This window comes from Lactuca saligna, chromosome 4, assembly GCF_052625555.1.
Source record: "Lactuca saligna cultivar CGN05327 chromosome 4, ASM5262555v1, whole genome shotgun sequence".
NCBI classification, from domain to species: domain Eukaryota; kingdom Viridiplantae; phylum Streptophyta; class Magnoliopsida; order Asterales; family Asteraceae; genus Lactuca; species Lactuca saligna.
Window position 1 is genome coordinate 7,828,220 of NC_136420.1, and position 144,179 is coordinate 7,972,398.

The 144,179-nt window shown below is 36.1% G+C and overlaps 1 protein-coding gene across 1 annotated transcript; it reads right to left on the reverse strand.

The window, feature by feature from the left end:
* Positions 1-125,303: 125,303 nt before the first annotated feature.
* On the reverse strand, positions 125,304-127,762 carry LOC145041151 (zinc finger transcription factor YY1-like). Its single transcript, XM_078989103.1, has 6 exons — positions 127,435-127,762; positions 126,765-126,823; positions 126,481-126,683; positions 126,323-126,412; positions 126,091-126,234; positions 125,304-125,999 (listed from the first exon to the last, which is right to left on the reverse strand). Exons 1-6 carry the CDS (start codon positions 127,518-127,520, stop codon positions 125,442-125,444), a joined length of 1,140 nt encoding a protein of 379 aa, XP_078845229.1. The 5' UTR covers positions 127,521-127,762; the 3' UTR covers positions 125,304-125,441.
* Positions 127,763-144,179: the final 16,417 nt, after the last annotated feature.

Below are 144,179 nucleotides of genomic sequence, written 5' to 3' on the forward strand. Positions count from 1 at the left end.
ATTTATAATACGTAAACGCATTAGTAACTTGATGTTATAAAACATATTGTTGTGTGTGATTTGACGAGAAAATAGTACAAGCATATGAGTAGAAGTTTATCCGTTCTTTTTACCCTAATTGGATAATAGCGATATCTGCGGGCCCCTTAATGATTTCATGATGATAACCTAAGTGCTTGTCCAATCATGGACTAAGTTGATGTGTTCAATTGTAGTATGAGTCAGTCGTCATAAATCGGAAGTTGGCAAACAAACCTTGGACAGAGAGAATGATTATAATCCATGTCTCATGTCCATACAATATCTTATAGCATGGAGGAATATTTGATCCCTTATTTAATGGATGTGTTGCTGATAAGATTAGAGTTCGACATTGGCTTTTGAAAGCTACAATTGCTAGTCAAATTTTGAAGTCATACTTGCAATAATAGTTATTAGACTTATCCAAGTGGGAGACTATTAGATTAGGTGTCTAAGCCCATAACTATAATTGGTATGTACTTGATTTGATTTGTAGCATAGTCCTTTTGGGTTGCCTTCACTCATGCAACTTGATAAGATGACTAGAGGAGAGAGAGAGAGAGAGAGAGAGAGAGTAGGATTTATTATATGAATAATAAATTGGTACTCAGAATGATTTTATTAATATATTATAATATTAATATATTATTTGGAAATCATATTATTAATTAGTAATTAATCAAAAATTAATTTGATATTAACTTGGGGATTAAAGGAACGTATTAATAATGGAGGGACTGGTTTTGCAAATCATTGATAGTTGCAAAGTTGGGATGATAGACTTCTATGGGAGGACTGGACGAAATCTATAGGAGGCACTATTGAATTCGTCCAAGGCTTATATTATGGAGGTCCATGGACTGCTTAAAGCCTAAGCAAGGAAATTAGGGTTTTCTCCTGAAAACTCTAATTGCCCCAACTATATAAAACCTCTTACCCGAAGGATTTCGGCCCCTATGTGATTCCAAGATAACCTGGCCGATTTCATCATCTCTCATTCTTCATCCTTGTGATTCCATTAGAGGTGCAACACTTGTGGCACTAAGTTTTCAAGAGTCAAGGTGGTTCTTGTTATTGCTACATAACAAGTGAGGTAATGATCAAACCCTAGTTTTATGCATGATTTCGAAAATTGTATGCTATTCCATAGGTTTATTGCTTTGGTGTTCATATTTGTATGTTCAATCGATAAAAACTTAGATCCAAAGCAATTAGGGTTGCATGATCACATAGGAATGTAGATATGCTCAAAACCCTTCATTAAAATCAAGATTCATCAAGAACAAAGATATCAACATTGATTCAATAAGAAAAATTGAGAAATTAAGATGAAGCAGGAAAGTCGAAGTTTCTCCAACAAGAAAAGACAAAAATTTCAAGATTTACCATGGCAGAAATGTTGCTTCAGCAACAATAAATGAAAAAAAATATTATCGAGACGAAAGATTATCGTCGATGACCGGAAGGAGATGACGACTAGGAAGAGTCTGTGCCGGAGAGGAGGGAACGCCGGTAGGAAGGAAGCAACGCCGGCAAGGGATGATTGCAGATGTGAGATCGGGGATGCCTAAGACTAGGGAGAAAAAAAAATATGGTGCCCATTTTTTTTAGGGGGGGGGGGGTATCCGATTTTTTTTAGGTTTAGGTTTAATGAGGCTAGAAGATGGAACTCAAGTGGTATCCAAAACAGAACATGCACATATGTTTTTTACTCCAAAGCCTATGAAAAAAGAAACTATTGCTGGATAAAAAGTGTTGCGGGTGTGTTGCATCGCACTGAACAAAGTGGTTTGATAAGGTTTTTACAAAAAAACCAACAACACATAAGGAACTCATGGTTAACCATGTTTCCTCAATTGATCAGTTGGCCGAAATTTTCACTAAACCTCCTAGTAAGGATCGTTTGATGCCTCTCAAATACAAGTTTCAAGTTCGTCCCTCCTTTGATCTTGCCGTAGAGTAATAATGGTAACTTAATTTACAATACCCACGTGTTGAAACACGTGTGCAAGACATGTTCACAGTCAAATATTGTACTTAGTCTAAGTTAGTGTCATTAGGATATTTGTTGTATCTTTATCCATTTATAACTAAACGAATGCTCGCGCGTTGCGTAGAAACACCTATATAGTTGAAGTCTTTACAAATATATGTTTTTTTTTTAATATAACAACAACATTTTTGTTAAATTTGATATAATAATTCATATACTAAATTAAAATAATATAATTATTATTTTGAATAATATGATAATATATACACCTATTATAACTGCATAATCTTAATTGTTTGAATGATTTCAACCTGCGAGTTACACATGAATAAAATTAAATATAATATATGGTTTAATGTTACTTATAGTTGTTGTTATTGTTAATTATTTTTTTTAAATTTAATTGCTTAATGTTTTAATTTCTAACATTCTAATTATTTAAAACATCAATCATTATTTTTTGATTTTAAGATAACAATATAATAATTTATATAAAGTTATTTTTAACTGTTGTTATTGCAAGTTATTTTAAGCTACTTATTTGTAGAAGTAATAAATATAATATGTTAAAAGTTAAAAAAATAACTTTATAAGTAGAAGTAAATACATTATTATAATATTGAAAATTTTTTATATATGATTACACTTTAGGTTTGATATTTATTTAACCTAATTAACCAAAATATAATTACTATTAGAAAGAAATTGAAAAATAATGGAAGTTTCAAATAAATGTGGTGAAATGAAAAATGTTTCATTTATAAGTATACTAGGCAAATACCCGTACCTTACGCAAAAAAAACACTTATATACGTGAAGTCTTTACAAATATATGTTTTTTTAAAATACAACAATAATGTTGTTGTTAAATTTGATATAATAATTTTTATACTAAATTGATATAATCTATTGATTATTTTGAAATATATGATAATATATACATCCATAATAACTTTAAAATTCTATTAAGAACAGATTGCCATATTGCAATTATGGAAATGTTTACATAATGGGAGTTGGATATTAAGAATCTATGTGTAAGTTAGAAACTTTTATGCAAGAAGGATGTTCAAGGAATGTACCTTGAAGGTGAGACTTCATTCCCGGGGAATTGTCTTGTTAACAATCTCAAATGGAATGTTTTGTAATATCATTCGCAAAGTCTCTATGACTTTAGTGCCTTGACATTACAAAAGTAACATTGTATGTAAGTTTAGATCTAACAAGATTCTAGTATTGGTAAGAATTTGGTATTTTTAGACGGTAAGGATTTGGCATTGTGAAATGAGCATCGTTGGAAATGTGTTCAATTGATCTATTTCACAAAGGAATGACCATAGATAAATATAGTGTGCATGCTTGAAGAATGTGACGACTATCATTTTAATTCAAGTATTGAGTGGATTAGTCGAAGCATTCTACATTGTGTAAGGTCTAATTAATATAGTGATTAAATAATAAGTGTTTTATTTATATCAAAAAGTTTTGAGACCATATTGGATTAGATTATTCTTGTGTTTCACTTCACATGTTTTACTTCCCGAATAATAAAATTATTCAAATATCCACATTCAATCATACTTTGGAAGTAAGTAATGAGGTCTGGCCGTCATAAATCCGACTGTAGATTGTTTAAGTGCTTAGACATGGAAAATGTTTGCTGGATGTTCTTGAGTACTCCTGAAATAAGAGTTTGAGTATTGGATTAAACCCACACTCATTTGAATCACTTCATGGATTTTATCACGAGTAATTGTGAGACGGTAATATCTCATATTCTTGAAATAGAGACATATAGTTGTTGTTTACAAGTCGGTTATGCATTTATAATACGTAAACGCATTAGTAACTTGATGTTATAAAACATATTGTTGTGTGTGATTTCACGAGTAAATAGTACAAGCATATGAGTAGAAGTTTATCAGTTCTTTTTACCCTAATTGGATAATAGCGATATCTGCGGGCCCCTTGATGATTTCGTGATGATAACCTAAGTGCTTGTCCAATCATGGACTAAGTTGATGTGCTCAATTGTAGTATGAGTCAGTCGTCATAAATCGGAAGTTGGCAAACAAACCTTGGATAGAGAGAATGATTATAATCCATGTCTCATGTCCATACAATATCTTATAGCATGGAGGAATATTTGATCCCTTATTTAATGGATGTGTTGCTGATAAGATTAGAGTTCGACATTGGCTTTTGAAAGCTACAATTGCTAGTCAAATTTTGAAGTCATACTTGCAATAATAGTTATTAGACTTATCCAAGTGGGAGACTATTAGATTAGGTGTCTAAGCCCATAACTATAATTGGTATGTACTTGATTTGATTTGTAGCATAGTCCTTTTGGGTTGCCTTCACTTATGCAACTTGATAAGATGACTAGAGGAGAGAGAGAGAGAGAGAGAGAGTAGGATTTATTATATGAATAATAAATTGGTACTCAGAATGATTTTATTAATATATTATAATATTAATATATTATTTGGAAATCATATTATTAATTAGTAATTAATCAAAAATTAATTTGATATTAACTTGGGGATTAAAGGAACGTATTAATAATGGAGGGACTGGTTTTGCAAATCATTGATAGTTGCAAAGTTGGGATGATAGACTTCTATGGGAGGACTGGACGAAATCTATAGGAGGCACTATTGAATTCGTCCAAGGCTTATATTATGGAGGTCCATGGACTGCTTAAAGCCTAAGCAAGGAAATTAGGGTTTTCTCCTGAAAACTCTAATTGCCCCAACTATATAAAACCTCTTACCCGAAGGATTTCGGCCCCTATGTGATTCCAAGATAACCTGGCCGATTTCATCATCTCTCATTCTTCATCCTTGTGATTCCATTAGAGGTGCAACACTTGTGGCACTAAGTTTTCAAGAGTCAAGGTGGTTCTTGTTATTGCTACATAACAAGTGAGGTAATGATCAAACCCTAGTTTTATGCATGATTTCGAAAATTGTATGCTATTCCATAGGTTTATTGCTTTGGTGTTCATATTTGTATGTTCAATCGATAAAAACTTAGATCCAAAGCAATTAGGGTTGCATGATCACATAGGAATGTAGATATGCTCAAAACCCTTCATTAAAATCAAGATTCATCAAGAACAAAGATATCAACATTGATTCAATAAGAAAAATTGAGAAATTAAGATGAAGCAGGAAAGTCGAAGTTTCTCCAACAAGAAAAGACAAAAATTTCAAGATTTACCATGGCAGAAATGTTGCTTCAGCAACAATAAATGAAAAAAAATATTATCGAGACGAAAGATTATCGTCGATGACCGGAAGGAGATGACGACTAGGAAGAGTCTGTGCCGGAGAGGAGGGAACGCCGGTAGGAAGGAAGCAACGCCGGCAAGGGATGATTGCAGATGTGAGATCGGGGATGCCTAAGACTAGGGAGAAAAAAAAATATGGTGCCCATTTTTTTTAGGGGGGGGGGGTATCCGATTTTTTTTAGGTTTAGGTTTAATGAGGCTAGAAGATGGAACTCAAGTGGTATCCAAAACAGAACATGCACATATGTTTTTTACTCCAAAGCCTATGAAAAAAGAAACTATTGCTGGATAAAAAGTGTTGCGGGTGTGTTGCATCGCACTGAACAAAGTGGTTTGATAAGGTTTTTACAAAAAAACCAACAACACATAAGGAACTCATGGTTAACCATGTTTCCTCAATTGATCAGTTGGCCGAAATTTTCACTAAACCTCCTAGTAAGGATCGTTTGATGCCTCTCAAATACAAGTTTCAAGTTCGTCCCTCCTTTGATCTTGCCGTAGAGTAATAATGGTAACTTAATTTACAATACCCACGTGTTGAAACACGTGTGCAAGACATGTTCACAGTCAAATATTGTACTTAGTCTAAGTTAGTGTCATTAGGATATTTGTTGTATCTTTATCCATTTATAACTAAACGAATGCTCGCGTGTTGCGTAGAAACACCTATATAGTTGAAGTCTTTACAAATATATGTTTTTTTTTAATATAACAACAACATTTTTGTTAAATTTGATATAATAATTCATATACTAAATTAAAATAATATAATTATTATTTTGAATAATATGATAATATATACACCTATTATAACTGCATAATCTTAATTGTTTGAATGATTTCAACCTGCGAGTTACACATGAATAAAATTAAATATAATATATGGTTTAATGTTACTTATAGTTGTTGTTATTGTTAATTATTTTTTTGAAATTTAATTGCTTAATGTTTTAATTTCTAACATTCTAATTATTTAAAACATCAATCATTATTTTTTGATTTTAAGATAACAATATAATAATTTATATAAAGTTATTTTTAACTGTTGTTATTGCAAGTTATTTTAAGCTACTTATTTGTAGAAGTAATAAATATAATATGTTAAAAGTTAAAAAAATAACTTTATAAGTAGAAGTAAATATATTATTATAATATTAAAATTTTTTTTATATATGATTACACTTTAGGTTTGATATTTATTTAACCTAATTAACCAAAATATAATTACTATTAGAAAGAAATTGAAAAATAATGGAAGTTTCAAATGAATGTGGTGAAATGAAAAATGTTTCATTTATAAGTATACTAGGCAAATACCCGTACCTTGCGCAAAAAAACACTTATATACGTGAAGTCTTTACAAATATATGTTTTTTTTTTTAAAATACAACAATAATGTTGTTGTTAAATTTGATATAATAATTTTTATACTAAATTGATATAATCTATTGATTATTTTGAAATATATGGTAATATATACATCCATAATAACTTTATAATCTCAATTGGTTGAATAACTTCTATCAACGAGTTACACATGAATAAAATTAAATATAATATATGGTTTAATGTTATTTATAGTTGTTGTTATTGTTAATTAATTTTTTTTTAAATTTATTTGCTTAATCTTTAATTTCTATAATTATAATTATTTAAAACATCAAACCTTATTTTAAACTACTTATTACGAAATTTTTAACGATTATAAAAATATCTTTAGGAAATATTTTAGTTAAATTGATATTACAATTACTTTCTGCATTTATCACTTTTAACTATTTACAAAATTTTCTTTGGTTTTTTAAGTGGAACTGAAATTTATATTTAAGTTGACATTGTAATGTGTAGAAACACATATATAGTTGAAGTCTTTACAAATATATGTTTTTTTAATATAACAATAATGTTGTTGCTAAATTTGATATAATAATTGGTATAATAAATTGATATAATATATTGATTATTTTGAATTATATGATAATATATCTACATCTATTATAAATTCATAATCTTAATCGTTTGAATGACTTCTACTCACGATTTACAAATGAACAAAATTAAATATAATATATGGTTTAATGTTATCTATAGCTGTTGTTATTGTTAACTAATTTTTTAAAATTTATTTGCTTAATGTTTTAATTTCTATCATTATATTTATATCAAACATTAAAATTTATTTTTTGATTCTAAAGGTAACAATATAATCTTTTATATAGAGTTATTTTTAACTATTGTTATTGTAAGTTATTTTGAGCTAGTTAATTGAAAATTTTTTAACGATTATAAAAATATCTTTAGGAAATGTTTTAGTTAAATTGATATTACAATTTAGTTTTTGCATTTATCACTTTTAACTATTTTCAAAATATTTTTTGGTTTTTTAAGTTGAACTGAAATTTATATTTAAGTTGACATTGTAATATTATATCTATGCTAACAATTTAAGTATTTTGTTCAAACTATTCAAAAGTTGTAGCTTTAAACTGATAATGGTATACATATTACAACATATTAAGTGAATATATTATTTTAAAATTGAAATTTAGTTTATTTATGATTATAGTTTAGGTTTGATATTTATTTAACCTTATTAACCAACTTATAATCATTATTAGAAAGACACTACAATTTATCACATTTAACTATTTGCAAAATATTTTTTGGGTTGTTTAAGTTAAATTAAAAATTATATTTAAGTTGACCATGTAATGTTATATTTAAATTAATAATTTAAGTATTTTCTACAAATTGTTTCAAAATTGTATTTTTAAAATGATAATGGTTTACATCCAACAATATATTAAAACTAATAAATTAAGTATCATATGTTAAAAGTTAAAAAGCATAATTTTATAAATAGAAATAAAGATATTATTTTAATATGAAGATTTAGTTGATATATGATTACACTTTAGATTTGATATTTATTTAATCTAATTAACCAAATTTTAATTATTATTAGAAAAAATTGAAAATTAATGATAGTTTTGAATGAATGTGGTGAAAGAAAAAATATATGAAAGATTTAAATGAATATGATGTTATAAATATATGATGATAATGATAATGATCTGGATGTAATCTAAGTAAACTTACTAACTCAACATACAATTACTTTCTTGTTCTATGTGTCTTAATTTTGAAACAATGAAATCGTATATTTTAATTAATTTGTATAAACAATAAATAAGAATTAATCGATTCTATAAATTTTTAATCGCAGCCTTATTGAAATTCAAAATCCATTTTTCACCATATCCATTTTCATGGTTCCTACATACTTAAAGGATACCAAAAGAAAATAATGCACGTTCATTGGCTTCGCACATATGGCTTCTTCATTTATAACATTGAAATTTCATACCAATTAGTTTCCTTAGTTTAATTATAGTTCTCAAATTTACTCCTATGTGTTAATTTGACATTTGATTGGCCTAATTAGATAGCTATTACCAAGAATGGACATTGTTTTATCATACAAAAAACTATCATTTTCATATTTATTTTTTTCTATAACACTCATAAATTCCACACTCTGATTGAGAGTATAGTATGATGTGGCCATCGTTGACAATGGCCATTAATGGTGCCTTTGTATACCTATTTTCCTTATTGATTTGCATTTAAACCTACCCTTTTTTTCTTTGACAAACTTAAAGGAGGAAGTGAATTGACCCGCTTGATAGCGAGTGTGGTCATTTACCACATTTTTCCATTTGTTCAATTGTTTTTAACTTTTCTGCAATTGTTGTCTTTATTTTTTCTTTCTGGTTGTACTCTTTCCCTTGCATAGCAACTTGCTAGGCTTGACTCTTTTATATATCTTATTTGGTGGTTCCAAAAAAAAAAAAATAGTATTATCCGACTTATAAGATATTACATCCTTACTTTGAAATTTTATGTAATAAATATTTTTCGATAAATACAAAATAAATTAAATTACATATATGGTCTCTATGATTCGAACTTTGGTTTCACTCCAACAATTTTTAATTTTTTGATATTCATGTTTGAACTTTTTTACGATTTTGATCAACGCAATGACATTTTTTTAGTTTTTAATTCGTTTTTATAGATTTATAATTTATAAAATAAAAATTCATAAAAAGCAAAAATTATGAAGATATCAGGTTACAAATTTCATCAAAGATTACTTTATAAATCTTTTGAGCCCCGTTTAATTTGTGTTATCAAGTTCTGGTTGAAAATAAAAAAGCAGCACAGGCAAATTCCAGATACTCACATAAGTTGGGACGACCAAATGAGGAGAAGTGAGAGTAACAAAAAATACAGAAAATTTAGTACATTAATTGATGTTTTTAAGATCCTTTTAATGTGTTGAAAGGTGTTCCAAATGTTGATTTTGTTATGATCCAATGATGTTCCATTTGTTAGTAATAATACTTTTTAGTTGTTCTAAATATTGATAATCTTATGGGTAAATTACTATCGATGGTTGCTGTGGTTTAGAGTAATCTGCGTGCTTCGTTCATAACAAATTTCTTTTAACTCGAACCATCCCCACGTTATAGTATTTTAACTCGGACCAGTCCTATTTTAGATTTTTTTTAACTTGGAGTGTCTCTACTTTATATTTTTGTTGCATTCTTGGTCCAGGTTTGACTCAAGATCCTCAAAATCCCTTCTATCACGCATTAGGGTTTATATCCATCTATAAATACATGTAATGAGGAGCATATCAAGACACACGAAATAGACATGAAAATTCGTTTAGGGTTTGCTGAGAGATTTTAGAGAGAGGTCTTGAGATCAACTGGGAAACTTATCCTAGTCTTCAGATCTGGAAATCATAATGAATTAGGTATGTAATCGTTCTATAATGTTTAAGTTTTCTCTTAACTAGATTCAGGAATAAAGATCCAAAGCATATGCTTCCGTGTTTATATTTTGGTTATAGAAAATCACCAACAATTGGTATCAGAGCTTACTCAAATCTGTTATAAGAAATTTTGATTTGACTTTTGTTTTGTTGATCTTCGAATCAAACTGTTCTTGTTCTTGTTGGTGTTTCAAAACAATTTTTTTTTTTAAAATTATAACAAATTTACCATTTTCTCCCCAAAACAATAAACCAATTTCTTCTAAAGATACCGTTGTTTTTGACAAACTTAGGAAATATTGGATTGAATTACATTTAAGTAAATCATGATATTGTTTCTTAAATATATGTTTTAATTACATTTATATTTAAAGGGAAATATCGAGAAAAGTCCTAAAATTTTAGGTAAATTTATGAAAAAATCCCAAACTTGTTTAAAGAAAAGCACAAAATACTGGTTAAAACTTCAAAAAAACCCTTTTCGGCCGGTTTCGCAAATTTAGCCGGTATTCGGTCTTTTTTAGTTAGTTTGCTCAAAATTTTGGGATTTTTCCAAAATTTACTTGATAACCAAAATATTGAGATTTTTCTGAAAATTACAATGAAATTAATGGATATTATTATTAACAAATCATTTATAAACAAAAAGATATTTTTATTATAAAAAAGGAAATACATTTTTTGCTAATTTTCTAGGAATAAATTGGTGGTCTAACTACTCATTATGCCTTGCTAACAACTCAAACTATCTACGTTCTTCTTATGCATTGTTGTGTATATGGTGGTGAGATATACTCAGTTAGTATTCCTTTAATGTTGGTGTTCATCTTATGTTGTTTAACTTAACTACCACTCAACATCCATACCTCACATATTAACAACCATCTGTTAACATACGTTTATCAAATGTGAAAAATGATCCATGAATGATAGTTTATATGGAAACCAGTGAAGAGTGATTATCTATTTAAATTTTCCTTTAAAGTTTAATTTCCATTCTCGATAGATGTGTGTAATTTGATGGTTGTTACCTGTGACATCCCCAAAATCTCGGCCAGAAAAGACCGGTTTCATTTATGATTTTTAAGCATTTTCAGAGTAAATCCTTTTAATTTTAAAAGAGATGCGAAATTTGTTCCCAAAAACAAAACATGATAAAATAGATATTTATCAAAACATTGCATAAAAAAATATAATTTCATTTCATAATCAAAAGTCGGGATGTCATGTTCCGATACAGATCATAAAGCATAAACGATAGCATTACAAGTCATTCAACAAATATATACATATATACAGACTTGTAAACAAAACAACTTGATGATTCGTCCATCTTAAGCTCTTGCACCACTTCCTGTAATACAAATAAAACTGAGTGGGTCAGGCTTGGGAGTCTGGTGAGCATATAGGGTTTTCAACCCACAATTAATATTTAATTTAACAATCAACAATAAACCCGATTACCCATTCCTGTTATCCTCACTTTACGTCCCTAAAAATAACATCTATTATAAGGAACCTAATTCAGGATTTTCATCGGGACGGACATTACTGCAGAGGGGCTTCCTCAACAATAAGTGTCCTAAAGGCAACCATGTGGGGGATAGAATACACCGGTGAACATGTCGTTCACAACACCTACAGGTTATGAGCCTGCTAGTGTTCCACAGGACAGTCTAGAATAGTCTGTGGTCGTCATCCATAGTCTGCTGAATGACTAGAATAACACCAACAACACCGAGGTCTCTCATCTGTTTATTACACACCAACTATCTACCCATGTTCTACCCAACATATTAGTAGATAAAAATATACATTTTTATGCATAGTTTAAAAACATGTATAACATGCTTTAATCAATACATATTCCACATAACAGATGAGACACACACACATAACACGTATTTCATAGAGAATAAATCAGATCTATGAGATAGAAGAGAGTGAATATACACTCACACGTATAACAACAAATATATACACAAAACACGTATTTTATATAAAATACTTCATAATATTGCGTTGGAAGAAAATGACTACACACTCACTTGATCAGAAGATGATCGGGCAGCACTACGGCTTGCAGAAGAGGTGTTTCTCCGTAGATCTGGAAGATCTTCACAAAACTGGGCTCCTCGCGGGCAGGGCTTCGGCTCGGGAATAACGCTCTTCGGGATCCTCGGGGCTTCGAATCTTGCTTCGGGGCTCGGGAATATTACCAGGCCTTCAGGGTATAAACGGCACGCTAAATGAGGCAAAAGATGAGAGAAAAAGGAAGAAGTTGTAAAAGGAAGAAGCTGGCTTCGCATCCCCTTTTATAGGGTCTGATCCTCGGTGTTACGCTGGGCGTAACTTCGAGGTACGCGGGGAATAATGCCTCGGTTGCCGTCATCGCTTGTGTCATCGGCCCTCTACTGTTGGATTAGTGTCTGAGTCCATAACTATTTTGGTATGTACTTGACCCGATGGTGCATGGTCCTTTTGGGTTGCCTTCACCAAAGCAACTTGATAGGATGAATTATGGAGAGAAAGGATTAAATATGATTTATTAATATATTATGGGAGTAATATATTACATGAGAAATCATATTGTTTAATTAATATTAGTCAAGAATTAATTGGTAATTAGTTTTGTGACTAAAAGAGATTAATTAAACTTAAGGGACTGGAATTGTAATTATAAGATAATTGCAATTTGGGCCATGGATTGCCTTATATTAAGGAGTGGACAAATTCTATGGGGAAACCCATAAGAAATCGTCCAAGGCCTTAAGGAAAGGAATCTATGGGTTGCTTAGGGCTTAAGCATCCAATTTAGGGTTTCCTTGTTAGATAACCCTAATAGCCTAACTATATATACTTCCCTTATGACCCAAAAACGTGGCTAAGCATCTTTCTAGGGTTTCACATGTTTTAGGGCAGCCTCCATCCTCTCTCCTCTTCATCCTCTTGCTCTTGGTGTTTGTGAACCATTAGAGGAGTGACATTTGTGACTCTAAGCTTTCTAGAGTCAATACAAGGAGGATTTAGATTGTTATTGCTACATAACAATCAAGGTATGATCTAAACTCTAATTATATGTTATATTGATTCTCATATGCTAGATCTAGGGTTTATAGTCTTGGATAACTTGCATGTACAATAGAAAAACCTAGATCCGAGCATTAGGGTTTGTATGAGCACATAGGATGTTCTTATGACCAAAACCCATAAGTGGTATCAGAACCTTGATTGGTTTCTATTGTATTGATGCTTTGTTTGTTTGTTCAAGCTTAAAAATCAAAATTTTGGATTTCTGGGGGCTGAACTCGCCGAGTCTATAGATGAACTCGCCGAGTCCATGCCTGACTCGATGAGTCAGTTGGTCAGAAAGAGGGAAAAACAAGATTTCTTGCTGTTTTTGCTTGAGGATGCTTGCATTATCATATTAGATCAATATAAATCCGTTTTTTTTGATATATTTGAGTATATTCTTGATCTAATTGAAGATATTTATTAATTAATAAAATATTTGTTTCCTTATGTGATAATTGATTAATTATTTTGATTAAATTGGTAAATTGTTTTGCAAGAAATCATTAAATAAATCAAATATGGATAATTATGTGATTAAATGTTAATTAGGATTATTTGTTATTTGATCCTTGCTGTTATGAAAAGTTTCATATTTTCCCCTTTAGGTTTTATAGTTTAAATTTGAACCCAAAAGTTTTGTTGTCTTGAAATTTAAATGGTTGAAACCCTAATGTTTTGAAAAAGGTTTCAAAACTTGCCCTCAAGTTTTGGAATTTAAATTTTGATTAATAGTTTAATTTTGATGTATATTTAAATTCTAAACCCTAATGTTTTGAAATGTTTCAAAACTTGTCCTCAAGTTTTGGAATTTAAAAGTTGATTAAAAGTTTAATTAGGAATGTTAAATTCTAAGACCCAAGTATTGTTTTGAAAAAGTTCAAATCACACCCTTATGGTTTTATTAATTAATTAAGGAGTATAATTAAAAGAGGCTTAATAAATCCATAATAGTTTTGGTTTACAATTTAATTGATTAAAGGTATAATTATTAAATTTGACCACCTAGTATTTTCAAAGTGTAAAATACACCCTATACTATATATAACATTAGAAGTCTAACATTATATATATGTATGAGTAAAAGTCAGTCTTACCGTTAGTATGCCTCATTCATGAAGCTGGTCTATAAGGGGTGTTTAAGGAAATTGCCTATAAAATGACGATTGAATGGGTATCCACTCTTACCCACCGCACTCTTGACTAGTGGAGGGTCGTTAGCCGAACGGGTAGGATAGGACGAAACCCTCCATTATAAGTATAATAAAGTATAAAAGTAACTAAATGTTTTCATAAAATTCCCAATCTTAGTTACTTAGGCAAAAGTGAATTGATGCAATTCCATGAAATTACACTTTGTGCCCTTGCGAAGATGTTAGTGGAGCGTGTGTGGTTTACCGGCACACTAATTGGTTCTATGCAAAGGTAGCAAAGGGTGACTCAATGTTTGTCATAGTTCGGTGGAGCGTGTGTGGTTTACCGGTGTAACATCCGGATTTTACCAGGTATAATGTAAGTTTAATTGTGTTATATTGTGAGAGGGACTCGGCGAGTTGGGGCTCAGACTCGCCGAGTAGGGACGCGGGATTGATCGAGGGTGCGCACTTGGACTCGGCGAGTCCAGGGTATGGACTCGGCGAGTCTGCGCTGTGTTATGAAACCCTAAATCTCCGGGTTTGTGGCCTATTTAAGGGGCCTTATGGCCGTCATTTGCGCTCACCCAACCCTCAGAGAGTGTCCCTAGAGTTCTTGAGCGTTTGTGAAGGAAAGAGAGCCAATCTTGATCTTGTATGTGTTGTTTAGCAAGAAGAAGGAGGCCCTAGGCAAGAGGAAGCAAAGGAGGTTGCTATTTCGTGGATTTGGAGCTTGGATCATCACTCTAGAGGTATTATTTTCGGACCATTTTCTGTTTGGTGAAACTTGATGCAAGTTAGGGCGTAATATGATCATTTATGGGGTGATTTGGTGCCCCTTTGGTTCCCTCTTTGAGTTGAGACCATGGATCTGGATCCATAGAGGTCCAGAGGGCCTCACTCATCAAGCTTTATGGGTGGAAATGGAGTCCTTGGCCTTGTGTTGAAGTAGTAGAGTCAAAAACATCATTTGTGATCATGTAGAGGTTATTTATGCATCAAGATTGTGACTTTACGTGCTAAATAAGCATGGGGGGACTGGATCTATGGATTAGTGGACTGGATCTGGCCTTTAGAGCAAGATTGAGTCAGTGCATGGCACGGACTCGCCGAGTCCGAAGAACAGACTCGGCGAGTAGCTTGAATGTTGCACGACCACTCAGCGAGTGGCCTCGCCGAGTTGGGATGAGTGAACTCAGTGGGTCAAGGGGGAGTCAGGATGGACAGGTGGACCGAGTCAAACCGGACTCGCCGAGTTGTTCTTGAGACTCGGCGAGTTGAGTCGTGGTGGCCCCACAACTCGTGCCAGGTGGAAACTCGTCGAGTTGGGAGGGGATGCTCGACGTGTCAAGAGAGGATTCCAGGGAAATCGGTGAATGCGCTCAGACTCGCCGAGTCGCTATAGTGCACTCGCCGAGTCCGGTCAAGTTGACCGTTGACCAGCGTTGACCTAGATTGTCTTGGTATGGTATGGTCAACCCTAGTTGGGAAAGTGTTAATTAGAGATGTATTGTGCTATAGGGGGACTTCAGCTCGGCAGATCGAGTGTTTAGCGATTTCAGGGTTACGGTTTACCGAGACACGCGAGGTGAGTCTTCTCACTATACTTTACCTTGAGTAGGTAACCAGAGTTATGTGATAGAGTATTTGTATGCTATGTATGTTATGTGTTGTGCTGCATTACTTTTATGTGTTTGATGCTGTGCATGTTTACAGAGTTAGAACCGGAAGGTTCACAGAGTTAGAACCTGAGGGTTCCCAGAGTTTGGGTGCACGGACCCACAGAGTTATAGCCTCGAGTGGCTAATATGTGTTATATGTAGTATTTTGGGAAACTCACTAAGCCTTGTGCTTACAGTGTTGATGTTATTTGTTTCAGGTACTAGTGACGACCGTGGGAAGGCGCCGGCTTGATCCGTACACACACGTTTGGAGCTTGACATTTTGATCTTGGGATTTTGTACTATTTTGTTGAACAATTAAAAGGGGTGTTTCTATGAATATTGATGGAATTATGTTTTATAAAAATCGAAGAATTTGTTTGAAAAATTTAGTGTTACAAATTGGTATCAGAGCCTTGGTTTGAGGGATTCGGGTACACCTTCGGGGGTATTTGAACTCAAACTGAGGAAATAAAGAGATATTTTCAAAATAAAAACCAAAATTTTTTTAAGATTAAAGGGTTTTCCAGGAAGAAACGTGTGTACGATCAGTCAGCGCCCGAACGGTGAATTCCCAAAATATCTTTTGTTATGTAATAACTATTATTGTGATGTGTGTGCATGCTAGAGTAGGCTAGGTATTGCTGATAGGGCTAGAGTGGCCTGTTTTGTGATGCCTTAGCTTAGGGAATGGTGAGCTGCTATGAGACGCTGAGAGTAATTAGGTAGCAGCTAGGGTTTTGTGTGAGATTTGTTCAGAGAGATTTAAGTATAATAGAGTACTTGGGGACTGGGATCCGAAGAGGACGATTTGGGGTGTGTACCGAGACGGTGCGGACAGTAGTATTGGGCCCGTACTACTAAAAGCACCGGAGCGGTACACAGTTCAAATAAGAGTCTGGGGATGCCAAGAATCAAGGAGGGGTGGATTGTTGAATGTAAGAGTGTTCGAGTGAATTCTAATTATCACATGTTGTATTTCAGAGGTTGATCATGGTGAGGACACGACACATGCCGGAGGATGCCGAATCTAGTGATGAGGACATTCGACAGATCATTCATGAGGAGGTGGCTGCGGTCATCAGAGCCGAGATACCAGAGATGTTCGGGTCCATTAAGACCGCTTTGATTGAGACGTTTGACGAGCGCTATGCCGCTCTTTCTGAGGCTGCGGTTGCAGCAGCTACCGCAGCGATTTCTGCGGCAAGACCCCAGGGAGGTGATGCGATGTTGTTCAGGGAGTTCAGCAACACCAAGCCACCAGAGTTTGATGGTACACAGGACCCGGTGGCAGCTATGAGGTGGATATCTGATATGGAGGGATGCTTCTTCACTTGCTCGTCCCCTGAGCATTTGAAGGTTCGGTTCGCGCTGAACCAGCTTCGCTTGGGAGCGAAGGACTGGTGGAAGTTTGTGACTGTGCATTTCACACCGACTGAGCTTTCGGCAGTGACCTGGGAGAGGTTCACTTCCATGTTCTGAGATGAGTATGTTCCTCAGGTGGAGAGGGAACGTCTGGCACAGGAGTTTCTGACCCTCAAGCAGGGTACCGAGTCAGTTACAGCGATTACGAGGATGTTTCAGGAGAGGGCGATGTTTTGCCCTGAGCACGTGTCCACCGAGCAGGCACGTATGAGCCGTTATCTGAGCATTTTGAGGCGGGATATTCGGGAGTTCGCTGCGAACTCCTCGTACCGGACATTTGCCGAGCTTCAGGCAAATGCTCGGAAGAGGGAGATTGAGCTTGAGACTCAGGCCAGGGAGGAGGCGGAGTCTATGGGGAGGGATCGGCGGCCGGCACAGTCCCAGCCGGCAGCCAAGCGGGCCAAGCCCGCTGATCCCAGACCCGGGAGCCAGAAGGGCCGCACTTGTGGGAAGTGCGGCAAGGGTCACGATGGCGCCTGTCGGGCAGGGTCTTGCTACAAATGTGGCAAGGAGGGGCATATGGCTAAGGACTGCCCCAAGGGATTTGCAGTGTGCTTCCACTGCAAATCAGACTGGACACCGGAAGGCGGAGTGTCCGCTGCTGCGCGGGGCATCTCAGGGGTCTGCTCCCGCCGCCATCAGAGCTGCTGCTGCAGAGAGTCGGCCCGTGAAGGCCGAGGCACCAAGGGCTCGGGGGAGAGCCTTCCAGCTGACTGCGGAAGAGGTCCGCGCTGCACCCGACGTTGTGGCTGGTATGTTTCCTTTTCATTATTGTTTATGGTGTTGAGATATTATGCTTATATCATGCTATGCTTAGGTGCCTTCCTTGTGAATTCTATACCTGCTTTAGTGTTATTTGACTCGGGTGCGAGTCGATCTTTTGTGTCCTTGGCATTTAGTCAGCGTATCAGTGTTAGTCGTGGAGTATTGAGTCGGCCCCTGTGGGTTTCTATAGCCGCCGACAGAGTGATTTGTGCTACAGAGGTCTTCCGGGGATGTGTATTGGAGATATTCGGGGTCGAGTTTCCGATCAACCTGATTCCGATTGCGATGGGTGATGTCTGTGTTATAGTGGGCATGGATTGGTTGAGCCGATTCGGTGCGGTTATCGATTGCGAGCAACAGCTGGTGACTATACGGGATCCTAGTGGGGGAGTTCTTTCAGTATACGGCGAGGGTACGCGTTCTGGATCAGCCTTTTGTTCGGCTGCTAGGGCGAGGCAGTGTTTACAGCAAGGCTGTAAGGGTTATGTAGCGTATGTGATGGATACGCGAGTGATCTCCGAGAGACCGAGCTCTGTGGAGGAAGTTCCGGTGGTGCAGGAGTTTCCAGATGTATTTCCCGAAGAGTTACCAGGTGTGCCTCCCGCGAGGCAAGTGGAGTTTGGCATCGATTTGGTTCCGGGGGCCGCGCCTATTGCTAAGGTGCCGTATCGCCTTGCGCCTCCGGAGATGCAGGAGTTATCCTCGCAACTTCAGGAGTTGCTGGGGAAGGGGTTTATTCGGCCGAGTAGCTCACCGTGGGGAGCACCCATCTTGTTTGTGAAGAAGAAGGATGGCTCGCATCGCATGTGTATTGATTACCGGGAATTGAATAAGCTGACGGTCAAGAACCGTTACCCGCTACCGAGGATCGACGATTTATTCGATCAGCTACAGGGAGCATCTTGGTTCTCCAAGATTGATTTGAGTTCGGGCTATCATCAGGTGAGAGTGCGGGACGAGGACGTCCAGAAGACAGCATTCAGGACGCGTTATGGGCATTATGAGTTTGTGGTGATGCCTTTTGGGCTCACTAATGCCCCGGCTGTGTTCATGGACCTCATGAACAGGGTATGTCGGCCGATGTTGGATCGGTCGGTGATTGTTTTCATTGATGATATTCTGGTATATTCGAGATCTAGTGAGCAGCACGAGGAGCATTTGAGGGAGGTGCTTGGGGTTTTGAGAGCGGAGAAACTTTACGCAAAGTTCTCCAAGTGCGATTTCTGGTTACAGGAGGTCCAGTTTCTGGGACATCTCGTTAACCAGAAGGGGATATTGGTCGATCCGGCCAAGGTTGACGCAGTGATGAGGTGGGAGGTGCCGAGGTCACCTTCTGAGATACGGAGTTTCCTCGGGTTGGCAGGGTATTATCGGAGATTTATTAAGGATTTCTCCAAGATTGCGGTTCCACTCACCAGATTGACCCGGAAGGGTGTGGCATTTGCATGGGGTCCCGAGCAGCAGACCTCCTTTGAGACGCTTCGCCAGAGGTTGTGTGAAGCTCCAGTATTAACCCTTCCGGAAGGTATGGAAGGTTTTGTGGTATTCTGCGATGCATCGATCCTAGGATTGGGAGCGGTATTGATGCAGAAGGGTCATGTGATAGCTTATGCATCGAGGCAGTTGAAGCCTCACGAGACGAGGTACCCCACACATGATTTGGAGTTGGGGGCAGTGGTGTTCGCCCTCAAGATTTGGCGGCACTACTTGTATGGAGTTCGTTGTACGATTTACACGGACCATAAGAGTTTGAAGTACTTGATGGATCAGCCTAACCTAAATATACGGCAGAGGAGATGGTTAGACGTGGTCAAGGATTATGATTGTGAGATCTTGTACCACCCGGGCAAGGCTAATGTGGTAGCCGATGCGTTGAGTCGCAGGGCGGAGAGTACTCCCCTGCGGGATGTATGTTTGAGATTGACCGTGATAGCTCCAGTTCTGGACGCCATTCATGGGGCTCAGGCCGAGGCCGTGCGTCCGGAGATGCAGAAGAGAGAGCGGGTTGTTGGGATGGTTTCTGAGTTTATATCGGATAATCGAGGCCTTATGACTTATCAGGGCAGGATTTGGGTACCGTTTGTGGGCGGTACCCATACCACATTGTTGGAGGAGGCTCATAGATCGAAATTTTCGATCCACCCCGGGGCCACGAAGATGTATTTGGACCTAAGGAAGGAGTATTGGTGGCCCTGTATGAAGAGGGATGTAGCATGGTTTGTCGAGAGGTGTTTGACCTGTCGAAGGGTAAAGGACGAACACCAGAGACCGCATGGAAAGTTGCAGCCATTGGAGGTTCCCGAGTGGAAGTGGGAACATATCACTATGGACTTTATCACCAAATTGCCGAGGACTGCCAGAGGAGTTGATGCAATTTGGGTGATTGTGGATAGATTGACAAAGAGCGCTCACTTTCTTGCCATCAGTGAGAGTTCTTCAGCAGAGAAGTTGGCGGAGGTTTACGTGAGGGAGGTTATATCTCGGCATGGGGTGCCGATCTCGATTATTTCAGACCGCGATGTGCGTTTCACTTCCCGTTTTTGGAAGAAATTTCATGAGGAGTTGGGTACTAAGTTGCATTTTAGTACCGCATACCACCCCCAGACCGACGGTCAGAGTGAGCGGACGATACAGACACTCGAGGACATGCTTCGAGCTTGTGTATTGGATTTTGGGGGTAGTTGGGACTCGTATTTGCCTCTAGCGGAGTTTTCCTACAATAACAGCTATCATTCGAGCATTGGTATGCCGCCCTTTGAGCTGTTATATGGTAGGAGGTGTCGGACTCCCATATGTTGGGGAGAGGTTGGGCAAAGGGTAATGGGCAGTACAGAGATCGTGAATCAGACGACAGAGCAGATACAGCTGGTCAGGCAAAGGTTATTGACCGCTCAGAGCCGGCAGAAGAGTTACGCGGATAGACGCCGGTCCGAGTTGGAATTTTAGGTCGGCGACTTTGTTCTCCTGAAGGTCTCTCCTTGGAAAGGAGTGATCCGGTTCAGGAAGAGGGGCAAATTGGGACCCCGGTTTATTGGCCCGTTTCGTGTGATCGCCAGGGTAGGCCGGGTAGCCTATCGGCTGGAGTTACCAGCAGAGTTGGGACAAATTCACAACACTTTTCATGTATCGTAGTTGAGGAAATGTATAGCCGATGAGTCGGCAGTGGTTCCACTTGAGGATATTCAGGTTGATGCGAGCCTGAATTATGTGGAGAGACCAGTGGCTATTAGGGATCGGAAGATCAAGGTTTTGAGGAACAAGGAGGTACCTCTGGTATTGGTTCAGTGGCAACATCGGAAGGGATCAGAGATGACCTGGGAGCCGGAGGGTATGATGCGGGAGCAACATCCGGAGCTGTTTTAGAGCGGGACTTCGAGGGCGAAGTCCAGTTCTAGTGGGGGAGAGTTGTAACATCCAGATTTTACCAGGTATAATGTAAGTTTAATTGTGTTATATTGTGAGAGGGACTCGGCGAGTTGGGGCTCAGACTCGCCGAGTAGGGATGCGGGATTGATCGAGGGTGCGCACTTGGACTCGGCGAGTCCAGGGTATGGACTCGGCGAGTCTGCGCTGTGTTATGAAACCCTAAATCTCCGGGTTTGTGGCCTATTTAAGGGGCCTTATGGCCGTCATTTGCGCTCACCCAACCCCCAGAGAGTGTCCCTAGAGTTCTTGAGCGTTTGTGAAGGAAAGAGAGCCAATCTTGATCTTGTATGTGTTGTTTAGCAAGAAGAAGGAGGCCCTAGGCAAGAGGAAGCAAAGGAGGTTGCTATTTCGTGGATTTGGAGCTTGGATCATCACTCTAGAGGTATTATTTTCGGACCATTTTCTGTTTGGTGAAACTTGATGCAAGTTAGGGCTTAATATGATCATTTATGGGGTGATTTGGTGCCCCTTTGGTTCCCTCTTTGAGTTGAGACCATGGATCTGGATCCATAGTGGTCCAGAGGGCCTCACTCATCAAGCTTTATGGGTGGAAATGGAGTCCTTGGCCTTGTGTTGAAGTAGTAGAGTCAAAAACATCATTTGTGATCATGTAGAGGTTATTTATGCATCAAGATTGTGACTTTACGTGCTAAATAAGCATGGGGGGACTGGATCTATGGATTAGTGGACTGGATCTGGCCTTTAGAGCAAGATTGAGTCAGTGCATGGCACGGACTCGCCGAGTCCGAAGAACAGACTCGGCGAGTAGCTTGAATGTTGCACGACCACTCAGCGAGTGGCCTCGCCGAGTTGGGATGAGTGAACTCAGTGGGTCAAGGGGGAGTCAGGATGGACAGGTGGACCGAGTCAAACCGGACTCGCCGAGTTGTTCTTGAGACTCAGCGAGTTGAGTCGTGGTGGCCCCACAACTCGTGCCAGGTGGAAACTCGTCGAGTTGGGAGGGGATGCTCGACGTGTCAAGAGAGGATTCCAGGGAAATCGGTGAATGCGCTCAGACTCGCCGAGTCGCTATAGTGCACTCGCCGAGTCCGGTCAAGTTGACCGTTGACCAGCGTTGACCTAGATTGTCTTGCTATGGTATGGTCAACCCTAGTTGGGAAAGTGTTAATTAGAGATGTATTGTGCTATAGGGGGACTTCAGCTCGGCAGATCGAGTGTTTAGCGATTTCAGGGTTACGGTTTACCGAGACACGCGAGGTGAGTCTTCTCACTATACTTTACCTTGAGTAGGTAACCAGAGTTATGTGATAGAGTATTTGTATGCTATGTATGTTATGTGTTGTGCTGCATTACTTTTATGTGTTTGATGCTGTGCATGTTTACAGATGTAGAACCGGAAGGTTCACAGAGTTAGAACCTGAGGGTTCCCAGAGTTTGGGTGCACGGACCCACAGAGTTATAGCCTCGAGTGGCTAATATGTGTTATATGTAGTATTTTGGGAAACTCACTAAGCCTTGTGCTTACAGTGTTGATGTTATTTGTTTCAGGTACTAGTGACGACCGTGGGAAGGCGCCGGCTTGATCCGTACACACACGTTTGGAGCTTGACATTTTGATCTTGGGATTTTGTACTATTTTGTTGAACAATTAAAAGGGGTGTTTCTATGAATATTGATGGAATTATGTTTTATAAAAATCGAAGAATTTGTTTGAAAAATTTAGTGTTACAACCGGCACATCGAATAGGTGACTGTAACATGTGAGGGCACCATGTAAGTTTGCATGGTTATTCACACCCGCTTTGTGATCCTCGGCATCCCAGTCACAAACAAGAGGGGCATATTGAGATTTAAACATGCCATTGAAATGTTCAATGAATCTCAAAGGATCTAGGAGTTTTCATAGGTTTAAAACTTAAATTTCTTTTTCGTTTTCATGGTGGAAATTAGTGAATCGTCATTCACTTACCTTCAAATATTCTGCAATTAGGGTTACGGCATCCCTCTCCTGAGCTGTGGAATATTGTGTTGGGTCCTAGCCTTAGTATCTCATTTAGGTGATTTACTAAGGACTCAATCAATTAACTAACTTGAATTTGTTTCTCCCGGTTTGTAGATGTCTAAGTTCGACAACTATGGTCTTCCCAAATCCCGTGGAACAAGCATTCCACATGAAGATGGTATTCCACAATTCGATCGAGGAACAAGAAATCATGCTTCACTTCCTCCACCTCCTCTAATTGTTCTCCTTAACCCACAAGATCGAAGAATTGAAAGGTTTAATATCACTAAAGCCCTATTGGAAATGAAACATGAAGATGGTAAACCCATGTGTGCCCATGTTCTAGGAATGAAATCACACATTGATAGGTTGATAATGTTGGGTGTGTCATTCCCAAATGAGTTGGCTGTGAATTGGGTTTTGCAGTTACTTCCTGAGTCATATAATGAGTTCAAAAGAAAGTATTATATGATGGATCATGACGACAACCTCATTGACCTAACTTACATGCTCATTGCTGCTGAATCAGAAATGATTTGGCGAAGCAATGGAGTGTATTTGTTGGGAAAGTCAACTGACCATGCTTCCGAGGATGTTCTAGGAGAACCGACCTGCGTTTGCTGCCAACAGAAAGGGCGTTGGATACAAGTCTGCCCAAAGAGCCTGAAGAGTCCAGAAGATGGGAGAGTCAAAGTGTATGGCTGTGCTTCAGGTAAAATCCACTATCTAACTCGATTAAGTTCCTATTCGTTGATTCATGATACATAATGTGATAAGATTGCATTTGAATGTTTTGTAGGATCGATGAAAGGAGAGGAAGCTTGATGAAATAGAGCAAGATGAGTCTAATCATGAAGAAATGGATCTCGATTGCATGAATTTGAAGATTAGATTTTGAGCTTAGATAGTTATGATAGAGTTGTTAGAAATTTTCCTTTTGAAATACATAGTTTTCAATGGATTTTGCATTGTAAGGATAAATGTTTTCCGTTGCTTTTATAAATAAAATAAATTTTGGTTTGACTTATTTTTTTATTTGTTTATTCCCTTGCAATGTAAGCATTATGAAAATTGATGTTTGCATATTTCTACAACGAATGGATATGATTCTTATTTATGGAAATGTCGAGAATTTACCAAATAGGGAGAGTTTCTCATCGCCCAAATTTCAATTGGACAGAAATTTGGAATCACGCAACTTGGTTGCACGAAGAATGAGAAATTTCATATTTGGAAATTAGACTAATTCATTGACAAAGTGTTAAGTGAGGGACTAGGAGATCGAGTACACAAAGTTGTGTGTTGGTCAAAGTCCACCATAAGAGAAACAAGATATTCGTCATGGTTTACTAAAAGTTTAGTAAATATGATTATACTCATAAGATTAAGTGTAATTCTGAATTGATTGAAAAAGTTTAAATCAATAGCAAAACGAATAAGAAGAATCAAGTAGGCAGAAAGATAAAAGTTTCTCCATTCTAAGAAGAAGGGAGAGTAGCTTTTATGCTTTATGATAGGTCTTAATGATTAAGAACCATATCTCAATTGATCCTGTAAGTGAGTCTTAGTACAATTGTATGTCTAAGAAGAGGAATCAAAAATTGAAGAAATGATTAAATCAAAAAGTCAATCATACTTCGTTCCAATAACAAGTCTTAAAGTTAAGATTGTGGCAATAAGTGATAAGTATGAAGAAGGTTTTTAACATTCATCAAATGTGGAAAGTTGTGATGTCTTGGGTAAGACAAAGACCAACTAGGACCATTTTATGAAGTGTTATGTTTTGATAAAAACTACACTAACTCTTGTATATTTGGTTGTCAAGAAATGATTATTGACAAGAGAATCTTATATGTCAAGGAGTCAGTGGGAGTCTTAATGGTCTTGAAAGGTTTCAAGAACGAATCAAATAAACCTTATCGATCATCACTAGCACACGAGTTGAGGTTTACAACCTATCGTGTTGGCACTATTTTGTTTTCTATGCCATTCCAATTGAGTTAATTGTGCATATGAGTCCTATGAGTTCTCGTTTGAATGCATAAAAGGCAAGGACTTTGATCAACGGAAAGTACTTTGATAGGAAAAGGTGAACTGCTTAACTACTTGGAAGACATGGTGGGCAGTTGTGCTACCATAAGGCAAGAAATCAAGATTTAGAAAGTTCGGTCCATATGAGTTTGAATTTGTCGTAAACTTTGGTTTTAACAAATTCACATGGATTGAAACACATACACCGTTTAAATTTAAGTGTCATAAGATTTCCTCCTTCATGAAAATGATTGTGAGGAAATGCTTTCACTAAGAAAGATTTTAAAAAAAGATAGTAATTGTAAAATTGCATTCTCAAATTCGATTATGGTTTCGGTATCCCTTTCCATGATTTGAGTTGTGAGGTTTGGCAATTTGTCTTAATTGTTTAGACACACATATGAACTATCTAAGGCAAAGGTGTATAAGTTCAAGAAGCCTTGATAAAAGATTATCAAAGCACTAAGTATTAGAAACATCGACTTAAGAAATTCAATAGGTATTGTTTTTCTGAAAGTTAAGATGTTTATGAATACATGTCGAAGCTAGTGGGAGCACAAGTTTTATGTTTTATAATAATCATCATGATAGTGGGAGCATAAATGTTATGATTGTATGATTATTAAGGAAAGTATTGCAAGTTGGCCATATTAATTCTAGAAAACAAGAGTCATTCTTTGCAAAGTTGTAAGGATGGAATAGTTGTTTTGCCATAATTAAGGGAGAGAATATTATGTTTCATTTCAAATCTAAAGGCTCAGGTTGTGGAATGTTAATAAATTTAGTCAAAAGTACATAGTGTGTTCTTAAAATTTCGATTATGATTACGGCATTCCTCTTCACAATTCGAATTTTGAGAACGTAGCAAATAAAACATTATGGAAAAAGATTGATAAAGTATCAAATCTTTATGTAAGACATTTTGCATCGTGTCCCATACACTTCGGGTACAGGATCGATTGCACATGCTATAATATTTGACCATTCTAAAATTTTCCAAATGTTTAGCGCATTTAGAAGGAAAAAGGACTAGAATCGGTTTTTGACCAAAATAATTAAACAACTATCAAAGTACAATCCAAAGTTCGCCTAGGATTGGTTGCTTGTGAGTAGTTGGAAGTATAGTATTGGATGGACCATATCGACATTATTATATAGATAAGATTCTATTGAGAATGAGTTTTCATATGTTAAGTATGGAAGTTTTCCATATTGGGAATTGAATATTGAAAATCTATGTCTAGATTAGAAATTTTTTTTGCAAAAGGATGTTCAAAGGAATGTACTTTGATTGAGAGACATCATATCTAAGGAATTGTATTGTAACAATCTCCGATAGAAGACTTTGTAATATCATTGGCAATAGTCTTTGTGACTTTGGTGCAATGACGTTACGAAAGGATCATTGCATAAAATGTTAGAATCTAGCATATTCTATAAGTAGAAAGAATTTGATATTCTTTCACTTATGAAAAAAGGATTTTGAGTTGTAAAATGAGAATGATTGGAAATGTGTTCAATTTGATCTATTTCACAAAGTAATAACCATAGGTAAACATTGTGTGCATGCAGAAGAGCATGGGACAAGTGTAATAATTCAAGTAAGAAGTTGATTACCCGAAACGACAAATAATGAGTAATCGATATGGTTATAAATAAAAGGTGTTTTATTTATACTCAAAGGTTTGAGACCATATGGTATTAGTATTATTCTTGTGTTTCACTTTGCATGTTTTGACTTCCTGAATAATTTAATTGATTAAGAACAGTCAAATTATTCGAACGGGCCACAGTCATTCATATGTTGGAAGTAGGTATGAATAAAGACTGTCGTGAATTGATGTGTGGATTGTATAAAAGAGTATTAGACATAAGCAAATGTTTGCTGCAACGTTCATGAGTGCTTATGAATATGAATTCGAGCATTGGATCAAACCCACGCTCACTTGGATCACTCCATGGATTGTATCACGAGTGATTGGCAAGACGATAACATCTTATATTCTTGAAACCGAGATGTGTGAGTTGTATCTTGCTAATCGGTTGCACATTGATAATATGAAAATGCACTAGTAATTTGGTGTCATAAAACATATTGTTGTGTGTGATTCGGTAAGTGAGTGCAAGCGAGCATTGAATCAAAGTTTATCCGTTCCTTTTATCCCAAGTAGGATAAAAGCGATATCTTTGGTCCCGTCGATGGTTTAGTGATGACAAATGTAAATGCTCGGCCGGGCTAGGGCTAATTTGATTTGTTCAATTAGTTAGTCGTCATAAATCGGAAGTTGAGAAATAGTACATAAAGAATGATTTGAAATCATATCTCATACGATATCTAGAATGGAGGAATATATGATCCCTTATATAAAGGACACGCGTATCTAATAGGATCAGAGTTGACAGCAGCTTTGGAAAGCTACGATTGCAGATGAGGATCGTAAGTCATACGCATAATAGTTATTAGACTTATCCAAGTGGGAGACTGTTGGATTAGTGTCTAAGTCCATAACTATTTTGGTATGTACTTGACCCGATGGTGCATGGTCCTTTTGGGTTGCCTTCACCAAAGCAACTTGATAGGATGAATTATGGAGAGAAAGGATTAAATATGATTTATTAATATATTATGGGAATAATATATTAAAGGAGAAATCATATTGTTTAATTAATATTAGTCAAGAATTAATTGGTAATTATTTTTGTGACTAAAAGAGATTAATTAAACTTAAGGGACTGGAATTGTAATTATAAGATAATTGCAATTTGGGCTATGGATTGCCATATATTAAGGAGTGGGCGAATTCTATGGGGAAACCCATAAGAAATCGTCCAAGGCCTTAAGGAAAGGAATCTATGGGTTGCTTAGGTCTTAAGCATCCAATTTAGGGTTTGCTTGTTAGATAACCCTAATAGCCTAACTATATATACATCCCTTATGACCCAAAAATGTGGCTAAGCATCCTTCTAGGGTTTCACATGTTTTAGGGCAGCCTCCATCCTCTCTCCTCTTCATCTTCTTGCTCTTGGTGTTTGTGAACCATTAGAGGAGTGACATATGTGACTCTAAGCTTTCTAAAGTCAATACAAGGAGGATTTAGATTGTTATTGCTCCATAACAATCAAGGTATGATCTAAACTCTAATTATATGTTATATTGATTCTTATATGCTAGATCTAGGGTTTATAGTCTTGGATAACTTGCATGTACAATAGAGAAACCTAGATCCGAGCATTAGGGTTTGTATGAGCACAAAGGATGTTCTTATGACCAAAAACCATCATCTACGTCATCGCATACGAACTCCGAACACTCGAGTGGTACGCTGGGCGTACTTCGAATGAGTCCGGTGACTCCCCTTCGGATAATATCGGATATAATGAATAAATTTAAATATTAATTATTTAAAAAACTTTGAAAATTCATATCTTCTTCGTACAAACTCCGTTTTCGACGTTCTTTATACCCACGCGTAGGTGAGACTATGCTCTACAACTTTCGCTTAGACTCCGTCGGCTAATTTTAAATTTATTTTTATTATTTATTTTTAGGAGGCCGGGACAGAAAAACTTCTTTATAAATTCATAACTTCTTCGCCCGACGTCCGTACTCGCCTAACTTTTCATCGTTTCGCTACTAACAACGAGATCTTCGATTCTCGTTTAGATTGTTTCGGCTAAAAACCGCTCGATCTCAAATCGAGTATTCGGGCTGGATACTGCCAAGTCGAAGCTTCAGAAAATCATAACTTCCTCATACGAAGTCAGATTTGGGCGTTCTATATATATTCGGAAACCTCGTTTCAACTACTACAACATTATCCAAAGATATCGAGTTTATTTTACACTTAAATTTTGACGCTCATTTTATTCTTAATTAATCATATCACATAATTAAGCAATTAAGCACGAAACACATAATACTCAAATAATACGTTCTTATTATTTCAAATTGGGTTACAAAGGTTAACCTAGACTATTAAATTGCTAAAAATGGAAAGCCCACAAATACGGACGTTACAATTCTCTCCACCTTAGAATGATTCCGTCCCGGAATTACACATCAACAAACAAATGCGGGTAGCGACTCATCATGTCACTCTCCGTCTCCCAGGTGAGATTCAGCCCATTCGCGTGTTTCCATCGGACAAGCACTAACTCAACCATCTTAAGTCGCAACTTCTTAGTCTTTCGGTCAACGATTACCTCTGGTTCTTCAATCAACCTTTTGTTCTCATCGATTCTCAACTCCGAAAGTGGAATCCTGTCGGGAACTTCTCCCGTGAACTTCCTCAAATAACACACATGGAAAGTGTTATGAATTCCATTTAGTTCTTCGGGTAGTTCGAGCTTGTAAGCTTGGTTCCCCATCCTCTGAAGAACTTTAAACGATCCAATAAACCTTGGACTTAACTTTCCCCTTTTCCCAAATCTTATAATTCCCTTCCACAACGAGACTTTAGAAAAACCGAATCTCCAATTTCAAAAGTCATTGGTCTTCGCTTTTTGTTAGCATAGATCTTTTGACGATCCTGAGCTGCTAACATTCTTTCCCTAATTATTTTTAACTTTTCAGCACTTTGATGAACCATCTCCGGTCCCATAAGCTGCTTTTCCCCAACCTCAAGCCAACAAGACGGCGTACGACACTTCTGCCCGTACAAAGCTTGATAAGGTGCCATCTTTATGCTCGAATGAAAACTATTATTGTAGGAAAATTCTACCAAAGGTAAATGTTCATCCCAGTTACCTTGGAATTCCAGGGTACATGCTCTCAGCATATCTTCAAGTGTTTGTATCATCCGTTTGCTCTGACCATCAGTCTGCGGATGGTAAGTGGTACTTAAACACAACTTGGTACCCATTTCCTCTTGTAGACTTTTCCAAAACCTCGAGGTGAAACGGCTATCACTATCCGATACAATCATTAATGTAACACCGTGAAGCCTCACAATTTCATTCACGTAAGAATTCACAAGCTTTTCCATTGACCATTTCTCATTAGCTGCTATGAAATGCGCACTCTTAGTGAATCGATCAACGACCACCCAAATCATGTCATGACCATTCTTTGTTCTAGGCAGTTCAGTGACAAAATCCATAGCAATGTCTTCGCACTTACGCATAGGCACAAGCAACGGTTCTAAACTCCCGTACGGTTTCTGATGTTGTGTCTTGACTCTCGCACAAGTCACACACTCAGCGACATACTTTGCAACATCAAGCTTCATTGTCGGCCACCAGTAGTAGGGTTTCAGGTCCCTATACATTTTAGTGCTACCTGGATGAATCGAGTACATGGTCTTGTGAGATTCTTCCATTAGAGGATCTCTAACTCCTCCTTTCTTAGGTAACCAAATCCGATCCTGGAACACCTTCAGTCCATGACTGTTAACACCGAACACCAACGTTTTGCCCAAACGTTCCTCCTTTCGGTCATTCTTTTCAGAAGCTTCGCTTTGAGCTTTCTTTATACTTTCCAAAATAGTCGAGACAACTTCAATTCTCAACGCTCTTGGACTTCTCTTTTCAAGATTGACTTTCCGACTGAGAGCATCAGCAACAACATTAGCCTTACCGGGGTGGTAAAGTATCTCATAGTCGTAGTCTTTAAGCAATTCTAGCCAGCGTCGTTGCCTCATATTCAATTACTTCTGACCGATGAGATATTGGAGACTCTTATGATCAGCGAAAAGTTTGCACTTCGTGCCATAGATGTAATGCCTCCATATTTTCAGAGCGAAAACCACCGCTGCCAACTCCAAATCATGAGTCGGGTAGTTCTTTTCATGTTCTTTCAGTTGTCGAGACACATATGCTATCACATTACCTCTTTGGGTCAGAACACAACGCAATCCAACCCCAGACGCATCGCTATAAACAACGAAGTATTCAACTCCATAGGGTAGAGAAAGTATCGGTGCCTCGCATAGTTTCTTCTTTAGCTTCTCGAACGCTTCTTTATGATTATCACTCCAAGCATAAGTAACTCCTTTGTGGTTCAAAGCTGTTAATGGACTAGCAATCGAAGAAAAGCCTTGGTTAAACCTTCGGTAATATCCGACTAATCCTAAAAAGCTTCAGATCTACGTGGGACTTTTTGGTTGTTCCCACTTCATCACGGCCTTAATCTTTGCTGGATCAACCATTATCCCTTCTTGGTTGACCACGTAAGAATTGGACTTCTCGAATCCAAAAATCACATTTGGAGAACTTTGTATACAACTTCTCCTTCTTCAGAACTTCTAACACTTCTCGCAAGTGTTTTCCGTGCTCCTCTTGGCTTTTCGAATAAATCAGAATGTCATCTATGAACACTATCACAAATTTATCTAGGAACGGATTATAAACCTTGTTCATTAAATCCATGAATGCTACTGGAGCATTGGTTAGTCCAAACGACATAACCAAAAACTCGTAGTGCCCATATCGTGTTCTCAATGCAGTCTTCTCTATATCATGCTCTCTTACTTTCAGCTGATGATACCCTGACCTAAGATCGATCTTCGAGAAATAGCTCGAACCTTGAAGTTGATCGAACAGGTCATCAATCCTCGGCAATAGATATCTATTCTTTATCATTGCCTGATTCAGCTCTCTATAATCGATGCACATTCTCATACTTCCATCCTTCTTCTTCACGAATAACACCGGAGCTCCCCAGGGTCATGAACTAGGTCTAATGAAAACCTTGTCCAATAACTCCTAAAGTTGCATCATTAGCTCCTTCATCTCCGTCGGTGCTAGTCGATAATGTGCTTTTGCTATTGGCGTCGTCCCTGGTAACAAGTCTATTCTAAATTCCACTTGTCTATCAGGCGGTAATCCGGGAAGATCTCCGGGAAATAATTCCAGATAATCACATACGACAGGAATGCTCTGCATCGCCTTTTTTTCCTTCTTAGCATGAATCACGAATGCTAGATACGATGTACATCCTTTGGCCAAACACTTTCTAGCTTTCATTAATGAAATGATTCCAGAATTTACTCTGCGTTTATCTCCATACACCATAAACGACTCTTTCCCAGGTGGGTTTACTTTGACTATCTTTCTCTTGCACAATATCTCGGCATCATTGGCGCTAAGCCAATCCATTCCAAGTACGATGTCGAAACCGTTTAGTTCAATAGGCAATAATTCTTCATGGAATTTATTCCCATTCAGATCAATTAAGATGTTTTTCATACGATGGCTAACAGGTACAAACTTTCCACTAGCAACTTCGACTAATAAAGCATTATCTAGTCTATCAACAGGAAAAACTAGTTTTCTACCAAATTCATGCGAAATAAAGGAGTAGTTGGCTCCAGTATCAAATAAAATTTGTGATGGAAAATTGTTTACGAGAAAGGTACTTGAAGCGACATCAGCTTCATCTTTAGTAGCTTCCAGTGTCATCTGGATTGCTCTCGCCTTCGGCTTTGGCGGAATGTCGGGTCTTGCTGCTTCCTTCTTTTTCGGACAATCCCTAGAGATGTGCCCCTCCTCACCGCAACCACAGCAAACTTTCTTGGTGAGGGTGCAGTCGTTGGCATAATGCCCTAGCTTTCCACATTTGAAGCATGTGACTACTTCCCCGTCACATTTCCCATGATGCTTCTTTTTACACTTTTCGCACCATTTCGCCTCTACCTTTCCTCCACCTCCTCTCGAACCAGATTTTAAGAATTTATTTTTCTTGCTGGATCCTGAAGATCACTCAAACTTCCTCTTGTCACCAACATCTATCCTTTCCAGACCCTTTTCCTTATGTTGGGCCTCCACATTCTTAGCTGCTCGAACAACCGTTTTCAGAGTAGTTGCCATCTTAACTGTCGGGCCAAAGTCGGCAGGCAGTCCATTAGCAAACCTCTCAATCTTGGAGAGTTCCGTTGGCACTAGGTATGGAAATAACTTCATTTTCTCAGTGAATGCAGTAGCATATTCATCTATGCTCATCCTCCCCTTCTTCAAGTTTTGGAACTCATTGTTCAGATCAATCAGATCTATCTCTGAACAATACTGCACCCTTAGTTGTTCCAAGAACTCCTCCTATGACATTTTCAAGGCTTCTCCTCATGGCATAGTATCTGCCAACAACTTCCACCAACTCAAGACTCCAGTCTTCAGTTGCCTAACTACAAAGACAATCTTCTGTTTGTTGCTACAATCTCAACCTTCAAATACCATCTCCATTTCGGAGATCCAATCCATAATTTCAACAGGCTTTGGGCTCCCAGAAAGACTTGGCAGTTTGGCGCCCAAGAAATTCTTGTACATTCGCCTATCATTGTTGTTTCTCCTTTCCGGATTGTTCCTTCGTTCTTCTTGAGTCCCAATTTGACTCACAATGTGACTATTGTTCCCTTCCTCCGATTGTTTGGGAATCGGTTCGGGTTCCACGTTAGGTATGATAGGTTCGTCCCTATTTCCATGGAACATCTGTCGCATTTCCTCCCTTTGTTCGGCTAACATAGCCCGAATCATGGCTTGCACTCTAGCCATGGTGATCTTTTCTGGTGCAGCAGCTTCAACAGCTACTTGTTGAATTACAGGCGGTTGATTCCTATTCTCGTTTGCGTTTCCAACACCGCTTCTTGTTTTCACCATTTTTGATCTATACACCGAATAAGGTGAAATTTAGATCTTCATTCACGATAGATATTCAAATCATCATTATCACTCCGAAACGATTACAAGCTAGTTCTAGTATCGTAGACATACGCTTAGAATCCTAAACACATAAACCTTCAGATCCGGTTGGCAACAAACCGTAGATCCAAACAAATAATATCATATATGGCAACACATAACATTTAGCACGTAAAAGCATTTTAGGCAACTTTCCTAAAATAGACTAGTGCTCGTGTCTAAAATTTATCAGACACACATCTCACAATCTCCACTTAGCATCCTAAGTTTAAGTCTAGAAATCCTACAAATTCCTAGTTCGCTTAAACTAATGCTCTGATACCAACTGTGACATCCCCAAAATCTAGGCCAGAATAGACCGGTTTCATTTATGCTTTTTAAACATTTTCAGAGTAAATCCTTTTAATTTTAAAAGAGATGCGGAATTTGTTCCCAAAAACAAAACATGATAAAATAGATATTTATCAAAACATTTCATAAAGAAATATAATTTCATTTCATAATCAAAAGTCGGGATGTCATGTTCCGATACAGATCATAAAGCATAAACGATAGCATTACAAGTCATTCAACAAATATATATACATATATACAGACTTGTAAACAAAACAACTTGATGATTCGTCCATCTTAAGCTCTTGCGCCACTTCCTGTAATACAAATAAAACTGAGTGGGTCAGGCTTGGGAGCCTGGTGAGCATATAGGGTTTTCAACCCACTATAAATATTTAATTTAACAATCAACAATAAACCCGATTACCCATTCCCGTTATCCTCAGTTTACGTCCCTAAAAATAACATCTATTATAGGAACCTAATTCAGGATTTTCATCGGGACGGACATTACTGTAGAGGGGCTTCCTCAACAATAAGTGTCCTAAAGGCAACCATGTGGGGGATAGAGTACACCGGTGAACACGTCGTTCACAACACCTACAAGTTATGAGCCTACTAGTGTTCCACAAGACAATCTAGAATAGTCCGTGGTTGTCATCCATACTCTGCTGAATGACTAGAATAACACCAACAACACCGAGGCCTCTCATCTGTATATTACACACCAACTATCTACCCATGTTCTACCCAACATATTAGTAGATAAAAATATACATTTTTATACATAGTTTAAAAACATGTATAGCATGCTTTAATCTATACATATTCCACATAACAGATGAGGCACACACACATAACACATATTTCATAGAGAATAAATCAGATCTATGAGATAGAAGAGAGTGAATATACACTCACACGTATAACAACAAAATATATACACATAACATGTATTTTATATAAAATACTTCAGGCACATGTAATTTTCGAAATTAACATATAATTAGAGTTAGGATACATACTTTTATTGTTATATTGTAATAACAATCAGATCCTTGAAGATCTTGAACTTTGGTAGCAAGCGCCACAAGTGTCACGCCTTTAATGGCTCACAAACAAACCTAGCAACCAAGGTTTACTGTGGAGAGAGAAGGGAAGGGGAAAATTTGTCCCTAGACTCTGTTGGAGTGCCCTTGGACAAAATCCTACCTTATAGGGGTTTATATAGGTGATAAGGAAGGTTTAGGATAAGGCCGGTGTATCTTAGATAAATCTAATCCCTCAACTTCCTCTCTAAGTCTTCCAAGGCATCCTTAAATCCCAAGGAAACCCTAAGACACTCCAGATTTCTTTCCATCCCTCTAAGGGAGGTTTTAGAATGCTTGATGCTCAACTTTTGAACATTGTCACCTTTAGTCCCTGAAGTATCAATTAATTCCTTTAATCCCAAAATTAATTCCAAATTAATTTCTGATTAAATATTAATTAAACAATATGATTTCTAATTAATATATTATATCCATAATACATTAATAAATTAATTTATTAACCAAGTAATAAATTAATGAATCATTATTCTCTCTCGAACAATTATCCTATTCAATTGCCAGGTTTGAAGGCAACCCAAAAGGACATTGCTATTATCAATTCAAGTACATACTAATTATATTTATCGACTTAGACACCTAATCCAATAGTATATCCCATGATTGACGGGATTGTTTCTAATCGATACTAAGAACCGATCTTATCATAAAGATACGAGATCTATATCTATTTTATATTTATCTATAATAACTGCCTAATATACAAAAGATTACAATTGTACGACTATACTATAAGCTGATCCTGTTGAACTTGTGATGTTGGAGGTGTCGACTTGTAGACATTGATGCTGATAGATCGGCATGTTATGTGTTTCACTCATCAGATAATAAGGTACCAGCTTACAAGCTGATAGCCAGGTGGGGTGTGGATTTTTAGTGACCTATGAAAAGTGTTAAGGTATGCTAGTGTGTGTATATATATATATATATATATGTGTGTGTGTGTGTGTGTGAGAGAGAGAGAGAGAGAGAAGAATCCTAGAGGGAGAGTCTAGGAAGATCAATAGTGTATGCTTGTGAGACCACATGTATCAGTGATTATTAGTGATCAAGTGTAGTAAATGTTGGATAAGGAGTTTAAGTCCATTACTATATTTGGAATGTACTTGACCCGATTTAGCATGGTCCATTTTGGTTGCACTTCACCGAAAAAATATGGACTTTTAAGAAGAGGATATGTATGATTTATTAATATATTAACATGAAATCATATTATTTAATTAGTATTGATCAATAATTAATTTGGAATTAATTTTGTGGTCAAAATAGACTAATTAAATATGTAGGGATTGATTGTGTAAATTATTCATTCTTATAATGTGGGCTAATGATCCATGAGTCCTTATGTTGGGCTTAACCCATGTGGTGACCCATGGATACTCCATGGAGGTTAAAACCCATAGATCATGAGGAATGCGAAAGTCATGCACATTAGGGTTTACATGGTGTAACCCTAATGTAACCACACTATATAAGAAGCCCTTTGGTTCAATAAATTGGCATCTGGAGTATTAGCAAGAGTATGTCCGATTTTTTTTAGCTAAAGAGTCATCATCTAAGTTTTCCAGGTGTTAGTGGTGATTTGTGATTCCACTTGAGGCATTCACATTATTGGTGCTAGGCTCTTAAAGCTCCAAGCAACAAGCTACAACAAAAGGTATGTTATCTAACTTGTTTCATTTCCCATGTATCAAAGTTTTGTATTCTAGTTAGGGTAATACCTTGGAAAATGAAAGTTTGCATGTATAATAGAGAAAACATAGATCCAAGGTATTTAGGGTTGCATGTACACCATAGGAGTGTTAGAATGCTAAAAACCCATCAGTAACTTGAGAACCCGTAGATAATTCTTGGGATGAGTATGGATATGTGTGCCAGGTAGTACGAGATAAATACTATTAGAAGAAAAGGTTCGATACGAGGATCAAGAAGAGTTAAAAGGTTATCGAGGAGCTGGTTGCCGGAAGATAGTATGGCATAGTACTAGGGATATTTGTATCTATTTTTTAGTTATGATTGCTCTAGATAAGGATAATTAATGGTGCTTGTTCGATTGTAAGTGGTCATGGCAGTTTGGGCCTGAATGGTAAAGACATGTATGATTTGGTTTATCCTAATGTATCGAAGACCTTGTTTGAAGAAGTGCCATTTGGAGTCAAAGGACTTAAGTAGGGAATTTTTTTGTGGATCACCTCGAGAATTGCAACATGAGTCTGAATGGTTGGCCAATGGATTATGATGCCATTTTCTATGATGGGGTTGTGTTCTTCCAGCCTCTCGTGTTCGAGAGAGAAGATATCAGATGTGTTTCAGTCGATAAATAGAAAAAGACATGGTGTACTTCGCTTCAGTTACTATCACAACGTAAATTGTTTTCGTCTTTTAGTATAAGGATGTTCGAAATTGATTATTCTTTAGTCCGGTGGCCAGATTGTGGATCATGTTGCTAGTCAAGCCTTTGACCTAATTTTGAGAAGATCAGGTGTTGCCGTTGTGTATTGAGAAATTGATTCCAAGTGTTGGATTGGAAGTCTGGATGATGAAAAGGGAGCTAGTGTGAGGTCAGATACCATCGGAAGATAAGAGAGTTCAACGGTTATCTTAGGTTTGTCAGAGCTATTATTAGAGCATCTATAATGGATTCTTGAAGTTTCAAGAGTGTAAGGTTGTAGGTTATTCCTTTAAATACAAGTTTTTATTACACGAGTTTTAGTTCAGAAGTTACCTCGTCAATCAAATGTTATTTTGGTCAACTTCCATACGAATAAGGTTGCAATGTTGTAGGAGATTTTGGAGTCTCTATCTTAGAATTATATTCTCCAAGAATTTGGATAATTCCATATTATGCACTTCGAGAGTTTAGATTGGTAGGTACTTGGTTGAGCCAGTCTAAGGCGTTGTTGTTTACAGACATCACTCGGTGGTAGTTCGAACCCTAAGTATGGGAGAATTGATTATTCTAATCTGAAGATCAATGGATTGTTTAGTTTTGTGGTTTCAATACAATGGTTCACAAGAATCTATAATTAAGGTATGTGAGGTTTTTGTTGGATTAAGGTGTCTAAGATAATAACTAATTGTATATACTTGAACTAAAAGCAAAGTCCTTTTTGGGTTTCCCTGATAACTAGTAATTGAGTAGAATGACTTTTGGAGAGAGATGTTGATTTATTGATTTATTATATGATTTAAAAATAACAATAAATTATTTTTTAATATATTATGTGATTAATATATTAATTATAAATAGTATTATTTAATTATTAATTAATTAGAATTTAATTGAAATTAATTTTGGGATTAATTGAATTAGTTAACTGTGTAAGGACTGAAGGTGTAATTGTTTAATAGTTGAACAATATAAAAGTTTAGAACATTCCCTACAGTAGACAATTTTAGAGGGGTCTTCTAGGGTTTTTAGAAACCTCCTAAATGATAACTAGGAACTTGATAAATACTATATTTTAAATAATATTGTTTCATTTCAAATTAGGATTTCTTAGGTTTCCTAATAACCTATAAATAGAACCCCTTGGGCTCCTTATTTTCATCCCTTGTATTTCAATAGAAGAAGAATCTTTCCCTCTCCTCTCTCCTCAAGTATTCCAATTATATGGTTTGGGTACAAACCATTAGAGGCACTAAGCTTACGGTGCATGCTTTCCAAGGCTTTTGAAGAAGGATTTTACTTGATTATCTACTATAATAATCAAGTGGTATGTAAACCATTCGAATCTGATTTGGTCACCTACCGCTCTCCTCTGTGGTGGAGAATCGTCAGCTGAATGGGATTGATAGGACATAATCACGATTAAAAGTAGAATCTATAAAGTACTAGCACCTTCTTTTAAAAACTCACTCTGGTTATTTTAGGAAAAATGTGAAAAGTATGCTAACCCATGCAAACTCACATCGTTATTTATTATTCCTTAGTGGAGTGTGTGTGGATAACCAACATAATAATTTTGGACTATAAAGTTGACAGAATGGCATAACTCGAAAATTATCATTGTTAGTGGAGAGTGTGTGGTTTACCAGCACATTCATTTGAGAAGACAAATGATATCGAGGTTGTCAAGCGTGTTTGCATGGTTATTCACATCTTGTTTATGATCCTCAATATCCCATTTACAAATAGAATAGCATAATCTGAAATTAAACATGCCATTGATAAGATTCAACTAATCTCAAAAGAACTAAGAATTTTATATTATATTAGTGATTTTTTACCTACCTTTATAAATTCACAACAGGACTACGACACTCCCACTACTAGAAAAACAGCCTTTTACGACGCTTATTGTGCGTCGTAAAACGCTCAGACGACGCACAAATGAGCGTCAAAGAAGGCCCTGTCATAAAGAGAAACGACGCGCATTTACGACGCGCGGTTATGACACGCAATGCGTATCAAGGAAGGCCCTGTCATAAAGGAAGACGACACGCATTTGCGTGTCGTAACCTTACGACGCGCGTGTTTATGACACGCAGTGCATATCAAGGAAGCCCTTGTCAAGAAAGGCCATGTCATAAATGAAGACGACACACATTTTTGCGTATCATCATTTAATATTTTTTTTAAAAAAATATTTATAGATTTATTGATTTTGAAATTAAATTTGCATTTTATGTCTCATAATAGAAAATAAAATACCATATAAAAAAATAGAATACATTGTACAAAAGTTAATGTCATACAAATAGTTGTTCCATGGAAAGATAAAACAAATCAATAGACGTAACACAAATTTACAAACTAATAGTTCTAATAACCTAATGTGTGCCTCACTGTAAACAAGATATGTGCTGATTTTTTTAAATGTGTGTCTGACTTGTCTCCACTCTTCCTTAATAATACCACTCAAGGACTCTAAATCTATGAAGTTAGTCACAATATCTATATTGCCTGCAAAAAAAAAAAAAAACACAACTACAAAATAAGTGTTGTCTAGGATCAACAACGTTGCCAAACTAGTAAGCATAATACACGTATAAATATATAATACAACAAAAAGTTGAGTAATTTTACAAAACAATCCTTCAAGCTGTTATAAAGAATAATGACTTTACCATATCAGTAGCATCTATTGTTGAAGATGCAACAGGAAGCATAGGATTTGTATAGTCCCTGTGTAAGACATTGATCAAGGCCCAATGTTGCCATTGATCAAGGTGGATAGTGTAAGCACACTTACTAATTTTCTTTGAGTTACCTAGAAACATGTAGAAACATAATATTTAAATAAATAATGACATTTTATCTACAAATGACAAAATATGACCCTCAATAGTAGCATAAATGGTCCTTTTCCATATATATATATATATATATATATATATATATATATATATATATATATATCATAAGTTAGCATCACGTTATTTAAATATTTCCAAAATTGGTAAGCTACCAAATTAATTAAAAAATAAAAATAAGAAATTTCATTTGTTTTGGTTGAAGGTTATTCACATGACCTTTATTAACTTCTAGTCTAAACTTCAAAACTATCAAAAACGGCAAGTTAGTTTCTATTATGACTTTCTAACCCTGGTTCAAAAGACAAAACAAGATTAAAGATAAGGGCTCAAGCGTCATTCAAGGTCAGCATACCTAGAAGTGTTTTTTGTTCTAGAAGCTCCAAGCTAGCACTGACACCTACCCAGATGTGGCTCATCTTGTCATTCCCTTTCCACTAAGTTCCACTAGTTTCTTCATAATAGCCTAGGACAAGAAAACCCATATGAGAAGGAAATAGTTCTAATAAGTTGATTCATTGACAGATCAATGCAATCTTTTATCATATGAAATTCTTTTTTTATTGAGTATAAGAATCAAGAACAATACCCTGTAAAAGATCAAGTGTTCTTACATTGTTGTGATATCATCAGAAAAAGTCATGGGTTATATGGATCCATTAAGATTGATACTGCTCAGGATTAGACCCTGAAATGTGCACTTCCTTAAACTCCTGTCATACCCAACAAAAACCAAACCAAAATTATCACAAACTGTGTAAAATCTCCTATTTAAGTAATGATGTGAGAAGGTAAATTAGATTTATAACTTCAATAAGTGAATCATGTTGCCATAAAACGGAAGTATATTTCCTTAGGAGATATCTTAAAGTCCTAAAAGAAAAGATAAAGAACATTTATGAGATATAAATTTGTAGCAGGGAATAACTTTCCTTTATATTCTTATACATGCTTTTGACAAAGGGTAAGATTTCAAATAGAATCTGAGGAAAAACGGATGAAATATATGACTAGGTCTAAAGGAAAGATAACAAGAAAAAGGTAAAAAACCTGAAACATATCAAACATGTGATAAAAGGTAAAAAAATCTGAAGGGATGCATTCCTTCTAATACTAGCATGTGTGGAAACTGATGGGGAACTAGGCAATTCAAGCTTGTCAAAATCTATTCCACTACCTCCTTCAGCATTTTCCAGTTCCTTTTCATCTATGGTAAAACCCTCATACTCTGGCATAATTTCTTCAGGGTCATCCACAGTAACACCAACATCATCATTGCTTGTTTTATCCTCCACTTCAGCAATAGTTGCATGTGATAATAAAATTCAAGAGAAAAATGTTAAATAAAGGAAAATGTCTTTAAAAGTTTGCTCAAACATAAGTTAGAATTAGTAGAACATTGATACCTATGTAGCTTGAAGCACCATCTCATCACGAACTCGCTTGTCAAAGATCTGAATAGTGTCATATGATTGGTAGTGGGAGATATGGAAATCATTATCAGATGCTTCAAGATCACAATGAAAAACATCACCTTAAACATGTTTGGAGTCAGAGAAACATTTTCTTTGGTCATCAGCATTCCTATGAAGGTCCTGTGGCCATGTATTCACTTTGGCATAATTTAGTTTCCAATTGGTTATGTAAGGGATGTGTGTAAAGTCTTTAGATATAGCCATCCATGTTTGGTATATCTTATACTGTTATTTAGAAATGGGTATACATATTCTGTCCAATTTCAAGTAACATATCAGTGGAATGAGTTTCCAGTTACATTCTTGATGGTTGGAATGCATATAGGGTTTGTAAATTTAGGATCAAAAGGTAGATTATGATGAGAAACCTCAATGCATGCTAAAATGTTTGTTGAAAAATACTAAAAGGAATGAATTTAAAGTATAAATCCTACATATCATGAGTATATGTTTTGAAATGAAAGTTTTGGGTCTTTGAGAAGTGACACTTACCTCACAAAGAACAGCAGCATCATCAACATGTAGGGATAACTTAGGGTTGTGTTTAACATCCTCCCCTGTTGTGTTCTCATCCATGTTCAAACCGATGTTCATCATCTTTTGCACACTCATCTTCAACACACTCAGTCAAAATGCTTGTTGTTAGAATAACATGTTAATTAGTTTCATTTACATCTCAACATTACTAAATGTGTGTTGCTCCACAATATACTAATTTGGAGATTTTACAAAACAAGATAAGGATAAAGGTCTCAACCATTTAAATCAACTTCTCCCGGTTTTTCCCACTAATAGAAAGCTATTTCTCTTCTGTTGTTAACCCACAGGAGTTCTGGAAAAAGTTGGTCAGGCTAATAACATCCTGCAGTATAATAAAATAAAACACTATGATAAGGAAAAAGATGTTTTATATGTAATAAAGATACATGCATGAATCACCATGAAAAGCTACCTGATCATGAAAACCAGTGAACTTTTACTTCAAACCATCTTTGATTCTAACAGCAAGCTGATTAGTCCATGGAACTTTCATCCATGTAAGGCCAGAAATATCAGATTTATCAACTTCAACAGCCTTAGGGTTGTGTTCAACATCCTACTCAATAAAAGTGAATCCAACTTCTATAGAGTTCTTCCAAGACATATCTGTAATGTACGTTTGTGATGACTGTATCGGTATAGATGATGTACAAGTATATGTCCAGCTGGCAAAGTAATATAGGATAATGATGAATGTATATGAAGGGTATCTAAAAAGGAAGATAGCTATTTAGGTGGAAGAGTGAGAGAAGGAGAAGGCCATATAAATGAGGGGCAAAATAGTCAATATGGTTTAAAATCCGTGGATTAAAAAAAAAGAGTCGTGGCAATATCACCTCCCTTATAAAAGATGTTGTAAACTGAAAAAAAAATGGAAGTGAATCTAAAAAGCAGTAGGCATCAGTATTTTCAACAAAACTCATCTCTGTTGAAAATAAAAGAATGAGCACCTTACCAAATAATCCTTCGATTGACTCCAATTTGGAGTCAAATCGATATCGATTCAGCTAGATAATACCAATTTCAATTTCAATTTCATGTACTCTATTGTTTGCTGATCCAAATCTAGTTATGATGATGACATGTTAAAAGCCATGTCACTAAGCGATTGAAGAAACGAGCATCATACCAAAATTTACAAACAAAACTAATATAAGATAGAGATCGTAACAGACCTCGAGAAGTGAACAATTGACCGTCTGATTGAATTCATAGAATATTCCTTCTCTTTCTCTGATGAAGTGTATTAGGTCAAAAGCTTGAATCCCAATCGTCGCCATAGTCGTCGGCATTGGGCGGTGAATTGCCATCACAGTTCGCCATAGGTTAGCCATGTTAGGATTTGGGTTGACGGGTCGTTAGACAAGAAGGTAATAGCCACGCTCAGCGTAGGGTCAAGGAGCAGAACGACGATAAGAGGGAGTACTGATGATATTACCTGCGTAGGGTCAAGGAGAAGAACGACGAGAAGAGACGGCATCTATGATGATACGATGAGCACAGAGACCACGATGGAGGCGTAAGAGCCTAAGATGACGACGGTCAGCAGAGCGATGCAATAGAGGCGTGTTCGTGATAGAGAAAAGAAATAAGGACTCAGAATAACATACGACTAGGGAAGGAAGGATATGAAATCATAAAAGGCATGACCTAGGGTTCTAGTGGGTTTGCTAAAATTTAAGGGCCGGATTGAGTGAATGAAAGTGAAGTGTGGATTGAGATTTTAAGGTTCAATGGCAGTGGCGATTAGGGTTTACAGAGAGAAGGAAGGAGTGAATGAAGGGATATATTGAGGAGAGAGGGTAGAAGCGGGGTTCTTTCAAAATTTTAGAATTTCACGATTTCGTTTTCCACTTTAAAAATGCGCGTTTAAGCAAAAATATAAAGCGACATTTGAAGAGGTCACACGTTTAAGATAAGCGCCCTTCATGTTTGTATTTTTTTTCTTTTCTAACACTAATTTCATGGCACGCACAAATGCGTGTCCACTATCCTTCAAATTTTAGAAGAGATGACATTATTTTTAGGGCGCACGCTTTTACGCATTGTAAATCACTACGTGTCATTGTTTGCGTGTCGTAAAATGTTGTTTTTCTAGTAGTGTCCTTTTCTTGATTGTGAATTGTATTTTAGGTCCTACCCGTGAATATTTATTTTGGGTTAATATATTAAGGATTTGTGTTAACTAATTAAAAATATCTCTCTTAATAAAGATGTCTACTTCTGGATATGCCACTACTACTTAATCTTCCACCAACAAGTCATACTTCACTCATCTATCGATCTTTTCGAGATAGAAATTAGCTATTCCAAACTACATGGACAGGATTCAAAATCTAAATGACTCTTTGATACAAAATCAAGGAGTATGTTCTCGAAAAAAACCTACTCGAAGTTGATGATTCAAGTACTACTCCAAAGGAGGTTACCAACAACAAACAACACTATGAAGATGTAACAATGGTCGCTTGCATAATGGTTTCAACCATGGTATCCAAGTTGCAAAATTTCTTTGAGGACTATTGGCTATACGAGATGTGCTTGGATCTTGCTAAAAAGTTTCACAAGAAAGCACATCAAAAGAGGTAAGAGGTCATCAAGGTGTTAACAACTTGAAAGTTGAAGGATGGATAATTTTTCTGCAACCATGTGCAGAGAATGTAGAGATACATGGAGTGGTTGGAAAATCTTAATGTGCCATTTGACAAATAATTGGCCATAGACATGGTCCTGAACTCCTTACCTTCCAGTTATGATCAGTTTATTTTAACGTATCAGTTGAATAGCACAAAGACCATATTGACCCAACTTCAAAACTTGTTGCAGACAACTAAATTAGAGATGAGGTAAAATTAGGTCTCTTTTGCAACAAGTGCTCTTGTACTAGCCATTAGGAAAAATAAAGGAAATAAGAGTAAGGCCATTCCTTAATCAAACTGGAAGGACAAGGCCCATGCTAGAGCGCTTAGTAGTGGATCAAAGTCAAAGTCTAATTCTAATTTTCCTACTATTACTGATGCCAAAGAGGCCACTTGCTACTATTGTAATGACAAAGGGAATTAGAAGTGAAGCTACCTAAAATACTTGTAGGCCTTTAAGGATGGTCAGTTTAAACCATCTTTGATAGGTATGAATTGTTGGATTAACTGTCTAAGCCCAAAACTATATTTGGTATGTACTTGATTTGATTTTTAGCATGGTCCTTTTTGGTTGCATTCACTCATGCAACTTGATAGGATGACTAGAGGATAGAGAGAAAGTAGGATTTGTTATATGAATAATAAATTGGTACTCAGAATGATTTTATTAATGTATTATAAGATTAATATATTATTTGGAAATCATATTATTAATTAGAAATTAATCAGAAATTAATTTGATATTAATATTGGGATTAAAGGAACTAATTAATAATGGAGGGATTGGTTTTGAAAATCATTGATAGTTGTAAAGTTTGGCTGATGGACTCCTATGGGATGACTGGATGAAATCTATAGGAGGCCCTATAGAATTTGTCTAAGGCTTCTATTATGGAGTGTTTGTGACTCCATTAGAGGTGCAACACCTTGGTCACTAAGCTTTCAAGAGCCAAGGAATTCAAGGAGTGTCTTGTTATTGCAGTATAACAAGCAAGGTAATCTTCAAACCCTAATATATATATATATATATATATATATATATATATATGTGTGTGTGTGTGTGTGTGTGTGTGTGTGAATTTCAAAATTGTCTATACTAGATATAGGATTCATTGGTTTGGTATTCAATTTGCATGTTCAATAGAGAAAAACTTTGATCCAAAACAATTAGGGTTGCGTGATCACATAGTAATGTAGATATGCTCAAAAGGAATCGGTGATATCAGAGCCTAGGATGTGTTTCAACTGAATTGGTGCAAAAATGGACTGCCAAAAGAACAAGAAATCGATTTTCTATTGTCTGGCACATGAAATCGACGAGTCCCTTGAACTCGATGAGTTCACTTGCTTACTCGGCGAGTTGACTCGTCTAGTGCCAAATTTTTTGATTTTTTGATCAGATTTTGATTTGGATTATTACCATAATTCATTTTTAATGCCTAAATTCGATTTTTCTGATTGGTGTGGGATATCTTTATCAAAATTTAAGATTTGGTTAAATATGGATACTATAAGATTATTTTGATTCAAAGATTTAACCTAGTAATTTTGAAAAAGTTTTAAATTACACCCTCTTGGTTTTATAGTTTAAATTTGAAATTAAGAGTTTTTTTAATTTCAGAAAACTTAAATGGTTAAACCCAAGTATTTTAAAAAGTTTCAAAAATGCACCGCATGGTTTTTTAATATAAAATTTGATTAAATAGCTTTAATTTTGATATCTTAAATTTAGAACATTGGTAATTTGAATAGTTTAAAAATACACCCTCTTGGATTTTATTAATAACATTAATTAATGTTTAATTAAAAGAGAGAATTAATAAGTCCATAATATATATATATATATATATATATATATATATATATATATATATATATATATATATAAGTAAAAGTCAGTCTTGCCGTTAGTAGGTCTCATTCACGAAGCTGGTTTATAAGGGGTGTTTAAGGAAGCGGCCTAAAAAAACCGTCATTGGGTATCTACTCTTACCCACCGCACTCTTGACTAGTGAAGGGTCGTTAGCCGAACGAGTAGGATAGGACACTAAGCTCTCATTAAAAGTATAATGAACATACAAAGTAACTAAACCTTTTATAAATTCCCAATCTTAGTTACTTTAGGAAAATGTGAATTTGATGCTAACCCAAGAAATTGCACACTACATCTTATTGGTCATTAGTGGAGTGTGTGTGGTTAATTGGCACACTAATCTGTGACTAATGAAGGATAGTAATGGGTAGCTCATAAATTATCATTGATTAATGGAGCATGTGTGGTTAATCGGCACATTGAATAGATGATAAATGACATCGAGAGTACCAAGCTAATGTGCATGGTTATTCACACCTTGTTTCTGATTCTCGGTATTCCAGGGCATAATCGAGATTAAACATTCAATTGAACAGTTCAATGAATCTCAAAAGATCTAGGAATTTCATTTAAAACCTAATTCAAGTCTCGGTGGAGACATAGGTGGTTATTTAGGAGTAGGTTAGTTAGTTTGCCGTTTCAAAAAAAAATCATTTAAAATTTTGTTTTCATGGTGAAATTACCAACTCTTCAATTGGGGTTTCCTTTCAAACCTAACTAGTCCTTAGGCTCTTAACTGACTTCTGAAGGCCCTTCACGGCCTACTATTGGTATGTCTAAGACTTGGACCAAAACGGAGCCCAATAACACAAACCCACTAACTGAGCGTACGATGAGCATACCTATCTATACGCTACGTGTACTACTGAAATGGATTGTACATTGAGCGTACTGGTGTGTACGCCTAGCGTACTCTCCTGTTAAGCTCTTTTCTCCAAAACTGCTTAATCCCTTATGACACTACGTCCAAACTACAGATCTGAGTCCCATGCTTCGTCCTAACCCTTAAAGTTGATCACTTGGTGGCTTGCAATCCACCAAATGAGCCCGACACTAAAAATGATAATGAACTTTCATGGAAATGGCTAGATCTCTTGTATGGCTTCATAAAAGCCTCAAATCTTGCAACTTTACAGCTAAAGGAACACATTGAGCTTCAAGGGTGGCAACCCTGAGCTCAAAAATGAAATTGCATGGACAAGATCCAAACTTTGGACCTAAAAAGGTTCAAATCTTCAAAACCCTAGATCTATGATTCTAAAAGGAAAGATAGGAGCTTTATACCTCCTTTGGGAGCCAAATTATTAGATTGTTCCAGATCCTTGAGCTCAAGATACTCAAGTGCTTCTTCTCTAACCTCCCCTTTCTTCTTCCAAGCCTTTCTTCACTAAAATAAGCCCAAAAATGTCAAACACAGACAAAATGGGAGTATGAAACGAACTAGGGTTTCTCTGAAGGTGGGGGATAGGTAAGGAGGCCAAAGGGGAGGCTATAATGGGGTATTTATAAGTCTTAAACCCTAAAATTAGGGTTTAGCATCTGCCCGTGTATGCTGGTCATACCTCTTTGTCACTGCGCGTATACACCCGAGTCCCTCGAATCTAATGGCTACCATGCCCCACGTACGACTTATGGATAGCCCAACTTTTAGCCCATTTCTAAGGTCCACTTAAATGGGTCCATTGTCCAAGTATTAGCCAAAACAAATATTAATTTACAAAATTAAATAATACCTCGAGGGACGGATGTTACACTCGCCTCCTATCTTCTAAAGGACAGAGCACGTGATTGGTGGGAGGAGGTTGGACATGCTATTAGGGATGATGTCGCATTGGACGCGGTGACATGGAGTGACTTCTCGACTAGGTTTAGGGTTGAGGTTGCACCAATGATTGAGGTGAAGCAGTTAGCACGGGAGTTACAGGACCTCCATCAGACTACAGAGAGAGTGGTGGAGATCACTGCCAAGTTGAGGGAGAGGGCCCCTTTTTGTTCTGTACTATGTAGCGGATGAAGAGATGAAGAAAGACATATATCATGAGATGCTGAAGAGCAACATCAGGATGTTTGTGAGCTGATCTAGCTGCAAGACGCTGGAGGATATGATTGCTCGAGCTAGGGAGAGGGAGATCGACTTACAGGCGGATAGGAAAAGGAATCCAGGTGAGGTTCAGACGTCAGTGGGATTGGGCAAGAGGCCCAATACATCAAATTCTAAATTGAGAAGTCATCAGGACCATAGCCGTTGTGGCAAGTATGTCAGGACACACGAGGGTGCGTGTAGAGTGACATCGGTGGTGATTCTGGCTGCTTCAAGTGTGGCCAGATCAGTCATTATAGCAGGGATTGCACTGTTACCACTACCCAAAGATCGGACCTGATCTGCTTCCATTGCAGTCATAGGGACCACAAGAAGGCCGAATGTCCATGTTTAGCTGCAGCGGGACAGGTGATGGCACCAGCCCCGGTGACATCGAGGATCACCGATGACCGTCAGGGCCGGGCGGAGGTGTTAGGGTGCAAAGTCACTCTTTGATGTCATGAGGGCTTACTCTTTTGTATGTTTGTAATGAATTGTCTTTACTTTATAAGGAAGTGAGTGACACTCATTTTATGTAATGATCATTTTGGAGTGCTAGACTAGAGAGAGAATTTTACTCCATGTGTTCTTGATTTGTATGATGATTCACTAGATCTTTTCTTATTCCGCACATGCCATCATAATCAACACCACTAGAATTGGTATCAGAGCGGGTGTTCTTGGTTGGATCAAGAACTAATCCATGATGGCAATCTCAATTTTGTGATTCTTCATGTTCTTATTGATCTTCCTGTTTTGAGAGTGTTTTGTGTTTTAGAAATCAATTTTTTCCTAAATTTGATCCATAATTTGATTTTCTCTCTCTAGAATACTTGTTTGTACCACCTTCTCTGACTAGAATTTGGTAAATATTCACTTTCTCCTTCTAGAGATCTCCTTGATTTTTTCTTTCTCTCTCTAGAATTTTGTAAATATTCACTTTCTCTCTCAAGATCTTATCAAATTGATCAAAGATGGTGGAAATGGTGTACTTGGAGTATGATTCTTGGATTGTAATCATTAAAGATGTAAAATACAGAGTCTATTTAGAACAATTCATTGGATTAATATTAAAAGACGGGATGATTTCATGGGATACTTTTATTTCTTATGGAGGTTTGAAGGATGATCATGGAGGATTGATTTTTTAACCACTTTCAAATATTGAATGCTTGACTAAAGCTTACAATAACTTGATGAATGAGAGAGATATAAAGAAAAAAAAGGAAACAAATTTGTTTGATAAGTATTTCATTTCTCTTATTGAAAACTGAATGATCTTCTTGCTCTTAAGTTTGTTGAATTTCTTGACAATGGAGTTCTATGTGATGTCCTTGATGTTCAAGAAAAATGAGTTCAAGTTGATTCTCATGATGAAAAGGTTTTTTTCTTGATTGGAGTTCAAACCGATGATATTTTGTGTTCTTGCGATTCGTTTGAAGGAATGATTCCTTATTGGAAGCCGGTGATCCAAGAAAATCACAAGTATCAAATTCCGAAAGATTTGATTCAAACTTATAAAATTGAAGTTGTAGAAAGTGGGTTTGTTCATGAAATCAAGTCTTCAAGATGCAAAAAGATGAGAAAAAAAGAAGAATATTAAATGCAAAAACAAGCGGGTTTACTCACAAAAATCATCAAATGTTGTGAAGCCGAAATTCATGAAGCAAATTTGGGTTCCAAAGCAACAATCTTCAAAAATTGCATTGAATTTGAAGTCAAAACCCAAATGTATTGGTGGTTCTTTTGAAGATGTTCTTGGATAGTTGAAGAACACGAAGAATGAGTTGTACATCATGAATAGTGGGTGGTACAATATTCAATTTGGAGATTTTCTCATTCCAACAAAAGAACCAGTATCTTCTAAATTTGATTCGTTTGTTGAAAATGGAACTCGATTCGTCAAAAAGGTATCATAAATTCTCAAATGGATTCCAAAACATCCATGATTTCGATTCATACTTTGCGTTTTTTCATTTTTGATAGATTTGCTTCATTGGATCAAATTCGTTTTAAACCCTATTGATTGATCCAATTACTTTTGTTTAGATCAAACATCAAAACCAAAATCATTTTCTTGAAATTCGAAATTCACTTTCATATATTTTTTTTTCGAAATTCATTGATCCTATTTCGAAATATATAATTCTCTCTTGTTCATATAGCCCAATTGAAATCAGCCTACTGTTCATATCCATGATTGAGCCCAATATTCATTTTGATCCATTTTCGAAATTGATTGCTATTCATGAAACTGAACCCCAACCTAAAATCATTTAAGTGTTCATTTGATACACTGGAAGCCCAAGTCGATTTCTATTCAGGTGCTTCAAAGTCTACCCTGATAGTCAAGATAAGAACATCGAAAGCAAGCAGGAATCGGAGATTGATGGTCTTCAGAAGGATATCATGATAATCGGTTTTAAAGGCTGATAATTGATGGTTAGATTGACTTTCGAAATTCAAAGGATGATCGATTGACGAACAGTGATCGATTGTTGATGTTGTCGGTTGATGAGTTTAAGTTTAGAGGTCAAACAGCCTTTGAAAGTGGGTTTTGGAGTAATTGATTTCGAAAGGTTTTTGGATGTTCACAACTGAAATTGATTTTTGCCAAGGGAAGATCGAAATTGATTTCAGTTTAGTTGAATAATTGGAATCGATATTAATTATCAAGGATCTGCTTATACGGTTCCAAAGATCGACTTCGATGGTTTTGGAAATTGAACGTCGGGTGTTTGGTAGTTGCTATTTGTTATTGTTATGGTGTATTTGACTGGTAGACCGATTTTGGGTTAAACTCGTTTCGATTGCTTTGATATCAAACAGATTTCCCATCTTGATGTTGTTTAGTTGCTTGAAGATGAATTTGATGTCGATTGATATTGGGAATGAGATGGTCTGGCAACGAAGATTTCAAAGTGATTGATATCAAGGGTCGAAGATTTTGAAGTTGACTGTGACAAATAGTTTTGACTATTGAGTATTTGATTGTTGAGTTGGTGTCGTAACAACAAGCGATGGTTTGATATCGAGTCAATGTTGATAAAAAGTAAATGAGAGAATGGTTGTCGATTTTGGATATTGGAGTGACTTCGAAGGCTATGTTGAAATCAAATGGTTGATTTTGAGTCAATGGCTTCCCGACTGTTTTGATGAGTCGATTATTGTTAGTCAGTGGTTGGTTGACTATTTGTGAAGGAGAAAGTGAAGGCCTTGGGTAATTTGATTTGCTTGACATCAACTGATGTTTGGATTTTGAAATTTTGAAGTCTAGATTCGTTATTGGAACGTGATATCAAGTGATTTAGGAAATCGACACTCAATAGTCAAATATTTGGAGATTGGAGTTTCGAAGGTTTTGAAATCGATAGTTGACTGTCGAAGAATTTTTCAAAGTTTCGACGATTTTTGACGGGTTCGTTACGTTGTAACGAATTGGGGAAGAAAGTAAATAAGTTTCGAAATTGGCTCTTAAACTTTCGAAAGATTGCCAGTTTGCACCCACTTTCGAAATTTGGACCAAATTTTTGACAATTTGAAGAAGTGTGCAAAAGTTTTGAAATTAGTACCTGCAGTTTCAAAATTTTGACTGACCGTACCCTAATTCGAAAATGGGCTAAATTTCTGAGAAATTGAAGAATATTCATTTCAAGTCCCTACAGTTTGTGCAAATTTACGCTTTATGCCCAGTTTTGCAAACGGGGTACAGTTTCGCATATGAAGTTGTTTTTGGCGCAACGAGTCCCTGCAGAATTCTATTATTAATTGTTTTTATCCGGATTTTGGAAAATCTTGCTACTTTCACCCAAAAGTTAAACACTTTCACAAATATGAAAATAATTGAGGCTTTTTCGTGATTGTTTTTCCGTGCAATATTTTTTTTGTTTCATTTTTGGTACACTTCAAGGGAGAGTATTGTAAAGTTCATTCCTCGGGAGCTTCTCACCCTTATTGGGTTTTATAATTGTTTTTTATTATAAAAAGGGGGATAATGATGGGTATTCGAAGCGGGTTTTTTGGGTATTCATTTGTGGATTTGAAGACCGGTGTTAATTCGAGGGGGAGTTTGGTCTTGATCGTGTAAGCTCGTTTGATATTGAAGACAAACATCCAATCCTAACTTTGAGGGGGGGAATGTTAGGGTGCAAAATCACTCTTGGATGTCATCAGGGCTTACTGCTTTGTATGTGTGTAATGAGTTGTCTTTCCTTTATAAGGAAGTGAGTGGCACTCATTTTATGTAATGATCATTTTTGAGTGTTAGATTAGAGATAGAATTTTTACAAGACCTAATTTTATGTTCTTTCTAGATCTAATGAGAGCTTAACAAGATTGATTTACTCCATGCGTTCTTGATTTGTATGATGATTCACTAGATCTTTTTTTATTCCGCACATTTAATCATAATCAACACCACTACAGGAGGAACCTACGGCAATGGGCAAGGCTTTCCAATTGACTACAGAGGAGACACGAGTAGCTTCTGATGTTGCAGGTGCGTATCTTTTTCTTTCATATCAGTTTTTATTTATGATTTTATTGCTATTGTCTCGCATCAATATGAGTAAGGTCCCATTTGATAGTTGCTGACTTAGAGAGTGCTGACTGGAAAAGATCTGTCTGGGTAAGAAATCATGACTGAGTAAGAAATTATGTTGTTTGATTGCACATCTGAATGAATATGATGACTGATGGAAAATGACAATTTTACCCTCTACTTCATGTAAAAATATTTTTAGAAAATTATATATACCAAAATCATAAGTAGATTTAATTAGAACAATATATATATATATATATATATATATATATATATATATATATATATATATATATATATATAAAGTAGCTAAATGCACAATATAACCACAAAGTTAAAATCTCATGAATTGAACTCACATTTTTTTAAACCAAATAAAATAAAGAAAAGGATTTCAAAACCAAATTCCTAAAGCGTGTTCCAATACTTAAGTTGAAGCGAGCAAATAAGGTGGTGGTTAACCTATGTGCATATGAAATTCATATTATATTAATTTTTTGTGATTAAAATACATAGCAATAATATGGTTGGTTTGTTGTAGCTTTGACATTTTACCAAGATGACCATGGATCTATTCTTGCCACATACGTGATTTTATTTTTCCACAGTTATACATCCATCCCACATCGCCTATTGAATCAAACATTTGCTGTTCTCGCCAGTTATATAAAGAGAGACTGTTATATCCATTTTCATCCTCAATCTTTGAGAAGTCCCACATCGCTTGTGGGATAAAATTTAAGCACTGCTCAGGCCAATATAAAGAGCTTCTTAAGAATTAAACAAAATTGGTCATTCTCCTGGGTTAAACCACTCCGAGTCGGTCCTTGGGATGGACTAATAGAGGCTCTGAAAGAGAACGTGAAGGAAAGGGTAAGGATGGAAATGTATCCCCATTTCCTCAGTCAGCTAGTTTTCCCTTTCTATCTGAATCAAACGTTTCTCACTAAGTCAGATGCCCGAAGTTGGATTATCAAACATGTTTTGCTGACCGAGTCAGCCAAAAACATCAAGATATGGTAGCTGTAACAAGTGTGATTAGACCTCTGGAAGTGTTCCGACAGTCTTCAAAGGTCTTATTACTTTAGTGTTGGTTAGTTTTGGGAACGCTAACAGTGGTAAGCGTTGGTTGCCAACAATATTGATTACTAGATGATACGAAGGATTAGGGATCCTTCCACCCAGTTGTGCTATAAGATGCTAGTTGAATCAAAGTGGGGGAGAATTCTCCAGGGGTTCAGGAACAGAAGGAAGTATGAATTAGGGATGAGTTTGCATTCTCTTCATGAAGGAGGGTGGCCCAAGTGGCTAATTGGATTGAGGGGGTATGTGGGTTAGGCGTTTTGGGAAACTTCCCAACGTAGGGTTCATGTCTTTTTTTGCTGTTTGATAGCTGGCTTTGGGTACTAGGTTGAGGAAATTCCTGTCAGGATGCGAGTTCAGCCAAGATGTTAGGTCGTGTGCATGATCGACGTGGAAAGTGTTGTAAGACTGCGGGATAGTTGTCGCATTCACCGGCAGCCAGACAGCATGGATGGTGGTGTAAGACTACCGGATAGACGTAACATTCACCAGCAGCCAGACAACGTGGAAAGTATTGTAAGGTTACGGGATAGCCGTGGCATTCATCAGCAGTCAGACATCGTGTAAACTGTTGTAAGACTGCAGGATAACCATATCATTCACCAGCAGTCGGATATCACGGAAAGTATTGTAAGATTGCGAGATAGCGGTAGCATTCACCAGCAGCCGGATAGCGCGGAAAGTGTTGAAAGACTGCGGGATAGCCGTAGCATTCACTAGCAGCTAGACAGCATAGGAAATGTTGTAAGACTAGTTAGCATGATCAGAATCAATAAAGCATATGTAGATAGAATTCACGGGAGTTGTACCTGTGTAGCCCTAGATAAGTGAGACCCGGGGGAGAGGCCTGTGCGGCCGTAGCAAGGTAGGTGGGACATGGCAGAGATTGTAGGGTCGAGATATAGGATCGGGGATTCTAGGATTTATAGAGCCAAGAGTGGCAATGTAGATAGAGCAGTTTCGATAGCCGAATTTTCATCGGAGGTCGCTGGGAGCGACTGAGAAGGTGTTCATTGGTTCAATAACCGGGTGGAATCTAGTATTCCAGATAGTGGACAGATAAGTTTGGACCTGGGAGGTCCCGGTTCCTTCAGAAGGTAGATAAGAGATAGCATGATTTTCGAGCAAAAGCGGTGATTATGAGGGTTCTTGTACGTAAGGTAGCTTGCAGATTGGAAGAGTGAAGACACTTACAACTGGAATAAATAATCTTAGAGTAATTGATTTGACACTGTTGCGCAGCTCTCGTTTGAGTTTAACCGTTGCAGGGATGAATCTTTTACTCGAAGGATTATCTGAGCCTTCTGTCAAGTATGATTGTCTTATAGATAATTATGTGTGGGCAGTCTTTCAGGGAGACAGACCAGCATGGATTTGAAATCTAGAACAGCAGAAGTGATTTGCTGAAGCTGAAGTTCGCTTTAGTTCGACTGGTTTTTGTTTGTCTTGAAAAGAATGGATTGCGTGTAGAAACAACCGTTGTGTTCCTCATATCATTAGTTTGGATACGGGTGTTAGTAAGGAGCGATTTAGAGGACAAAATGCAATTTAAGTGGGGGAGAGTCGTAACATATGGTTTTGAAAGTACTTGGTTGTGGCTTCGAAGGCCAAGGATATAGGCATAATGTAACGACTCATTCTTTTATGGGTCTCAGGTCTTATTTGAAAGGTTTTAGGCTTGGGGTGTATCTAGGAGCGTAGGGATTCCCGCCACCTTTTCATGGATTTAAATTTCGATGGAAAAGAACCTAGAACGAAGAATTTATAGAACTTTGAAGTTATTGGCAATATTGGTACATAATGGAGAAAAGTGGCAAGAAAGTACCATGCATGCAAGGTGGCCAACGCGGGAGTATGCCCACCATAAATTGGGGGTATGCCCAACATAGAGGAGTAAGTAAACGCAGGTGTTGGACGTGTATGCCCTAGATATTAGCCTCCCTTTCACCCTTAGACAGCCACCACGAAACCATAATCCTTCTTTGAGTGTTCTTGGAGCTTAGAAGACCATTAGAGAGCATTTTGGTGTTATGAATCCATTTTCCAAGCAAGTAAAGAGCAAAGAAGGTGGTGGTTTAAAGGAGAGGCTGTAGACCCGAGATTGTTTCTTCATTTCAGATCATTTTGAGGTATAAAGACTGGAACATTCCTCAAGTATGCTTAGATTTAGTGTAGCGATGTTTTGGACCTTTTTAGTCCCAAGAATGGATCCTTACGACTCAAGTTCGTTTCTAGGCCAAGAGGTGCCACCCTTTAGTGATATATGAGTCCCAAAAGCAATAAAGTTTCAATCTTTAGGGCCCATTTGTGACCATGCATGAGATCTAGTCATTTCCATGGAATTTAGTTACTATATTCCAAGTTTGGTTTATTTTGTGGGTTGCAAGCTACAAAGTAGTCGATTTTGTGAGTTAAGACATGCTAAGGGACTTAGATCCGTAACATGGACTTAAGATCTTAATGGAATAAGCATTTTTGAGTTTAATGGCTTAAAAGGGTAGTACGTTGGGCGTACACGCTAGTTTGCGCAACGAACAAGCCATGCAAGTTGTACGAGTAGCATACAAAGGAGTACGCTCAACATACTCTCAGGTTTTAAGGTTTGCAACGTTGGGCCTCGATTTGGGATAATCTTAGGGCTTAGCAGGTATTAGGTCGAAATGGGCCATTAGAAGTCAGATATTTGGGCTAAGAATATGTTTGGGCTTTAGGGTAAGGCCTATTAGAGGGATTGGGCCCAATTTAGTAAATTGGGCCATTAGTGGGTCACTAATGGGTTGGGAAGTCTACCTAGTATTAGGCCTTTCATATTATCGTTTTCAGCCTTAGGTATGGACCAAGTTGGACTAGGGGTAAAATTGTCATTTTACCCTAATGACAATTATTGGTTTGGATTAATTGTTATTTTAGTAATGGTAGCTCGAGGAGTCGAGAGATCAACAATTCAGGGATCTGCTAATTAGTAGCCAGAGGTTCATTCGCGGGATTCTGCACTCAAATTGTGAGGTGAGTTTTCCTCCAGTGGGAACAGGTCGCAGGCACCAAGGCTGGTCCATTTATGTATGTTAGCGTATGTCGAACTTAGATCTAATGTCGGGGTTAGCCCATTTTAGGTTATATGTTTTCGAACTTTGGTCCGATACCGGGGCAAGCCCGAGGAATGTTTATATGTTTCTAGATTTCGGTTCGATGTTGGGCAGGAGCCAAGGAAGGTCATATGTATGTTCCGAGCTATGGTTCGATGTTGGGTGGTATCCGATAAAGGAATGCATGTTTAGTTATACTTTTTGTCTTTATGATACTTTTATGTGCCTGGTAGGGAGGTGAATGTCGGTGGGGTCCCATATCTCAATCACTAGCTGAGAATGGACGGGGTTTTATATCTCTCCATTAGCAGGGTAGGGGCGGGGCCCATGATAGGCGAGGCCTTAAGACTAGAAGATATAGAGTTGTGTATGATTCTTTATGTACCAGCATGATTATATGTTATTGTTTGTATGTGTATAGCGGGCAGGGCCCAGAGACAGGTGGGGCCTGGTAGAAACAAATATGTATATCGAGCAGGGCTCAATGCCAGGCGAGGCTTGATTTCAGGTTCATCTTATGTCGGGCGAGGTTCGATGTAGCGGGCTAGGCCTAATGTATGTTGTTATGAGATTATGAGTGTGATATGTGGTAGTTTGGGGAGGCTCACTAAGTTTCGTGCTTACAGTTTTCAGTTTTGGTTTCAAGTACTACTAGTAGCAAGGGGAAGAGCTTGGGAGAACTGCAGTGCACACACCATTTATGCAGCCTGGGATGTTTTTACTCTAATATATTTGACAAATGATTATGATGTTTTGAGAATAATGAATTATGACTTGATGTAATGTTTTTATAACTATGGTTTTATTAATGATTTAAAATGAAAATTTTGGAATGTATTTTTAGGATGTTTCAATTGTTGCTCAAAGAGGAGTCTTACGTGAGAGAGAGCTCATATCCAAAGGAGACAATGGGAGTGTAGTTGATCTTAAAGAGCTGTAAGATTTTCCTAATTAAGGAACCTTTGATGACACTAGCTCTCAAACTGAGGTTGAACCTGTTGAGCCCATTTGATTTTTTTTAATATATAAAAAATAATATAACAAATAAGATAAAAAACATGAAAACCAAGTGTATATATATATCTTTACTATATTATTAAGGATATTGCCTATTTCATGAAAATTAAGAGGTATAACATATATTACCTCATGTACAATAATATTAAGCATATATCCAATGTTTTACGTATTACACTACATGGATCATATACCGATTACGCTACACACTAATCTTACCCTAATCTCCTAAACACAGCCTCCATCAAACCAATTCTCATCGTCTCCACCAAAGATATGTAGTGATCTCTCTTGCCTCTCTTTCTCTCTCTCTCTCTCTCTCTCTCCCTCTCTCTCTCTCTCGGTCTCGAACAGTGAGTTAATTCCATCACCGCCTTTTGTTCACGTCGATAAGCTGCTTTCTCCTCCAATAAGAAGGTCGTCGGGCGGGGCTTTTTAACGTATATGGTCTTAAGCTACTTACCTGCTTCCTTCTCCAGTTATCATGACCTCACACTGATGCAGAAGACTTCACGATAGGTTTTTGTTTCTTGGTGGCGGCGCTTCCCCCTAAGCTTCTTGCCACCTGCTTCCCATTGAAGCCCACGCCACCTCCTTTCCCTCCAAGTTTCCTCCACCTCTTCCCTAACGAGTCTCCTTCTTCCACCTCCTCCTTACTCAATGTTATACTTTTTGTCGACCCCATCTTCTGTATTTAAGGTATGTATAATTTCAGATCATAGGTTTTCTATTAGTTGATTTTTGTTCTCACTCTATGCTGGAGACGATCGATTTATCTTTTTTTACTGGCTTTGAAAGAAAGGCGATTGTTGTTCCCGTTTATTTGATTCTTGGGTCTTTTCAACAAAAGATATATGTGTAGATATCAATTTGGATTCCAGTTTATGAGGTCTGCTTCGATTTTGCTCGTAGTTTGTGCATATACCATTGTCCCTCTCCCCTAATAATAAAGGTGATGTTTTTTTATCTTATATTCGTCACTTGTTGATCATTCCCTATTTACATCTTTTCGGTCAGCTGACATCGCGTCCAACTAGAGCACTGTTACACACCACTTATTTCTCTTCGGACAGTTTTGTGGCTTCCATGGGAACGAGGAGGATGATACGAGGGAGGCAGCAATTTCATCCCCTACATGTTTGAACCGTAAATTGAAGGGATTCTATATTGAAATTTGAATATTCAACTTTGAATTTCAGTCATCTCACTTGTCTTCTACATCAATCCTGATTCTCTATTGAATTTTCTAGGGATTTTAATTGAAGCTACATCTTCATCTTAATCTTCTTTGATGAAGTTGGGGCTTTTTTCTTAAGAACAACTAATTTGTTGCAAAAGGTAAACCTCTAATTTTTCCGTTTCTCATTCCTTTGATTATTTTTTTTTTGTATTTTGTGAATTATTATATGTAAGTTGAATTCAGTTTCTGAATATGTGCAGGAATTTAAGGTATTGTATTAGGATTTTGATCAAATAAAGTAAACTGTATCGTCATATTGAATTGTAAGGAAATTTATGATTATTGTTTTGATTATTGCTTCTGGATATATTTGGTACTAGATAGCTTTTATGGGTATCCACTTTTTATATGTTTAATTGTTGGAATTGGAAATAGGTGATCTTCCTTTTATTTTTCAAAATTTTGTTATACTGGTAATAGCTTTAAAAAGTATAAGGATTTGGTTTACAAATTGATGACTTTGTTCAACTGTTACCTATTGATGCCATTAGTGTTATCAATTGAAAGGGTGAATGTACACAAGGAACAAATGATCAATTATCAGTTTTGAATTTCATTTAACACAAACAAGCACAGGTAAACACCTTATATACACGTTCTTCTTGCTCAATGTTCAATAGGGTATCTAGCTGTTTTTGATATGTTATCCACTGGTTTGGTTTCTGGTACTAAGAAATGACCTTTCTTTTCCATGTTATTTAAACAAAGGTGCTCTGGTCTGGGTTTGATAGAATTGAATGTGAGGTAGATGTCTCACTATGAATGCTCTACTAGGGTATCAATTTGGTTTCTAGCTGTGGAATATTAAAGATGCAAACACCATTCATAACATAGTTTTCCATATATGATAGACTTGAATGTGAGGTAGATGGCTCTACTAGGGTATCAATTTGGTTTCTAGCTGTGGGATATTGAAGATGCAAACACCATTCATAACATAGTTTCCATATATGATAGTCTTCTTTTCTCTATGAAGCTGATGGAGGTGATATATTACATGATGGTCGTTGGCTACTCAAGGATGTCTTGAAATCTTTGATAGGAACTCTTCTTATGAGAATAAGCAAGAAGAATCACATGCATGTAGGTCAGTTTCTTTATATTTTCGGTCTATCGTATAAGATGAGCTAAAAGTACTTCAGTTTAGTATCGATGTTGGACCATGATCGTTGACCGTATACATTCACAGGGTATTGCAAGTTTATTAGGTGACCACGTGATGAAAGAGTTTTGGAGGTTACAGCTGTTTAGATTGTTTATGAAATAGGGTGATAACCAGAAATCCCACGCAAGAAGATCCAAGAATATGATTCTAACAGGTTGGTGATGGGGCATTATAAAAGGATTTCTGAACTTCCCATCAAATCGTCAAAGGTTACAAATTAGTTCTTGATTTTTTATTTTTAGGTCTATGCATTTCATAGCATAATTCTTTCTCTTTTGTAAAATGTAACTTCACATTTATTCATATTTATGAATCAGAATGAACCGGTTGGTTTTACAAAAATCTGGTAAAAACGGTTAACTAAACCACCCGAATCGGTTAAATTTTGTTAAATTGAATAAAAACACATGAGAATGAAACATTTTAAATAAACTTTGGTAATTTTTTTCATACCTATTTAGATTTCTCTAAATAAACTATATTTTGTTTTGGTATTATATGTTATTTTCTTTTTAATGCATATAGATTTATGTAAAATTTATGACTATGTGTTGTTTAATGTATTTTCCAACTGTTTTATGTATATTTTTATTCTTTGAACATATAAACATCAAATTCTTGATTTATTTATATATGTATGTATGTGTGTAGACAAATAGGAAAAAACATTAAAATTATAGAAACGGTTGGTCTGACAGTCGAACCGGCTGAACAGGTCATTATATCAATTCAACTTAAAAACCGATTTTTAAAACATTTGTCATTGTTGCATTATGTGGATACCGAATGGATCCAATTGCTGGAAAAAAAAACTATTCACTGTTGCCGTTTTGCAAACACTAACTTTATAAGCAAAAAGAAGTTTTTTCAAAAAGCCATGAATTCATGATTTTTCTAAAAATCCAATAAGCACTTTAAAAGCAATCTCAAACACGCCCTAAGTATCATGTCTCTATAAATTATTTTCCTTTAGAAACTAATTTCTAGAAATACAATCGACACCCGACGCTTGGCGCGGGTAAACGGCTAGTATATATATATATATATATATATATATATATATATATATATATATATATATATATATATATATATATTAATTTTTTTGAATATTTGAAGTATATAAAAAACGAAAACAAGAGTAAAAGTCACTTAAATAACGTTTCATGGACGTTCCTCAAACATGATTAAATCCTCGATTACGTATTATTTAGCACATATGTGTGTCGCATTTGAACGTGTAACGTCTAAGCATTGGGTTTGATGATTGTACCATTTACGAAATAAATGATGGAGAATTGTTTTGCAATACTCACTATTTTTTGAGTTCTCATCGGATCCACACTATATATATATATATATATATATATATATATATATATATATATATATATATATATATATATATATACACACACACACGTTAGTAGTGAGACCCATGTATTACATAAGTTATTTAAAAAAATAAACAAACATAAATATCTAAAAATTTAGAAAATTTAAATTTATAATAAAAAATGTGAATTATTAATTATTAAAAGTGAAGTGCTTATTTATCTTTTAAATTTAAACTAATAATTTAAATAAATAAAAAAAACAAAATAATTGAATTCAATTTATAAATTTAAAAATTATAAGGAAAGTTGCATTAATTAATGAATTACATATACATTTATTATTACATTTAAGTATCATATGAAATTTAATAAAATAGAAAAAACCATAACATGACATATATATATATATATATATATATATATATATATATATATATATATATATATATATATATATATATATATATATATATATATATATATATATGTTCAGGTTCATTTAAAACCATTTTAATTTTGTGAGACCGTTAAAACCAAATGTAAAAATAAATTTAAAATGCAAAATAAATGGAAAAATCCAAAAATTCTTTTTTTAAATATTATTTTCGGAACTTGAATTAACTAAAAAAATAAAAATAAAAAAAAAATCCCGTTTTTTTTTTTTGAAAAATACGTGAAATATTCTAAATAGAATATTACGCTGACATATTCTAAAAAATAATTTTAAAATGCAAAATAAATGGAAAAATCTAAAAATTCTTTTTTTAAATATTATTTTCGAAACTTGAATCGACTAAAAAAAAACTCCTATTTTTTTGAAAAATACGTGAAATATTCTAAATAGAATATTACACTGTACATATTTTAAAATGCAAAACATATTCTAAGAATATATATATATATATATATATATATATATATATATATATATATATATATATATATATACCTAATAAAGAAAAACAATTTCGCTACTTGTCATCATCTTATGCATTATGCTACGTGTCATTTTGTGGTAAATTTAGATTAAATTATATATATATATATATATATATATATATATATATATATATATATATATATATATATATATATATATATATATAGGGTTAGGTTCATGTGAGACGATCTAATTTTGTGAGACCGTGAGACGCATTTTTTTATTATTTTTTAATTTTTTTAGTTAATTCAAGTTCCAAAAATAATATTTAAAAAAGAATTCTTTGATTTTTCCATTTATTTTGCATTTTCAAATTATTTTTTAGAATATATTAGTATAATATTTTATTAGAATATTGCATGTACTTTTCAATAAAAATGGAATTTATTTTTATTTTTATACTTTTTTTGATAATTTTTTTTAGTTAATTCAAGTTTCGAAAATAATATTTAATTTTTTTTTAGAGTTTTCCATTTATTCTGCATTTTAAAATTATTTTTTAGAATATGTCAGTGTAATATTCTATTAGAACCTTTCACTTATTTAAAAAAAAACGGATTTTTTTTAGTTAATTCAAGTTCCGAAAATAATATTTAAAAAAAGAACTTTTGGATTTTTTCATTTATTTTGCATTTTAAAATTAATTTTAGATTTCGTCTCACGGTCTCACAAAATTAGAATGGTCTCAAATGAACCTGAACATATATATATATATATATATATATATATATATATATATATATATATATATATATATATATATATATATATATATATATATATGACAAAATTGCAAGTTTGGTCCCTGTGGTATGTCAAAAATTGGATGTTTGGTCCAAAAAGTTTTGGGGTTGTACTGGTGGTCCAAAAGCTTTGATTTGTTGTGGAATTGGTCCAAAGGCTTAACAGCCGTCTACCCCCTCCGTTTGTGTGAGGGTATTTTTGTCAATTCACGCTCATTCCTTTGATATCTTATTAAATTAAACCTCATCATCCTAATTAATTGATACCTGCCGCCAAATCCTCTGTGCATTTCGTCGATCGACTCTCCTGTCACTTTCATCTTCATTCGTTACCCAGAAGCCCTAACCTCCAAGTTGAGTTTTTTTATTGTGATCGGTGTTATTTAAGTGTATGAACATACCAATGTGGAATATAAGGCTCTTAGACAAACCGTTCAACGCAAAGGTGGCTTATGGTAAGGATTTTGTAATTTCTCTGTACATTACATGTTTTGTATGTGAAATCATGCTTCTGAACTTATTTTTGTTGTTGGTTTGAAGATGGCCACCCAACATTATTTACCATCAAGCTATACCATGGAGGTGAGTTCACCAAGTTTCCTGATGTTCAATACATTGACGGAAGTGTGAACTATGTTGACATGGTGGATATAGACACGTTTTCAGTTCATGAGTTGGATGCTATCATGAAAGAGTTCAGGTACGGTGTTCCTCCTGTGATTTACTATCACTTCTTTGTGCCTGGTGGAGACTTCCACTTTGGTCTTAAACCCTTAGGCAATGATGATGATTTACGAACTTTTGCCCAATATGTGTGTGATCACAAAATCATGAGGGTATATACTGAACATGGTGAGACAAAGTTACTTACCTACTTTATGAATCCTAAACCTGTTAAGAAGGTAACTATTGTACAAATGGATGAAATAGATGAAAATGATGACAATGAAAACCACACAGCTGAGGTACAAGAATTTCCAAGCCCACCTAGATCATCCCCTGTTGAGGTTGAGGTACAACCATTACATGTCGAGGTTCATGATAGACAAAAAGAGCTTATTGCCAATGACTTTATGGAGGCAGCTACAGAATTTGATATTGGTTTGTATCAAAAGATGTTACAATCAAATGCAGATGTTCATGAACATGTACAAGTAGAAGTGGAAGAACATGTTCAAGATGAAGTAGAAGAACATGCACAAGTAGAAGTAGAAAAAAATGTACAAGATGAAGTGGAACTGGATCATGGACATGAGGCTGCCATGGAAGACAACTTGAATAATTACATGGATAATTACATAGACAACAACATGGATGATTACATGGAGACTGAAATGGAGCATGATAATGGGAGCAAATCTGATGGAGAAGATGGGAGCATATCTGATAGGGGAGAGGGTAGTCACTGTGATGAGGAAAATGACAGTGAGGATAGTGATTGGGTGGATGAGGAGAATATCATTCCTGAAGTTGAAGTGGATATGAGGGATTTCCACATGAGCATTGACACTGAAGCAGAGTTTTTTGAGAAAAGACTAAGGAATAGCATGGAGAAAGATAGAAATCAGGAGCATGAAGATATGGAGTTGGATGTTATTGACAATGATGAATGGGATTCAACAGATGATGATTCTGAGATGGGCAAGAAGAGAAGACAAGTTATTAAAGAATTAGGTAAGGAAAAAAGGTGTTCTTTAGGAGAAGTTCATAAACCAACATTTCGTATAGGACAAAAATATAAAAGTAAAAAAGAGTTGAAAGACAAAATTGCCCATCATGCCTTGGAAACCAGGAAGAATCTTTTTATTAAGAAAAATGATAAATTTAGGTTGCGGGCCACATGCAAAGGAAAAGTAGTATTCAATGAGGGGCAAGTGGATGGACCTACCACTGGGAAGAAAAGTAAAGGCAAAAGTAAAAAGACAAAGACAAGTACTGAACTGTCTTGTCAGTGGGTTTTACAAGCATCTAGGAAAAGTGAGGAAGAAAGTTGGTGTGTGAAAACCTACCAACCTGAGCATTCATGTCTCAATACAAGAAAGGTAAGAACGGCCACAGCAAACTTCATCTCTAAACAAATTATGGATCTAGTGGAATCTAACCCAACTGTGCCAATCAAAGCTATACAAGAACTACTTCAGAAAAGATATCAGGTGAGCTTCTCCAAAGACAAGGTATTTAGGGCTATAGCAGATGCCAAAAAACATGTGATGGGAGACTACACAAAACAATATGATGTGCTGAGAGATTACATATTAGAGTTGCAGTCCACAAATCCTGACACAACTGTGAAACTGGAACTGGTTCCAGAACCAAATCTTGTAAATGCAACTTCAAGATGTTTTCAGAGAATTTATATTTGCTTGGGTGGAATGAAAAAGGGGTTCAAAGCATGCTTAAGGGATTTTATTGGTTTAGATGGGGCCTTCATGAAAGGAGCTTACCCAGGGCAGATCTTGACTGCAGTTGGCTTAGATTCTAACAATGGTATATACCCATTGGCATACGCCATTGTTGAGTCTGAGAGCACACAAAGTTGGAAATGGTTTCTAGAGTACCTGGGAGATGATTTGGACCTGTCACAACTGTCAAACTTCACTTTCATAAGTGATAGACAAAAGGTAATAGATTTCCTTGATGTATTTTAGTTTTCTTATTACACTTGTATTATACTAACCACAGTTTAATGACTTTGTAGGGCTTAATTCCAGCCATTGCACAGTTGTTCCCGGTTGCTGAACACAAATTATGTCTTAGACATATCTATGAAAACATGAGGAAGAGATGGAGAACTACAGAGTACAAAGAAAAGTTATGGAACTGTGCCAAAGCCACAACAGTGCAAGAATTCAATCGTTTGATGAAAGAGTTTAGTGAATATGACATAGAAGCTTATGAATGGTTGAAGAAGATCCCACCACAACATTGGGCTAGAAGCCATTTCACAGGTAGACAACTCTCAATTCAGTGCTAAGTTACACAAATTTGTTGTATGCTGTTCTAAATAACAATTATCTTGCAGGTAGACCAATCACAGACATGCTTTTAAATAAGCTATGTGAAGTGTTTAACAGTAAACTGATAGAAGGTAGGGATAAACCAATAATCACATGCTTAGAGTACATTCGGGAGTACATGATGAAGAGGATTTGCAATGTGATAAAGGTTCAACAGAAGTGTGCAGGTCCATTGACTCCAACAGCAACAAAGATCATGGAAACAAACACAACAAATGCTTCTAACTACATAGCCAGGTGGAATTCCTCAGACAAGTATGAAGTACAAGGACCATGGCAAGATCAACATGTTGTTGACATGGGCCAAAGGGTATGCAGCTGTAGGAAATGGGAATTAACAGGAATTCCTTGTAGGCATGTGATTGCAGTCTTATTTGATAAAGCTAACAATGGTGAGGATGTGGGTGAACTTTACACTTATGTACACAAGGTGCATTGGCTTGAAACCTGGAAAGAGGCTTATTCCTACAAGGTAGAACCAATCAAAGGTCGTATCATGTGGCCTGTTAGTGATTCTCCAATAAAGATCAGCCCTCCTCCACATCGTAATCAACCTGGTAGGCCCAAGAAGAAGAGGCAAAGATCCATGGAGGAAAAATCTCAAAGTTAGAGCCAAACTCAAAGTCAAAGTCAAACAATTGGTGCTAGTGGTATAGATGGTCATGGTCCAGGGGGCAGTGGAAAACTCACAAGGAAGTTCATTACTGTCACTTGTAGCAAGTGTAAAAACAAGGGACATAATGCAAGAACATGTAAGGGGCAATGAGGAAATTGATGTGTTGTCTTGTTGGATTAAGATGATGTAATGTGTTACTTTTGGGAACCATTGTGTTGTTCTTTTGGGTGTCTGTTTAATGGTTTTGATGTTTTTTGGACAACTTTACCCTCCGTTTAGAATGATGTTTTTTTTGGTCATGTAACAAGAATTTGGTATGTGCAAACAATGGTTATTAACTTTGGATGTTCTTTTGTTTATGCATCATTGTCCTTTACTTTTTTGCATCTTTATGTTACTATTAGGTTATGTTAAGCATTAACAGTTTGTCCCATCACTGCTATGTCTAGTAGAACCAAAATATTTGGATGTTTGAAACAAATAACTTCATTACCCACTAACCATAACAATGCATTCACTTTCATGTCCAAAAGAGTACATTCACAAACATAGCAATTTTCCCAAATCTACCACAAAATAAACCACTAAAACATGGAAGAACTACTTCATCAGAAAAAAAAACAAACCCAAAAAAAACCCAGCTACATATCAGGTACAACTTTAGTTTTGATTTTTCTTCCTTTATTTTTCCAATATCATACTTGAACATTTGATTTTCTTCCTTCAATTTTCCAACTTCAGTCTTTAGCTTGTTGATTGATCTCAGCAACCCAGGTATTATTGATTTTGATCGTTCACACATTTGAGGGTCGATCCATCCCACAAACCCACATGTCGAATCCTAGCAAAATATAAGAAGGAATTGAGTGATCAATGAAAAATCTTCATAACCAACCAAATGAATACTAACCTCTTTAGGGCATCCCCAAAAACGTCGACCAGGGTTCTTATCAGTCCAAGCCGTTCGCACTATCGCCATTTGACCACAAAAACACCTCACCATTGTTGATTTTGAGTTTGGAAGACACGATTTTGATTTTAGCAGGAGGAGATATCGATTTAGGGAAAAGATGAAACACATGTTCGATCTATTAATAAGGAGAGTAGACGTTAGGGGGGGTTTAATTTAATAAGATATCAAAGGAATGAGCGTGAATTGACAAAAATACCCTCACACAGACGGAGGGGGTAGGCGGCTGTTAAGCCTTTGGACCAATTCCACAACAAATCAAAGCTTTTGGACCACCAGTACAACCCCAAAACTTTTTGGACCAAACATCCAATTTTTGACATACCACAGGGACCAAACTTGCAATTTTGTCATATATATATATATATATATATATATATATGCTGAGGTTCGTGTGAGACTATCATATTTTATAAAACATGGGGATGCAATCTTAGCTATTTATTTACGAGATCAAAAAAAAAAAATATTTTTAAATTGCTAAATAAAGGAAAATTTTCGAAATTGCTTTTTTAAATATTATTTTCGTTATTTTTGTATCCAAAAAAAATTACCGTTTTTCTTCAAAATATTCGTGAAATATTCTAAAAGAATATTCTACTGTAATATTCAAATTGAAATTTTAGAATATTAGAATATTAAAATATAAATCTTAAAAAAATTCTAATAGAATATTAAAATATTCAAACAAATCTAGAAATTCAAGTAGAATGTTATAATATTTTAACATATCTATCAAATTTATTAGAATATTAGAATATTCTAACCTTTTAAAAAAATTTAACAGTGATTTAATTTTTTTTTTTTGGATAAATTAAATAACTAAAGTAATATTTAAAAAGATTTTTTTTGAAATTTTCATTTTATTTTGCATTTTATAAAAAAAAAATTGATCTTCAAGATGAATCCTAGGATAGTATTCTTATGTCTTACAAAATTAGCATTGTCTCAAATCGTCTTTATATATATATATATATATATATATATATATATATATATATATATATATATATATATATATATATATATATATATATATATCAAATAATTGGAATGATGCCAAAAGAATACTAAAGCAAATTATTGTCGATAGTGTTGTTGTTTAGCATGTCTATGGAATTTAGTCAATATTAAATACTTTAGTTTTAATATAAATTCCTTAATCACGTCGTAAAAGTTTATTTGTTTGTATTATTTGCTTATTCTCTCTGGTTTTTATAATATGAATTCTAAATAGCTTGTATCACATGTTAGTTTTTGATGTAATTTTTTTTAAATAAAATAAAATAAAAAGCTTGTTTACGAATTATTTTAATAAGGTGTGTAAATACGAAATAAAAAGAACTGTAGAAGATAAAAAGCAGTACAAATTGATTTATTAATAGTAATGATAATTTGGAAGTACATATTTTTTTAATATAAAGATTTTTAACTGTAAAATAATAGTATAATACAATTTTAGTAAAAATATTATGGTTTTTATGAAGTTCAAATAATACTTTATAAAAACGTTATTCGAATATGATATTTATTTTTATTACCATGTTCTGATTCTAAACGTTAGACATTTATTTATCAAATATGTCATTATCATATATTTCTTTCTATATTGGAGCATAGTATTTTTTTTCCTATACTTCTTGTACCTTTCTTATCAGCAACGATGTCTGTAGTATTAAATACTGTCCATATTAGCTAACGACGACGACGTATCTGTAATCGGCATTAGTTATTATTTTAAAAATATGCAACTTATAGGCATCCTACGATCTTATATATCTTAAAAGGTATTATCGAATTGTAGACATTAAATCCTAAAGTTCTCCAGAAAATTGTATTGTTTAAATATAAAATCATTTATAATGATCTATTTGATCTTATATGAATCGTATATAACTTAAACTCTAATTTTAATCAGTACATATTTTCTATCATATAAATATATGTACAATAAAATATGTCAAATATGTTGGCGTCAAAGTTCTTCCTTAAGGAGTGTTTAACATGTAATTTTTGAAGTTTTTACGGAAAAAAATTGAAAAATAGAAAGATTTTCTTTGTTAGTAGGAGGTTTTAGCTTTTACCAAAAGGGATAATGATTTGAAAGGGTAACGAACTTTCGATTTTTGTCACATTTAGTCACTAAACTTTTTTTTGTTATCTATTTGCCATTGAACTATTGAAACTGTTCACATTTTACCCTTATGACCGGCTGTTACCGGTCATAAGGGTAAAATGTGAACAGTTTCAATAGTTTAGTGGCAAATAGATAATGAAAAAAAGTTTAGTGACTAAATGTGAACAAAATCCAAAGTTCGTTTCCCTCTAAAAAGTTCAATAACTAAATGTGAACAAACTTCCTATTGTATTATGTTTTAGCAAAATTATTTATTTTTGTTTAATTGTAGCAACATTTGTTGATGAAGAAATCTATGAAATAAAAATATAAAATGTAACATCTGGATTTCCATGTATCATCATTTAAGTATTTTTCTTTTGAGTTAAGAAGAGAGACTCGACGAGTTGACGCCTCAACTCGTCGAGTAAGGTCGCGACTGGTGATTCAGATTAATGAATGGACTCAACGAGTCGGTGAGGCGACTCGACGAGTCCGCACTGTTGGCAGAAACCCTAAATCTTTGGGCTCGAGCTATATTTAAAGGCACTTATGGCCTTCAATTGCGACTAACTTTCCCATAAGTGCGAACCCTAGCAACCTTGAGTGTGTAGAGTGAGAGGAAGAGCTATCTTGAGCTTTTTGGTGTGATAGATCTGGACCCTTCTAGGTTCAGAGAGCCGAGAATATGAAGCTTTAGTAGAGTAAACCTTGGGGTTCAAAGTTAGGAAGCATTTATGGTATATATATAGTTACTTTCATCTTACACATAGATATGAAGTATTTTATATAAATTACGTACTATGTGTGCATATTATTTGAATACTTGTTGTCTATGCTAGATGAACGATTTTATACATGTTTTAAAAGATTTAAACGGTATATTTATTTTATATCTACAAATATGTTGCGGATGAAACATGGGTAGATGAAATAGTTGGTGTGTGATGAAATAAAATGATGAGAGATAGGTAATGATAGAAAGGTGGTGATAATTAGGTAAATAGATGATGATGAATATGTGATGTAGGATGAAAGGAGATACCATAACCTTCACCAGCAATGTGGCGATGTAGTCATCTACCAGAGTATAGATGGCGACCACGGACTATTCTATACAACCCAGTGGAAACACCAGCAAGCCCATAACCTGTAGGTGATGAATTACGAGTTCAGGCGATGTTGTAACTACGTATTCATGTGATGATACTCTAACTCCTTACTATGAATTACGAGTTCTGACGATGTTGTAACTACATATTCATGGGATGTCACAAATTTTGCATGCCAAACCAATGGTTATAATTCACATCAGTGAGAATGGTTCATTTTTTTGTAAAACCAAAATCAGATTGGAGATTTTGATTTTTTATTTTGGGAAATGTCAAACCATTGGTTTTTTATTTCGGTTTTGGTTTTTTGTTTTTTTTTTTAAATATATTTTCAGGGTTTTTTTTTTTTTTTTTTTTTTTATTTCATAGATTTCTTCATCAACAAATGTTGCTACAATTTAACAAAAATAAATAACTTGCTAAAACATAATACAAGAGAAGGTTTGTTCACATTTAGTTATTGAACTTTTTAGAGGGAAACGAACTTTCGATTTTGTTCATATTTAGTCACTAAACTTGTTTTCGTTATCTATTTGCCATTAAACTATTGAAATTGTTCACATTTTACCCTTATGACCGGCAACAGCTGTCATAAGGGTAAAATGTGAACAGTTTCAATAGTTCAATGGCAAATAGATAACGAAAAAAAATTTAGTGACTAAATGTGACAAAAGTCGAAAGTTCATTACCCTTTCAAGTCATTATCCCTTACCAAAATCCAAAAGTTACTTTAAACAAAAAGCTATTTTATAGTTTTGTAAAGTGGCTTAATTATATATATATATATATATATATATATATATATATATATATATATATATATATATATATATATATATATATTAAAATCAATAAGATATTTTAGATAAATTATTTTAAATAATATTAACTGTTTTAAAAGTTTTTCATTATTTTTTAAAACATTCATATATATAAATAAAAGCTATAGCTTCTACCAACTAACAGCTAATGACTATGTTTTTAGTGAAGCTAACAAATACCACCTTTCAAGTTAGTTTTGAAAAACAAGTTTAACATGAATAATATGTATGTTTAAGTTATAAACAATGTTTTGCATTATAAACTAGAAGTTTTGAATTTGACTAATTAACAACAAAAGAAATACAGATAGGGTATTCAAAAAGGAAATTCATTATCGACTTTTATGTACCAAGTCCAAATTAAATTATAAAAAAACATTAACGAATCCTATAATCAAATGTTGTGGAGTGCAAATGTTTGTTCTCCAATCTTAATCTTGTTGATTAATTACAATTTCTTTTGTTTTATGTATTAATCAAATGATCATGGAATTTTCTTAAACTCTATTATTTGCATTAAAAAAATTATTTTCTCAACTACTTTGTCAAAATAAGCATCTCCCAAACAACAAATCAAATTCAACTATGCACCATGCTTTATCCTATATTTAACCAAAGTTATTTATATCGTACGCGCCTACTTAAATACTTAACTGGAGGTTTGTTGATTGAATCACGTAGACAAAATGAAGACATGTTTAAGTCGTTTTCAATAAACGATATCTAATTCCAAGGTTTTATAAAATGACAAGAATCACATACTATCAAGTGTTATGACAAGTTTCTTTTTGTCTCATGCTTTGACTTCTTAAGAGTGCACATAAATTATGGTATAAACAACGTTAATAGAAATATGGAAGATAGTGCAAGTTCATTGGATAATATGAGACTATGAGAGTTAATTACACGAATGGTCCCTATGGTTTAGGGTACTTTGCGTGTTTGATCCCTAACTTATTTTTTTAACTCGGAAGGTCCTTACTATTTGTTTTCGTTATGCGCTTGGTTCCTACCTTAACTTAAAAAAAACTATTTTGCCCTTGATTTTTTAATATATTTAAATAAACACATCCCAACCTCACCCCCTTACCATACCCACTCCATTATTTATTTTTTTGATTTAAATAATAGTCTTTTTAGGTAAAACATGGACGTAATGCGTAACAAAAACAAACAGTATGGACCAAGTGCGTAACAAAACTAAACAGTAGGGATTTTCCGGGTTAAAAAAATAAGTTAGGGATCAAACGTGCAAATTACCGCAAACCATAGGGACCATTCATGTAATTTACTCATAATATGAGTGATATCTTTGATTATTTTGAGTCAGCAAAATAAAAACTCAAAGAACTTTATGAGGTTGCCAAATGTAAGAAAGTACAAACTAACTAAAATTACATAAAACACAAGAGCATAACTAGATAATGACTTGGACTTCTTAGAAGAAAAATTATTATCAATAATCACAAAAAAAATTGTGCTTTTAGTATCACCTGATATTTTATATAATTGGAACTAACATGTGAGCTAAAAAGTTTATTGTTTGTCCTCTATATTATATGTTTGGTGAATGCGGAGTGCATGAATATAAAAGATCAAATTATAAGCGGTACGATAGAATGATGGGGGTCAAGGGGGCCGCACCCCCTTGCAGGGTCGACGTGCAGCACTCCAAAAGGTCTTTGGAAGAAACCACATTGAAGGTTGTGTGTGTGTGTGCTAAGTACTCCAAGAACAGAAGTGGTGGAGAATGAGACATTGGAATAAACCAAAAGGAGGAGAAGGCAGGACAACAATGACTAAATTTGAAGAGGACACATCCTGAATGGTATGGCTTATTTGCTATTTGATATCCATTCTAAGGTTAAAAGTGCAAAGGGGTTGTGGGACACTCCTGAATCAAAGTACATAGTTGAGGATGCTTCTAGCGAGACGTTTCTGGTCAGTGATTTTAATAACTATAAAATGGTTGATTCAAGATCTGTCATGGAACAATACAATGAACTCCTATGCTTTTTGGGTTAATTCAAACTGCACAACTTGAATATGGATGAAACCATTGTTGTATCGAGCGTAATTGACAAACTGCCACTATCATGGAAAGACTTCAAACATATTTTGAAACATCAAAAGGAGGAATTATCAATGGTTCAACTTGGTAGACATTTACGCATTGAAGAATGCCTTCGTACGCAGGAGAGTGACAAAAACAAAGAAAAGTTGAATATGGATAGCCCTCGGTCCATATGGCTAAAAAAACAAGAAATTCGAACAACAAAGGATATGAAAAACGCAAGTGGGACATTGCAAGCGTGATTGTTGTGTGAATCTTGGCAACAATCGTTCTGGAAACAATGGAGCCAATGGAAGTGGAAATGGTTCCAAGAACCAAGTAAAAGGAGGTCAGTTTCTGACTAACTTTGACCATTCTAATCAAAATTATGTTTATCATGTTTTCTTTATTCCTGAATCATTCTATGTACATGATGATGATGTTGCTTGGTGGATTGACTATGGTGCAACGAACCATGTATGCAAGGATAAATAGTTGTTTGAAACATTACACCGCTTGAAGATGGATATATGTTGCATAGGGGAGACAATTCTTTTAAGCCTATTTGTGGCGTTGGTGTCGTTAATCTTGAATTTACTTCTTGAATATTGTTAAACTTTTTGATTTTTTGTTTGTTCCTGAGTTTCGAAAGAATCTTGTTAGTGGTAATTGTTTGACTTCTAATGGTGGTTATAAACAAGTACATGAATTGGTTAGGTATATCCTATCCCAAGGTGGGTTATTTATTGGTTTTGGATATTTGAATAATAGAATGTTTCATTTTGATGTTATTGATAAATTGTCATCTATTCAGAATTTTGCATTTGTCATCTTCTTCTAAAATTGATGACTCTATCATTTGGCATGCTAGATTGGGTCATGTCAATGTTATAAGGATGCATGAAATGTCAAAAGATGGTATAATTCCCCCATTTGACATGAATCTGGAAAAAATGTAAAACATCCATGCTTACAAAAGTTACAAAATAGTCATTTCCAAGTGTTTCTAGAAAGCCGACTAATTTGGAACTTGTACACCACGATTTGTGTGATTTCCACTCTAGTCATTTTTTGGGAAATAAAAAGTATATGGTCACATTTATTGATGATTGTACGCGGTTATGCTATTTGTATTTCCTTAATGCTAAAAATGAAGCATTTGAAAAGTTCACATTATACAAAATTGAGGTGGAATTGCAATTAGGGAATCTAGTTAAATGTGGAAGAACTGATCGGGGAGGTGCGTATATGGATCCCATATATTTCCAATCAGTGGGTATCATTCATGACCACATTACCATACTGGCCCTAACAAAATGGAATCACCAAGAACCTAAAAATCGAGCTTTAAAGGAAATGGTAAACATAATGTTTTCTTACTCGAGATTGAGTGAGGGATTATAGGGAGAGGCCATTTTAACGAACTATTATTTTCTGAATACGGTTCCAAATAAAAAGAACAAAAAAGTCTTATATGAACATTGGTTCAATAAAAAGTCGAGTTTTAGCTATTTTCAGGTTTGGGGATGTCGGACAGTTGTAAAACTCACCAATCCCAAAAGAAAAACTTTAGCAGAACATAGAATAGATTGCATATTCATTGGATATATTGAACCTTATAAGGCATATAGTTTTTATGTAATAGATTTAATGACTCAGTACCGATTAACACCGTTATCGAGTCACGGGATGCAATTTTTTATGAGATGCATTTTTCATCGATTCAACGGCCTAAGGATTTGCCCCCTGACATTAATAAAATTTGAAATGTAGAAACTCAAGATGGTTTTACTGTTCCAGAAACACAAGAGATCTATAGAAGAAAAAGAGGTCGAATTGCAAAAGATTTTAGTTCCGACTTCAAAATGTATTTGGTGGAAGGTTCAAGGGATGAAATATGTCTTGAATACTCATACTGATATAGCATTAAGGACGATCTGAAGACATATCAAGAGGCCATGGATTATCAGGATGTCGTCTTTTGGAAGGACGTGATTAATGACGAAATGTCATCTATTCTTGAGAACAACACTTAGGTGTTATCTAATTTTCCTCCAGGTTCTAAACCACTTGGTTTCAAATGCATATTAAAAAAGAAAATGATGTAAATGGTACTATTGATAAGTTTAAAGCCCAGTTAGTCATTCAAGGTTTTAGGCAAAAATCTAGTGTTTACTATTTTGATACGTATGCTCTAGTTGCATGTATTTAGACTATTAGATTGTTGATTACCTTGGCAAGTATCCAGAATATTATTATCCATCAAATGGATGTTAACAAACCCTTTTTAAATTGTGAACTTGATGAAGAATTTTACAACAAACAACCAGAAGGTTACGTTATGCCTAGTAAAGAGCATATGATATGTAAAATGGTAAGATCTTTGTATGGGTTGAAACAAGCACCCAAATAATGACATCAAAAGTTTGATGAAGTTATTTTGTCATCTATTTTCATGTTAAATCAATGTGACAAATGTGTTTATAGTATATTTAATGATTTTATTAGTGCAGGCATGATCATTTGCTTATATGTAGATGACATGTTGATTTTTGGTAGTTACCAAGAACAAGTAGATGAAACAAAGCAATTATTGTCATCTAACTTGTCCATGAAAGATTTGGAAGAGGCTGATGTAATTTTTGGTATAAGAATTAAGAGCGTGAACAAGGGTTTTGTAATGAATCAAATTCATTATGTTGTCAAATTTCTCAAAATGTTAAATGTTAGTGATTATTCTCCTATGAGAACTCATATGGATTCAAGTGTGAAATTAATACCTAACACTGGAATTCCTATTTCACAATTAGAATACTCTAAGGCTATTGGTAGCTTGATGTATGCAATGACAAGTAGCAAACCTGATATTGATTATGGAGTGGGAAAGTTGAGCGGGTATACTAGTAATCCTAGTGCTTAACATTAGCAACCGGTCAATAGAGTATTTAAGTATCTCAAGGGAACCATGAATTATGGGCTGAGTTACTTGGGAAGTCCTTCCATCTTAGAAGGTCATTCAGATACAAGGTAGAAAACCAACACAGAAGACCATTCCTCAACAACAAGTTGGGTGTTCTTGCTTGAGGGGAGGCTCCGTTTATTGGGCTTCCAATAAGCAATCTTGCATTACAAACTCAAAAATGGAATCTGATTTTGTTTTGTTAGTTGTTGCTGGTAAAGAAGCAAATGGATAAGGAATTTAATTTATAAGATTACTTTGTTGTCAAAGCCGATAGCACCTATATCTATCCTTTGTGATAACGTTTCCACTTTGGCTAAGGCATATATCCAGGTTTATAATGGCAAGTTTAGGAACTTAGGTTTTAGACTTAGTATGATTAGAGAACTAATCATGAACGGTATGATTTTGATAGAGTTTATGAAATCGGAAAAAAATGGCAGATCACTTGACTAAAGGTCTACCAAGAGACTTAGTGCACAAGTCTAATATAGGGATGGGATTAAATTCCATTTAATTCAATAATGGTAATACACCTAATTCCATTCTAATATGACATTAGAAGTTGAATTCAATATGGAAAGCTCACACTTACAAATTGGAACACATAAAATATACATCCTATGTATTTGTTCGGTTCTTCAAGTTGACTAGGTTAAAGTATAACTTCTTAATAATTCTTTTGATAAATGTATATGCAGATACATGAACTAAAGGAATTACCTATGTGATGGTGAAGTGTATCCGCATTTCAAGAGGTTGGGAACTTGTCCTTAATACAAACATGAGAGGCTTAGGACACATAGATTTATAAAAGTGCCAGGTTGTATTTTGATAGAAAGTTTAACAAACTAGTATTTATTTTACTTTCAGATATTCATTTGGGTTGAATGGTTCAATTCTTAGAACAAACTGATTCTCCAGTATTTGAATTGTTTGATACTAAAATAGGAATTCAATCATTTTGACATTTTCATTTATATACTGGTTTGGTTTGTTTAGATCATTTTAGGTTAGTTCTTGGGTTACACTAAAATGGGGGAGGATTATTGTTGATTTTAGTGTTACCTAACATTTTGTGTAATTGGAACTTACGTGTAAGCTAAGGGATTATTGTTTTTACTCTACATTATATGTTTGGTAAACGTAGAGGGCATGCAAATATGAGATCGGATAATATGTTGGTACAACAAAATGGTGGGGTCAAGGGAGTTGCATCCCCTTGCAGGGTCGAGGGGCAATGCCTCAAAAGGTCTTCATAAATTTGAATTATTTTCTTTATGGGAAATTCGAATTATAGTGGGTGATTATGGTAAGATTGAAAAGTCTTTTCAATTTAGGTAACCATTGATTATGCCATTGATGAGTTGAAAAATTCTAAAGATTGATTAGATTCAAACAAGTAAAAGCAATCAACAACAAAATATGAATCAAGCATGTGTCGAATGATTAAAAATCACAGCCTTAAAAGAGCTCGATGAAGATGTAACATACACATTCTGAAATTGTGTATTGTTATTATTAAAAGTGAATAAAATTGAGTGTTGAGTTCTAACAAGATGGTTTTTACTAGAAATGAAGTAAAACTATGTTTAGAATCACTCAGAAAATAGTGGAAGTCTTATGAGATTCCAATTAAAAGTCAAATAGTGAAATTTAGTGAAAATATAAAATTTTAAATAAGTAAAATTTTATTATTTTATGTTGTAAATCATCTTGTTAGAAACTTGTAGGCGAAAACCTCGTCCAAATCCGAGTTATAACGAAGAAATTATGACCAACCGAAGATCCGCAACAAAATCGGCACGACGCCGAATGACGTAAAAATTGAGTTTTTGATAAACTACTTTTGAGCCTTAGAAATCTAAATGAAAATCGTAGTATTCGATAAACCGAGAAATTCGATAAAAAGAACGCCAAAATCTGACTTCGTATGAGGAAGTTATGATTTTTCGAAGTTTCAAGTTAGCGGTAGACAACTAAAAACTCGAATTTTAGATCGAGTGATATTTGACCGATACATCCTAAACGAGAATCGAAGGTCTCGTCGTTTGTACTACAACGGTAAAAATTCTGACAAAAACGGATGTTGGATGAAGAGCGTAATTTTAGCTACGAGTGCATATAAAGAACGTCAAAAACAGAGCTCGTATGCGAAATTTATAGATTTTAGAAGTTCGGGTCTCAAAATCCGAGAATTTCGCATGAATAGTACCAGCCACCGGAGACCCTCGTCGCAGCCACGTCACCTCGCACGAAGCAGGTGCGTCACCGGAGTCGTGGCCTCACCTCGCAACGCCACGTGTATGAGCCGAAGACGTGTCCGCCTTTCGTGTCCCTCGCAGCTGCTGCCACCGAGCTGCTTCGCGTCCGCTTCCGTCCGAGCCTCGCCGGCGCCCTTCGCAGCTGCCGCGTGTCTTCGCTGAGTCACCCTCCTCCGGACCGAGCCTCGCTGGTGCAACGTGGACATATCCCAGCCACAAATTCCGAACCCTCGCCCCTATAAATAGGAGAGTGCGAACCCTCCCGGCTAAAATTAGAATTTTGCCATTTCTCACCCCTAAATCCATATTTTCACTATTTTGACTTTTCCCGAAGCCCCGATATCAATTTTAGCACCCGAAACATGTCCCGAGACCCCCGAGAAGCCCAAAAATTTTATATTTTCGGTTTTGAAGCCCTACCTTCGCAGAGCCCAGTTTTCAATTAAGCTCCCGCTTTTCAACATAGAAAGACATATTTAAAGCCGAAGTGCTGTCCAAATTACTATTTTAACCCCCGGTTAACTTAACGTGAGTTCAATATATAGGAACAATTGTATGTTATGTGTTATATGTGCTATGTGCTTCTCAGTGTTATTATTCTGAGTTATTTTCCCGAGTTATTTTATTCGCTATGTTTATAGCAAATATAATACGTTTGACCGTACAGCCCGGTTTTCAATTAAGCTCCCGGTTTTCAACATAGAAAGACATATTTAAAGCCGAAGTGCTGTCCAAATTACTATTTTAACCCCCGGTTAACTTAAGGTGAGTTCAATATATAGGAACAATTGTATGTTATGTGTTATATGTGCTATGTGCTTCTCAGTGTTATTATTCTGAGTTATTTTCCCGTGTTATTTTATTCGCTATGTTTATAGAAAATATAATACGTTTGACCATGTGATCAGTGAAAGGACTTAGATTCACATTGGTACTGGTACATAGCCTCTGGCTATGTAGAACATGTCTCCGTAAGAGAATGACTTCTATTATATGGCATTGGAAGAAAGTTAGATAGGAATGGTATGTAGCCTCCGACCATGTAGAGCATGACTCCGTAAGGGAATTGAACTCTATTCTATGGTATTAGCAAATGGTTAAACAAGGCGTGAAAACCTGAAATCTACCGAAATGGTTAAACAGGGCGTGAAAACCTGAAATCTACCGGAAATGCTAAACAGGGCGTGAAAACATGAAATCTATCATTTTAATAATCAGAAATTATATGTCTTATGTGCCATTTGGGCCAAAGCTTTATTGATGCATATCAAGTATTGAAATCTTTATGTCTCATTGAAAAGTATATCTTTGAATAAAGTCTTTGATTGATATGAACGCTTGTCACATGATTTCACATATGTCTTGTTGTTCCTCTTTGCTTTTGCCACATTGAAGTATATATAAGGCATAAGATTATATTGTATCTATTTATTGAATTCACTAAGCGTTATCGCTTATTCCTCTCAATGTTTAACTATTGTAGGTGATGAGTATCCAATATAGTTTTATACTGCTGAAAGATTTAGAATAGTTAATACTATTTCTCTATATTTTAATGTTCATGTATGTATATGAATAGTAGATTTCTGGGTAGACATGAAATGTAATAAACCTTAGTCGGTTTGTATCCAATCCTTTGTAATCACTTTATCAATATAAAATATTATTTTATAAATATGCATGTAGCATGTTTTGAGGAAGTAACTTAAGAATAATATTAGAATAGTATGAAAGTTTGGGTCTTTCGTAAATACGAAAGTTGGGGTCTGTCAATCATGGTATCAGAGCAATGGTTTAAGTGAACTAAATATCACGGATTGGTATTTAGACTTAAACTGTTGGAAGCTCAATATATGAGTTGATTCATAATAAGTATATGGATACAAACCATAGGAAATATTTAAGCGGGGGATTGGGTAGTGATAAACCCTAGTATTCTAAGATATTAAGTTACTTCAGAATTTTACGAAAATTAGTTTAAGTAAACTAGAAATTTTAAGAATTTCTAAACTTAAACAAGAATTATTAAGTAAAGATGATACAATATATTTTAGGTTGAATACCTAATGGAGACAAGCACTAGAATATTAAGAGGAGATATGTCTTATATTCTATTATGTGCTAAATGATAAATGACTATAGAGAAGAGACATGTTTCATATTCTATTATGTGAGAAAGCTTAAGGTCTGTTGCCGACCATGGTTTAGAAAATTTTAAGAATTTTCATAATAGAATTTTTCGGAGTGATAAAGAGACTTATGATAGTTGACATCGATGAGTTTATAAATAAACGATCGCGATATATCGTAAAATAATAAATATGAATTGTTATCGTAATAAGTGTATAAATACCAATAGAGTGGTAATATACATTTAAAGTATATTTGATATATAATAACATCTTTGGAAGAAAGATGTGCGTTTGAAACACATTTGGACAAGATAAATGTGTTGGTACAAATCCACGAAGTTGTTCTACCGTTGTTCAGATTGAAGAAGTGATTGTTTAACAGAGTCAAAAGAACCGAAGATGGTGATCAGTACTTCGGCAGTATCACAATGAATGTTGTGCAAGATTTAGAAGAATTAAATGAAGATCAAAAGAAAGGCTAATGAAGTTTTTGTTGGATTTTGTACAAACAATCCTATGTGTGCATGCAACCCTAGAATTGGATCTATGTTTTCACTATTAGATACACAACATTATGAACACATAAAGAAACCCTAATACTAGCATATAAGTAATCATATTAACATAAGAATAGGTTTATAATATTACCTTGATTGTTATGTAGCAATAACAATCCCAAATCTCCTTGTATTGACTTTGGAAGGCTTAGAGTCACAAGTGTCACTCCTCTAATGGCTTACAAACACCAAGAGCAAATGGAGAAGGTATAAAGAGAGAGGAGAGAGGTTAGAATTCGTCCTTAGATGCTCTAGGGATCAAGTACACGAATTATAAGGCCTTAGGGTCTTTATATAGGTGTAGAGATAGGGTTTCAGTCATTATCCTTATCTAGTTGCTTATCCACAAAGCAACCATAAGATAAGCCTTGAAAACCCTTATCCTTTATCCTTTGGATGATTTCAAGGATCCTTATCTCCTTGAATTCGTTCAACCCATATTTAGGATAACCATTACCATATTTTGTAACTATCACATAATTACCATTCAGCCCCTCTAGTTTAATTAATTACACTTGATCACAAAATTAATTCCTAATTAATTATTGACCAATATTAATTAAGCAAATATGATTTCTCCTTTAATATATTATTCTTATAATATATTAATAAATCATAATAACCTCTCTCTCTTTATTTATTTCTCCAATCAAGTTGCTTTGGTGAAGGCAACCCAAAAGGACCATGCACCATCGAGTCAAGTACATACCAAAATAGTTATGGACTTAGACACTAATCCAACAGTCTCCCACTTGGATAAGTCTAATAACTATTATGTGTATGACTTTAGATCCTTATTTGCAATCGTAGCTTTCAAAAGCCGCTGTCAACTCTGATCATATCAGATACGCCTGTCCTTAGATAAGGGATCATATATTCCTCCATTCTAGATATCATATGAGATATGATTTCTAATCATTCTCTTTTTACTACTTCTCGATTTCTGATTTATGACGACAGACTAATTGAACAAATCAAATTAGCCCTAGCCCGGCCGAGCATTTACGTATGCCATCACTAAACCATCAAGGGGCCCAAAGATATCGCTTTTATCCTACTTTGGATAAAAGGAACGGATAAACTTTGATACAATGCTCGCTTGCACTCACTCACCGAATTACACACAACAATATGTTTTATAACACCAAGTTACTAGTGCGTTTACATATTATCAACGTGCAACCGATTCACAAGATACAACTCACACATCTCGGTTTCAAGAATATAAGATGTTATCGTCTCACAAATCACTCGTGATACAATTCATGGAGCGATCCAAGTGAGCGTGGGTTTAATCCAATGCTCAAATCATATTCGTAAGCACTCATGAACGTTGCAGCAAACATTTGCTTATGTCTAATACTTTTCTAGACAATCCACACACCAATTCATGACAGTCTTCATTCATATCTACTTCCAACATATGAACGACTGTGGCCCGTTCGAATAATTCGATTATTCTTAATAAACTCAATTATTCTGGAAGTCAAAACATGCAAAGTGAAACACAAGAATAATACTAATCCCATATGGCCTCAAACTTTTGAGTATAAATAAAACTCCTTTTATTTATCACCATACCGATTACTCATTATTTGTCGTTTCGGGTAATCAACTTCTTACTTGAATTATTACACTTGTCCCATGCTCCTAGCATGCACACAATGTTTACCTATGGTTCTTACTTCTGTGAAATAGACAAATTGAGCACATTTCCAATCATTCTCATTTCACAACTCCAAATCCTTTTTCATAAGTGTAAGAATATCAAATTCTTGCTACTTACAGAATATGCTAGATTCTAACATTCTATGCAACGATCCTTTCGTAATGTCATTGCACCAAAGTCACAAAGACTATTGCAAATGATATTACAAAGTTCTCTAACGGAGATTGTTACACGACAATTCCTTAGATATGATGTCTCTCACTCAAAGTACATTCCTTTGAACATCCTTTTGCATAAAAGTTTCTAATCTAGTCATAGATTTTCAATATTTACTTCCCAATATAGACACGCTTCCATATGTTCCATATAACAACTTATTCTTAATAGAATCTTTTCTATTCATAATAAGGTCGATATGGTCCATCCAATATGGAAACATTTCCACATTTTCCATATGACAACTCATTCTTAATAGAATCTTTTCTATTCATCATAATGTCAATATGGTCCATTAATACCATTCTTCCAACTACTCACAAGCAACCAATCCTCATCGAACATTGGATTGTCCTTTGTTAGTTGTTTAATTATTTTAGTCAAAACCAATTCTAGTCCTTTTTTCCTCTAAATGCGCTAGACATTTGGAAAATTTTAGAATGGTCAAATATTAAAGCATTTGCAATCGATCCTATACCCGAAGCGTATGAGACACGATGCATAATGTTTTATTTGCTATGTTCTCAAAATTCGAATTATGAAGAGGAATGCCGTAATCATAATCGAAATTTTAAAAACACACTATGTACCTTTGACTAAATTTATTAACATTTTTCAACCAAATCCTTTAGATTTGAAATGAAGCATAATATTCTCTCCCTTAATTATAGCAAAACAACTTTACAACCCTTACGACTTTGCAATGTATAACTCTTGTTTTCTATAATTAATATTGCCAACTTGCAATACTTTCCATAATAATCATACAATCATAACTTTTATGCTCCCACTATCATGATGATTACTATAAAACATAACAGTCATGCTCCCACTAGCTTCGACATGTATTCAAAACATCTTAACTTCCAGAAAAACAATACCTATTGAATTTCTTAAGTTCATGTTTCTAATACTTAATGCTTTGATAATCTTTTATCAAGGCTTCTTGAACTTATACACCTTTGCTTTAGATAGTTCATATGTGTGTCTAAACATTTAAGACTAATTGCCAAACCTCACAATTCAAATCATGGAAAGGGATACCGTAACCATAATTGAATTTGAGAATGAAATTTTACAATCACTATCTTCTTAAAATCTTTCTTAGTGAAAGCATTTCCTCACAATCATTTTCATGAAGTAGGAAATCTTATGACACTTAGATTTAAAGTTGTGTATTTGTTCCTATCCATGTGAATTTGTTAAAACCAAAGTTTACGACAAATTCAAACTCATATGGACCGAACTTTCTTAATCTTGATTTCTTGCCTTATGGTAGCACAGCTGCCCACCATGTCTTCCAAGTAGTTAAGCAGCTCACCCTTTCCTATCAGTGTACCTTTCATTGATTAAGGTGCTTTGCCTTTTATGCGTTCTAAATGAGAACTCATAGGACTCACATGCATAATTAACTCAATTGGAACAGCACAGAAACAAATTAATGTCAACACGATAGGTTGTAAACCTCAACTCGTGTGCTAGTGATGATCGTTAAGGTTTATTTGATTTGTTCTTGAAACTTTTCAATTCCATTAAAACTCCCACTGACTCCTTGACATATATAGGATTCTTTTGTCAATAACCATTTCTTGACAAACAAATATCCAAGAGTTAGTGTAGTTTTTATCAAAACACTTCATAAATTGGCTTTAGTTGGTCTTTGTCTTATTCAAGACATCACAACTTTCCACATTTGATGAATGTTATAAACCTTTAATACTTTTCACTCATTGTCACAATCTTAACTTTAAGACTTGTTATTAGGACGAAGTATGATTGACTTCTTGATTTAACCATTTCTTCAATCCTTGATTCCTCTTCTCAAACATACAATTGTACTAAGACTCACTTAGAGGATCAATTGAGATATGTTTCTTAATCATTAAGACCTATCATAAAGCATAAAAGCTACTCTAACTTCTTCTTAGAATGGAGAAACTCTTATCTTTCTGCATACTTGATTCTTCTTATTCGTTTTGCTATTGATTTAAACCTTTTTAATCAATTCCGAATTACACTTAATCTCATAAGTATAATCACATTTACTAAACTTTTAGTAAATCATGACGAATATCTTGTTACTATTATGGTGGACTTTTACCAACACACAACTTTGTGTACTCGATCTCCTAGTCCTTCACTTGACACTTTGTCAACGAATTAGTCTAATTTCCAAATATGAAATTTCTCATTCATCATGCAACCAAGTTGCGTGATTCCAAATTTCTTTCCAATTGAAACTTTGGGCGATGAGAAACTCTCCCTATTTGGTAAATTCTTGACATTTCCATAAATAACATAACTAAGAATCATATCCATTCGTTGTAGAAATATGCAAACATCAATTTTCATAACGATTTCATTGCAAGGAAATAAACAAATAAATAAATAAGTCAAACAAAATTTATTTTATTTATAAAAGCAGCGGAAATATTTGTCCTTACAATGCAAAATCCATTGAAAACTATGTAAAAAGAAAATTTCTAACAACACTATCATAACTATCTAAGCTCAAAATCTAATCTTCAAGTCCATGCGATCGAGATCCATCTCTTGGTGATTAGATTTGTCTTGCTCTCTCAACAAACTTCCTTTCTTTTCACTGATCCTGCAAAACACTCAAATGCAATCTTATCACATCATGTATTAAGAATCAATAAATAGGAACTTAACGGAGTTAGATAGTGGATTTTACCTGAAGCGTAGTCATACTTTTGACTCTCCCATCTCTTAGATCTCTTAGGTAAATAGGGCAACTTCGTCTCCAATGCCCCTTCTCTTGGCAATAAAAGCAAATTGACTCTTTTGGAACAACACATGGAACTACTTCAGACATCGCCTTTCTCTTATGATCAAACTTTTCGATCATTGCATGTCTTTCATTGCCATTGTCTATATCCATAGAGGTCTTGAAGGCAGATTCACCAATCAACTTTGCTTTTCTATTGCACCAAACCATTGCTGATTCAGCAGCAATAAGCATATAGGTGAGATCAATAAGGGTTACGTCGTGGTTCATCATATAGTACTCTCTTACGAACTCACTATACGAGTTAGGAAGTAACTGAAGAACCCAATCAACAGCCATCTCTTCACCGACAACGGATCCCATCATCCTTAACCTATCAATGTGTGACTTCATCCCTAAGACGTGTGCACACACCGACTTTCCTTCTTTATGTTTACTTGCCAACAAGGCTTGAGTAATATTGAACCTTTCAATTTTACAATCTTGTGGGTTAAGGAGAATAATTGGAGGAGGAGGAGGAAGTGAAGCATGATTTCTTGTTCCTCGATCGAATCGTGGAATATCATCTTCATATGGAATGCTTGTTCCACGGGATTTGAGAAGACCATAGTTGTCAAACTTTGACATCTACAGAACGGGAGAAAAACAAATTCAAGTTAGTTGATAGATTGAGTCCTTAGTAATTCATCCAAATGAAATACTAAGGCTAGGACCCAACACATTATTCTACAACTCGGGAGAGGGATGTCGTAACCCTAATTGAAGAATATTTGAAGGTAAGTGAATGACGATTCACTAATTTCCACCATGAAAAACGAAAAAGAAATTTAAGTTTTAAATCTATGAAAACTCCTAGATCCTTTGAGATTCATTGAACTTTCAATGGCATGTCTAAATCTCGATATGCCCCTCTTGTTTGTGACTGGGATGCCGAGGATCACAAAGTGGGTGTGAATAACCATGCAAACTTACATGGTGCCCTCACATGTTACAATCACCCATTCGATGTGCCGGTAAACCACACACGCTCCACTAACGTCTTCACAAGGGCACAAAGTGTAATTTCATGGAATTGCATCAATTCACTTTTGCCTAAGTAACTAAGATTGGGAATTAGAAAAACATTTAGTTACTTTGTATTTCATTATACTTATAATGGAAGGTTTCGTCCTATCCTACCCGTTCGGCTAACGACCCTCCACTAGTCAAGAGTGCGGTGGGTAAGAGTGTATACATATTCAATCGTCATTTTATAGGCAATTTCCTTAAACACCCCTTATAGACCAACTTCGTGAATGAGGCCTACTAACGGTAAGACTGACTTTTACTCATATATATATATATATATATATATATATATATATATATATATATATATATATATATATATATATATATATAATGTTAGACTTTTAATGTTATATATATAGTATATGGTGCATTTCATACTTTTAAAATACTATGTGGTCAAATTTAATAATTATACCTTTAATTCAATTAAATTGCAAACCAAAAGTTTTATGGATTTATTAAACTTCTTTTAATTATACACCTTAATTGATTAATAAAACCATAAGGGTGTGAAATGAACATTTCAAAACATTTCTAGGGTTTTAGAATTTAACATTCCTAATTAACTTTTAATCAACTTTTAAATTCCAAAATTTGAGGGCAAGTTTTGAAACTTTTCAAAACATTAGGTTTCAATCTCACTTTAAAATTTTTGAAATTTAATACCATTTAAATTAAAATTTCAAATATTAAAACACTTGACTTAATAATTATCTTGAATTAAACTATTAATTTAAATTATTAAATCATAAGGGATTATCTAAATCATAAAGGATAATTACCAATTAAACAATTAAGATATCCTAATCCCTTAAATATCTCTATAGATTTCGAAAATCATGGGATAGGATAATTCATAATCTTTAATTACCATATATAACCATTAAAGGATAATTACAAGATATGAGATAATCCAAATCCCTAAAAATTAGGATCTTATCTTGGGGAGGAGGCTAATCTCGAAAATCAAGGGTTGGATAACCCTAGAATTCGAAAAATTTGGTGGCTAAGGAAAGGGTTTAGGAAACCCTAACCAATTTCGAAAATCAGGGTTCAAGAACCCTAATTTCGAAAATTCAAAGCTTCCTAGGGTTTATTGGCCATAAACCCTAATGTTTTTTTTTGGTTCATACATTTGTATCATGCTAATTGAAAACAAAACCAATGGCTCTGATACCACTGTTGGATTTTGTACAAACAATCCTATGTGTGCATGCAACCCTAGAATTAGATCTATGTTTTCACTATTAGATACACAACATTATGAACACATAAAGAAACCCTAATACTAGCATATAAGTAATCATATTAACATAAGAATAGGTTTATAATATTACCTTGATTGTTATGTAGCAATAACAATCCCAAATCTCCTTGTATTGACTTTGGAAGGCTTAGAGTCACAAGTGTCACTCCTCTAATGGCTTACAAACACCAAGAGCAAATGGAGAAGGTATAAAGAGAGAGGAGAGAGGTTAGAATTCGTCCTTAGATGCTCTAGGGATCAAGTACACGAATTATAAGGCCTTAGGGTCTTTATATAGGTGTAGAGATAGGGTTTCAGTCATTATCCTTATCTAGTTGCTTATCCACAAAGCAACCATAAGATAAGCCTTGAAAACCCTTATCCTTTATCCTTTGGATGATTTCAAGGATCCTTATCTCCTTGAATTCGTTCAACCCATATTTAGGATAACCATTACCATATTTTGTAACTATCACATAATTACAATTCAGCCCCTCTAGTTTAATTAATTACACTTGATCACAAAATTAATTCCTAATTAATTATTGACCAATATTAATTAAGCAAATATGATTTCTCCTTTAATATATTATTCTTATAACATATTAATAAATCATAATAACCTCTCTCTCTTTATTTATTTCTCCAATCAAGTTGCTTTGGTGAAGGCAACCCAAAAGGACCATGCACCATCGGGTCAAGTACATACCAAAATAGTTATGGACTTAGACACTAATCCAACAGTTTTCAGACTCAATAGGCCAAGACTTTGTGATATAAAGTTATATTGTGTGTTAAGCCGACTTTAACATACAAGATTGGGATGGTGAATTGAGTCATTTTGTGGTAAATGGTTAAACAACTTACTTGTTTAAGTAGCGTAGAATGCTTAATTGAAGAAGAAATACACCCATAGCATCGTATGAGAAGAGATGTTGTAGTCAGGAATGACAGAGAACCAAGTTGAAGCTAGTAAAGCTTGCTGAGATACAGCTAAGATGCAGACTTCTTAGGATAGACTCCTATGAAGTAGACTTAGACTTACTCAGATACAAGAATAACGATGTCAAGGAAGAATAATGAAATGAACAAAAGTGCATGATGGATTACATGAGTTAGAAGATGATGCAGGTAGTAGAAGATCGTTTGTCCCCATACCGCTAAAGTAAAATTTTGAATAGTGTATCTTGTAGAGTAGACACTACTCAAGAAAGAATTAATATGAATAAATGGAAGTAAAATTTCTATCGACCTATGGAAAAGTATTAGGATATATTAAATCGAGCATATGCATGAGAAGAATCCTAGAAAGCGAGTATAAGTAATCCAATATATGTTTGATAGAATCGTAAAAACCCTAGTTGAGTCTAGGAGAAACTGTTGTACGTATTTGTATGAACACATTCATGTGTAATAAGTTGCTTTGTGAAAACTTTTGAATGGTGACTTGGGAACTGCAAGACAATACTCGGGACAAGTATGAGTATGTGTGAATAGTAGTAGAGGCCTATACTACTGGAAGCACAGGACTCACACTTGGATCAGGAAAAGTCACAAGGTTACCAAGAAGCTAGTAAATGATTCCATTTTATTCATGTGTGTCATTACCTTCGATTCGGTAATGACTAAGAAGACAAGTATTGTTCAATTCTTAAAGAATCGAGTCCGATTAGTACAAATCCACAAAAGGAGTTAATTGGTTCAGAGAACCATGTCTTATATAGTGACAAAACATCAGTAGGAATACTGAAGAAGTAAATGGTCGAGATAGTCGATAGAAATATAACAATCTTTATTAAATAATTGAGCAATCATTAGCCAGAGATGTGACTTGCTATTTGGTGTTACTGGCCACAAGAAATGTATCCGCCCTACTCTTACTAGTCAAATGGCGGGGAGTCAAGTTTTCGTTCAACAATCAAAGAGTACTCCAACTAAAAAGGAGGAGGTTTCAAAAGCTAAAAGATGTGTATATCTGAAAGCATGAATTAGAGATACGTAATGCTATTCTTTCTATTCTTAAGCATCCACGTGTTGATCAAACTCTTTTTGTTTTCGCTATTCTATCAGCTTGATTTATTCAATCTGATTCTAATACAAGATTTTGGATCGTTATGTGTCTTGTGCAAGATAAAATCAAAGGTCATTAGAATATGACCATTTGAGTTGTTGTTATAGCAAAAGTAAAGACCTTATCTTGGGTTTAGTCTATAAACCAAGAAGGAACAGGAGTCTGCAATAAGAATTGAGTTTTAACTCAAAGATTAGGATCGAATGAAGAGCGGGTACAAATTTGAACACCGCCAGTAATTAGGAAGTTTGAAGAATTTGACAATCGTTCGACAAACTAAAAGTTAAATATCGTACGTTTTAGATTACCACAAAGGAAGTAAGTTAAAACTCGAATGTTGTGACTAGTAATTTTCTCATAAACTATAGATCTACTCACATCTTATTTGATTTCAATGCCTCAGATTCTTTCGTGCCTTATAAATTCGTATATTCTTTTCAAATTTCTTGTTACGCAATTGTCCAATAATTTCATATAGATAACATAGGAAATATATCATTACTTGTTGATAAAGCCTATAGAGTTAGTGTTATAGGAATTGAAAGTTCTAATCTTCCTGCTAACCTAATTCCTATCTTTGATATTATTCTCGACATGGATTGGTAGTTAAAGAACCACGTAGATCTCTTGTGCTACAAAGAGAATATATGCATCCCTATCGAAAGGGAAGAGTTTATTTATGTCTACGGTGAAAATTATAAATTTATTTCTTAAAAAACTCGTAAATTATGTCGAAGGGATATTCTACTTATCCGGCTTATACAGTTAATACCTTGAAAGAGGAGAAGAGAACTGTGAATGATAACCTTTGGATAATCATCGACCGGCTGATAAAGAGTACATATATTCTCACCACACGTGAAACGACTCCATTGGAGAAATACGTGTAAGTTACTTAGACAAAATTGTGGCAAGTCATGGTGCGCCACTATAGATTATTTCCGACTGTGATACTCGTTTGACTCCTCACTTTTGGGTGAGAATGAAGCATGAATTAGGATCTCGAGTTGCTCTTAGTACAAATTATCATCCTCAGACAAATGGTCAAAAGAAGAGAGCAATCCAAACAGTAGAAAATATACTGAAGGTAGATAAAGTACTGTATGAGCGTAAATGTCATACTCAAATATGTTGGCGTGACGTAAGACGGAAGATCTTTGGAGGATCTGAAATGATTCAAGACATCACTGACAAGATACAAATTTTCCGAGAAAGAATGAAAGCGGCCCAGGATCGATAAATTCCCTATGCAGAAAAGAGGAGACGACCCGTAGAATTCCGGGTGGATGATGTAGTATTACTAAAACAATTTCATGAAAAGACGTTATACTACTTTGGAAGAAAGAACGGTTGGTAAGCAAGCATACTGCTTGGAATTGCCTAAAGATTTGACAAATATTCATGAAGTGTTTCATGTGAGCTATCTATGTAAAGGTTTAAGCATATATTATGAAATGGTTCTATTATCAGAGGTGAAATTGGATAGTAAATTAAGTAGAAGAGATCATAAATGAAAAACGACTAATCTACATAATAAAGAAGTAGAGTTGGTGATTTTCAAGTAGAAACGCCATCAAGGCCCAAATTATACTTAGGAAAAATAAGAATAAGATAAGAGCGAAGTATCCCCATTTGTTTTAATCGTTATAATTTCGGGGACAAAATCCTCAAAAGGAGGAGGTATTTGTAACATACACATTCTGAAATTGTGTATTGTTATTATTAAAAGTGAATAAAATTGAGTGTTGAGTTCTAACAATATGGTTTTTACTAGAAATGAAGTAAAACTATGTTTAGAATCACTCAGAAAATATTGGAAGTCTTATGAGATTCCAATTAAAAGCCAAATAGTGAAACTTAGTGAAAATATAAAATTTTAAATAAGTAAAATTTTATTATTTGATGTTGTAAATCATCTCGTTAGAAACTTGTAGGCGAAATCCGAGTTATAACGAAGAAATTATGACCAACCGAAGATTCGCAACAAAACCGGCACGGCGCCGAATGATGTAAAAAGTGAGTTTTTGATAAACTAATTTTTAGCCTTATAAATCTAAATGAAATTCATAGTATGCGTTAAGCCAATAAATTCGATAAAAAGAATGCCAAAATCTGACTTCGTATGAGGAAGTTATGATTTTTCGAAGTTTCAACTTAGCAGTAGACAGCTAAAAACTCGAAATTTAGATCGAGCGATATTTGACCGATACATCCTAAATGAGAATCAATGGTCTCATCATTTGTAGTACAACGGTAAAAAGTCTGACAAAAACGGATGTCGGATGAAGAAGTTATGAATTTTTAACGAATTTTCCTGTCCTGGTCTGTTAAAAATAAAAATATTAAAAATAAAGTCAAAATTAGCCAACAAAGTCTAAACGAAAGTTGTAGAGAGTAATTTTAGCTACGCGAGCATATAAAGAACGTCAAAAACGGAGATCGTATGCGAAAGTTATGGTTTTTAGAAGTTCGGGGATCAAAATCCGAGAATTTCGCATGAATAGTACCAGCCACCGGAGACCCTCGTCGCAGCCACGTCACCTCGCACGAAGCAGGTGCGTCACCAGAGTCGTGGCCTCGCCTCGCAGCGCCACGTGTATGAGCCGAAGATGTGTCCTCCTTTCGTGTCCCTCGCAGCTGCTGCCACCGAGCTGCTTCGCATCCGCTTCCGTCCGAGCCTCGCCGCAGCCTTGCGCAGCTGCCGCGTGTCTTCGCTGAATCACCCTCCTCCGGACCGAGCCTCGCTGGTGCTACGTGGACATCTCCCAGCCACAAATTCCGAACCCTCGCCCCTATAAATAGGAGGGTGCGAACCCTCCCGGCTAAAATTAGAATTTTGCCATTTTTCAACCCTAAATCCATATTTTCACTATTTTGACTTTTCCCGAAGCCCCGATATCAATTTTAGCACCTGAAACACGTCCCGAGACCCCCGAGAAGCCCAAAAATTTTATCTTTTCGGTTTTGAAGCCCTACCTTCGCAGAGCCCGGTTTTCAATTAAGCTCCCGGTTTTCAACATAGAAAGACATATTTAAAGCCGAAGTGTTGTCCAAATTACTATTTTAACCCCCGGTTAACTTAAGGTGAGTTCAATATATAGGAACAATTGTATGTTATGTATTATATGTGCTATGTGCTTCTCAGTGTTATTATTCTGAGTTATTTTTCCGTGTTATTTTATTCGCTATGTTTATAGCATATATAATACGTTTGACCATGTGATCAGTGAAAGGACTTAGATTCACATTGGTACTGGTACATAGCCTCTGGCTATGTAGAACATGTCTCCGTAAGAGAATGACTTCTATTATATGGCATTGGAAGAAAGTTAGGTAGGAATTGTATGTAGCCTCCGACCATGTAGAGCATGACTCCGTAAGGGAGTTGAACTCTATTCTATGGTATTAGTAAATGGTTAAACAGGGCGTGAAAACCTGAAATCTACCAAAATGGTTAAACAGGGCGTGAAAACCTGAAATCTACAGGAAATGCTAAACAGGACGTGAAAACCTGAAATCTATCATTTTAATAATCAGAAATTATATGTCTTATGTGCCATTTGGGCCAAAGCTTTATTGATGCATATCAAGTATTGAAATCTTTATGTCTCATTGAAAAGTATATCTTTGAATAAAGTCTTTGATTGATATGAACGCTTGTCACATGATTCCACATATGTCTTGTTGTTCCTCTTTGCTTTTGCCACATTGAAGTATATATAAGGCATAAGATTATATTGTATCTATTTATTGAATTCACTAAGCGTTATCGCTTATTCCTCTCAATGTTTAACTATTGCAGGTGATGAGTATCCAATATAGTTTTATACTGCTGAAAGATTTAGAATAGTTAATACTATTTCTCTATATTTTAATGTTCATGTATGTATATGAATAGTAGATTCCTGGGTAGACATGAAATGTAATAAAACTTAGTCAGTTTGTATCCAATCCTTTGTAATCACTTTATCAATATAAAATATTGTTTTATAAATATGCATGTAGCATGTTTTGAGGAAGTAACTTAAGAATAATATTAGAATAGTATGAAAGTTTGGGTCTTTCGTAAATACGAAAGTTAGGGTCTTTCAGATGAACTGCTAATGTAGAGGCTGTGTAAGGATTACAATGACACGATGCGTGCATGCACCTTAAATAGTAAAACCCTAATCATTAAATGCAGGTGGACAGACCCTACCCGAATACACGAAACACTAAGTAAAGGGCCCAAAATACGCAACACTAAAATACTCAACAATCTCCCTCTTTGCATCGATTGAGGCGAGACTCCTTCACTACTGATCTCGCTTCTGCACTTCAAATACTTTCGGAATCACACCTAGCAAAATCTTGTGAATTTGGATATACCATTGAATCATATCTAAAAAGCACTTCTTGTCACCTTTGTTGTTACCCCTATGCTTATTGACAAAGTCCAAGATATATTCTAGACACGAAGTGGTGAATAAATGTTTGTCGTCAAGAAAGAAACAAACTTTGTGAAAGTCTGCATCAGTTCGATCCTTCAATTGAAAAGCTACACACCATATGTTCTTTTGTATCTTCCCAAATTTCATTGTGTCAATACCATCAGGGTTATCTTTTGGGAGTACACTTATCTTCCTTCGCAGTACTACAACAATCCCGGCATCCATCTGGCCAACCTCATGAGTGTATGAAATTATCATCTGCTTAAGATGAACAACAATGGGCTTATGTTTCTGTCCATCTCTCATCAAAAAGTTGTAAAGCACAATCCAATCATAATGTGACAACCATGAAATTTTAATCAAGCAAGGTGCATCTATAGATAATATAAAACCACACCACAATATTATTGTAATAAACATTTGAAAATTTAATGAGATAGATCAAAATTTTCTAGAAATTTAAATTTTCATGAAGGATGTTCTAAGTTTGGATTAAGAAGTTCAAAAATCTCAAATGGTAGTTGAAACACTCAAGCTTGGGCCAAGAAGACTTGCAACCGAGAACCCCCTCCCTCTGACCAAAAACTTATGCGAGGCTACACTAGAAACTCCCTGTTCTCGGCCACCTTAGGACCGAAATCCTTCCTGATCTCGGTGGCATCTTAGACCGAGAACCCCTCCTCGATAAGAGGATCTCGGTTGGGTGGGGAATCTGAAGTTTGACCAAAGTGACTTGACACCTCACCTTTGTATCCTTTTAACCACCATACCTCCATGAAAACCACGTTAGTACGCACCAAACAACCATGTATCCTCTTTACCACCTTTTATCCACCATACCTCCCTACAAGTATCCATGTTATTCATGCTATTACTTAACAAATAACAATGCAAACATCCCCTCCCTCTTTAAATTCCATCTACCCCCCCCCCCCTCCCCTCTTATTTCACTAATGGGGGAGCCAATTGGGGGGCTGTTGGATGCTCTGCCCCCATTAACCTCTTTTAAACCTTTAGTCATATTATAAATAAAAATGGGTCTGTAAGTAACTTTCAGCCCAAATCATTTAGATAACACTGTTGAGCATGTAGTTCAAGTAAAACAATTATTATATAGAAAACAAGGGTATAGGAATTGCACATCAAAATTAAGCCCATGATATGAGTTAAAATCCGCAGCCTCCACCTTTATTTATTTTGCCTCCATCCCCTGTTTTTTTTAGTTTAATCAAATGAATATCCTTATTTGTGTCAATTTTTTGGTATCAATTTATTATACCCCCATTTGTGCATATATAACTTTTGTTAATTGACGAGTCATAGAGATAAAGTCTATAGCTATTTTTATTCGTTTTGACAATCTTTATTTGCAGTTAAAAATTAGTTTCCGGCTACAAATGTTATATTTATGCGATTTTAATCCTTTAACCAATAAAAGGTTAATCAATAAATATTAGTCGATTCTTATAATCGGTTGAAAACTTTTTAAATTTGATATTAATGGATGAATATGAGTGAATGCTTAAGGTATTTTGATAAATTTTAATATTGATTTCTTATAATGATTGTTGTAGCTTCTACTACATATCGACGGATTTTTCTGTCAAAAATTTCTTTTAAAATTTTAGACTCTACTTCGTTTGGGTATAACAGTATATTTTAATATGTTATACGACGTGAGGCTGTTAACCCCCTTTATTCTTAAATTCTAACTCTGCACCTGCATTTCACCATCTTTATCTTCTTCATTCTCTCAAGAACACTCCATTTTTCTCAAGGTTAATTCTCCACAAATCGGTTCTTCAAAATTTGGTAAGCTTTCCTCCATAGATCTAGTGATTTTACACATATTCATACTAGTTTTGTTACATATACACACATTTATATGTGTTATTATCCATAGGGTAATACCATCTTCATGTGTTCTTCAACCATCTTCAAGTATTCTAAGCATAAGGATCTTCATCTTCATCCCATTATCCACTAAGAAATCCACTCAAGGTGAGTGGCAAAGGAATGCATGCTGAGGAGAATAAACGAGAAGAAGGATGGAGAGAATGATGAGGTGTACCATCTTTGCGGGCCTGAGGAAATCAAGCAGAAAAAGAAAGCTGATAACACTATGCCCGCTTTGGTTGTGCAAGGAATGAATGATGAAAATGAGTTTGGTCGAGTGGAAGTGTGGTCCACTGATTCAGAGGATGAAGAATTTAGAAAACTCACTCATGGAAAAAACTTTGTGGCAAATGAAGGGGATTCGCATACGGGTGGAAAATGCTTTGTGGTGACAAATGGCGTGTCACAAATGTGAGGGTATGCTACAGATGAAGGACAAGGGGAAGTGAATGGAAAAAGAGATGGCAACTGCTTCACTACAAAGCCAATTCTTGCACAAATTAGTGAATGTGATCGGATGATTAATAAGGTACATTCCATTCTTGAATCTCTTAATGTTCCTGTATCTAATTATGAAACTGAATTAAACGACTTAAAATTCACCTTTTCAAGTATAAGTGATAGTTTAAAACAAGCACACCTACCAAATGCTAACCTAAGATCAAATCAATAGGGTGTCATCAAAAAGTGAGGAGCGGAGGATGTGGATTGAGAAGATAGAGCCCGAACTTTCTAGGTCTAGGGATGAGTCTTTTTATTTACAAAGAGACAATTTAAAGCTTTTGAAACAACATAACATTTTTGTTTAATTTCTAAAAGACTTTACTTTAATATCACTCAATTACATTTGGATTGTGAAATTGGTAAGAAAATTCTTAAAATGATCTTGCCATTTTTGGAATTAAAAGAAGATGAAAATGATGTTGATTGTTTTCAATGTGAATCTACCGTGTCATCAGATGAAACCTTAAAGGCTTATAAAATTGGCCTTCACAAAATTGAATCATATATTCAGTCTAAAGATCACAAGGACATGCTGAGACAGTTACTTGATGAAAACAATCAGTTAAATATCAAAACCAAAACTGTATAGAAATTTGATTCATTGAGTTCACGTTGAGTTCAAACAACAAATTAAATGTTGAAAATATTTCTTAATTCAATGAGGACAATGAGATGAGTGAAATATCTGTAGAGGATGAGGTTGAATGTTCGCAATTTCTTAAAATCAAACATGAAAAAGTGAAAGTATTCAGAAAATTCAGTTGAATTCGCACATATTTCTCAAAGTAATCCAAAAGTTCTAAAGGAAAATGTGACTGTCTTTCCAAATGTCCAAACGACACCTAACCAAGTTTTCACCGTTAATGGCGTAACTAAATGTCAAACTGTTGAACTAGCACACTTAGCTGTAGCTGATAATGCTGATGGGTGTGATGAGTATTTTTGGTCTGCCCCGATTAACAATGTAGACGAAACAATAGGTCTCTCTGATAAGACCTCTTGGAGAGTTAAAGTAAGGTATGTAATTGAACCTTTAAATAAGGTTAATGCCACATACGAAAAGGGAAGTTCCAATGGAACCAAGGATAATCACACTGATAACTCCTCAGTTCAGGCACCCACTCTTGTGTGAAAGACAAGGGCAAAATCGAATGTTCACAAATCTATTGAACAGTTCGCAGCAACAAAACATCAACGGAATGGCAGATACAAGAAAAATCTATAGGAACGAAATCAATTTTGGAAGTCAAGGAATCCTAACTATGTTCATCATGAAAATCGTTCCAATCCTCAGACGAACGGTGTATCAAATGCTAATTCCAAAAGCCAAAAAGACTCTTCACAAGAGAATCTCAAAGGTGTCTCACCTTATAAGTCTCACAACACTCAGGATTCAAAGCATAAAGTTTATCATAGATCCACTATCTCAAAACCCACCTCTCATTCAAATCACAACTTATCTCCCAAAAACACCTTTCGTTTCTAAACCAGGAGTTTCACACTCTTCCAAATTCTCACGACACGAAAAAGGGAAGACGAAGGTCCCTTCAGAGTCTCACATTCCTTTCACATCTAAGGAGGAAGAGCGAAAGTTTGTTTTAAATCAAATAAGAATCAAACAAAAACAAAAACAAACTAACTTGAAAGATGATCGTATTAAGGTTTTTACAATAAAGATGAAAGATCAAATAACCTTAATAAAACGAGCTTACTTGATTGATCTCTTTATTGCTTACCCAGTTACTGTAAAAGGCTCACGAGGACCCAAACACCTTTGGATTCCTAAATCTGCTTAATTTTTGCAGGTTATTTGTGACGAACATTTTGATACGGAATGGTATATCGACAGTGGTTGTTCCCGTCACATGATAGGAAGAAAGGAGGAGCTGAGAGAATACGGAGAACTGAAGAATGGTGGTCTCATAAAGTTTAATAATAATGTACTTCGGGAAATAAAAGGTTGCGACATGATAAGTAATGGCAAATTCTCTATTCGCAAAGTGGCATACGTTGAGGGACTGCAACACAACTTATTAAGTGTTTCGCAGTTTGTCATTGGTATAGGATTAAAGGTTTCATTTGACGACGAAGGATTTGAAGTTATCGAAAAGTAGATGAGAGCAATTCTACTTAAATCAAAATGCAAAGGTGAGAAGTATCCATTGAATATCAATCCAATACGAGGGAAGCCTTCTATCTCTCTACTTTCTAAAGCTGCTATAGATGATAGTTGGTTGTGGAATAGGAGACTTTCGCACCTCAATTTCAAAGACATCAACAAGCTAGTTCTTGGTGATCATGTACGAGGTCTTCCCCTCTTGAAATATGACAAGGATCATCTATGTGCCGCCTGTGAATTAGGAAAGCAAAGCAGGAAAAGTCATCCAACTATACTGAACACGAAGGTTATTGAGCCACTCGAACTACTTCACATTGATATGTGTGGTCCATCTGCAATCAAACGTATTAGCGGTAATAAGTATATTATCGTAGTTGTGGATGATTTTTCTTGTTTCACTTGTGTGTTCTTTCTTAAGCAGAAATCTGAAGCCACACCTAATCTCAAAGATTTTATCAAGCAGATTGAGTTACAACTGCGAAAGGTGGTTCGAAATGTACAATGTAACAATGGTCTGGAGTTCTAGAACCAAGCATTCGATGAATCTCTTACAAATAAGGGAGTGTCTCATAATTTCTCTGCTCCCTATACTCCGCAGCAAAATAGGGTTGTTGAAAGATGAAACAGTTCACTATGTGAAGCTGCTAGGACCATGCTTTCGTTTGCAAATCTGGCTCTTTACTTCTAGGCTGATGTTTTTGCCACTGCTTGCTTTACTCAAAACAGATCTCTTCTTAATAAAAGATTCTCTATTATTCCCTATGAAATCATCAATAAAAAAACATAACGTCAAGTTCTTTCATGTTTTCGGTTCCATATGTTTCATTTTCAATTCCAAAGAACAACGAAACAAGTTTGATAAGAAGGCCAATGAAGGAATTTTTCTGGGATATTCGCTGACATCAAAAGCATATAGGGTTCTCAACAAACGATCCAAAAGGAATGAAGAAACCTATTACGTCACATTCGATGATAATTAGTTAAAGAAGACTCAAGAAAATGATTGTCAAGAAAAAGAGATCTTTCCTCAAACGAACCAAGTGACCATTCCCTTGGCCAATCTTTATTAAGAATTAAAGAAGTTAATTGATGAAGCTACAAATGAAATGAACCATCAGCCATCAACTACGAACGTGCCTCAAGACACAAGCACTCCAGTCCAGGGGGAGAATGCTGACTCCAATGCACATTCTCAGGGGGAGCAACCATATCTACAATAAATGAACATTCCGTCTCAGGAGGAGGATGCAACTTCAAAAGTCACACACGAAAGTCCAGTTGAGGTGGAAGAAGCGTATCCACTCTTTGAGACTCACTCATCATTTGAGGGGGAGAATCCATATGTGAATGATGATATGGATGTTAAATCAGAATTCGAAGAAGTAAACGCTGAACTGGATCCATCTTATGATCCGAATTATCCTCCACTAACGAAATGAACCAAAGATCATCCAAAAGCACAAGTGATTGGTTAATCGTCTGCAGGAGTTCTTACATAATCTCAACTAAAAATGAAATAGACTGCTTTAATCTCTCAAGTGGAATACTGCATGTTTAACTCGTTTGTCTCCAAGATAGAACCTCAAACTGTTAATACTGCTCTCGATCACTCTGATTGGGTATAGGCAATGCAAGATGAACTCAATGCGTTTGAAAGAAATAATGTTTGGAGATTGATTCCCACTCCACTGGATGCATCTGTGGTTGGTCCGAAATGGGTGTTTCACAAAAAAAAAAATTAGACAAGGAAAGCAATGTTATAAGAAACAAAGAGAGACTCGTGGTTAAGGGATATTGCCAGGAAGAGGGTATCGACTAGAAAAGAAACCTCCGCACCTTTTGCAAGGTTGGAATCAGTTCGCATATTCCTATCATATGCAGCACATAAGAACTTCGAAGTGTTTCAAAATGGATATTAAATGTGCTTTCCTAAACGGAGAATTAAAAGAGACTGTATACGTGGAACAACTACCTATATTCGTGAATGAGAAGTATCCCGATCACTGCTATATTTTTGACAAGGCAGTCTATGGTTTGAAGCAAGCTCCGAGAGAATGGTATGAAACTCTTACTCGTTTCCTCACAATGTCTAAATTTAAACAATGTTCTATTGACCCAAACTTCTTTCACAAGAAAGAGGGTGACCACTTGATGATTGTCCAAATTTATGTTGATGACATCATCTTCGGTTCTACTAATCCCAACTTAACTGCTGAATTCCGAAAGTTGATAGAAACTAAATTTGAGATGAGCTCTATAGGTCCAATTAACTTTTTCCTTGGATTGAATATAAGACAGGGACCAGAAGGCATTTTCATAAATCAGGAAGCATACACGAAGACCTTACTAACCAAGTTCGGAATGATGGGAGACTCCAAAGTGAAGGTTCCAATGGCATTCGGAACAAAACTGACACCTTCTTTGGAAAAACCAACTGCTGATATGACTCTTTACCATCAAATGATAGGGTCCTTAATGTATATAATAGCCAGTAGATTAGATATTATATTTTCTATTTGCTATTGTGCCAGGTTCCAAGCTATTCCATGCGAATCTCATATGACGGCAGTTAAGAATATTTTCAGATATCTGAAACGAACCTCGTCACTTGGTATATGGTATCCTGTGAAGTCAGGTTTCTTCGTTCAAGAGTTTTCAGATGCTGATCTTGGTGGGTATGGATTGGATAGAAAAAGCACAACCGGAGGATGCCAATTTCTCGATAGAAAACTTGTCTGCTTGCAGTCCAAGAAACAAACATGTGGCTCATTGTCAACAGTGAAAGCCGAGTACATTGTTGCAACATCTTGTACTTCTCAGGTCATATGGATTCAAATTCAATTACGAGACTATGGCCTGAACATGAATCGAATCCCACTCTATTGTGATTCCGAAAGCGCAATTCACATCTGCCACAACCCGGTGCAACATTCAAAGACTAAACACATAGCTCTGCGTTACCATTTCATCAAGGATCATGTAGAAGATGGCAACGTTGAGATTCATTTCGTTCGATTAGCAGACCAATTGTCTGACATATTCATGAAAGCCTTGCCGAAAGCATCATTTAGTAGAATACTACAAGGCCTATGAATGATGGAAGCTGAATGAGTTCCAAAACCACTCTTGCCTCCGAAGTAGCCCGTTTGCTTTTGGGTTACCTGTTCGTTTTCGTTTTTTTTTTCAACAGGCGAAATAGAACGGATGCTCGCTCTATTTCATTTCCGGTTTTTCCGGGACACGAATTGAGATGAAAGTTCACCCTATATCGCACCTCAAAAAAATATATTAAAAAGCGAACATCCATGGTCTAACCTTTGTATATTAAAATTTTCAAAAATATTTACTTTGATTCTTTTTTTCTCTTTCTCATTTAAAATCCAAAAATATTTTATTTTTCTTTTGTTTCTTTCTTTTCAGAAATTATCAAAATACCAAAATATTTTTTTTCTTCTTCATTTCATATCTTTGTTTCTTTGAGTCATGTTGCAGGTTAAGTTGCTAAGAAAAATGAATGATGGGGAGGTATTATTTCCATACCTTTGTACTAGCTAAGTGTCCCTAGAAGCATGTTGTTGCATGTTGTCCGAAGCCTCAATCGACTCTATGTGAAGCCTTAATGAGCCGAATCTATCATTCGTTTCTTCCCAATTAGGCTGCTAAATTCACATTAGTCACAAGCTACCTTACTCTTCTCACATCGAGTTAAGAGTTATCTTCTTGGTCACCTACGTTTAGCACAGGTACTTTCGGTTCTTTAACCACCTTCATTCTTCTCCATTAGCCTTCGCATTCATAAATGTAACCCTTGAGACTCTCAGCAATACCACTAAGGTTTATGGTTACGAAACATCTGTGTTCATGATCTTAGCTTCGCTCACCACAAACTGAGTGAAATCCAAAATCCAAAACACCTACATGCATTGATGGTGAACAATTAAATGTTCTAGATTTTCACTATAGAATTAACGAAAGTTACTTTCATGATTAGTACCCAGTAAATCCCATCTCTTTTGTGCGATCTTTATGAAGTGTTCTATTACCAAGTCACTTCTTCCCAAAAGATCCATTTTTATTTTTTTTTGAGATTTCAAAATCTTATATCGTCAACAAACTAATTCCAAGCCTACTCGTTCAATTGATTACACTGGTCACATGAGTACTTCATCCGACATTCATTCTTATATTAAGTTTGTTGTTTAGTTGGGTAGTTAGCCACCCAATGAGCTAAATTCAAAGATGCCTTTCATTAATTTTTAACAAACAAATGATCTTACTTCAACGGGAAACCACACAGATACTTATTGGTCTCTCTTCACTTAGAAGGAAGAGATTTGTGTCCGGGATCCACGGTTTCATGTCTTTATTGACATCACTTTAATCCTACTGATATAATTTGCTTTATTTCTTTATCTTTTACACACTCTTGCACGAAGATCTTTATGATTTTCCAAAAGTCTTTTCCGTGTTACTTATGGTATCTTTCTATTTCGCAACTTCGCTTTTCAATGCTCTTATGAAGTTTGTTTTTTCACAAGCGAACGAAGGTTATATACAACGATTGGGGATAATAGTTGCTGACATAGCATTTGAAGATAACATTTTTTAAATAAAAGGTGTGTAGAATTTTAAACGCTCCAATTCTCACGTCGCCTGATGTCACCTAAAACCCAGTCAGCCGCTACAGTTATCATATTCCATTTTTCTAGGCGTCAAATCAGGGATCGTCGCTTGGTTTCTCTCTCTCTCTCTCTCACTATAAATAGAGCTTTCAATCACCAATTCAACCTTTACCACTCTCAAAGATTTTACAAATCCTAATAGGTGATTTTTCTCTCAACTGCTCATCTTCTTCTCTGACCTCCATCAATGGCTGACTCTTCCTCAGTTCAAGAACAATCTGCTTAGTCATCTTTTCTCACTATCAAATAGAATCAAAACTTGATTCTTGATTTGGCTCCGTTCAAATACAATGCGTTCATGTTGCCGATCATCGAATGTCAAAAGTATTCGCCTTTACTCATTACTCTTACCAAGGTTGAATGTGTTGCGATGATGCTCCAATCAAAAGCTTATTCTTCAGTAGCCTACATCAGGTAGGAGGAAAGGATTTCCTTTGAGGTATTTGACAATAAAACTTCCCTCACGAAGACCATATTTTTCTCTCTTTTAGGGCTTGCCTTTGGAGATTCCATGGTCAACCCTGATTCGAGCTCCACTGCTCAAATCATTGCCATGTTTTATCAGATGGGGTACACTGATCTCATCCCCTCCATCACCAAGTTCAAGAAATCTAACCTTCCTCCCATTTGGAATGGTCTCTTTACCCTTCTCTTTAAGGATTTTTCTGAAAGGGTAACTGGTTCAGATTGTGCGAGTAAGTCCTTCATGATCCTCTATGGCCTCTACCATGGGATCAATTTCGACTATGGTTTGGTTTTGTGGGCTCAACTGGTGCAAAGCACAAACTCCACCACTTGACACAACGAGATTTGCACAGGTCGAATTTCAACAATCGTGGTACAGCGTGCTATCACGAAGCTCAATATTCCAATCATGAAAGATTCGTTGATGTCTTAAATTGCTATCTTTCACGCTACCAAGATCATTGTTGCTGATAACTCCAAGTTTTTCTTTGTGGGTTCCATTACTGAATCCATGTACAGGTGTGTGTCAGGGGCGAGCAAACTAATGGGCAAACCAAAGAAATTGAAAGAGGGTTCGTCTGCCCTAGTTCAGACTCCCAAGAAGCGAAAAACAAAAGGCGAATCTTCAAAGCCTGACCCTTCTTCTCCCAAACCAAAACGTGTCAAGAAGTTAGCTCGCAAGGTTCGCATTCCTTCGTCAACGTCTTATGAGAGCGAATCTGATGATACTCATCAAAGAGAATCCAATGATGATGTCAACCAGAATGATAAAGAGGTAAACTTCTCTATTCCAACACCTCTACCATCACCTACTTCCACATTTGTTCCTATGACCATTGCTACTTGCCCACCTCCTGTTTCTACACAACAGTCTACTTCTATTCCACTACAAAACCTCATTTTCACTCAAACAACAACCACTACAAATACCACCATAGGTGAACCGTTTGTTGATGTCAACGCATCTGATGCAGGGGCAAAGACTTCGGGTTTTGAAACCTTTTCTATAGCACCTCCCACTTTTCAACCTCAAGATGACTCCGAAATTCCTCTCGGTGTTGATGGACTTAACTTCGACACTTTCCATTACAGCCTATATTCGATCCAGGGAGAACGTAATGATTACACCCCTTTTATTCAAAAGGATATCAGGGCACTTACTGAAAATTTTGAACCTATTATCGCTTCATCTACTGCCTCCTTAAACCACGCATATCCCGAAGCAGTAGTTAAAAGTATGCTTGATACACTTGTGCAAGAGCATGCTGTAAATCTAGACAAAGCAAACAAATCGGTTGAAAACTCCACTCGTTCCTGTCTGCGACAACCGAAAAAGTCGATAAACTAATCTCTGAAACAAAGACCTTTATAACATAGATCAATATAGCAGTTTTCAAAGTGAACGATACGATTGCAAACTTGAATGCTTCACTACACAATGAAAGGGAGACTCTGGGGAAGCTTTGTACCAATATCTTTACTGACAACACTGCATTTCAAACTTCCATTTCTTCAATACTGTCCAGGTTCCAAGAAGACTTAGCTGTTGAAAGCAAGATAATGGACGAATTTGCTCTACACACCACTCAACTCAAATCTCAGTCTATCAATATTAAACATGTAAATAAAGACATAGAGGAGCTTAAATCTTAAAGAGATGTTTTGAAAAGTTGTGCGGGAGATGTGAATTTGTTACTCTCCAATCTTCTTGAAGCCCATGACCCCATACTGACCATCAGCATTCGCAAACATTTGGCAGACAAACTTCATCCAGCTCTCGCTCTACTTAACCACATTAAAGATGTTTCTGAGTCCCCTATCCCTCCGAAACTAGGGGAGAAGATCAAGTTGCCAAATAGGGGAAGCATCTAAACTCAATCTGGACCGAAGGGTAATGTAGCTTCGAGTTACAAAGGAAAGAAACCAATGGGGGATGATGATGTATATGAAGAAACTGAAGAAGATCAACTAAAATGAAAGGTTCGTGATCATGAGTTGAATGAAAATGCTTGCATTGCGAGAGAAGTTGAAGAGAAAGAGAGAAAAGAAAAAGAATCTCATAACACTTTAGAGAACAGGAAAACGCTCTTTCCATTATGAACGTTGGAGCGTATGCTACATGAGACTGTTGAACTCCCTAGTGTTCAATGGTTGGAGCCAGTTGTTTTGTTTGATTTGGAAAACACAAAGTATTCTCGGTTAGACATTCCTATAACATGAAAAACTTTTGCTTTTCATTGTATTGAATCCATTGCAACCATCCCCTCTCCTGATACGAAAGTAGATAAAGCCTTAATTGACTTTTATCTCACTCGTGCCAAACCACAATATCAAACATGGAGCGCACAAAAGATAACGACAGTCAAAGTTTCAGGGCCAATCATTATAGGGGCTTTGTGAAGAAGTTCAAGGTCACCCAAGGTTCTGAAAATATTCCACACGATTTCAATTTTGCTGATTTTCCCAATCTCAATCCTCATGATTGGATTCTGCTGGTGAACTTTTTGCATATTGAAGAACAAAATTACGAACCCATTTTTTCTCATTTAAAGCAAATGTTGGTTTCATATATCTATGAAGTTGCGAAGCTGGATATCGAGATAGCTGGTGTTTTGAAGCGAAAGCCCACGGTCAATCCAATTGGAAGAGCAAGTGATATAAGAGAAATATGAATGGGCAAAATTGATTATGATCACTACACTGTGATCTTCCAACATGGAAACGATGCTTCTGGATCATTTCATAAATTTCTCTTTGCATTGGTTGACAAACATTTATTCTCCACATCTTGTTTGGGACATATCTTGGAGATTTTCCATAAGTGTAAATCAAATGATGTTGCTGCGATGAAGAACTTCAATGATATGATTTAGTGGTATATCTTGTTTTGCAGAACTTTGCCCGATATGATACCCAAGCTCTTCAAGACAACTAAGAAGACTCAGCAGTGAAGCATCTCTCACCATAATTGACACAAATGGGGAAATTGTTAGGTGTTAGATGTTGCGTCATTAAGCTTATAATAGTTAGTCCATTTTGTATACGGTATTGGGGTTGTCCAACCGTCTCATTAATTAGGGTTTTAGTATTTATAGTGCATGCATGCATCATAAATGTTAATGTTGTTTCTATGGAAATTATTTCAAACCCTAGCGCCCCTCTACATTGGAAATTCCTTATCGAGTTCAGTTGAGGCATGACTTTTAATCATTCAACATTTTTTTTATTATTACCGTGTTTGTGATTTAACTGTTTGAATCTTATCGATCTTTTAGATTTTATTCTCTATAGATACTAATTATGAGGTGTCTTTAAATAAAAAGCAAGGTAAAGTGACTAATTCCAAAAATGTCACTTTTCTCCCTACAAATCGATGCAACGATATATATATATATATATATATATATATATATATATATATATATATATATATATATATATATATATATATATCATGGATGTGTTTTTTTTTGGACAACTGACTCAGGCATTGTTTCTACTCTCGTTCGCAATCTTATCTGTATCGGTTATGGCACAAGCGACTCTCTCATATGAACTTCAAAACTAGCTCTAAGATCGAAAAGGACCAGTTGATGAGAGGGATTCCGAAGATGAAGTTTGTTAAGATAAGCTATGTTTATAGTGTGAGAAGAGTAAGCAAACTAAGTCCTCCTTCAGACCAAAGCAGTGGTCACTAAGACCCATCCTTCATCTTCACAAATAGGATCGGTGGTCACTAATGCGAACTGCTTGATATGATAAACTGCTTGCCCAACAACTCCTGAAGCTAAGAGAACAACTCCTACATCTCTGGTGGTGCAAATCGATACAGCGCCTTTGCAACCGACATTGAACTAGGGATCATATCAATCTTGAACTCCACTTGCCTAATGTGTAACACCTCATTCTTGGTACACATTTAATTATATTTTATTCGCTTTTCTAGAGATACTCGATGAGTTGGAAGCCCAAACTCGTCGAGTAGAAATCAGATTTGACGCGGGATCTTAAGCCACCTACTCGACGAGTTGAGGGTCTTGACTCGACGAGTAGGGCTGCCATGATGAAACCCTAATTTTGGGGTTTTCCACCCTATTTAAGCATCTTAATTCCCACCCCTCAGCTTCATTTACAGCCTCCAAGTCCCAATACCCTAATCTACAAAACCCTAGTGCTTTGCTTGATATTGTGAGCATTTTTGAGTGATCCTTGGGTGTTTTGAAGCTTGTGGAAGAAGAGAAAGCTAAAGGGTTCAAGAGGGAAAGAGTAAATCCATAAACTACTCATCATTTGCTACATTTGTAGGTAAGAAAGTCCCAACCTTGCTCTATGGTTTCTTTGATCTCTTCTTTTCATCTTTATGAGGGTTTTGGTCCAGCAAGCTAGCATGTGAAGAATGGATGACCCAAGTGGGTATTCTTCCAGATCTAGGATCCTAAAAGACTATTATGGCATAAAAGTGCAAACATTATGCCATAGGAGTCCCCATGCAAGCCATATCGTGTCATTTTGGCCTTTTAGCCCAAAAAGGCCAAGCATGAAGAGAAATATGAGAGCTTTACGTGTCCAAGTAGTGTTAGGGCTTAGATCCGTGTTTGTAAGTTCTGGTTTGGTGTTTGGATGGCTTAAGAACCAAGTTTGAGGTCCCAATGAGTTAGGGTTTGAGCTAAACCCATTAAGGAGAGGTATTAACGGGTAAAGTTGGAAACTTTACCCTTAAAAGGACATTTTTGGGGTTTATGTGAAGTATGAAGCTTGGATCTGAGGCGTAGGGGTTTAATGCATCAAGATAGCCCAAACAGACAAGGGAACTCTGTGAGTCCAGAGGGGGACTCGTTGAGTTGAATCGATTTGTCTCGCTTCCGTACCATGTAGAACTCGATGAGTCTGTGAAGGGACTCGACGAGTTGACTTGGTTTATCAAGAATCTAAATAGCATAGGAACTCGACGAGTTAGGAGGTAACTCGACAAGTTGGTTCAAACAGGAAGTTGACCTGGACTTTGACTTTGACTAGGGTGTTGACTTTGAATAGGGGTAAAATGGTCATTTTACCCTTAGAAGGATTCTTAGTTTTGACTTAGTGTTCATTGTGAACTTATAGTTAGGGAGTAGTGGGAGTAGCCAACAGAGATTCCTCACGCGAGAGTTCAGCACCCAGTTTGAGAGGTGAGTTTGCCTTTAGTAGGAACGGGTCTAAGGCACCAAGGTCGGCTCGTATATATGATATGTTAGTAGACTAGTGTGGGCGGTGCCCAAATCCCGTAGTATTATTTGAGTATAGTTATGTGATTGCTTGTTAGGAATATATATGCTTGTTGTCTGTGTGATACTTGTATGCATGTTAGTAGCGGAGTGTGGGTGGAGCCTAAATCTCCATGAGAGTGGGTGGGGTCCGTATCTCCTATTTTTATGTTATGTGTATGGCATGTGGTAGCTTGGGGAGACTCACTAAGCTTCATGCTTACAGTTTTCAGTTTTGGTTTCAAGTACTTCCGCTAGTAAGGAAAAGAGCTCGGGATGACTGCATGACACACACACCACAATTTTCAGCCTGGGAGGATTCATTCTGATAGTTTGACATATGATTTTGATACATTGATAGATGATATGAGGTTCTGAGATACATGATTTATGATGTTTTGATATTTATGGTTTTGTTATTATGACGTTTGATGAAATATGGTTTTTCCTAAATGATTAAAAAACAAAATTTTTGGACTGTTTTTTTTGGGATGTTACATCGTGTAACATTATGATGATAAGGTGCTTCTAATTTTATCCCTATAATTGAATTATGTTGCATTTTGAACCCTAAGAAAAAGGAAATGTGCATTAGAAGCTCTAATGGCATTTATTGGGCTAGTCATGGATGTTTATGGTTATGCGCTAGCTATTGGCTGCTACTATATGTAGGTTCGGGAGCTAAAGGAAGCTTTATCCTGTCAGCACAAAAAGGGTTCATCTCCGAGTTTGCCTCTCGTTGTTCGGTTATCCCTGGAAATCCAGTCATTGAATGAGCTTTCCCTTGAAAGAATACATAATCTATTTCCAGAAAAGAATTATCGGCGACAACATACAATCTATGGTTTTGTTCTGGTGAGAATTTCAGGTTTCAGGGTGTGATCTGCTTCAGGAAGAAGGGAAAAATGGGTTCCCAAGATATTGGGCCATTTCTGGTACTGCCAAGGCTGGCAAGGCGGAGTATCGAAAGGGTATTCCGAAGGAGCTCGGTCATATTCCTAGCACCTTCCATATTTTGCAACAGCGAAAGTGCGTGTCGGACGAGGGTGTCGTGGTATCATTGGGTGATCTTCAGAACGATGAGCGCCTGAACTACGTCAAGAGGCCAGTGGCCGTTTGGGAAAGAAAGGTAAAGGCTCTGCGTAGCAATGAAATAGCTTTAATAAAGGGACAAGTGGCAGTATCGGAGGGGATCCGAGTAGACTTGGGAGCTAGAGGCTAGGATGCGAGAGCATTATTCGGATTTTTCCACCGCAGCAGGCTTCGAGGACGAAACCTAGTTCAAGTGGGGGAGAGTTGTAACATCTTGATTTACGGGAATGAGAATTTAGAGATTTCATGCAATTAAAGAAACCTACTCGACGAGTTGGAGGACCCAACTCATCGTGTATAGATTAGTCAGCCCGCGTGATTTATGAGGTCTACTCGACGAGTAGGAGCTAAATGAGAAAACCCTAATTTCTAGGGGTTTACACCCTATTTAAAGGGTCATTATCCTCCCTCTGCCTCCTTTATCATCCCCCTTGAGCTCAAAAAATCCTAATTGCATTTACTCTCCATTTTTGTGTGTTAAGAAGCTTAAAATGTGGATTTTGTAAACAGAGCTTGAAGTCTAAGGAGCTTGGAGCAAGGAGAAGCTTGTGGATCTCATTTCTACTTCATTTAAGCATCATCTTGAAGGTAACAAGTCGTTACCTTTGTTGGATTAGTGTCTAAGTCCATAACTATTTTGGTATATACTTGACCCGATGGTGCATGGTCCTTTTGGGTTGCCTTCACCAAAGCAACTTGATTGGAGAAATGAATAAAGAGAGAGAGGATAATATGATTTATTAATATGTTATAAGAATAATATATTAAAGGAGAAATCATATTTGTTTAATTAATATTGGTCAATAATTAATTAAGAATTAGTTTTGTGATCAAATGTAATTAATTAAACTAGAGGGGCTGATTTGTAATTATGTGATAGTTACAAAATAAGGTAAGGATTATCTTATTTATATGGTGGACGAATTTAAGGTTGGAAAGCCTTAGAATTCGAGTATGATAAGGATTCAAGGATTATCTTATTGGTTGCTTAATGGATAATCAACTAGATAAGGATAATGACTGAAACCCTATCTCTACACCTATATAAACACCCCTAGGGTCATGAATTCGTGTATCCCTTCCCAAGAGGTCCTAGATACGAATTCTAACCTCTTACCTCTTTCTTTATACCTTCTCCACTTGCTTATGGTGTTTGTGAACCATTAGAGGAGTGACACTTGTGACTCTAAGCCTTCCAAAGTCAATTCAAGGAGATTTGTGATTGTTATTGCTACATAACAATCAAGGTAACATTATAAACCTATTCTCATGTTAATATGATTATTTGAATGCTAGAATTAGGGTTTATAGTCTTGGATAACTTGCATGTACAATAGAGAAACCTAGATCCAAGCATTAGGGTTTGTATGAGCACATAGGATGTCTTATGACCAAAACCCATCAGTGGTATCAGAGCCTAGCTTGGTTTCAATTGTATTGATGCATTGTATAACTGAAAAAAAAATTCGATTTTTTGGATTGTGGAGGCTGGACTCGCCGAGTCCATGGCTGAACTCGCCGTGTCCATGCAGACTCGACGAGTCCATGCCTGACTCGACGAGTCAACTCGTCAGATAATGCTTATCTCGGAATTTCTTGCTGTTTTTGTATTAGGATAGTTACCTTATCATATTAGATCAATATAAATCCGATTTTATGATATATATGACTATATTCTTGATCTAATTAAAGATAATTATCAATTAATAAGATAATTGTTTCCTTATAAGATAATTGATTAATTATCTTGAGTAAATTGATAAATTGTTTTGCAAGAAATCATTAAATAAATCAAATATGGATAATTATGTGATTAAATGTTAATTTAAAATTATTTGTTATTTGATCCTTGTTGTTATGAAAAGTTTCATATTTTCCCCTTTAGGTTTTATAGTTTAAATTTGAACCCAAAAAGTTTTGAAGTTTTGAAATTTAAATAGTTAAAACCCTAATGTTTTGAAAAAGGTTTCAAAACTTGCCCTCAAGTTTTGGAATTTAAAAGTTGATTAAAGGTTTAATTAGAAATGTTATATTCTAAAACCCTAGTAATGTTTTGAAAAGTTCAAATCACACCCTTATGGTTTTATTAATTAATTAAGGAGTATAATTAAAGGAGATTTAATAAATCCATAAAAGTTTAGGTTAACCATTTAATTGAATTAAAAGTGTAATTGTTAAAGTTAACCACATAGTATTTTAAAAGTGTAAAATACATCATATACTATATATATATATATATATATATATATATATATATATATATATATATAACATTAAAAGTCTAACATTATATGTATGAGTAAAAGTCAGTCTTACCGTTAGTAGGCCTCATTCACGAAGCTGGTCTATAAGGGGTGTTTAAGGAAATTGCCTATAAAATGGCGATTGAATGGGTATCCACTCTTACGCACCGCACTCTTGACTAGTGAAGGGTCGTTAGCCGAACGGGTAGGATAGGACGAAACCTTCCATTATAAGTATAATGAAATACAAAGTAACTAAATGTTTTTTAAAATTCCCAATCTTAGTTACTTAGGCAAAAAGTGAATTGATGCAATTCCATGAAATTACACTTTGTGCCCTTGCGAAGACGTTAGTGGAGCGTGTGTGGTTTACCGGCACACTAAATGGTTCTGAGCAAAGGTAGCAAAGGGTGACTCAATGTTTGTCATAGTCGGTGGAGCGTGTGTGGTTTACCGGCACATCGAATAGGTGATTGTAACATGCGAGGGCACCATGTAGTTTGCATGGTTATTCACACCCGCTTTGTGATCCTCGGCATCCCAGTCACAAACAAGAGGGGCATATCGAGATTTAAACATGCCATTGAAATGTTCAATGAATCTCAAAGGATCTAGGAGTTTTCATAGATTTAAAACGTAAATTTCTTTTTCGTTTCTCATGGTGGAAATTAGTGAATCGTCATTCACTTACCTTCAAGTGTTCTACAATTTGGGTTACGACATCCCTCTCCCGAGTTGTAGGATATTGTGTTGGGTCCTAGCCTTGGAATTTCATTTGGGTGATTTACCAAGGACTCAATCAATCAACTAACTTGAATTCGTTTTTCTCCCGATGTCAAAGTTCGACAACTATGGTCTTCTCAAATCCCGTGGAACAAGCATTCCACATGAAGATGATATTCCACGATTCGATCGAGGAACAAGAAATCATGCTTCACTTCCTCCTCCTCCTCCTCCAATTATTCTCCCTAACCCACAAGATTGTAAAATTGAAAAGTTCAATATCACTCAAGCCCTTTTGGCAAGTCGGTGTGTGCACACGTCTTAGGGATGAAGTCACACATTGATAGGTTAAGAATGATGGGATCCGTTGTCGGTGAAGAGATGGCTATTGATTGGGTTCTTCAGTCACTTCCTAACTCGTATAGTGAGTTCGTAAGAGAGTACTATATGATGAACCACGACGTGACACTTATAGATCTCACCTACATGCTTATTGCTGCTGAATCAACAATGGTTTGGCACAATAGAAAAGCAAAGTTGATTGGAGAATCTGCCTTCAAGACCTCTATGGATTTAGACAATGGCAATGAAAGACATGCAATGATCGAAAAGTTTGATCATAAGAGAAAGGCGATGTCTGAAGTAGTTCCATGTGTTGTTCCAAAGGAGTCAATTTGCTTTTATTGCCAAGAGAAGGGGCATTGGAGACGAAGTTGCCCTATCTACCTAAGAGATCTAAGAGATGGGAGAGTCAAAAGTATGACTACGCTTTAGGTAAGAATCCACTATCTAACTCCATTAAGTTCCTATTCATTGATTCTTAATACATGATGTGATAAGATTGCATTTGAATGTTTTGAAGGATCGGTGAAAAGAAAGGAAGCTTGATAAGAGAGCAAGATGAATCTAATCACAAGAGATGGATATCGATCTCATGGACTTGAAGATTGGATTTTGAGCTTAGATAGTTATGATAGAGTTGTTAGAAATTTTCTTTTTACATAGTTTTCAATGGATTTTGCATTGTAAGGACAAATGTTTTTCCGCTGCTTTTATAAATAAAACAAATTTTGTTTAACTTATTTGTTTGTTTATTTCCTTGCAATGAAATCGTTATGAAAATTGATGTTTACATATTTCTACAACGAATGGATATGATTCTTAGTTATGTTATTTATGGAAACGTCAAGAATTTACCAAATAGGGAGAGTTTCTCATCACCCAAGTTTCAATTGGACAGAAACTTGGACTCATGCAACGTGGATGCACGATGAATGAGAAATTTCGTATTTGGAAATTGGACTAATTCATTGACAAAGTGTCAAGTGAAGGACTAGGAGATCGAGTACACAAAGTTGTGTGTTGATCAAGTTCACCATAAGAGTAACAAAAATATTCGTCATGATTTACTAAAGGCTTAGTAAATATGATTACACTTACAATATTAAGTGTAATTTTGAATTGATTAAAGGGTTTAGATCAATAGCAAAACGAATAAGAAGAATCAAGTAGGCAGAAAGATAAGAGTTTCTCCATTCTAAGAAGAAGGGAGAGTAGCTTTTATGCGTTATGATAGGTCTTAATGATTAAGAACCATATCTCAATTGATCCTCTAAGTGAGTCTTGGTACAATTGTATGTCCAAGAAGAGGAATCAAAGATTGAAGAAATGGTCAAATCAAGAAGTCAATCATACTTCGTTCCAAAACAAGTCTTAAAGTCAAGATTGTGACATTGAGTGAATAGTATTAAGAAGGTTTATAACATTCATCAATTGTGGAAAGTTGTGATGTCTTGGATAAGACAAAGACCAACTAATACCAAAATTATGAAGTGTTTTGTTTTGATATAAGCTACACTAACTCTTGAATATTTGTTTATCAAAAAATGTTTTGATAAGAGAATCGTATATGTCAAGGAGTCAGTGGGAGTCTTAATAGTCTTGAAAAGTTTCAAGAACAAATCAAATAAGCCTTATCGATCATCACTAGCACACGAGTTGAGGTTTACAACCTATCGTGAAGACATTATTTTGTTTATGTGCCAATCCAATCGAGTTAATTATGCATGTGAGTCCTATGAGTTCTCATTTGAATGCATAAAAGGCAAGGACCTTGATCAATGGAAAGTACATTGATAGGAAAAGGTGAGCTGCTTAACTACTTGGAAAACGTGGTGGGCAGCTGTGCTACCATAAGGCAAGAAATCAAGATTAAGAAAGTTCGATCCATATGAGTTTGAATTTGTCGTAAACTTTGGTTTTTAACAAATTCACATGGATAGGAACACATACACCGTTTAAATCTAAGTGTCATAAGATTTCCTCCTTCATGAAAATGATTGTGAGAAAATGCTTTCACTAAGAAAGATTTTAAAAGATAGTGATTGTAAAATTGCATTCTCGAATTTGATCATGGTTACGGCATCCCTTTCCATAATTTGAATTGTGAGGTTTGGCAATTAGTCTTAATTGTGAAGACACACATATGAACTATCTAAAGGCAAAGGTGTATAAGTTCAAGAAGCCTTGATAAAAGATTATCAAAGCACTAAGTATTAGAAACATGGACTTAAGAAATTCAATAGGTATTGTCTTTCTGAAAGTTAAGATGTTTATGAATACATGTCGAAGCTAGTGGGAGCATAAGTGTTATGTTTTATAGTAATCATCATGATAGTGGGAGCATAAAAGTTATGATTGTATGATTATTATAGAAAGTATTGCAAGTTGGCAATATTAATTATAGAAAAACAAGAGTTATACCTTGCAAAGTCGTAAGGGTTGTAAAGTTGTTTTGCTATAATTAAGGGAGAGAATATTATGCTTCATTTCAAATCTAAAGGATTAGGTTGTGAAATGTTGATAAATTTAGTCAAAGGTACATAGTGTGTTCTTAAAGTTTCGATTATGATTACGACATTCCTCTTCACAATTCGAATTTTGAGAACATAGCAAATAAAACATTGTGCGTCGTGTCCCATACGCTTCGGGTATAGGATCGATTGCAAATGCTTTAATGTTTGACCATTCTAAAATTTTCCAAATGTCTAGCGCATTTAGAGGGAAAAGGGACTAGAATCGGTTTTGACTAAAATAATTAAACAACTATCAAAGGACAATCCAAAGTTCGACGAGGATTGGTTGCTTGTGTGTAGTTGGAAGTATAGTATTGGAAATTATGGAAATGTCTCCATATTGGATGGACAATATCGACATCATTACGAATAGATAAGATTCTATTAAGAAATGAGTTGTCATATGGAAAATATGGAAGCGTGTCCATATTAGGAAGTAAATATTTAAAATCTATGTCTAGATTAGAAACTTTTATGCAAAAGGATGTTCAAAGGAATGTACTTTGAGTGAGAGACATCAAATCTAAGGAATTGTCTTGTAACAATCTCCGATAGAGGACTTTGTAATATCATTGGCAATAGTCTTTGAGACTTTGGTGCAGTGACATTACAAAAGGATCGTTGCATAAAGTGTTAGAATCTCGTATATTCTATAAGTAACAAGAATTTGATATTCTTACACTTAATAAAATGGATTTGGAGTTGTAAAATGAGAATGATTGGAAATGTGTTCAATTTGTCTATTTTACAAAAGTAAGAACCATAGGTAAACATTGTGTGCATGCTAGGAGCATGGGACAAGTGTAATAATTCAAGTAAAAAGTTGATTACCCAAAACGACAAATAATGAGTAATCGATATGGTGATAAATAAAACGCGTTTTGTTTATACCCAAAGGTTTGAGGCCATATGGGATTAGTATTATTCTTGTGTTTCACTTTGCATGTTTTGACTTCCAGAATAATTGAGTTTATTAAGAATAATCAAGTTATTCAAACGGGCCACAGTCGTTCATATGTTGGAAGTAGATATGAATGAAGACTGTCGTGAATTGGTGTGTGGATTGTCTAGAAAAGTATTAGACATAAGCAAGTGTTTGCTGCAACGTTCATGAGTGCTTACGAATATGATTTGAGCATTGGATTAAACCCACGCTCACTTGGATCACTCCATGAATTGTATCACGAGTGATTAGTGAGACGATAACATCTTATATTCTTAAAACCGAGATGTGTGAGTTGTATCTTGCTAATCGGTTGCACATTGATAATATGTAAACACACTAGTAACTTGGTGTTATAAAACATATTGTTGTGTGTGATTTGGTTAGTGAGTGCAAGCGAGCATTGTATCAAAGTTTATCCGTTCCTTTTATCCAAGGTAGGATAGAAACGATATCTTTGGGCCCCTCGATGGTTTAGTGATGACATACGTAAATGCTCGGCCGGGCTAGGGCTAATTTGATTTGTTCAATTAGTCTGTCGTCATAAATCAGAAATCGAGAAGTAGTACAAAGAGAATGATTTGAAATCATATCTCATACGATATCTAGAATGGAGGAATATATGATCCCTTATCTAAGGACACGCGTATCTGATATGATCAGAGTTGACAGCGGCTTTGGAAAGCTACAATTGCAGATCGGGATCTGAAGTCATACGCAGAATAGTTGTTAGACTTATCCAAGTGGGAGACTGTTGGATTAGTGTCTAAGTCCATAACTATTTTGGTATGTACTTGACCCGATGGTGCATGGTCCTTTTGGGTTGCCTTCACCAAAGCAACTTGATTGGAGAAATGAATAAAGAGAGAGAGGATAATATGATTTATTAATATGTTATAAGAATAATATATTAAAGGAGAAATCATATTTGTTTAATTAATATTGGTCAATAATTAATTAAGAATTAGTTTTGTGATCAAATGTAATTAATTAAACTAGAGGGGCTGATTTGTAATTATGTGATAGTTACAAAATAAGGTAAGGATTATCTTATTTATATGGTGGACGAATTTAAGGTTGGAAAGCCTTAGAATTCGAGTATGATAAGGATTCAAGGATTATCTTATTGGTTGCTTAATGGATAATCAACTAGATAAGGATAATGACTGAAACCCTATCTCTACACCTATATAAACACCCCTAGGGTCATGAATTCGTGTATCCCTTCCCAAGAGGTCCTAGATACGAATTCTAACCTCTTACCTCTTTCTTTATACCTTCTCCACTTGCTTATGGTGTTTGTGAACCATTAGAGGAGTGACACTTGTGACTCTAAGCCTTCCAAAGTCAATTCAAGGAGATTTGTGATTGTTATTGCTACATAACAATCAAGGTAACATTATAAACCTATTCTCATGTTAATATGATTATTTGAATGCTAGAATTAGGGTTTATAGTCTTGGATAACTTGCATGTACAATAGAGAAACCTAGATCCAAGCATTAGGGTTTGTATGAGCACATAGGATGTCTTATGACCAAAACCCATCAACCTTAGCTTCTCTCTAGTCAGATCTCTCCATGAAAAGGTTTAGGGCTATTTCTAGTTTGTTGTGGAGTTATTTTTGGTTTTGGGCATGATCTGAAGTTGTAACTTCAGATATGGACTCCTCTAGCCCCTTATAGTCATAAGGTTCTAAGTATTTAGCAAGTCATGGCCTTCTGTTTACCTAAAACTCCTTCTTTAGCATGGTGTTGGCCTTTAAGACCTTCCATGCACGTAAAGTTTTCAACTTTACGTGGTAACTATGCCTTAAGAAGCTAGATCTACAATTTGGTGCTTTGGGATAGCTTAAAAACGTCTGAATGAGAAATAGACTGAAGGGACTCGACGAGTTACATGGTCAACTTGACGAGTCTGATGAAGATTGACCGTTTTTGGTTTTTGCATGGACTCGACGAGTCAGTGAGATGACTCGATGAGTTAGATAGGGTTTTTCTCGACATTTGGACATTGCATAGACTCGACGAGTTGTTTGGAAACTCGACGAGTCAGCTAGGGTTTTCACGATTTCTCAAGTTCTAGAAGAACTCGACGAGTCAGTGGGCTACACTCGACGAGTTGGGTCAACATGGGCAACACCTTGACTGTTGACTTTGACTTTAACCAAAGGTTGACCAGTTGACTTCTAAGTGTATTTTGGTAAATTGGCTATTTATGGAAATGGATCATTGGTGGTTGTAGGTGTTGGTGTTTGAAGTCGTATCTCGGGAGTTTGACATTTTAGTTCTGATCGACATTGAGATGTGAGTTGTCCTCACTATACTAACAGGGTTGAAGGCACCAATGTCGACCCTTTTCAGATTTGTATCCAAGTTTATTGCATGTTGATATTTTAGTGACATGTTAGGTCGGTATCCTGGTATATAAGATGATGTTATGCTAGTGACCTGTTAGGTCGGTATCCTGGTATATAATATGATGCTATGTTAGTGACATGTTAGGTCGGTATCCTGGTATATAGGATGATGCTATGATTATTAATCTGTTAGATCAATGGACTGTTATATATGCTAGCGTATATTATTTATGTGCACATGATTGTTTAATTGGGAGTTGGGTTGGTGCGGTCATGCGTTGTGCTCTAGGCCAACATACTCAGGGTGGACCGGATAGACTGCACCTGGTTAGGGCGTACTAGTCAGGCCGAAGGCCTGGCGAGTGGTCTGGATAGGCTGAAGGCCCTGAGAGGCGGTCCAGACGTGTCGATGGCTCGGAGAGCGGTCCAGATAGACTGATGGCCTGTGAGGTGGTCCAGTTAGGCTGATGGTTGATTATGCATGTTGTTTATTTGTTTGATATGATATAACTGTGATTTGTATGGCGTTGGTATTTTGGGGGAACTCACTAAGTTTCGGGCTTACAGTTGTTGATTATGTTTCAGGTACTTCTGATGATCGCGGGAAGACAAATGCGTAATCGTGCACCTCCTTATATTTTTATGATTTGATTCTAGGATATTCTGACATGAAACCATTTTTAAAACAAATTTGTAATAATTATTGGTTTTTGAAAGATTTAAAAAGTTTTAAATTTGCTTGAATTTTATGAATGTTACACCAGTGGGTTGGTACGTTCGAAGTAATTGTTCGAGGTTTAGAGAATGAAAAGAAGGAGTCTTGTTTCTCTTGGTTTTATCATTTGAGATCAGTTGATTTTCAGTATTTAAATCCGAAAACATGATCTTCTTCCACCCGGTGAAAATATCTAATCATCTACCAAAACACGTATATCGGAACAAAGCCTCACATGGCAGTCAATTCGTGATTTTAGTTAGAATATATACAACAGTGGCATGTTTGCAAGAGATTGTAAGGAGGCGTCAAAAATACAATCATGTTGTAAAAAACAAAAAATAAAATAAAATATTTTCAACACGACATTGAAGATAATAATGGACTGGTTATGGTGCTCTAGAACGGACTGTTCGATACATTTCGGATTTATTCGTCGTATGTTGGACATGTTCTTCATGTTCTAGAATATGAAATCCGTTCCGGGATTATCTAAGACACATGCTATTGTAGACCTAACTACTTTTATAATATTTTGGGTCTTTACTGATATTAAATATCTACCTATCTATGGCTATCTATGGCTCATGTTATCGGTTAATGCAACATTTCTCAACATTGTGTAAGCGTTTTTCGTATTCCAAACTATATCTATGTTTTGGACTTTAGATTTGCAGATATAACTACAAATTTCAATAAATACAAGTAAATTAGTGAAGAAATTACCCATAAAATCATCAACCATCAAAATCAAATGTCATTTCTTATTTGCCAAATTTGAAGATATTCTGACATGTATTACGGAATGCCTTATGTACATTTTGTCCTCAACACAAATACGGAATGGATTGGGCCGGATAATTCCAGTTTGGAATGGTCATTCCATAATAAATGGTTATTTTTTAATATATATATATATATATATATATATATATATATATATATATATATATATATATATATATATATATATATATATATATATATATATATATATAAAGATAGTTATTTTTTATTCAAAATGCCTTAGATACTTGGTTGGATTAATCCATTTCTCATAATTAAATCTCAAATCTTATTGGTTTAAGTCGAGTTAGTATTTTTGTTATCGGAACTCATTGTCTATAATATGGGAAACAGAGAACAAAATCACAACAACCGTATGTCCAACGAAGTTCACGTGAACACGTGAATTGAAAAGAATCCTACTAATAACGGGATTCAACTTTCTTTTCATAAACTTTTTGAAATCCAATTCAACACTCTTATCATTTGTTTAAATGACTTTCAGACCTTTTCTAAACTACGTTGTCAAAAATGCACTTGATTTCTTTTATTATTATTATTAAATTCATAATATATTAATTAATATATGTTTCAAGCAAAAATAATATTAAATTGTGGAGACTAATTCGCATTTGACCTTATAGTCGATAGGCAAACCAAGCTTTCATGGGCTAGTTCCTATTAAAAAAAATGACATCAAAATACATCATGAGCCAATTTTATTACTCTGTTCATGGTGCACATACCGTGTGAACCATTTAAAATGATTGTGTCTTGTTTGTCGTTTTGCATTTATTACACTGTTGAAGAAATTGTTTATCAAATTGTTGAAGTCTTAAACGGTTAAACCCTAATAAATACGTTTTACATGAACCACGTGACTTAAATACCGTGATTACACACAAAAAAAATATCGAAGTAAATAAAACGGACAAGCATATTTTTACATATTTTATATGTTATAGAAAATGAGACAAGTAGAAGAGAAAAAAATGCAAATTTATTGGAAGAGAAAAATAGTATCATTGCCATAGTGGCAATGGATAGCAAACAATGGAGAAATTTCAAAGGATTGGTTGAGTGTTGGGTTTGGCCATGTGCAATAATACCACATGAATTTCTGAGATGATCTGTTCCTAGTCTCGAGTCTTGACAAATCGGCTACACAGCACAATGCAATTGGGTCCGTAAAACTGAACCTTTCGTATATGTGTTATGACCAATGGGTCCCTCTTCAAACAAACAGAAAAAATAAACCGGCCAGATTTCAGATTACCCTAAAACCCAAACCGGTCATTCCATAGGTTTTTTTGTTCGAATCTAAAGAGGCATAAAAAACCGGTCAAAAGCATAACTAAACAAACACCTCAAAATCAATTAGAAAAAATAGTCGCTTATAATGCAAAAGAGGACAATTTTACATTGCATTCGACATTAATTAAACTAAGACCATGACTAATATTATTGGACTAAGATACAAATTTTTGTTTTACCCAAAAAAGTGGAATACAAACTTACTATGTAAAAGACGTAAATATTATCATCATCAAGAATAACCCTAGAAAAATCAGTTTGTTAGTATCCTGTTGTTATGCAAGAAATAACACAACTAAAAATTAGTAAAAGACGTAAATATTATCATCATCAAGAATAACCCTAGAAAAATCAGTTTGTTAGCACCCTGTTGTTATGCAAGAAATGGCACAACTAAAAATGATCATTTTGTACTGCAATTGACATGCGTTTGACTTGCATTTGACTAAGACTGAAACTGATACAAATGAACCAAAATTGCAATATTTGTTACATCCAAAAGATGGAAGTAGCACCCATTCTTGATCACTCATCTGTAAAAAGATGTAAATGCCTTCACCATCCTCATTACTGCAAATAGCCCTAAAAGGTCGATTTATATCAACTAAAACTACTAGTAGCATTAAAAACAAGATTCTCAAAACACAATTAGCAAGAAAATACATCAAAGACTAACACCTTTTTTTCTAATACAAAATCTTGAAACTAAACATGCCTAATCTTCATACTCTGTCTCTTCATCATCATCATCATCATCATCTTCACCATTACGATCACCATAACCCCATCGATCCTCACCATTATCACGATCTTCTTCAGTTTCTTCACTATCTTCTTCCTCATAAACACCCTTAACCATCGGCCATGGTTGCTTCTTCATTACATTTCCAGACATTGGAGCCTTGTGGTGCACCACTTTAGCTGGTGGGAGCTTTACATTCGGTTTGGGTCGGTTTTGTTTATGGGACTTCGGGTTAACCCGTTTACCCGTATTATGCCCATCTTGGTCACTACCCGCATCCATTTCATGATCATGATCCGTGTTTTTTGGATTTTCTTCTTGGAAATGACCCGGGTGTTCTCTTCTTAAATGAAGATTTAGTTTGTATTCATGGATGTATGCTTTCTCACATCCTTCATATGGACATGCATACGGACGATCGGATGATGCAGATGTGTAAGATTTTGCGGGTTTTGGAGGTGGTTTTTCTACGGGTTGTTGTATATGAACGTATTTCAATGGAGCTTCAATCATCATATGATTGTTGTTTTGCTGAAATTATTTAAGAGATCAAGATTAGGGTTTGAAACTTTGAATAATCTTTAAAGAAAACTTGATCACTATTTAAACTTGAAGCACTAACCTTTTCATGGTGAGACATAATGTGATTCTTTAGCTTGTATTCATGAGCATATCTCTTTCCACATTCAGAGTATGGACAAATATGATAATTCTCTTGTGAATGAGTTTTCATATGTGACCTTAGGTTAAAATCCAATGAGAATGCCTGTATTTATACACATAATATTAGCAGAGTTAATTAATAATGCTTAATTGTTAATTTTAGCAAAGAGAATGTTTGATAGTGTCATTACCTTACCACAACCTTCATGAGGACAAACAAAATTTCTTTCCCCTGTATGAATCAGATAATGTCTCTTTAACTTTGAGCTATCCAAAAATTTCTGCAACATTAACATAAATAAAATTAATAAAGTAATAAATCCATGGCGCATTAATAATAAAGATTTACCTTTCCACAGTTTTCATAATGGCAAATATATTGTCTCTCTCCATGAATGTGGGAATGCTTCCTTAAAGCTCCAGCATCAATGAAAGTTTTTCCACAGCCTTCATAACTGCAAAGAAAAAGAACTTCAGTTGTTGGTTCAGGTTCAGGTTCTACAGCCTCCATCTCTTTTGACTTTTCTTCATTCATGGCGTTTAATTGAGACTCTACAAAGATGAGAATTCTGATATTAGATAGATTTAATGATGTTAGAATGAAAGATTTAACATAAAGATGTAACTACTAACCTGTGACCCATTTCATAACAAAGCATTTGCCACCTGTTGACACGACATCTTGTGGTACCCTAGATAAATAATGATCATATTAATTTTTCTCTACCCTTTAATAGTCTTTAGTGTCAAACTGATTACCATAAATAATCAGGCTAAGTGAATTAGTGAAATACTGAAAGTAGAAGTAGGAGTAGGTCTTTAGATGATGAAAAAGGGTAGTTGTTGTTCTAGTGAAAAAAAAGGCATCAGGAGATGTAAAGGGTAACTGCTCGTTGTTGTTGGGAGATGACTTCGGCATTTAAACAAACAGGTGGAGTGCAATGGATAAACCCTAACACCCTTAAAACTCAACGGCCATCAACCACAAAAATCAATCACAAAATATCCGCATTATTCATAATGGCAAGCTCGAAGCTGAATCATAACTTGGTTCTACCGATCTTGGTAGGTGTAAGCACAAATTCATCTTTACCAAGGAATAAAAATGGGGCAATGCTGTAATTACTTCAAACCCATACAAAGGATCAAGTATATCTCTCGTATCGGCACGACTGAAGCTGTCTCAGTTTTACCCCTTTCGATTTCCACGAAAACTGATCAATTAGGTCTTGCGAATCAATCACATTCACATAATCATACACTATAATTAAAGGACAGATAGAGAGGCTGTTTTATTACTTACCATTCTTTGAACCACTTAACAGTGGGAGTTTTAGACTTGATGAAATTCCGCCGTTCGAAGGGGTTGTGATATGAGTGATGCTCCATTAATGCAGTCGTCTTGATGGGGTCTTGTTCTGCTAATTGAGCTGAACCCAATGGTTTGATTACATAGAAATTAGGGTTTCGAGCACACAGGTCGTTCTCGAATTTGGATTGGAAATTAGAAATGAGTCGGCGATTGAACGAAGTCGTGAAAACACTGACAGTGGCAGGGAATTCTGGACTCCGGCGAGCAGCAAGAAAACATTGCGAAAAAGGGGAAACCGTTTCTGACACGTCTAATGGAATTTTTATTTTTATTTTTAGGTTGTGCAAGTATCGCTTTCATTTACATATAGAAATTGTTTTATTTTTATGTTTGTTTAATTTAATAAAAACTTAAATGTTTTTACAGATAATATTCATATAACCACTAAAATAATTATTTTCTGATTTAACCATATGAAAGTTAGTTTGGATTTTGATGAGTCACTTTATCCCTACGAAATTTCACATTCTGATTTAAATGCTCCATTTCCTTTTTTATTCATTTGTTTTGCATATAAAACTTACAAAGTGTAGTTTTACCTATTCTTAAAGTTATTTTTGTAGACCTCGTCCTAGTCAGCAAGTTAGAAGTGACAAGTTATCTAAAATTTTGATATGTAACTCATTCTGTTGCCACAGATTAGAAGTGAAGGGGGTGGACAGTTAACTCCGTCCTAGGAAGTGACATGTCATTTAAAATTTTGACACGTAGTTCTTTCCGTTGTCACATAACATACCAATAAATGTCATTGACCTACATAACTCTTTTGTAAATGACATATTCACTCATCGCTATCTTCTTCCCCGTTTTTCTTATACTGTTTCACTCCAAAATTGTTGTTATGGATGTGTATATGAAGATCGATCTTCATTTTGCTGGTATTTTTACGAAGTACCCCGTAATTAGTTACTCATATGGAGCAGAGCAAAGGTTCAAAGATGTCGATTTTGTTGGAATGGAAAATAAGGAATTTCTATTGTTCATTTAAAGATTTGCAAACAAGGAATGTGTGAATGTGTACTTTTGCATGCCTGATATTGAGTTTCTTGATGAATTGAGGATAATAGCCAATGATAAAGATTACCACAAATTGATCAAAGTAGGGTACGACAGCGGTTGTGTAATTCATGTGTACATGGATCATCTTGGTGCCAATGTCCATCAATTGATAGTGGATGACCAAGCTGAAGTATGCAGACCTGAAGAAGAGCAGTCGAGCGTAGGGGAATAATGCAAACTTAGGTGTTTGTTTTTTTGGAGCGAAAATTCACGAAGTCTGCACACCACCTCTGCAACCATCTGCAGTAGAAGAGGTAGACCAAACGGTTGCAGATTGTAATAAGAAGTGTGTTTGTTTTTTTAACATCTGCATACTACTGCAGATATTAAAAAATTAAAATAATTGATTTTATAAACTGAAAATAGTTTTTTAATACCAAAATTTTGATAATGTATGATATTTTGGCAAAAATTTATGATATTTCAGCAAAAAAAAAATAATGATAATTCAACAAAAAATAAAGATTTCAAAAAAATAATGATATTTCATCAAGAAATTATCATTATTCAATATAAAAATATGAAAAGGTAAATTCAACAAGAATAAATAAAAATAAATAAATAACGAAAAAAAAGAGGAAATAAGATTTCAGGAACATGAAAAAAAAACGATGTTCGAAGAGGCAATACAAGTGTTGCACCAAACAGAACATGCGCAAATGTTTTTTACTCCAAATACTTCTAAAAAACAAACAATTGTGAGATGAAAAGTGTTGTGCGTGTGATGCGCTGCGTACCAATAAGAGGTCTGAAGATGTTTTTCCAAAAAACAAACAACACCTTACATGGTATGGGAGCTTTTTAGAACAACACATGAATTGCAAGGTAATGTACCTAATGACCTTAAAAATGTTGATTGCATTCCTATGAATAACACCCTAAATGAGGTTTTTTTGAGCAAGTTATGCCCCAAGGTGCAGTAAATCCCATTAACCCCACCTCATGAGGATCCATATGTTCAAATGGATGATAATGACTCAATTCTTAAGGAAGCAACAACTTATAATCAAAATGTTCATTGGAAAATCAAAAACATGTGTTAGGTATGAGATTTGAAAGTCCAAAATAGTTAAAAACATATGTTATGTAATTATGTTGTTGCCAATGGTTATTAGTTATGCTACAAGAAAAATGATAGTAGGAGACTTTTAGTTAAATGTTGTTATGGGCAGTGTAAGTTTAGAGTTTGGACCTCATGGATGAGTGAATAACATTTTGTAGTGATTTATGAACATTGGTTCGGCATGCGGAATTAAAGAACATACAATGAACATTGTGATTTGGGTGGATAAGAGATGCATTCGATTATGTATGGTGTTATACAAAAAGGGATCTAGATCTAAATCTACATGAATAACACACACACACACAAGCTCATTGTTACATCTCTCAAGCACACCTCCAAAGAGGAATGAACCCACCTTATATAGAGGTGTTTACATGTTTCTCTCTCACTCTCCATCTCATGTCAAAAGGCTAATGCACCACATGCAAGTGGGTTTACAAAAGTCAACACATTTACAAAGTCATACATGGATAACTTTGCACCCAACATTCTCCTCCTCAAAGTTAGGAATGGATGACCCACTTCAAATCTTCCAAAATCGAGCAACTATGCGATCCGAGCCTCAAGCATGACACATGTTGAAATGAACTTCAAATCTTCAGTTCTTCTATGATTCTTCAATTTGGGTTCTAAGATGTGAGACCATACGAACCGAGCATCAATGAATGATCACGAGCTTCTCAAACTCCAAATAATCACCCTAAAGTTAATCATAAAAACACACCCCAAAAATCTTCAATAAATCCAAACCCATCTCGAACCGAAATCACATCCAACTCTCCAATCGCATCATTTCATAAACTTCAAAAATTCAAGGTCACTTCAGCCTTCAAGTTCACGTAATATAAAAATTCAACTTCGAATTTCCATATAAATTTCTCCCCATTTTTATAATAGAAATTTGATTATAAAACCATCAAGGAAAGAGAACGTGTTCTATTAGGAATTTTTCATGTCAAAACTCCCCCTTAACATGTGGCATAAATTTGTTGTTGTAATCAAAAAAACCAAAAAATTCTCAATTTTTAGCTTCGTTCACAGACCGCCTTTGACAAAATTTCTCAAAATGGGTAGAAATTGTCAATTTCAAAATTCTGCAGTGACCCGGTGCACCCAAAACAGCCAAAATAAGAAACTCCCCCCTTTTCCGAAGTTGGGTAGAAAGCGTCAATTCGCATAAACTGTTGGGGCCTGAAATGCACTTTCTTCAATTTCTCGACAAAATCAATCCAATTTTGAAATTGGGTATGAACAACCAAATTTTCAAAACTTGAGGGACTGCTTTCGAAATTTCTGCCTCTTTTCCACCGAAACTTTGAAAATCACCCCAAATGTCGAAGTTGGGTAAAAACTGCCAAACATTCGAAAGTGTATATGCAACTTTCAAAATTACTGCCACTTGCTTCAAATTTTCGAAAATGACCACATGTTACCAAATTTTGAAAACCATAGGGTCCAATTTCGAAACATTTCCTCAACTTGCGAAACTTAGTCCCAATACTCCAAACATTCGAATTTAATACCTTATTTCAAAATGTATTAAAAAGTGACAATCATTCAAAACTTCAAGGGCTATTTCCAAAACTTTTTATATTTCTACTTCATTCTTTTGTTTCACAGTTTTTCATTCGACTCTTATGCCAAATATTCGACATTCGTTATCAAGCAAAAACCTTTGCAACCTTACACTAAGTCAACCATCGACACCTACTGTGAAACCCTCGAAATCAAGACACAATTTCGAAATCAACCATTTTCCTTCAATAGTCGACATCAACAACTAGATTAAGATACCATTCGTTATTATCCCTCTATAACCATCACAGTCGATCCTTTGAAATCAATTTTGACCAAAGTATAACGATTTGATGCGAATCGTATTCATCCTAACCTAAAAAACAAGTTTCCGCACATTGATTCTTCAATCAAGCCTTCTTCAACAAAACTGTAATGACGTAAAATTTTTGACCAAATTTTTAATTTTCAAAATACATTGATTCCAATAAATAAACCATAAAATTCCACAATGTCAGTTCATCAAAACTCATGTTCATAAGAAAGCAGTATATAAAACTCCAGGATCTTCTAAATCATAAAACAATCTCCGATGTGTGTACAATCAAGTCGGTGTCTTCTCGCATATTCATCACCAAATCTAGCATCCGCCTAATCACACAAGATAATTATATCTAATTAACTCTTAAAATCACACATTTACTAAGCTCTCCCTCTCTCTCTCTCTTGAAGTGGGAAAAAGACCATTTTACCCCTCCATGGTTTCCCAAAGATAAGGTTCACCAAACCCTAAGTCAACAGAAGGCGAACTCGAGTCAACAGTCCATGTTGACCCTACTCGTCGAGCTCACCAATGCGACTCGACGAGTCTGGTCGCCATCCACAGAATCACTCAAAAGTCCAACTCAACTGGCCGAGTTGTTACACAATCAAAACCATCGGTACAACCCTATCCAACTCGCCGAGTCAGGTCCTTGACTCGGCGAGTCCATTCAGACTCTTTTCTCATTCAGTCGATTTCAAGGCAGTGAACATTCCCGAAATCTAGATCTACACTCCTAAGGCTCATCTATCACGTAAAGTCATAGGCTTTATGTTCATGCATGGCATTTGGCGCTTAAAATGCCAAAACACACCTCAAAGAGGGTTTTTCACTCAAGATCACTATTATGGTTGGAAAAAGCAGGGACTTTTAGACTCTAGGGACCTCACATGGTCCAAATCTAAAGTTCAACCCTCTCAATGAACATAAAACACTCAAGGTCCTCATATTTGGGTGGAGAAACCCTAGATTCCCAAAACCATGAGATCTATTCAAAATAATGAGAAAGGTGCAAGCTTTATACCTTTCCCAGAAGTTTTGAAGTGAAACAACCTCAGATCTAGCAACACCTTCTTGTCCCTTGACTTGGAATTCTTTCCTTCTCTTCACAAGATGCACCAAACACTCAAAATTAGTAAAACACTCTCTTTCTCTAAGCTCAATGGTCGTTTAGGGTTTGCTCTCATGGAAGTGTAGCTGCAAATGAGGCTATAAGTGCCTTTAAATAGGCCCCAAACCTGGGGATTTAGAGTTTCTCATCCCAACGCCTACTCGGCGAGTCGGCTCCTCGGACTCGTCGAGTAGGTCATTAAACCCATGTGGCATATCGCGACTCTACTCGACAAGTTAGAGCACCGACTTATCGAGTAGCTCAAGAGATAAATAAATAAATAAATAACAAATAATATACCTGGAATTCCGGATGTTACAATTCTCCCCCACTAGAATCATACTTCGCCCTCGAGGTCATTATCTGAAAATAACTCTGGATACTGCTCTCGCAACTCGGACTCCGGCTCCCACGTCAACTCGGACCCTCTCCGATGTTACCACTGGACCTAAACCAAGGGTACATCTGTGTTCCTTAGAATCTTCACCTTTCGATCCATGATCGCAATCGGTCTCTCAATGTAATTTAGGCTTGCATCCACCTAAATGTCCTCTAGTGGTACCACTGCCGTCTCATCGACTACACACTTCCTCAGCTGAGACACATGGAAGGTGTTATGAATCTGACTTAACTCCACAGGTAGCCCCAAACGGTATGCTAGCCTACCCACTCTGGTGGTCACCCTGAAAGGACCGATGTATTGGGGCCCCAACTTGCCCTGTTTCCTGAATCGGATCACCCCTTTCTAATGGGATACCTTCAGGAGTACAAAATCTCCAACCTGGAACTCGGATCATCGCCTATCTGCATAACTCTTCTGGAGACTCTGGGCCGTCAGTAGCCTCTATCTGACCTGCTGTATTTGCTCAGTTGTCTTCAGCACTATCTCAGTGCCACCCATCACTCGCTGCCCCACCTCTCCCCAACAAATGAGAGTCCGACACTTTCTCCCAAAAAGAAGCTCAAAGGGAGGCATACCAATACTCGAATGATAGTTGTTGTTGTAAGAAAACTCAGCCAAGGGCAAATAAGTGTCCCAACTTCCCTCGAAATCCAGAACACATGCACGCAACATGTCCTCAAGCATCTGAATTGCTCGCTCGCTCTGCCCATCTGTCTGCGGATGGTATACGGTACTGAAGTGTAACCGGGTACCCAAATCCTCATGAAATTTCTTCTAGAATCTGGAAGTAAAATGCACGTCTTGATCTGACACTATCGAGGTCGGCACTCCATGTCGAGCTACCACCTCCCTCACATAAATCTCGGCCAATATCTCTGCAGAAGAGCTCTCGCTAATGGAGAGGAAATGATCGCTCTTCGTCAGCCGATCCACAATCACCTAAATCGTGTCAACTCCATGCGCAATCCTCAACAACTTGGTGATAAAGTCCATGGAAATTTGTTCCCACTTCTACTGGGGAATCTCCAGAGGCTGCAATGGACTATGACTCAGGGCGTCAGCTACCACATTAGCCTTGACCTCTCGATTACCCAAGCCACGTCTATCTTCATACAAGGCCACCAATAATCTCTCTTCAGGTCCAATTAGATCTTATTGGCTCCTAGATGGATCGATAATCTCGATCTATGCACCTACTCCATCAAAATACGGCGAGCTCCGCTAGTGTACGGCACCCAAATCCGTCCTCGGAAAGTCATAAGCCCTCGACTATCTGGCAAAAACTTGGACACTTGCCCAATCACCCATTCCCTTTTGCGATTATCCAGTTTCATGGCCTCCACATGGGCCTCTCGAATGGTATCTAAGACTGGAGTCATCACTATCATCCTCATGCATACATTTTGGATCGGAGCACTCTTTGTTCTGTGGCTCAGGGCGTCAGCTACCACATTAGCCTTGCCCGGATGGTACAAGATCTCGCAGTCATAATCTTTCACCACATCCAACCACCTCCTCTATCTCATATTTAGGTTGGATTGATCCATGAGATACTTCAGGCTCTTATGGTCCATGTATATGGTACACCTAACACCATAAAGATAGTGGCGCCAAATCTTGAGGGAACACACCACCGCCCCTAACTCGAAATCATGTGTGGGATACCTCATCTCGTGAGGCTTCAGTTGCCTCGACGCATATGCAATCATGTGACCCCTCTACATCAACACTGCACCCATCCCTGAGATAGACGCGTCACAATAGACTACAAAGTCCTCTACTCCCTCCGGAAGGGCTAATATCGGAGCTTCGCACAAATTATGGCGATGGGTCTCGAAAGATGCCTGCTGCTCAGTCCCCCAAACAAAAGTAACACCCTTCCGGGTCAACTTGATGAGAGGAACCTCAATCTTGGAGAAATCCCTGATAAATCTCCGATGGTAGCCGACTAATCCCAGAAAACTCTGGATCTCGGATGGGGATCTCGGCACCTTCTATTGCATAATTGCCTCAATTTTGGCTGGATCGACTCCCGCTCTGATTAACGAAATGTCCTAGAAAATGGACCTCTCGTAGCAAGAAATCACACTTGGAGAATTTGACATACAACCTTTCCGACCTCAAAACCCCAAGAACCTCTCGCAGATGCTCCTTGTGCTGCTCCCTGGATCTCGAATACAGTAAGATATAATCAATAAACATGATCACTGACCGGTCTAACATAGGTCTACACACCCGGTTCATGAGATCCATGAACGTCGTCGATGTGTTGGTGTAACACCCCAAAATACGAGCCAAAAATTTCATTTTTGAAAACATATTTTTAACAAACATTCGAATTAAAACATTTACTGATCAAAGTATTTTAATAAGATATCGCATGTCTGGAAAACATTTCAATAAACACAATAATGTCAGAGTACAAATCCCCAGGAAGTTCTCATGATGCGGAATACGAAGCGTGTGTGTGATGGGCCGCTAGCGCGCCAGCTCCTTCCCCTTCGAAGAAGAGGTACCTGAAACCAAAACTGAAAATTGTAAGCACGAAGCTTAGTGAGTTCCCCCAACCTACCACATACCATACAATAACATAACGAGCATATATCGTCAGGCATATATGGGTACCCGACCTACCCCTTCGGTCCTCTCGACCGGATACTGTCTAGCATAACTCGGAGCTTGCCTCCCCTTCGGTCCTCTCGACCGGATACTGTCTAGCATAACTCGGAGCTTGCCTCCCCTTCGGTCCTCTCGACCGGATACTGACTAGCATATCTGGGTGCTGGTCTCCCCCTTCGGTCCTCTCGACCGGATACTGAGGACTATTTCACCCCCTACTACTACCACATAACACATATATCTCGTAATCTATCTAGCATGGTTGGGCATGACCACCCCTTCGGCCCTATCGACTGGTAATCTAGGGACTATCTCCCCCTACTGTCACTAGCACATAGCAGCATATCATACTAGCACATAAACATATCAGAGGTAGTAGCAACCTTAGATGAATATCACAGAGACAATCATCCATCATACAACTCCTACTGGTGGGCCGGCATTGTGGCCGTAGACCCACTGCTACTGGAAGGTAACTCACCTCGTAGTAGCTGCTGATCTGTGCGGGAATAGTCTATCTGCTGCTCCGGAAATCCTCCGGCTGTAATTCCCACCAAACACTTAGTCAAATACTGCTAACCACCCTCAGGGTAAATTGCCCATTTACCCTTAACAAGTCATGAGTTAAGTCATAATCAACTGCCAGTTGACCAGACTCATCGAGTTGGCTTGCCGACTCGCCGAGTCCCTTTCTCTATACCCAAGTCTTAATAGTCTTGCATCCTACTCACCGAGTTCGCCTTCATCCGAAGAACACTCTAAGTTGTGACTCGCCGAGTTGTATGAACAACTCGTCGAGTTGTTCTTGAGACAAGAAGATTGCCATGAACTCGCCGAGTCATGGCATTAACTCGCCGAGTTACTTCATGAGTGAGTCTAGCTTCCAACTCACTAAGTCATACCCTATGACTCACTACTCCAACTTGCAGACACAAAAGGGAACAACCCTAGGACTCGCGACCCGACTCGCCGAGTCAGATGAACGACTCACCGAGTCGGCCACATGCAAAAACTATACACGCAATTTTGCTTGGATCTAGCTCATTCCATTCATAGATCTGAGTTCTTAGGGCCTGGTTTACACATAAAGTTTCCAACTTTACGTGTAGAAATGCATATAATGGTGATTAGGGGCGAAATAATGGCTAAGAAGGTAGATCTAGGACATTCCAGCAATTTACTCCCATAAAGGTTATAGATCTGAGCTTCTGGAGCTCAAACAAGACTAGTTCTAGTGGATACTCAACCTATTATGAATTCTACTTCATGCACAAGCTTGGAAAAGGTTCAAGAAGAGCTCAAAAGGTGCTCTAATGGGGTTTTAAGCATGCAAACAAAATAGAGTAGAGATATACCTCAGAGAACTCTCATATAGCACCAAGATATCTGGTCTCCTTCTCCTCTTCTTGCTCCACTCTCCTTCTTCTCCCAAAAACATCAAGGACTCACTCTACTCCCTTCAATCTCACAAGAAACGAGTTAGGGTTTGATGTAGGGTGCTCTGAGGGTGAAAGGGGGCGAGCTTGGGTCGCACAAGCTAGCTTAAATAGGGGGCAAACCCTTGGAATTAGGGTTTCATCAAACAACGATGACTCGCCGAGTCGCCAACTTAAACGTGCCCCCAGACTGCGTCCCTACTCGGCGAGTCGGACCTACAACTCGCCGAGTCCAAGGCTAAAATGATAATTACTTAGATAAATTTGTACGTACCAGGAACCAGGTGCTACAGTTGGTGAGTCCAAAAGGCGTCACCACGAACTCGTAATGTCCATAATGAGTTTTAAAGGCCATCTTCTGAATATCCTCCTCGCACACTCTCATCTGGTGATATCCGGATCTCAAATCAATCTTGGAGAACCAAGATGCCCCCTGCAACTAATCGAATAGATCATCAATCCTCGAAAGTGGTTAACAATTATTGACCGTCAACTTGTTCAACTCCCGGTAATCAATGCACATCCGGTGTGAACCATCCTTTTTCTTGACAAAAATGATTGGTGCTCCCCATCGAGAGCTACTCGGTCGAATAAATCCCTTTCCCAGCAGCTCCTGAATCTGTAAGGATAACTCCTACATCTCTGGCGGTGCAAGGGGATAAGGTGCCTTGGTGATAGGCGCCGCCCCCGGAACCAAATCAATTCGAAACTCCACTTGCCTCTCGGGAGGCACACCCGGTAACTCCTCGGGTAAAACATCAGGGAACTCACATACTATCGGAACCTCGGATATATAACTCATCATCTCTAACACAGTCCGCGAATCCATCATGTACGCCAGGAATCCCATACAACCTTGTTGTAAACCCTGCCTTGCCCTGGTGGTAGAGCAGAAAGTTGACCCAGATTTGGTACCCTCACCATACACTGCAAGTACTCCCCCACTAGGGTCTCGTATAGTCACCAATTAGCACTCGCAGTCAATCACTACTCCAACACGGCTCAACCAAGCCATGCCCACGACGTAACATACATCACCCATCGCGATCGGTACCAGGTTAATCGGAAACTAAATGCCAAAAATCTCCAGCACGCATCCTCGGAATACCTCGGTAGCAAAAACCACATGTTCATCTACTATAGAAACCCTCGGAGGTCGGCTCAACGCCTCACGTCGGATGCTAATGTGACGACTAAAGGTTATAGACACGAAGGATCGACTCACACCCGAGTCAAATAACACTAAAGCAGGTACAGAACGCACAAGAAATGTACCTAAATATAGCACAGGGTATCATAAAGAGAAGCTCAGAATAAATAAGGAAATACATACCAACCACGACATCAGGTGCTACGCAGACCTCCTCCACTGTCAACTGGAAAGCTCTCCTACGATCCTTTGGAACCTAACATCAGTAGCACGCAATGCAACAAGAGTGAAACCCTGGGCTGATCCTTGAAAAAGCTGAGGGAACTTGGCCTTTCGATGGCCGGTCTGATTGCAGTGGAAACAAACTGCAAAACCCTTGGGGAAATCCTTCGCCATATGCCACTTATTTCTACATTTGTAGCAAATCCCCACCCGGCATGATCCCCTGTGACTCTTGCCGCACTTGCCACAAGTGCGACCCTTCTGGCCTCCTGATCTCGAATCAGCGGGTTAAGCCCGCTTGGCTGTCGGCTGCGACTTCGCCACCCGCCGGTCTCTCCCTTGAGTGTCTGCATCCTCCCTCGCCTGAGTCTCCAGCTCGATCTCCCTCCTCCTGGCATTTTCCTGGATCTCAACAAATGTACGGTAAGATGATTTCGCCATGCACTCCCAAATATCTCTCCTCAGAATGCTCAAGTACTGACTCATGTGCCTGCTTAGTCGCCACATGCTCAGGGCAAAACAACGCCCTCTCGTGAAACATCCGCGTAATCACAGTCACCAACTCTATATACACTAACATACATAAACGGGCCAACATTGGTACCTTTGACCCGTTCCTACCAAATAAAACTCACCTCTCAAGCTAGTTGCTGAAATCTCAAGTAAGGAATCTCTGATGGTTGCCCCAACGACTCATCGACTATAAATTCACAAGGAACACTTAGCTAAAAACCAAAAATCCTTCTAAGGGTAAAATGACCATTTTACCCCTAGTCAAATTCAACGCTCTCGTCCAAGTCAAAGTCAAGGTCAACTTGCAGTTGACCCAACTCGTCGAGTTCCTATGCTATTCAGACTCGTGATAAACCGAGTCAACTCGGCGAGTCCCTTCACAAACTCATCAAGTTCCACCTAGTACGGAATCAGGGAAAATCGATTCAACTCTTCGAGTCCCCCATCTAGACTCGCCAAGTCCCCTTGTCTTTTTTTCTATCTTGATGGATTCAGCACCTACACTTCATATCCAAGCTTCATACTTCTCCTAAACCCTGAAAATGTCCTTTTAAGGGTAAAGTTTCAAACTTTACCCGTTAATACCTCTCCTTAATGGGTTTATCTCAAACCCTAACTCCTTAGGACCCAAAGTTTGGTCCTTAAGCCATCCATGCACCAAAATAAAGCTTACAACCACAGATCTAAGCCCCTAACACTACTTGGGCACGTAAAGCTCCCACCTTTCTCTTCATGCATGGCCTTTTTGGGCTAAAAAGGCCAAAATGACACTCTATGGCTTGCATGGGGGCTCTAATGGCATAAAGTTTGCACCTTTATGCCCTACCAGCCCTTCAAGGTCTTAGATCTGGAAGAATACCCACTTGGGTTGTCCATTTTTCACATGCTAGATTACTTGGACCAAAACCCTCACAAAGATGAAAAGAACAGATCAAAGAAACCATTGAGCAAGGTTGGGACTTTATTACCCGAAAATGTAGCAAACGATGAGTGGTTTATGGATCTACTTTTTCCCTCTTGAGCTCTCTAGCTTTCTCTTCTTCAACAAACTTCAAAAACACCCAAGGATCACTCAAGAAGGCTCACAATCTCAAGCAATGCACTAGAGTTTCGTAGATTAGGGTTTTGGGATTTGGAGGTTGTAAATGAGGCTGAGGGGTGGGATTAAGATGCTTAAATGGTGTGCAAAACCCTGAATCTAGGGTTTCCCAAACCCCTACCAACTCGTCGAGTTGGTCCTCCCCAACTCGTCGAGTAGGTCTCTCTACCCGCGTCCAAAAACTTATTGCTACTCGTCGATTTATCCCCTTAGGACTCGACAAGTAGACCTTCAATTTGCATAAAGATATTATATTTGCTTAATTAGTATTCTAGTTTCTAGGTGTTACATTAAGTCACTCATAGATGAGCATAATTATGCAAGAAATTTCAAATTGGGATCAAGTGTTAGCTACGCTTGGATCGACAACCATTTTACAACTGAGTTCTTACATAAGCAAAAAATAAGTGTTAGGTTCCTTATGGAAGAGGTCAAACATAATTTTCGAATAGTTGTGAATATGGGTCACTTTAGGAGATCAAAGAAATATGTTATTCAGTTAATTTAAGGCACACTTGTTGAGCACTGTGCAGAGCTTTGGTCTTATGGTGAGGAGATAAGAAAATCAAACCCTGGATTAACTATTCAGATGGATTTCAATAGTATGACTGATGTGAAGACTTATTTTAGTAACTTTTATGCATGTTTTGAGGAACTAAAGCAATGATGGAGAGGTAGTTGCATAAGAGTAATAAATTTGGATGGGTGTTTCTTGAAGGGCTTATGTACTGGAGAGTTAACATGTACAGTTGGAAGGGATGCTAATAATCATATTTTTCAAATTACATGTGTAGTTGTTTGTGTGGAAAACAAAGAGAATTGGAAATGACTTTTGGAGAATTTAGATGATCTAGAAAAGGTAAATGGTTTTGGTTTTACTTTGATGTCAAATCAACATAAGGTATGTAAACTAGTGTATCCTCTCATTTTAACTTAAATGTAGTTATTTTGTTTTAATAATTTCCCTTTATTATGCCGGGTCTGTTAAAGGCCGTGAAAGATATTTTTCCTACTGCTGAGCACAGACAGTATGCAAGGTGTATTCTAGCCACCTTTAGGAAAAGATTCACAGGAGTACATTATGAGAGGATGTTTTAGAAGGCATATAAATCATCTACCAAGCCTTTATTTAATACAACAATGAAGGAAATCCAACTTCTTAACCCTAAAAATTTTGAATATGGAGAAGTCAAAATCATGGTGCAGAGCTTTCTTTCAGGAGGGCAGTAGGTGTTGTGCAGTAGAAAATAGATTATCAAAAAGCTTTAACAATGTCATACGAGATGCAAGGAAAAAACCAATCATCACAATTTTATAAGAATTTAGATTGTATGTTATGGAAAGGTAGTTTAATCTGAGCATCAAAGGTAGTTCATGGCCTGAATTTAAACCATGTCCAACAATTATAACCTTACTTAATCAGTTACAAAAAGCTCAAAGGTAAAAATGTTTTAGATTTTTAATTTGATTACTATTAACATATACTAACTTCATACCAATGTTTTTTGATATTAGCAGGTTCTAACAACTGGTTTAAACCATTTTGAGACAAGAAACTTGGTAGAGTCTTATGTGGTTGATGTGTGTAAAATGAATTAGTTTTAATCCTAACAAACTCAAATTTAAACAAACACACGCAGGCAGTGTACCTATCGATAGTAGTTTAATTCAAGCAAGTAGGGTATCGAACATAGGGAACAATAACAGTTAAAATTAATACTAATATTACCTAATTAAAAACAATTAATAAAAGAGGGGGGGGGGGGGTTCTCTAGTTTTGAAAGACTAGAAACTTAATCAATCAATTAACTTTCAAACAAAGATAATTAGCAACTAAGAAGAACAAGAAAGGACAACTAGATTCATAAAAGAGACTTATATTCAGATTTGATTCACTTATTCCTATGGTTGATTTCGTGGCAAGTGCAATGGATCAATATGTTAATGATTACCGATTCCTAATGTGATTAGGTTCATGTTCATTATTACCAATCCTTTAGTAGACAAGTTAATTCAAACAATGACCAGTTGATTAAACTAACAAGTTTTATAGTGTTTAGTTCGTATCAAGTAAGAATTGTAATAATAGCTAATCAAATTTGTTCACTCCAATCAACTCATATGTGGTTGTTCATCACACATGCTCACACATTGATTTACCTATTTTCTAGTTAACCCTAGTATCATATTCATTATTCCTAGGCATACAATCTTGTATTCACAAAACTATATGAATCAAGTAATCAAGAAGATGTTCATGCAACTTAATAACTCACTTATTAACAAAAAATATTTATCATCAATACATGAGGATCTTTAACAAGCTTAACAAGATGAATAACCAAATTAATATTAATCCAACCACTCAATTAAACCATGTTCATAAGATCATCTCATCCAAACAGAAGTAAAAAGCTTTAAGCTCATATCTAAAGCAAGTAATAACCTAAAATCAAAATCTAATGATTCAAACATGGTTCAAAACAAAGATTAAGAAAAGAAGAATGATTATTTGCCTTTGATTCTCTTCTAAATTGCCTCTTATGTTGAATTCTCGAAATCTAGGACTCCAAGAACCCTTCTGGCCTCCAACAATCGCAGCTAGCCTCCAGCAAAAGTTAGGGTTCGAATGAGAAGAGTTTCTATATATAAATTCTGAAAACAAGGCCAACTCGTCGAGTTTTTTCGATAATTCGCGTATACAACGTGTACGGCAAGGCATCTTCGAATCGGGAACATTCTGCCAACTCATCGAGTTTAGGCAAAAATCATCGATTTTTTCGGAATCAACATTTTCTCAAAACACGAAAGTCATCTGAAATTGTGTCTAGTTTTCAGAACATTTTGAATCTCGTCAATCGGAGTTACGGTTCATGAGATATGGCCAAAACACTGACGAGGGGTCAAGCTGTCCAGCAACATCCTTCTTTTTTCAGTCTGCAATCTCCAAGCTTCCAATCACTCAATCCTCTTCCTTTTTCACCCGAGCATCTCTTTTATTGCTGAAATTGAAATATTAAGCTAATTAAGTACCTTTTGTTCATTAAATGAGATAAAAACAACATAAAGTATTAAGATAATGCATGAATTTTATAACTAAATATGCCCATATCAGTGGTGAATTTAGATAAGAAGACATGTTCGTGTAGAGTGTGGCAACTGAACGGATATAGGTGTGTGCATTTGTAACGTCCCAAAAATTCATAGTAAAATTTTCATTTTTAAAACACTAAACCATACAAACAAGTTGTTCCAAAAACAATCAAGATAAATATATTATTTAAACATCGGAGTAAATATTGAAAATTGCCAATGTGGAAAACTCTGCTGGATGCGGTGTAGTCACGTCGGCCCCTTCCCTTTCGTACTGGAAATACCTAAAAAACATAAACATAAAATGTAATCACAAAGCTTAGTGAGTTCCCCAAAATACCACAAGTGTCATGGGCTATCCCTATGGTCTTTTCTTGCAATGCCGAGAGCCAAATCCCTGTCATACATACAAGTGTCATGGGCTACCCCATGGTCTTTCGTTGCAATGTCGAAGGTCAAATCTCGGTCTTACAAACAAGTGTCACGGGGTACCCCATGGTCTTTTCTTGGAATGCTGAGGGCCAAATATCGGTCCTATATACAAGTTTCATGGGATGCCCCTATGGTCTTTCATTGCAATGTCGAGGGCTAAATCCCGATCTTACATAAAAGTGTCAGGGGCTAGATCCTGGTCTTTCATACAATTGTCAGGGGCCAGATCCTAGTCTTTCATGCAAGTATCACAGAGACAACTAGTATTCTACAAAGTAATGGATCGACATTAGTGCCTTCGACCCATGAATACAGTGAGGAAAACTCACCTCACAATCTGAAAGAATAGGTTCACTGATCACTGCTCTAAAAATTATCTCTACCGTCACCTATACAATTAACAGGAACCTAAATCTCAAACTATAAATTAAATTACCCAAAATTTCCTTAGGTCAAACTTGGTCAAAATCCTGGTTAATGTCAAAAGGCAACTGATTCGACACGTACGTGGGGCATACTACGCCTTGACCAGAAGTTGAGGGGCTGATGATGTACACGTAGCAAACCCTTTGGTACACCGAATGTACGCGACTACCATCCTCCCAATCCATTAAGAGTTTAATCATTTAAGCTCTT

Bases quoted from the DNA above. Each gene is read 5' to 3' on its own strand.
- LOC145041151 (XM_078989103.1), bottom strand. From the start codon at position 127,520: ATGGAGCATCACTCATATCACAACCCCTTCGAACGGCGGAATTTCATC. The intron at 126,824-127,434 runs GTAAGTAATAAA...TTATTTATCTAG, and splicing joins GTTAAGTGGTTCAAAGAATG to GGTACCACAAGATGTCGTGT. The intron at 126,000-126,090 runs GTTAGTGCTTCA...AAATAATTTCAG, and splicing joins TTATGTCTCACCATGAAAAG to CAAAACAACAATCATATGAT.